Raw genomic sequence first — 143380 nt, 5'->3', positions numbered from 1 at the left:
CAGAAAACGAAGGAGTATCTTGTTTCTTGTATTATTGTTTACGCGTTATTAATATATCGATGTCTAAGTGTCATAACGTTGCATATCATAAAATACTGAAATATCACATAGCAGTTAATACATGTACACACGTATATATAGAAAGGTCTTAGCCTAAAGCCAAGCATGCTAATAGCCCTAGACCTATCCTAATAGCCCAAATCATAATCCGAGTTAAAAGGTCAAATTGGGTCAACTGGTCAAAGTCAACCCTGGTCAAACAGTCAAAGTCAACCTGCCAAAAGTCAACAACAGTCAACTAGCCCCAAACTCCTCTAACCCAAAAGCCCAAAGTCTAAAACTAAAACTAAAATAGAAACTGGCCCCAAACAAAAGAAATAGAAATTGGCCCAAAACTACTAGGTTTCAGCCCAACACAACTTATTGATTTCGGCCCAACCAAACAAATCAAATCTAAAGCCCAAGCCCAACCAAAATAGAATTAGAATAGGTGAGAGTGGGAGCACCGGATCCAAATCTCGGTCATCCCCTCCACCACCAGCTCACATTTTCCGGCCACCTCTCCTCCTTTCCTCATCATATCGATTTGACTCCCCATAAAAAACCAACCACTTTCATACACACACCACTCCCTTTTATCCATTGTCGAGATCACTCCCAATTCTAGATCTCGACCGCCATTAATGCCCTTCCAAAGCTCCCAACAGTGGATAAAAGGTTTATGGGGGCTGTCAAAGCTTTGAAAAAGGTTTATGTTGGTTTATGGGGGCTGTCGAAGCTTTGAAAAAGGTTGTTAATGGCGTCGCCTGTCCTGATTTTGTTTGAACTCTTGTTAGTTGTTGTGATTTTGATTGTGGGTTTGATATTGGTTGTAGTGGGAGGGTTGAATGCTGGATTTGGGTGGGGCTATTGAAGCTCCAAAGGGGGCATTAATGGAGGTCGAGAATCCAGATCTAGTTTTGATGAAGAGTTTTGATTTAAGAAATTGAGGTTTTTGCTTTTATTAAAGTGGTAAGGGTTTTGATGGGGATAATTTTCGGTTAGCTTAGGAGTGTCGGTGGGTGGAACTTGTGGTGGTTGATTTGGTGGTGGAGGCGCTAGTGAGAAAGAAGAAAGTGAACAGTGAGTTTTTGTTTTGTTTGGGCTTAGGCCGAATCAGGCAAGTGGGCTTGAGGGATTTTTAGATATTCACTTATGGGCTTACGTTTAGTTGGGCTTGGGAAAGGCTATAAACACTTTGGGCCTTAGTCTTTGGGTTTTTGGGTTGAAGGGGTTTAGGACTGGTTGACTATTGTTGACCAGAGTTGACTTTGACTAGTTGACCTAAGTTGACTTTGACTGGTTGACCAAGTTTGACCTTCAACTCAGCAGATGATTAGGTCTATTGGGATAGGTCTAGGGCTATAAGTGTGCTTGGCTTTAGGCTAAGACTTTATATATATATGTGTGTACGTGTATTAACTACTATGTGATATTTCAGTCTTTTATGATATACGACGCTATGACACTTAGACATCGATATATTAATAACGTGTAAACAATAATACAAGAAATAAGATACTCCTCCATTCTCTGAAATAATATATGCTATAAAGTTCAATAGTATTCTCAACAAATTTACCACACCCTTTTAGAATCTCTCCATGCACGCCTCAAGTTTTGGAAATGAGATTTTATGACTGAAGATGTCATATGATAGGTGGGCATTTATTGAATGTGTCATAAATGCCCCGTTAGTGTTATAACTGGGTATTCATTGACTGTGTCATGAATGACCCGGGTATTCATTGAATGTGGCGGGAATGACCTAAGGTACATAAATACTAAAGGGTGGGTGTGTAAGAAAAGTAATTGATTAATTAATAAGATAAATTGATTTGATTGTGCGGGTGTGCTTGGACTTGCATTTAAATACTTATAGGATATCTACATATGTTTATTAAGAATTTCTAACTTTCGTTTGCAGGATGGTAGGACTTAATAATATTTTGTGCAGGGACGCGGTCCTACCCTTATACAGAAGTGGATATCGGTAAGATTTAATTCAATTACTAAGTTATTATAATGAGTTAATAGAATAGAAGTTTGCTTGGGAAGAAATTATGGCGGTTGAAATGACGGAACTACCTGTCTTTCAAGCTGAGAATAATTAAGTTATGGGTACATATAAAGTGTTTGTTAGATAATTAAAGTCTGGAAATGTTTTTATGTTGTTAGTCTACTCATACCATCAAATTCCATTTTTGCTGACCCATGTTTTGCTTTGTTTTGGCAACGTGGGTGTGTTCTTGGGAACATAGGTGGAAGGCAGTGGAACCACGACGTTTGATTTGGATTTGTTTATGGAGCAGTCCGAGAGCTTATTTTATTAGGTCTAATCTTTTTGGAAGTATGTAATAACGTAGTTTCATATTCATCATGACATGAGAATACGATGTTGAAGACTTGTTATTTTTAGAGTTTTATTTTGATGATTTTTGGACGAAAAATAGTCTTTTAATAAAGTGATGGTTGAGAAATTTTGGAGATTATTGTTGTTAAGTTGATTCTTTTATAATGTGGGTTTTCGGTTTTGCATGTGTTGTATCCACCCCGTCATAGCTTGGGTTTTTAGACAATTGAACATAGCGATGTTTAAGATATTCATATTTCAAATATTCACTTTGTAATTGTTTAGAAATTCGGGTTGTGACAACCATGGTGCAGTGCAAGTAGTGGGACAAACTTTACCGATTTATATTATGAGTTCATATATGTTTTCAAACAAGATTACTAACCAGCTAGATCAATTGAATAGGGATTTATGGTGTCATGGTGACACATAATCACGATCATATCATATCATACTTTAAACTATGGAGAACCAAATGTAATGGATGGCTAGGATTATGGAAGTCAAGACAAATGAATGTGTCGTATTATGTAAGCTTGTTTGGAGGTTGTCACATAACGAAAACACAATCTGGTCAAAACTTTCAAAACTATATACAAGCGGGGTGGCCGGTTAATTTAGAAGGTTCTTTGAAGGAAGCTACATGCCATGTTTTTTACTTTTGGAGAGGCATAGAGCATATATACCCTAACTGCTATAAAACATGGATTAATTTAGAAATTGAGGGATGGTTCTCAGATTCCAATAAATACCCAACCCTGGTCAATATTTTTAAATAAACCCATGTTCCGAAAAGACAGTGTAACCCTTTTTTATAATACCAACACAAGTAGAACACAACTTAACCAACTCATAGATCAGGATACCTATAGTTGGTGTGAAAATAGGTTAGGAGAGTTTATTCCTACAACTATTATTAGTTGTGTTAACGAAGTGGTCATAAACCCTAATATTGCTAATAAAATCATTTGGTATATGGCACTAAACTTGGTATTTTGACAGTCAAGAATACTTATATGCATTTGTCTAATGAATTGTGTATGAGCGGGTTTCGGATACAAATCAATCATTTTGTGATTTCAGCTTTGGTTATATACTAGTTAGTGTACAATTACCCAAACTAATTTGGAAACTTGCACTTTCCATAATATTTTACCAAAAAATCTTTCAACTTACTTTCGCGTGTTTTAAACAGTTGTGCACTCTTTCAAAATACAACTACTCCTCTCCCTCTTCTTATTTGCCACGCATCAATAACACGTGATAAAGAGGGGGCAGTGTTTGGGACCCTCATTCGTAGGCCCCAATGGGTACAGGGTCATTACCAATCAAGCCTAGGTCCAAAAGCCCTAATTGTAATGGACATGGTTCGAACCTAACTGATCCATTCCCGGTCAAGCCCAAACGGCTTAGCTCTATAAAGGCCTACTAGCCTAGATCCATTGTGAAATAGTTCCAGCCCTGATTTCTTCGACATATAAGCTTGATACAGCTCAAGCTCGAGTCCAGACTTACTAAGTACAGGAGGAACTGATCACCCTATACGAGTTAGGAATGAAATGTTTGTAATACTGATTTATCACATTCTAGAAAGATTTTATTCAATCTTGCGGCTGAATGAAACAACATTAGAGACCAAAGGGGTTTTCCAGTTTCATTGGGTCTACGTAGGGCTGGCAATGGGTCGGATAAGAACCGATACCGATCCAATCCGAACCAATAAAAGCGGGTCTGGAACAGGTAGTTAGCATATTGGACCAGTTCTGGTCTTGAAAATTAGAACCGGACTTTTATTAGATTGGTTCTGGATTAAGTATGTACCGAACCTTTATGGGCCTAATCCAATTAAAATTTTTAGTCTTATTCTTCCTAATTTTCATCTACCATATATTTCTATTACTTTATACAACATTGCAATATTTAAAGTTCCAAAATAAGATATGCAAAATATAATATTACGATATTTTTTTACATAATAAAAAGATGGTTTCTATCTAAAGGAAAATCCTCTCTTATAAATTTGGATTTCAAATAATTCATTATGCCTTTTTGATTTGTGTACTTTGTTTTTGTGTTTAGCAAAAAAAAATTATTTAATATTTATATAACGAAAATTATGATCCAATTATTAAAAACTCGGTTCACTGGGTTGAAATTGAGCTTATTGGTTTGGAACGGATCGGATCCGGAATCAAAAAAAAGTTTTCGGTTCGGTTCTGGTTCTCTAACTCAAATATCCATTCGGGTCGGGTCCGATTCTGGGTCTGTATTGTTGAAAAGCGGATCGGTTTTGGATTTGTCTATATCCGGACCGATCCAACCCATTGCCAGCCCTAGGTCTACGTTCCCTATATATATAGAGGAACAAACCCTAGATGAACTACACAAGCAAGAGTGATCTGATTATTCATCTTGTTTGAGACTTAATCCCATACGGAAGGGTGTGTAGGCAGCTCTTCGGAGTTCATTCTCACCAATCCCATCTCAACCGTACCATCCCCTCTTCAATGTTTAGGCAAATTTACTCTAAACAGACTGTTGGGGAAAATGATATCAATCGATCCCTATTAAAATAGCTTGCATTTGAACACTTTAAACTGCAATCGAAAAATCTAAACTTTAACTACAACCAACAACCACAAACCTAAACTATGGAATTAAATATCATAAACAAGTAATAATAATGTAAAATAACTTACCACAGTGAGAGACAAGATGTAACGTGGTTTGGCTAATGATACATACTTCCACAAGAGCAAATCTTTTTATAAGTGTGAGAAGGAAGATTACAATCACTCCTCTTAAGTCTTTCCAAACTTATTAGATTTCTCTTCACTAATCTCTCCTTACAAGTTTTATCTCTTTGTATTTTCTCTCAATTTTGGTTGCTCTCAAAATTGGTTTCAATTATCTCAAAGACTTATCTTACTTAAAACCTAACTTTGGTTTTATAGTAATCCGAAATTTTAGCTCGTTTGTGAAATTTCGGTTCCAAATGACATGCCCATATCGAAATATCAAGTCCCGAACGACATGGTGAGGTCGGGCTAATGTTGCTCCAAACGGTGTGTGCAGACCGTAGAGACTCAATTCCAGCAGCATTAACATGAACGACGCGGCCAAGTCGTTCAAACTTCTTACCACAAGATGTGTGCAAACCGTTCCAAACTCAATTCCAGGAGAATCAATTTCAAACGACGGAGAATCAATTTCGAACGACACAGCCGGGTCGCTCACACTTCTTCACAAACAATGTGATGAGGTCGTCCATCACTCCTCACAAACGATTCCACCAAGCCGTCCAGCTCAATGGTGAGGGACCCTAACATCCACATATATACTTGAAACCACATTGTCATTTGCTTCTAAGCTTGTAAATTAAAGTTAATTTCCATGAATGGAATAATAGGTTGCTACAAGTTACGCTCATTTTGTTTTATAGATTTGTCATTTGCGTTTATAAGTGCTTAACATGCAATCGAATACACATCTGAAGCTAGTATTTGTGTTTCAAGCTAAGGCAGCTTTAATTTTTTTACTTAACCCCCAATTCAAGTATGACAATGTTTTGAGTTAACCGCTATTAGAGTTTGCACCCCCACCCCGACATTGGATTTTAGCATATTGCCAAATTTTCCATTATAAAATAGTTGTTGGGGTTTGTATATATAAACCCTCCAAAATTTAGGCATCAAATTTGAGTTTACTACATTTATCCAGTAAGTCAAACGAAGAAGATAAATAGTAAGGAGTAACATGCTTCTTCCTTACATTGGTTTTGTTGCATTAACATAAATTTTGGTGTTAGATCATCTATTTTTGCTTGTCGCTTCAATGTTTGAAAAATTACAAGGGAAAATCACTGGTTTTTTCCAAACCGGCAAAGAAGGTCGGAAAACATACTGAAACTACCAAGATAGATATTCTTTCAGCCAATTCCTCTCTCATTCTTCTTCCTTCTAAGAATTTATTTTCTCAATTTTGACAAAATTGGATAAATTTAGTAATATAAAATTCGATGCTTAGATTTGGGAGGATTATATAAATAGGAAATATTGGTATTATACAAAATACCATCAGAAAAATTGATAGAATATGGTGCAAACTCTATTGATTTCCACGCGGGGGCATCACACTTTTTGGAGGGTTTAAGTAAACGGATGTGGCAAGAACACCCATTTGAACCACATTGGTCCAATAGTTATCAACACTGATTAGATGCTTATTAAACCATTTTATAATGTTTAATGTAAATCTCGATCAACTGCAAAAATTAACAAAGTTGATATATAGATACGTGTTCTATCATGCTTTTAGGATAAGAGAAAGAACATGAACTTGTCATATGTTGTCAAAGATATTGTATTAACACAAAAAGTACTTCAAAAAAGTTACAACTTCTATTGTATTTTTCTTTTGGGTTTGATATATTATAGCAAAATTGTCAAAAGCCAAAAAGAAAAACTTAATGAGAAGTATCTGACTTGATAATGTTGAACCATTGACTAGCAGGGTCACAGTTAGAATCTCGTTTTAGGCATTTACATGGGTTAGTGACAATCTTGCCAATATCGTCTACATCCAAGCACACTCTGTCTCCATTAGGGAGGGTAGAGGAAAGGTGCATTTCCGATTCAGATGTCTTTTCCCATTTTGCCCTCGGATTATTGCAGTCAACATCTAGCTTTGGCGACTGGCCCAAATCACTTGCTTGCAAACAAAATTGAGTTCCCTTCAACATTACAATTTTCTCTGTTGTATAATCCCATTTCTCCGAATAAACGCAACTATTGAGACTTAATGGGTCAAACGCAAAGGTCTGGTTGATACAACTTCCACTTGAGGGATGATATAATATATTATAAGGACCCTCCCCATTCGTATTTGGCCCTGCATCAAAAGAAATAACATAGGATTTAGGCAGCAAAGAAAAAAGTTTCAAGTATTCTATGTCAACCAGTTCACTAGTCACAATTAAAAGGGGATGTTTGGAAGCCACCTGGACATGCCTCCTTCTTTTGGAAAGGTATACACAGCACTTTCAATCTTATCAGTGGTGGGCTTGCCTGGGGGATACATAGTGGTAACACTACTTCTGTTCTGGATGACCCCTGGGTGATATGTAATGGGAAACCTCAGACTCTGAGAGAGTTAGGGGTGGACGATCCCAGACTTGAAGGCCTCCATGTGGCTGATCTATTTCTAGAGGATAGGACTGGATGGGATGAAGCTAAGCTACAAGGCTTCTTCCCCCCATTTCTAGAAACTAGAATTAAAGAGATCATGATAAGACCAATGGGTGGTGGAAAGGATAGGCTGATCTGGAGTGGAGAGAAAGCTGGAAGATTTACTGTAAAATCTGCCTATAGGTTTCTTACTAAGAAAGAGGAAGCAGGACAGAGCTCCAGCTTTAATGCAACTACAGTCAAGAACATTTGGAAGGCTAAAATACCAGCCAATATCCAAATGTTCATATGGAAAGCATATATGAATGCCTTACCTATGGGAGAAAGGCTGATTTCCTGGAAAGTGGGGGGGGAATATTCCTGCCCTTGGTGTTATCAGAATCTGGAGACAGATAGTCACTTATTTTTTGAATGTAACTGGACCAGAACCTTGTGGTTCACATCAAGTTTGGGGTTAAGAATGGAGACTCAGGGAAGGAACAATACTAAAGAATGGATTTCCAAATTCATTAGTTGGAGCAGGAACAAGAGCCAACAGATAGCTCAGGCAGGAGTTCAGGCGTGCTATATCCTTTACAACACTTGGAAAGCAAGGAACGAGGCCAAGTTTGAACAAAGGCCACCTAACAGAGAAAGAATCCTCAGAAGAAGTGAGACGGAGGCAACCAAGTGTTACAAGGCCCTGACTAAAGACAACAACCAGACTGAGCACTCTATCCCCTCTGAATTTCATATTGATCATAATAGCTATGACTTTGACTCTCTGTTCCCTGTGATCCCAAATGAGTGTATTAATATGAGATATGATCTTTGATTTAGTTATCACATGAGGGGCATTTCTTTGGAACAATAGCTTGGGACTCGGAAGGCAAAGTGGTAGGAGCAGGCACCAGAAGGTTTCAGGCAAGGTCTGCAGAGGAAGCCGAGATGGTTGCTGCAGAGGTGGCACTAGAGACGGCAAAGCATCATGGATGGAAAGCTGTGAATGTCGAAGGGGATTGTGCAGAGGTTGTAAAGGCACTTAATGGATTAACTTGTTCTTGGCAGTCTGAGAGTCTGCGTGACTATGTAATTAAGTTAAGCTCGAATTTGAATTCTGTAAGTTTAAATGGGTGAACAGAAGAACTAATGGAGAGGCACATGAGCTAGCCCAATGGGCCATCCATCAGCTGCAAATGGAGCAGCTACCCTTTTGTGTACAGGCCGACAGGATTATCCCTGTTATGCTTTAATGGTTAGTAATAATATTTGGTATTAACAAAAAAAAAAAAAAACCAGTTCACTAGTCACAATTAAAATATGATTCGAAACACCCATAGATACCAACTATAAATTTAGTGGCAATGTTCGAAGATTTTTGTGAAATTTGATAGTTGCAACTTGTGAACGATAAGTCAATGTGAATATAAATTAATTGCTTATACTTTGGCTGGTTTTGACTTTTTCGTTTATGAGCTGGTGAAAACCGAAAGTGCCCGTGTGTAAAATAGAATATGTAAACTAAATCAGATGGCACCTTAATATGCGTGCTTGGTATTCTTAAAAGTACCTTAAGTTATTTCTTGCTCAAATTAAGTCATTCTACACAAATACAAATGGGAGTAAGGATTTTTCAAATATCTTAGATATATATTATTGCATTCAGAGAGTCTCCAATATTTGTAAAACTCTTTGACTAATTACGAAAAAATTAGAAACTAATATAGAAAAATCAAACAATTGGAGCACTCACAGAGACTCCAGTTTTTTTTAAACTCTATTACTAATTATGAAAAAAATATGATATAAATAATAAAACAATCCCATCTAGAGTTTCACACATTCTCAAACTTTTCATAAACACTATAGCTAATTACAAAAAAATAAGAGACAAAAAACTAAATTGCTAAAAACAATAATTTTCACCGAAAATAATTTTCCTAAAACTCTTATGCTACAAATAATAGTTTCCACACTAATCTTAGGTGAAGTTTAACATAACAAAATTTCTTTTTAGAAAAAGACAGTGAATTAACGAAGGAAAAAATGAATCGAGTTGTCTGAACATTTACTTTATACATTTGTTAATCACACATGTGACTGGGACAAAAAAGAAAAAATAAAAGTCAACTAATCATAAAATAAGTAACTGTGTACACCCAAAACTAAGCGGACAACAAATAAAATTGTATTGTATGCACTATATGTCTATATGGGCCTAAACAAATAAAGTTGGATAGATTTAATGCATCATCCACTTTTGGATTTAGACATTTAGTCATCGTTAAGGATTTCAAAAACCACAGTAATTACAACATATTCCAATTAAATTTTTGAATTTATAAAAAAAAATCCAACTCTATAATGTAATTTCCAATTTTTTATATATATATATATATATATATATATATATATATATATATATATATATATATATATATATATATATATGCACCAAACCAAAACAAATTACAGTGGAAAATTAAATTATACAAAAAATAACATCATAAAATATATAATAGAAAATTTTGCATTCATTATAATGCAAGCTCACATGTATAAAAAAAATAACGCCAAACCAATAATGACAAATATTTTAAAATATATATAATATTACACGAAACTAAACTCAAAGAACAATTAATGGAAACCGAAAACTATATGCAAATGCATCAAACTAACCTCAAATAATATTTAACGAAAAATCGAAAACTTGATGCAAATGCAAACATTAAACTAATCTTAAAAAGTAACTAATGGGAAATCGGACTATGGATACAACTGTATTAAACTAACCTCAAAGAATAATTAATGGGAAATCAAAAATTGGATGCAAATACATCGAATTAACATAAAAAAATAATTGTCTGGAAATCGAAAACTGGTTGGAAATGCATTGAACTAACCCTCAATGATTAAATTAATGGAAAATCGGAAACTGGATGCAACTGCATTGAACTAACATCAAAGAAAAATTAAATATAAATTGGGAACAGGGTGCAAATGCGTAGAACTAATTTTAAATAATAATTAATGAAAAATCGAAAACCGGATGAAACTGCATTGAACTAATCTAAAAAAATAAACTAGATGCAAATGTATTGAACTAACCTCAATAAATAATTAACGAAAAATTGAAAACTAGATGCAAATTCATTGAACTAACCTTAAACAATAATTAACGGAAAATCAGAAACTAGATGCAAATGCAACCTTATCGAATAATAAACAAGAAATCAAAAACTGGATGCAAATGCATTAGAGTAATCTCAAAGAATAATTAACGGAAAATCGGAAATTGGATGCAAATGCATTGAACTGATCTTGAAGAACAATTAATATAAAATTGGAAATTAGATGCAAATGCATTGAACTAACCTCAAAAAATAAATAACGAGAAATCGGAAACTAGATGCAACTGCATTGAACTAACATCATAAAATAAATAACGGAATTGAAAATCATAAACTGAATGCAAATGCATTAAACTAACCTTAAAACATAGTTGTGTTATATGTTGTGGGAATGTCTCGATAAGTATAGTTTTGCATTTAAAATAGTGTTTATCTTATCTCTTTTCGTATGATTGGGAACGCCTTGCTATTCATCTAGCTTCAATATGAACTTTGCCTTATTAGGCAATCTCACAAAACTTCAATCAAACTTCTATTATTAAACAACAAAATAAAGTTGAATGGTTTTATCAAGGGTTTGTTATTTTTTTTAATGGATAGTGAAATTTGGATGAGTGATCAATATAATATTCATATATAATAGGTTTGCATATATAGTTGTAAATATTTTTCAGAATAATTAATATAACATCACAAGCTCGTAAATAATATTTGAAGATCCCACATAGTGAGTCATGTATAATTTAAATAATAACTAACGAGAAATCAGGAATTGGATAATTTTTGATAATCTCACATAGTAAATCAAATATAATTTATTTTTATGTCCTGTTAGAAGTTGATATTACACACCACATTGGATAATTAAAAAGAAATTGGAAACTGGATTCAAATACATTGAACTAAGCTCAAAAAGTAATTAAGAGGAAATTGGAAACTTTATGCAAATATAATAAACCATACTCAAAAAGTAATTAACAAAAAGTCAGAAACTAGATGTAACTGCATTAAACTAACGTCAAAGAATAACTAATGAGAAATTATAAATTAGATACAAATCTTTGAAAAATATTTAACGGGAAATTGCAAACGGTATGCAAATACATCAAACAAACTTCAAATAATAATTAACGGAAAATCGAAAACTGGATGCAAATGTATTGAACTAATCTCAAAAAATAATTAACAAAAAATCAAAAACCAGATGCAACTGCGTCGAACTAACCTCATAGAATAATTGGAGGGAAATCAGAAACTAGATGCAAATGCATTGAAATAACCTCAAAGAATAGTTAACGAAAAATCAAAAACCGAATATAATTGCATAGAACTAACCTCAAAGCATAAATAATCAAAAACTAGATGCATATATATTGAACTAATCTCAAAGAGTTATTAACGGGAAGTCAGAAACTGTATACAAATACAATGAACTAATATCAAAGACTAATTAACGAAACATAAAAAAATAGATGCAACTGCACTAAACTAATCTCAATGAATAATTATCGGGAAATCATAAATTAGATGTAACTATATTGAGCTAACCTCAAATAATAATTAACGAAAAATCAGAAACTGGATGCAACTGCATCAAACTAAAATCAGAGATTAACTAATGGTAAATCAGAAATTGGATGCAATATCTTGAGGAATATTTAATGATAAATTAGAAACTTGATACAAATGCATTAAAATAACCTCAAAGAATAGTTAACTAGAAATCATAAATTGGATGTAACTGGTCGAACTAACTTCAAAACATAAATAACTATAAATTTGAAACTAGATGCAAATGCATTTAACATCGAACTAACCTCTAAAAATAAGTAACTGGAAATCAGAAACTGGATGCAAATTTATTGAATTAATTTGAAAGAGTAATTAATGAGAAATTGGAACCTAGATAGAAATGCAATGAACTAATCTCAAAAACTAATTAACGAAATATCGAAAACTAGATGCAACTGCACTAAATTAACCTTAATGAATAACTAACGAGAAATCATAAACTTGATGCAACTGTACTGAATTAACCTCAAAGAATAGTTAACGAAAAATCGGAAACTTGATGCAACTGCATTGAACTAACCTCAAAAAATAATTAATAGGAAATAAAAAAACTAGATGCAATAACTACATTGAACTAACCTCAATAAATAATTAACAGAAAATTGGAAACTTGATGCAAATACATTGAACTAACCTCGAAACATAGTTGCATTTTTTGTAGAGGGAATATAATGTCTCAACAAGTATAGTTTTGCATTTTATATAGTGTTTATCATAATTATTTTATTATGATTGAGAGTGTCTTGCTGTTCAAGTAGTTTCAATATCATCTTCGCCACATTGAGCATTCTCATAAAACTTCAATCAAACTTCAATTATTAAACCTAACAACTAAAAGAAGTCGATAGATTTTATCAAGGTTTGGTGTTTTCTTTTTATTGAGAGTAGTGCAATAAATTTGAATGAGTGATTAATATAATTTTCATATATATCTTATAGCTCTGCATAATTGCTAATATTTTTTAGAATAATTTAATATAACGGCACCACATGTTCGAAAACTAGCTTCATTATTTAATGTGTAAAAGTAAATGTACCTTGATATTGAGGTTGAATGCCGCGAATTCTATGAATGAGCGCTCGACTTCTAACCTCATTCCAGTCCTTGTCCAAGACTCCATACACTTCTTCCACTCCAACTTGACCTTCTCTGAAATAGTAACTTCCTTGCAAAGCCCACCAAGCCCAGTCCAAATCAAGTTCAACTATAATACCAAACATGCAATTCAGGAACCTATTATCATTCTCATTTGTTCCTCTTAGATCACCTCCAAATTCACTTAGGAATAGTGGATATTCTTCCATCAAAAAGGTTGCGGTATCTGCAAAGGTCTTTCTGAAGTGCCCACACATCTCGTTTGCATTATTTTTCATCCAAGCATTGCCATCCGATACCCCGTAGTGATGTATCTCAAACAATAGCTTACCTCCATCTGTTATATTCACTAGTGGTAATTTGAGGAAACTAAGGTCTAGGTCATAGTTCAACCCAGAAATGATAACAAGAACATTAGGATTTTCTTCGTTAATTACCAAAGCTCCATCTCGCATGTACCTAGTGTCAACAACAGTTTTTGTAAATCATGACCACTTACTAATTATGAAAAAATAATTAGCATCTAATATGTTGAAAAACATTCGTAGACTTTAGTGAGCATTTGCCCAAAAAAAAATCATATTAGAAATGAAAATTAGTGTGTTACCCTCTAGGAAAAGGTATTTAAAGAGGCTCCACTTGGGTTAAAGCAACAATTTGTAGAGTAATTCTTAATTGATATACACTGACATTGAGATTGAGAGTAATTCTTAATTTGTAGGTATTTAATGGGCATTCATGTGTTATTAGATTGAGATTTGAGAAGTTAGATCAAGTTGTTAATTAGCAAGAGTCAACAACGACTCAATAGCTTGGTGCTAGAAACTTCACTTGGTCTTTTCATTACTTGGAGGTTGGAACAAAGAAGACTTTAGATTATGATGGTTCTAGAAGGCTAGCGCTCCAATAAATGTGGTGGGAGTCCGGCTCCTCTATAACCGGGTAAAATCTCTGTAACCGTGCATTTGCCTTGACATCTGTGTGTTGTGTATTTTGGCACAGATCTAACGGTGCAATAACACACGGACTCATGTGGAGAGGTCTCTAGATATGTAAACTTAGTTCTCTCGAATTAAGAGTCTCTAGATCACTTGACAATGATATCAATTGATGAAATTGGTAACATGTTGTACGGGATTGATAGACTCAACAACAACAAGTACACTTACTAGAAGTCAGGTATGGAGTCCTATCTTCAAGGATAAAGACTTGTGGGAGATCGTTGAAGGTGATAATGTTGTTCCACCAAAACCGGAAAAGGCTGACGAAAATTGCAAGTGGAAGATACAGGTAGAGAGAACTACGTTTATTATCAAGATGGCATCTATCCACCAGGATTTGATAAAGTATATATGCGAGTCAAAGACTCCAGAAGAGGCATTGGATGCTTCGAATTTCTATTCTCACTTGCAAATGATGCTCGACGTCAATTTATAGCCACAAGGATTTACGTCTATCTCTAAATATTTCATGGAGATGAAAGATATATGTAACGAAATTTCTCAATTAGATGTCGAATCTACTATTAGTGAAGCTCGTATGAGAAGGATTATATTACGAGGACTAAGACGAGAGTTGAGTGGGTTTATTGAGGATATCGATCTGTGGGTAGCCTGTACAACCATCAATTCGTTGTTGGGATTAGAAAATCTTTTAATAAACTAGGAGACACTGGCAAAGCAGATAGCATGTCTCTCACTAAACAAAATGATGAAACTTTATTATCGGGCAATTGGACGAAGCCAAATTTTTAGTGGAGGAAAAGAAATTACAAAGACACGAACAATATGGGGATCGATCTTCCAACAATAAGGGAGAAGATTATTGGCGAGTATGTGGTGAATCAAGTAAAGACTTGTTAATTGTGGAAGGCCTGGCCATTTTGTCCATGATTGTAGGGCGATGAATTCATAAGAAAATAATGATGAGGTTCTTGCAATAAAAGACAAATATGGAAGTAGTGAAGAAGAATGGGATGTGAAAGCTTCATTTGCAGTAGACAAAGTTGCAAGAGGAGTTAGACTTTTCAGCGTGCTTCCATGATGTATTTGTTGAAGAAGAGGATTCTAGCAGCGTTTATTGTGAAGAAGAGTTTGTGGAAGATATGATGATCGAGCTGAATTAGGGGTGATAATTTGAATTAGGGGTGATAATTTGGCCCTCCGACCCTCAACCCGGCCCTCAAAAATGCGCGTCAAAACCCTCAAAAGTTGGCCCTCACAGATTTGAGGAGCGGGCTGGCCCGGCCCTCATGCTTGTTAGGGGCGGGCTAGGGTCTAGGTTCTGGAGCATAGGCCCGGCCCACATTTGGCCCTTCCAGGCCCTCACTTGGGTTTTTTTTTTTTTTTCGATAAGATATATTTTATTTTTTTATATTATATATGTAGGGTACCACAATTATCTCTATTTGAACTAAATATTTTCACTACAAATGATGTTTAATAATAGTAGTTTACCACATATCATATCAAAACCTTTTATCACCCCTAAACTGAATAGATAAGTCTGGAAAAGGGAACACTTGACTCATCCAGTGAGAAGGGTGAAGAAGTGATGAACAAAGATGACATCTAAGGTACATAAATAAGCACTGATCAACATAAAATCTAAGTTATGACGGCTACACGCTACTCAACAAGGAAACAACAAAATAAATTGAAGGAAATAAATGACTGAGGTGAAGTTTCAAACTCAGATATTGGGAAAGAAACTCAACACCTGGTCAAGAGCCAAACTCAAATAGCAATGATAGCACATTTGTGGTTCATGAAGGTACGAGGACGGAAACATAAACTATTCAAAGTTCCAAAAAAAATATTGAATATGCATTCAAGTCATAACAAACATAAATTGGAAATTCAAAATGAAGAATGTCGGTGTTGAGGGGGATGTTAATTAGGAGAGTTGTCAACACCAACTCATTAATTTGGCGCCAAAAGCTTCATTTGGTCTTTTTATTACTTAGAACAAACCATAAGACTAGCTTGAGATTATGATTGTTCTAGCTAGAAGGCTTTATCAAATTTCTCTAAGGAAAACTCTAGTATATATATATGAGGTTGTTGGAAGCTTCAATAAATGTGGATGGTTCTCTTGATTTATAGGTAAAGTTAGTTTTTTGTTAATTCTAATTAAGATTCGATCTCTAGATAGTTATAATATGTGTACCCATCAAGTACAAATAGAGGTCATTCTAAAATTCTAAGTGTCTAGGTAACCAAGTTCAATTAGTGGTTGTCTATGTTCATGTCTTGATAATGTGTAAGTGTTTGATATTGAGTGTTTCTAAGTGTGCCGGCCAGGTGTTCTTTTTCCAAATTAATAAAGTTAGTTTCATTTATATCCATAATGGATCTATTACTCTACACGAGCGTCATTCCTAGATATGAAATCCATGATATGTCAATCCCTATATTATTTGCTTGGAAATCATGATATGCTAATTTAATCATTTTTTTTCAAGTGGGGTTGCCCACTTATATGGACGGAAGCAACGGTTTTATCTATGGACCTAAACCCAAAGTCCCATTATGACTTGGAATGAAGCAACTCTACAATTTACATAGTGGAAACTCAATCATCCATAATGTTGAAGCTACCTAGACACCTGAGGTAAAGCCCCACACTATGGAATAGGTCTAGTTGCGAGTTGCCCAATGGCAATTAGGATCACGACAAGATTGGGCTAGGGTGACTGGCGCAATGAGCGTCATAAGTTTTAGTTGCGGTCCAATTTATTAAGGCAAATGATAAAAAGAGATCATTCTCTCTAAATTTAGTGCGCACTTCATATCGGCCATTGGATGACATGATCATACGGTTTGGTATGGTTTGTCAATTATGGGCCATGCAACAACTTCGATCTCGAGAAAAAATTTCTCCATCCAACAGCTATTTGCCTTAATCTCTCTAAAATTTAGAGAAAATTATCTCTCCTTATCGGATCTCATTTATTAAAGGTTGTTACAGGTCACACGTCTGAACAAAAACTAGCCCCAAGGTTTGGACTAATTTGCCATGAAAGAAATTGTACAATATACAATCCCCCTTAATATATAGTGAATTAATAGTGTCAAAGGCATATTGTACAAAGGAGGAGCCCAAATTGCCCTTAGGGGTGGCGTAGGTCGACAATGGATGAGGCTAGGGTGATATACTATTAGTGGCATGCACAAGACCAGACTTTGGCCACGGTCAAGCCTCACCGCATAAATTTGACTAGCAGGCTTTGAAAAACTTGCTTAATTTTTACACAACGCTGTTGGAATCACAAATATGTAGGAAACCATATAAGTCTTGCAACATTTTTCGTTTATGATTTTTTATAAGTTTGCAAACAACATAGAAATGACCCAACACGAGTGTTGAACGGTATGGCTATACAAAGTTATAATTTGTCAAAAATTTTATTTTATTTTATTTTTTCGCTAATCAATTTGTCAAAATCTTTTAATGCAAATTATAGTAAGGAATTTATGTACCTTTCCCAAACTCCAGCATTTTGGTTAGGTCCACGGAGCTCATTCCTAAGACTCATACCGACCACATTTTTTGTGCTTCCAAACGTGAAAGCCATGATCCTAAGCCCTTGAAGCCAGCGTTCTGGATCAAAGTATTGATCACCAAAGAAGCCATTGCCGTCATTGTTGCTGCAACACCAACCTGCCTTGCTGATGTGGTTGTCTAGTATCACCATCACATTGTTATCACCAAGATTATTAACAACATTCTGGAATCATGGGCAGTTTAAGAAGATTATTATTTTGGCATCTTGTTTTGGTGATACCAGTGGTAGCATTACAAATTGTAGGATAACTAATATCAACTAGTATAGTATAGTGTACATTAATCTTCCGTAATGTCAAATGGTTTTGCAGATCAACTATGGCATCTGCTACCATATGCCATCATATGGTGGGGGTTATGGAATTCAAGGAACAACGTAATATTATGTAATGGTGGTGTAATGGCTGATAGAATCATTAAGGATATCAAAGACATCCTATGATTTTGGTTGGAAGCACTAAGGGTACGGTAGGAGAAATTTCTTCTTCGCTGATATGATGGTGATCGAACTGGGATTCTCACATTGCTCCAATCTGAGGGTGTGTTTTCTGGGATGTAAGGTACAAGCCATTGTATGGTTTTTTTGCGTTGACTAGCTGTGTTGCATTGCATTGTATTTGAGGATTTCCCTCAAATGTCTCCTTTTAATTAAGGAGAAGTTATCATATACTTTGTAATCACTAGTCCTATATATATATATATCACCTCTTTTACTCGATCAAAATAAAATAAAATAAAAAATATATAGTACATTAATCTATGACAATAATTGTGGTATACCTTGGTCATTATTATGGGTAAGTTCACTCAATACTATAGTATGTGTATATATCTACACTATATGATAGCCGGATCTTTAGGAGGAAAATTTCTCAACCGAACTGTGTATTTGTAATCTCTTTATTTTATGATTTTAGAACCACATCCCTTAATTATTCTAATCAGCTCATTCCTTTTTAAATAATTTACCAAAAACTCTCTCACTTTATTGAACCACCTCCCTTAATTATTCTAATCAGCTCCTTCCTTTTTAAATAATTTACCAAAAACTCTCTCACTTTATTGAAATTAGAATTAGCTTCATATTATTTAAAATAATTTAGAAAACCTCATTCACATCACTCAAATTATAGAGCGACAGGTTTAAAAATTTGAAAAAACACCGATGCGTAGTACGGTTCGCATACTCGTTATATTACATAGGGAGAGGGATAGGAGAGGGATAGATCGAGCCATACCTACACTACCATGTACACTTTCAACATGGACGAAATATATGCTAATTTTTTTTTTGAGGAGATGGTTCTCCGACCATTATTAGAACCCCTCAAAATAATCAATTCATTTGAATAATAAATAGTATTAATGAAAATTGATAATAGAAACAATAAAGATGGTTTACCACGAAAGCTTTCATGTGATCAAGATTAAGGAAGTCTGGGTTGTTGGCTTGGATCCCAGCAATGGCCTCATCAAGGCCTAGACTCTTGAACGTTTCCACAATGATCTTATTACGATTTAGATCCATAGCCATATCCACAGACCATGTAAGTCGAACACAGTTAAATCCCATTGCTACTATCTTTTTAGAGATCGAGTCCAAAGGTTGCTTGTGGAGTCCCTCAGGAAGCATTGTTTCAAGATGTGAAGGCCAATTCACACAAGCTAGTTTCACTCTATGCCCTGGTTCGTCCAGAAGATATCTACCATCCGTGTATAATTTTGTAAAAGCAACCACAACATGCATGTGTAATGCAACATTGAGACAACAAAAAAGAAGACAAATGAGAGAAGTATACCTACAATTCTTCATAGTATATGGTTATTGTCTGAATTTGGTGAATAGTAAGATTGTTCATGTACGTGGACCTTTTACATACAATTCTTATAGTTATAATGTTATATGTAGCACATCCTCTTATGGTTAAATTATCTGTGTAATCATGGCCAATTCAAAATTCCATATCTGAAATTTGTTGTCACGAAAATAGGGAAATTTTACCTATATTTATACTGGATGTTATTGTTTAGAATCTGGTACGGTTGTTAATATTTACTTATCTGTTATAGCTAAACAAGGTCAAGAAATGTATATGGTTAAATGCCATTCCATATAATTAGAATTTCAAATGTTGTATCGATTTGAGTACTAAAAAACAGCAAGTGTATGCATGTATGTATCTATATATGTATCTTCGATCTAGCCAAATATTTACATGATTTCCCAAAACCAAACTCCAGGCATCATCTTTGGATTGTAGTAAATGGTATTGATTCCTAAGGGATTACACATTTACACGTGCTTGAAAGCTTGCTGTAGTTACACAAAATCTGGTAGGACCTCTCTCCTCCCTCTTTCTCCACTTCTCTCACTCTTTTTTGCCTTTCTCTCTCTTTTCCCTATCCTCCCCTTTTTATATCCCTTCCTCTCCCATCTTATCCGTCCATCTGTCCCTCATCCGACCATCCCTCTTTCTGCCGTACCTCTGCCACGTCCGCGCTCTAGGGTTTCCCGGCTATGATCCCCTGCCATTCGATGGTCTCTCCCAAGGGTACTCCTCCATCTGATGTCCCGCTGACCTGGTCTTTCCCTAGGTTCCATTCCAATGCTCCCGTCCTATCTCCTTTCACTGACTCCTCCAGGAGGTCCGCTGACTTGTCAGCCTTTTTCTCCAATGGCCCCCTACAAATGCCCCTTCTTGACTTCGCGGTCCTACTTATGGGCCGTGAGTCAAGAACCCCCTCTCTCCTTGTTCCTCACGCATCTTTGCGCGTGCCCCTCGGTTTTCGTGTTAGGATGATTGTCTTCATCACGCGCGTTTTTCGCCGACTTTCGGGCTCCGTGTTACCACGTGTCTCCTTTAGACCGGCTGACTGTCTGGTCGCCTCGGTTTCCACCCTCCCTGCAATTACCTTCCTGCCCCCAGCGTTTCGACTTCCTTACTCTCTCAAATGACATCTTTGCCCCTCCTCTATATAAGCCTCTTCACTTCCTCTTCTTCCCTCATTTCACTTTCTTCCTGTCTCTCCGAACTGCTCCTTCCCTTTCTTCTTGCTGTTCTCTTCGTCCACTCTATCCAAGCCTCTGCCACTGGTCCCCTTTTCCCTCCTCCTCCAGAGAACCTCTTCTTTCTCGCGCATTCCCCTCAGGCTGCTCACTCCCTTGGTAAGTCTCTTTGCGCTCGAATTTTTACTTTCTGTTTTTGTTTGAAATTTTCCTCTTCTAGATCTAGTCGTAGTTCTTCGATGTCGGGCCCTGAGTCTTCCGACTCCTCCTCATCCCAATCTGACGGGGTGGCATCTCCGTCTCCGTTCCCCCGCGGTCAAGGGTCCTTCCACCCCCTCGGGCCGCCCAAAATTCTCTTTTATTGCCACCCCCCTTCCCGGATCATAGACCTAATTTGGTCAGATTAGGGGCGCCTATGGTATCCCGGCCGACATAATTTTAGAACACGCGTGCCTACCACCACCCATTACCCCCACTGGTTCCTCGACGTCCGGGGTGCCTGGTCGTCACGAGGGGCCAAATTCAGGTCGGCTTGCGACTACCTCTCACCTTGTTAGATGTCGAGGTATGTAACCATTTCAATATTCCCCCCGCCAAGGCATAGGCAATTTTGGAGGATTTTGTATGCGCGAACTCCTACAATCGGGCCGGGGACCCCAAAAATCACGAAGCGACATCTTCTCCCAATACTACCTTTTAAAAGAGCACCAAAGATGTCGGGTCGGGTACCGGGCCATTCTCGCGGCGTCCCTCAAAAGAAGAATTTCTTGCTTCACATCACCTCATCGGATAAAGTATGGCACCACTACCCCCTCAGACGTGTCGTCCCTTCCTATCCGCGGATCTCCCCGGATGATCCGACTCTTAACCACCTAGGCCTTCAAATCCCGTGGTGAGTACCCCCTCTCCCTTCCTCTTCCAACGCGACTCTTTCATTCTTTCCTAACCATGGTTTTTCTTCCGTGTACAGGGTGGCGACCGGATTCCAAGTCTCAGATATACTCCGGCATTTCCTGTCCTATCTTCCAACGACTCCGTGACCTGGGACCTGACCAAGCTGCCCATCTAGGTATTCACCCTACTACTGCGACTCCACTTCTGCACGTTCCTGCACTCCAACACTTCGGTGAGTTTTCTGCCCCTTTTTATCGCCCTCCCCCTCCCAAAGAACGCAAACCCCGAGCCTCCCCCAAGAAAAGGTCCGCCGCTCCCGCGCCTCCCACCGCAACCGCGAACATACCCCCTCGCCCGCCCTCAAGGCACCCACTCTATCGCTTCCATCTCGATCGGGTGACCAAGCACCACAACTCCCCATCGACAACATGGATGTTCATACGTAAGCCGCTTTGTTTGCCGATTCCGACGACGAGGGGTTGTAGAGGTTCCTCTGGCCGGACCCGCGACCTCTCAAGAACAACCGCCTTTCCAAGAAACCGCGGACATCGAAGTTTCGGGCGGGCCCGAGCTCCCCATACCCCGTGGACTCGATTCTGATCCTAGGGACCCCACCCCCTCGTTGCTACCCCATCCACTGCGCCGCCACCTCCTTCCCCCACCGGCCGGTAAGGAACCGGCTTCGTGCCCATGCCCATCGATGTCGGCACCTTCTTCCTCTCGCCGCCGGGAAGAAGAGTTCCCCGTTCAAAGGCGCGAACCGGCAGAGTGAATACCTCCGACTCGGCTCGACAATGCCGCGGTTGCCTCTTCTTTTTATTTTATAACTCCCATTTGCCTCGCGATATCGCAGATGATGCCGACGGTGGTATCGCTCGATTCAGACCGCGACGCCATTGTACACCAACCGGGAGAGGGTACGTTCTCTCACTTTTTTTTTTTTTTTTTTTTTTTTTTTTTGGTCTCGTGTCGGCACTCGGATATCTCCTACATGATCCGCTGGCCGCCCAAGGTTCAAAACAAGCCGCCTACTTTGGAGAAGGAGCTGGAAGGACCCTGCGGTCGAGAGCGCCCCATGCTAGCCTGCAATCCGAATTGGCGGCCGCCAACCTCGCCAAGCTGCAGGCCCAGGATGAGCTCCAGTCTGCTGAGCGCGCTCACCAAAAGTATATGGATCAAGTCAATGGTCGCCTAAGCCAGCAAAGGGACTCCCTTCTCCAAAGACCATCAGCTTCGCTTTGACTCCGGCGACCCAAAGGCATCAAGAGGAGCTAGAGGCCCTTAAACAGAAGTACGAAGAGGCCAGCGCCGCCGAGTCCCAAAAGAACCTGGCGGACATGAACATACTCCGCGACCGCTTCAAGCTTCTGGCTGAGAAGAGGGTGGCCAAAAAAGTTCAAGAAACTATGGACAGACTCCTCCACGAGGGCCGCCTCCTCCCTGAAGGGCCGGTCGCTCCCATGAGCGGCACTCCCGACGTTGCTGTTGACGCTCCGTCAGACCCTGTAGTCCCGTCCACGGCACCCTCCGACAGGACTGCTGAAGACGCTGGGGTGCCCGCCGAGGAGCCCGCCCCTAATGTCAACTAGGGACTTTTGTTTTGTTATAAGATGTTTTTACTTTCATGGCCCCGCAGTTGGCTATGCCTTTCATGTAACACGATGTTTGGATTTTATATGTTTTATTATTGTCTCATGCATGTTTTCCTTTAACTCTTCTTTGTTATTCCAACTCCTCTTAGCTATTTATCATCCGCCTATCCTCATCATCCCAAGGGGGCTCGAACAAGTCGGGACCCCTAACTTCACACCCACGTGGTTGACATATGTGATCCGCGATGGGCTCACCCCACCCCGCGGATCGTTCCAACTCCCACACTAGCCGGGAACACTCCATTGCCCCGGCTCGCTCGGGCTCTCGCCTATAGGGGCTCACTCATTGCCCCATGTATCTCTAACATCTCTCATACGCGGAGGGCTCATCCCACCCCGCGGGCTCGACCGGGTTGTCGCCGGTTAGGGCTCTCTCATTGCCCCATGTATCTCTAACATCTCTGCTCCGCGGAGGGCTCATCCCACCCCGCGGGCTCGACCGGGTTGTCGCCGGTTAGGGCTCTCTCATTGCCCCATGTATCTCTAACGTCTCAGCTCCGCGGAGGGCTCATCCCACCCCGCGGGCTCGACCGGTCGCCGCCGGTTAGGCTCTCTCTCATTGCCCCATGTATCTCTAGCATCTACGCTCCGGAGGGCTCATCCCACTCCACCGGGCTCGACCGGGTTGTCGCCGGTTAGGGCTCTCTCATTGCCCCATGTCTCTCTGGCATCTCCGACCCGCGGAGGGCTCCTCCCGCCCCGCAGGTCGCTCAGTCTTCTGCCCCTGCCGGGGCTACTCCATTGCCTCCGTGTTGCTGAATTCTGGGTCCGCGAGGGGCTCATCCCCCTGCTGCTCGGGATCTCTTACCCCCCTTTGGCCCGCTCTATATTGCCCCCGTGTTGCTGAATTCTGGGTCCGCGAGGGGCTCATCCCCCCCGCGGCTCGCCCAGTCTCTTACCCTTGCTGGGCCGCTCTATTGTCCTCGCGGCGTTGAATTTTAGGGTCCTCGGGGGCTCATTCCCCCCGTGGCTCAGCCCTACTCTCATACTCAAGGGGTGCCTTCTATTTGTCCCTGTCCACTGATTCCTGGATAGTGCTATTCTCTATGACATTGCCTATAACCAACGTCATTTCATTCCCAAAAGTGCTGTGGTTTTATATATTTACATTCAGCTGTCGGTCTCTATGTTGGACCTCCTTACATCGTTTAAGCTTTTTCTACTTTCAACTATGAAACTTCTTCAACATTCTTACATTCCACGGTTTTTCTATCAATTTGCCCTCCATGGTTTGCAACTTGTAGGTCCCTGACCCTCCTGTCTCCACCACGGTGTACGGCCCCTCCCATGTTGGCCCCAGTTTCCCATCCTTCTCTTCCTTTGTGGTCGGAGTCACTCGCCGCAGCACCATCTCCCCAATCTGGAAATGTCGCGGCTTAACCCTTTGATTATCTTGTCTCGCAATCTTCGGGGTGGTATTCTTCGGCCGGATCGTGCCGCGTCTCTTTTCTCTTCTACTAGGTTTAAGTCCCCCGCCAAAATGCGCCAGTTCGACCCATCCTTCACCACTTTGGTTCTCATTGTACTCTCGATCATCTCTGAGGGAATCACGGCTTCAACCCCCATGCCATGGCAAATGGAGTCTCTTTGGTGCTAGTTCTCGGTGTGGTCCGGTAGGCCCATAGAACATGGTTCAATTCATCGGCCCAGGCGCCTTTTTTGTCCTCTAACTTCCTCTTCAGGTTGTTCATTATCGTCTTGTTAGAAGATTCAGCCTGCCCGTTCCCCTCGGGGTTGTAAGGGGCTGAGAATCCCTGTTTCACCCGATATGATCGTAGAAACGCCGCTACTTTAGCTCCCGTGAATTGTGTCCCGTTATCTGCGATGACTGCATACGGCAATCCGAATCTACATATGATGTTTTCCCACAAAAACTTAATCACCTGTGTCTCTTTGACTTGCTGCAAAGGGACGGCCTCTATCCATTTTGTGAAATAATCGGTGGCCGCCAACATGTATCGCCTCTTGCCGCTGGCCATAGGCAGTGGCCCCACGACATCCATCGCCCACATGGAAAACGGCCACGGACTTGATACATTATCGCGAGGGGTTCGGGCGGGAGCTTAATATCCACAGGTGCAAACCCTCGACATTTGTCACACTTCTTGGCTAAGTCCGCCAGATCTCTCCTCATGTGTGGCCAAAAGTAACCATCGTCAACAGCCGGTCGCTGGTGGTCCCCTGCAGAATGGCTCCCACACCGCCTCATGCAGCTCCCTCAACACCTCGTTAGCAGACCGCGGGCTTAAACATTTCAGCAAGGGCCCGTTGAAATTTTTCCGGTACAACTCCCCCTCCACTATGATGTACCTTCGGGAGGTCTTTCCAGTCTTCTCTTTTCTTTCTTTGTCGGTCACCTCTTTTCCTCCTAAGAAATCGACGATGGGATTCATCCAAAGACTCTTCCTCCTCCATCACTTGACAAGTTCAGTGCCCCTTTCCTACGCGGCTGGTCGGTCCACTCGCTTTACCCGTATCACCCTATCCTCGACCCGGCATCGGCGCCGCCACATATGCTAATGCATCTGGCATAGAAACCGTTTCTCTCCGCGACCTGTGCACGAACCGAATATCTGCGGACCGCGGGGCCCTCTTGCACCACCTTCAGATACTTTGCCATTCTCGGGCACCGCGCTGCAAATTCCCCATTAACTTGGCAAATCACAAGATTCGAATCCGAGTACACCGTCAGCTCTCTGACCCCCGCATCCTCGGCCATCCTTAGTCCCGCTATCACTGCCTCATACTCCGCTTCATTGCTAGATGCTGCGAACCCCAATCTCGCAGTCAACTCTATGCGGTTGTTATCGGGTGTAACTAACACTACTCCTATGCCGCTGCTTTCGTCAGTGGCTGATCCGTCCGCGAATATCCTCCACCCATTTCTTTCATCCCACGGATTCAGTACATTGGGCTCCCCGTTTCTTTCTGGTTCCATAACCATCTCTTCTCCCCAATTGGGATCTTCGGCCGGGAACTCCACTAGAAACTCTGCTACGGCTTGTGCTTTCTCCGCGGTCCTACTCTGATATTGTATCTCATAAGCACTAAGCATCACCGCCCACTTCAACATCCTCCCGGAACTTTCTGTCTTTAGCGCCTGCTTGAGTGGTAGATTGGTGACCACTACCACGGGATGAGACTCGAAGTAGGGCCTCAGCTTCAGAGTCGAGAAGATTAGGGCCAGGGCATACCTCTCGATTCTGCTATATCTAGTCTCTGCATCAAGTAACGTTTTACTCTGAAAATATACCGGCTTCTCCACCCTGCCCACCAAGCGGACCAAAACTGAACTCACCGCATAATCGGATGCCCCCAGGTACAAGTACAACTTCTCCCCTTCTTCCGGTCGTGACAATAAAGGCGCTTTGCCCAAATACCCTTTCAATTCTTGAAATGCCTCTTCGCATTCGGTTGTCCACAAGAAATCTGGATTACTTCTCAGCCTATACAATGCCGTCGGCATTTGTCGGATGACTTGGAAATAAACCTGTTTAATGCCGCCACTCTCCCCGCTAACTGTACCTCCTCCTTCACATTCGGCGATGGCATCTCTACCAAGGCCCTTATCGCTTTCGGGGTTGGCCTCTATACCTCGATGTGTCACGATGTATCGGGGAACTTGCCCGTGGTCACTCCAAAGGTACACTTATCCGGATTCAATTTTAAGTTGTGCCTCCGCAGTATACTGAAGGTCTCCCGCAATCCCTCCAGGTGTTCTTCCTCCGACATACTCTTCTCCACCATGTCGTCTATATATATTTCGATCCCCTTCCGAATCTTGCTTTCAAACATCTTCTCCCCCAACCTTTGGAAGGTGGCTCCCGCGTTCTTCAGTCCAAAAGGCATCCTTGTATAGCAATAGGTGCCGCCTTCCACCACAAATGCTGTCTTGTCCTGATCAGGCCCATACATCGCTACCTGATTATATCCCATAGACGCGTCCATGAACGAGAACCTTGTACCCCCAGCGGTCCTATCCACCAGCCATTCATCTACCCGCGGCATGGGGTAACTATCTTTCGGACATTCCTTGTTCACGTCTGTGAAGTCGACGCACATCCGCACTTTGCCATTCTTTTTAGGTACGGCGACCACGTTAGACAACCACTCGGTGAACTCGGTCTCCCGTATTATGCCAGCTCCCTTCAACCGTGATACCTCTTCGCGGATACTCTCCGCATATTTGGGCCTAATACTCCGCATCTTCTGCCTCACCGGCTTGGCTTCTTCCTTCATGTGCAACCTATGGCACGCAAACTCCGGGTCTAATCCCGTAACGTCCTCGATATCCCAAGCGAACACATCCCTATTTTCCGACAAGAACTGCACCATTTTATTCTTCCAATCATCCGATAGACTGGCCCCCACCGATGTGAATCTTTCTTCTTCTCCATCCCCTATATTTACCACTTCGATTTCATCTATCGTCTTCGAACCCTCCGCCAGCTTCTCCTTACTATCTGCGGAGGCGATCTGTAATTGCTATGCCTGCCTCTTCCTGGTATGGGAGCTTCCCTCTTCCATTTCATGCATCAATCGCTTCCTTTGCCCCTTCAGGATTTGTTTTTGGCGGTCACCTGATCACCGCGGACCTCATATGTGCCCGTCGGAGTTGGGAACCTTATCACTTGATAGTAGGTGGACGGGACTGCCTTCATCTCATGAATCCACCTCCTCCCTAAGATGGCGTTGTATTGGGATGCGGAGTCCACCACCATAAAACGTGCAATCACCGTCACTGGGCCCGTGGTTACCGGCAGCAAGAGTTCCCCCATTGGCTCTGTCCTGCTTCCATTGAATCCGTACAAATTGGTGTGGGGAGGCCTCAACTGCCTTGGCTCCATTCCCATTTCCTCCAAAGCTCCCTTGAACAACAGATCTACAGCACTTCCACAATCCACCAACACTCTCTTTACCCGGTAATTACCCATTGTCACCGTGATCACCAGCGCGTCCTCATGCGGAGAGTCTACTCCCCGCAAATCCGCCTCGCTGAAGACGATCATGTTTCTGTCCGCGGCTGATCCCCCTCTTGGTCGCGGTGCTTCTACTCTTTCCTCGACCTGCTGGATGCTCGACGTCCTTCTCACCTTATCTCTATGCGCATTACGACTTAGCACCTCCCCGCTAAAAATCACATGTATGGTACCCAACAATTGGTCCTGTCGCGCCACTCGCTCCTCATTTTGTGCTTCCTTCACAAACTCCTTCATCTTGCCTTTCTCCACTAATCTCTGCACCATCCACCTCAAAGCATAGCAGTCATCTGTCTCATGGTTTCGCAGATCCGATGGTGCAGTAGAAGACGGTTTATCTGGCAGCTCTATGGGTTTATTCGCGGACCTCATACCCCGGGCTTTTAATCGAGGCAATATTTCACTTTCGGCCGATCTGCGTCACCGGCGTCACCTCTATATCTCGATGCGGCTTCCTCTCCCTATTCTCCCGCCGAAGCTCCTCCCGGGTACCCTCTCGACCCCGTGTGTGTAACGCGGTTCCCCGACTTCCCTTTGTCCGGCCTTCTCTGCGGATACTCCCTATCCCTATCCAAAGACAACACAGCTCTCCCTGATTTCTTAGACTCCCTTGGTAGAGTATCCTCGTACCTGATGTACTTCTCTACCCGCGGATATAACTCATGCAGCGTCGCAATTTCATTCTTTGCGACAGACTGGTGTACTCCCGTCCCCGGACGCAATCCTCGCTCAAAGGCAATAACCGCAGTTCTCTCGTCCAAATTCTCTACCTTCAGTGTCTCAGCCTTGAACCGACATAAGTACTCCCTTACTGTCTCTAGTGACTTAAATCTCTCACATTGAGCGGGGGACGCGATGTCCACCGCCTTTTTCTTCTGATGTATGAAATGACTCACGAAGGCTTGCTCCAATTCTTGGAAATTCTTAATGCTTCCCGCCGGCAGACGATAGTACCAATCCGACGCCCCTCCTTTCAAACTGGCGGGGAACATCATGCATCGCAATCCATCGTACCGTGCTTCCTGCCATAGCGGCATCTGTTGTCTGAAGTGATGGATATGGTCCGCCGGGTCCCCTTTCCGTCATTACCTCTCGAACCGAAATTTGGTTAAAACTTTGGGACCTCCGACGCCTTTAAATGTCGTCCGCCAACGGATTGCGGTTTAGCCCTTCCACCACCTGATTGGCCGCTCCTCCACGACTCTTCTCCTTCTGCTGGTTCGCTTCCCTATCCCTATCTATCATTTCCTGCACCTGCTCCATGGTCAGGCCGGTCACCGGATTCTCCACCAAATTGGGTTCCTCTCCTTCCTCCCCCAAGCTATCATCCTCCTCTTCGTCCAGTCCTTCCTCTTCTCGTTCCCTCTCTCTCCTCAAACCATCGTTCTCTTCCCTTAGTCTTCCGATCTCCTCCCTCATAAGCCTCATCTCCTCCGCCCCCAGATCTGCTCTTCCGACTCCTTCTTCCTCTACTCCCGCCTCTGGCGTCATTTCCCGCATTGGCACTTTCTTTGGTCTACCTACTCGTTTCTTCGGAGCCATCTCTATTCGCCCGGATCCCACGCGGTGGCCAAATGTAGTTACACAAAATCTGGTAAGACCTCTCCTCCCTCTTTCTCCACTTCTCTCCTCTTTTTGCCTTTTCTCTCTTTTCCCTATCCTCCCTTTTTATATCCCTTCCTCTCCCATCTTATCCGTCCATCTGTCCCTCATCCGACCATCCCTCTTTCTGCCGTACCTCTGCCACGTCCGCGCTCTAGGGTTTCCCGGCTATGATCCCCTGCCATTCGATGGTCTCTCCCAAGGGTACTCCTCCATCGATGTCGTGCTGACCTGGTCTTTCCCTAGGTTCCATTCCAATGCTCCGCCCTATCTCCTTTCACTGACTCCTCCAGGAGGTCCGCTGACTTGTCAGCCTTTTTCTCCAATGGCCCCCTACACTTGCAAACATTCAAACAATAGCATGACAAAATTTGCAGCACTAAATCAATTATCTTGTTAATTAGTGTAAACATAAAACTCCAGCAGAAAGTACTGAGGGCATCATTTAGGATCCACGACCTTTCTTAGTAAGATTCAGAAGAAACACATAGACTAAAGTCACTAAACCATCAACTTCGGAATTGAAGCTGCAAGGAATTTAGAGCTCTAATCCTCTAACTCTCTGAGAAACATTTCTTCGCAGGTTATTAAAGGATTGAAATGTCAAATAATCGTAAAGTATTTGAAGTGAAAAGGAGATAGATAGTATAACCTATCTTGAATTTGTTGCATGCCTTGAGCCCTTGAGCAGATTTATGTTTTATTTGTATGTTGCATGAGGTCATCCCTTTAAAAAGACATATCAGATCGAGTATGACTTCGTTCCAGTTAAGTCATATAGTTCCATTTTTTTTTTATATACAATTTTTGTCGTGTACTTCTGTTCTTCGAGAATTTTCCGTAAGCAACATATATATATATATATATATATATATATATCCGTGTGTGCATATTTTAGCAAATAGATATGTAACACGTGGTAGCATCTTCATAAGGCTCGGATATGGTCTTGGTGTGGGTAGAAAGTACCAGAACACACTTCAAGTCCAAATCCTCTAACTTCCTAGGTTCGAAAGTGAGACACTTCTTAGATTCGAAAGTGAGACAAAAAGAAGAGGTTAAGTGGACTTTGGAACTAGTTAGAGTTGTAGGTTCAGTATAACCAACTCCTAACTATGAACTCCAAATCGAACTCAACTACTAGGTTCGAGCGGGTTAAGTGGGCTTTGGAACTAGTTGGAGTTGTAGGTTAAAGTATAACCAACTCCTAACTATGAACTCTAAATCCGGAGCTCAACTACTAGGCTCGGAGCTCTAACTACGACTCCGAACCTAAACATGTTTTTCTGTTGTTTAAATCAATAAAGGAGACCTATTTGACTTGGGAAACATGGGGCTTCTAGAAGAGTCAAGATGAGACTTAACAAGAGACGGTCTCCTAGTTAAACACTAATTGGGAAACCTCATCTATTCATCAAGGTGATACTTAACAAGAGACAGTTTCCTAGTTAAACACTAATTGGGAAATCTCATCTATTCTTATAAATAGAATAGTTGAACTACGCTTTGAGTTTGATTCCTATACACACTACTAAAAGAAGGGTTTTTTGTGTCACTTTTTAAGTGACACAAGAAGTCACTTGTGTCACTTTTGAAACTAATTCTGAAGTGACCTATAAGCCCCCGACACATAAAGTTCTACCAAAAGTGACACAAAAGCCTTACTAAATGTGTCACTTTTTGTTAATAAAAGTGACACTTAAGAATAGCCTCTTGTGTCACTTTTAAGAAAAAGTGTCACAATTGCTTGTCAAAAGTGACACTAGTTGTATCCATTTTGGACAGTGGGACATAATTTAGATCAAAAGTGACACATTAAGTATACTAATTGTGTCACTTTTTGGACCAAGAGTGAGACATAAATGCGTCAAAAGTGACACATTAAGTATACTAGTTGTGTCACTTTTGGACTGATGAGTGAGACATAAGTATATCAAAAGTGACACATTAAGTATACTAGTTGTGTCACTTTTGGACCAAAGTGAGACATAAGTATGTCAAAAGTGACACATTAAGAATACTAGTTGTGTCACTTTTAGACCAGAGTGAGACATAAGTACGTCAAAAGTGATACATTAAGTATACTAGTTGTGTCACTTTTGGACGAGGAAAATGAGACATAAATGCGTCAAAGTGACATATTAAGTATACTAGTTGTGTCACTTTTGGACCAGAGTGAGACATAAATACGTCAAAAGTGACACATTAAGTATACTAGTTGTGTCACTTTTCGACCAGAGTGAGACACAAGTACATCAAAAGCGACAAAAAAGCCCCTTAGTGTCACTTTTGGGAATCAACTCCATGTAACTCATATGAAAAAGAAAGAGACACATAAGAGTGGTCAGTTGTGTCACTTTTAATAGATATTATGTCACTTTTTCCAAAAGTGAGACAAATGAAAATAATTTTTAAAAAAACTTTTTCTCATTTTTGTATTCGATCGTATTCATTTCTCAACCTGCATCCTATACGTCATAACCAAAATCCCATTAACCTGCTTTATGACAGAAACAACATCCACATACATTTATCAAAACATCACAACCAAAATCACTTTAACCTGCTTTATGATATGGAAACAACATCCACTCGGGAGAAAAGAAACGACATTCAAAACAATTAATTTCTATTGATTTCATGGATCAAACTTAGTATCTATCATCCAGTTTGACTCCCAGGAAAATAAGTCATTCCCATACCAAAAGAATCACAATAAAGCAAACAAAAAAAAAAAAAACTACATGGCCTTAACGCTATCCTAGCCATATCTTAGCTTGTTGTATGTGCGCGCACTCCAACACCAAAAAAACCTAGCTACCATCTATTCATCGTTAATCGATCCATGCATCCGCATCGCGAAGTCCTCATTCCACTATGACTAGTATATAAATTAAAAAGCAAGTGAATCAAGAAGGGTATATTGCACAGGTAAGAAAAAAAAATCGATAAAAAGTATATATACATAAAGAAAGGGAAAATATGGAAACCCACTTACCCAAATTAACTACTCAGATAAATTGTTGGATAAAGTCGATGAATTCAAGACAAAGTTCATCTATTTCAGTGGTGTAACTCTTCTTGCTAGAGAACTCCAATACCTGTTCGACGAAAAATATATTATAAATACTATGAAAATGAATAATGCAGGCAATGCATTGCCTACCATATTTACCATATTTACACATGCACCAATTTATAAGCTAGCACACTATGAAAAATAATGCTACTTTACAGTCACCTTTTTTTTTTTTTAGTGGTGGACGGGATCCTCCACTAAATCTAGCATGATAAAAGCATAATACATAATATCCCATACAATCTCCCTTTGTTATTGTAGGCACTACACATAATTAATATTTGCATTAACATATATACACAAATTGGAAGATACTTTGTATTGTCTTCCAAAGAAACTAAGCTTACTGTCACATAGTTCCAATTTAGATTTGGATTCATCTTTCTCTTTGCTTTGGGCATATTTGATGTCTTGATCGCACTGAAAATGCATTCGTTTCATTCTCATTATTTTCAAGATAGAATCAAATATACAATGAAAAATACAATAAATAAAGACTAAACTCACGTGTTCACTAATAATTTAAAAGCTAGATCCGAGGGTGACCCTCGAAAATCTTTTTAAAGAGTCCAACCAGTACACTTCCATTGATGGTATGTCAAGAACCATTAAGACCCAAAGCCCCCTACATGACCAGTTATGTGGATACAAATCCAATTAAACACTTTTAATTATATAACCAATTGGAAAAAAAAAAAATTATATGAAACTAATGTGTATGTACTGCAAATGTATAAGCACAATTACCCTATGTTGAAAGGAATTAAAAGCATACAATCGTCGTGTTCTTCAGCCAACTTCTGAATATATATATTGAACCTTCTCATCATCCTTTGTATAAATAGTAAAACTTTCTGAGTTACTAAATGCGTACTTTGCTCGAGCAATTCTAAAAGTCGAATATAAATATCTACAACATATATATACATTCTGTTAAGTCGTCACATTTAGTAAAAGATTTACCTTATTACTTATTAAACCAGCCTCCTTTGCAGCCAAAAACACATGTTGTCAGATTGCATTTAACTCCTAGAAACAACGAAACCATAAAGGACGGGTGATATAGCTAGAAGTCTAGAACTCCGTACCCTCAACAATCACATCTCACAGATCCCACCCACATAGAGCATAAAGATGTGTTCCTATATTCTATGCGGTCCTAATACGCACACTATCGAAAAAAATACAGATTTACATAAACCACTACACATCTTTGCACTGAATTTATTTACTTTTTACTTGAATAACCAAATATTATTAATCAAAGTCAAAACTGGCAATGTAAACATCATCCCACCCCGCCAAAACTTAAGGTTTGTTACTGTGATTCAATTTCAAATAAATCTAAGATATTAAACAGCTACCGTTAAGAAACAACAGAAAAATCTACCATCCCAACTCAAGATACATCAAGGTTCGGTGAGGTACCCGATATTATTCGCAGACTTATGTAGTTTCTAGAATGATGGGTCATATAGTCGCGCGAGCCATCGATAATACAAGTCATAAGTGAACTATACAAGACCCACCGACAATTGCTATCCAGCAGCAAACATTGCAATGCTTCTAGAATTTTTTGTCCATTTGCATCTCATGCTCCGAAATGAACTCTGGAATCGCCCCATTTGAAGTCAGTAGAAAGTTTAAGTTTGTTTTGTCCGAAGTTACCCCCTAAATAGCAACTTATAATCTAACAAACACATCATGCATACATAGTGTTATGTTTTTGGCCTTTGAAGTGTTATGTGGACATTTGCCAACCATAATGATTGAGAGACTAGAATTTTCTCTTCCTTTTCTCTTTTAGTGGGATATAGTCAAGGAAAAATCAAGATATCATCGGCAAACATACAAAGTGACAAATGTCCACATGATGGAATCATTATGGTTCCTAACTACAAGATGATCATAACTTAGCCAATCCAATAATAGTAGAGACTTCAACGATATTTCTGTTTTAACCGCCAGAGCGTAAATTTACTATTAACATGCACTCCTAATGGGAGTCAAAATTATCCCGTATCCCTAATTCCCTAGTAAAGATGTCATCATCGGCTTGAGTCCACAGAGATCCAAGCTTGCTTAACTAAGAAGTAGACTAGAAGAGGTTGTATTTTTTTTAGCATCATTATAAGCCTATAAGGCGATTGGTGTGAGATGAATGACGCTTCGGATGACTCGAAAATGAGGGCGGCTAATTTGTGATAAAAGTCCGCTTCTTAGTTTAAGGTTATTTCCTTGACCTAATTTTGAAAGTCGTAAGACAAACTATACGTTCTTTGGAAAAGACGAAAGTTAAAGGTTAAAGCTTCAGGAAAACTAAAAATGTTATGAAACCAGGTCAAAGATTACGCCTTCAAATGATTTAAGAGAAAAAGGACAACAATGCTAGACAAATAAAAACGAAAAAAAAAAAATTACCTTTATTTTCTTGCTCGCAAGAGAGAGAGACAGCTGGAAAGAGAACTAGGACAGAGAACGAGGGATGGATGAGAGACCATTTGGGTGGGAGCGCACATGGTGTTAGAATGCGGTGAGAATTAGTGGGGGAGGAAGAACGGTCTCTTCGGCGTTTCTGAGAGGCAGTTTTTCTTTCGTTTTCTTCTTTTTTTTTTTTTTAACCCTAAGTGATTTAAATGACTTACGTTTCTATTTCTTTTCCTTCTAGGTTGAGTAGTTAGTTCTTTTTGGGGAGAGAACCTAAAAATATATCCCGTGCCCAAATCGACTTTTGAGTTTCTCGTGATACGACAATTACTCGTGTCGCTTATTCATTTTGATAATTTGTTAATTTTGTTTTCGATATTTTTACATCCGAAGTGACACAACAAGTCAAACCACTAGTGTCACGTTCAAATAATCGGACACAAAAAATAAAATTACTTGTGTCACTTTTCTTAGAAGCAACACATCAGCCCTCGTTCCATAAAAAAGTGACACACCAAAACTCTGTGTGTCACTTTTTTCTAGTAAGTGACACGAGACAAAAAAAATAAGTGACACAAAAAGCCCTTCTTTTAGTAGTGACACAGGATACGTAGGCAACCATTAAAGAACGTGGTTCAACTCATCATCTTCTAAATCTCTTCTTCTTCTTGATTCAATACTTCTAGTTGTTCTTTGATCATCAACAAAATATTTGTGTTTCTTGATTAGGAAAAATCATCACACAATTGGCGCCGTCTGTGGGAAACTATACAGAATTGATTTGATTTCTTGGTCGAAATTTTTTCAGTTCTAGGTTTTCCTACCCATCAATTTTTTTTTTTTGGGTTGGTTGTTCTTTAAAAAATATATATATATTTTCTTCACTTTGATCCAAAATCATGGTTACTACAAGAGCCAATGCGAATCAAAGTAACGAGGGGAATAACGAGATCAATAACCCACATGTTACTTCTCAAAGACAATCTGAACGTAGAGGAGGAGATCGCCGCTTTTTTGGACGGTCGTGAAGAAAATGAGCCTAAGAACGATACTCCCCAATCTGCCATAACCAACCAAGCCATCATGGATCTTTGGATGGCGAGCGTGGTCGACGGGGAGGCTCGTTTGCGTTTCTTACAAGACTACTACTACGCGACGCGGGAGGGTCGTTCACCTCCTTGAGTGTTGCCTACTGATGGAAACGCGAGGGGGCAGTTCCGGCCACCGAGTCTCGACCTTGGTGAGGGTTACGTCCCTACACCTTATATACCTTACTTTGGGTATCATAGCGACCAACCAGATTCGGATTATAATCCAGAATTGGATCCCACCCAACACTCGAGCTCACACGGAACTGACTTCTCTTGGTATTCAAGTTCTCAAGGTACGAGGGATGGACGTCCGAATGTGTTTGCCGGGAATCCACAACTATTAAGGTCAACCTCGGCACGAAGAAGACTTTCAGTTTCAAGGGAACCTTCATTGCCTCGGAATCCCTCAGTTCCCCGATCCAGTTTTGCAAACTCCTCCACTCGATCTCGAGAACCGGAACCACGTTATCATCAAGATGAGAACTATGAGAGTCTAGGTCTGAGGTACAACAATGAGAGAACTCAAATTCATGAACCGACTACTCTTTGCACAACGGCGCAAATACTAGAGGAACTATGAGGTTCAAAACCAACCAAGATGGATGAGTGGGGTTGTTCGGTCAAGAATCGAGGGTGACATTGGAACCCTTTTCACGACATGTTATGAGTGGATACATCCCCATGATTATAAACCACGAAGTTCTCTAAATTTAATGGCAAAGGAGATCCGGTCTCTCATGTGCTCGGTTATCGTCAAGTTAATGGTGGGTCTTTCTCTGAAAGATCATTATTTGTCCGGTATTTTGCTTCAAGTTTGACGGACTTCGGCACTCATCTCGGTACGAAGCTACCCAGGCAGCATTCACGAAGTTTAAGGTGCTATCCATCAATTTCATTGCGAAATTCAGTTGCAACCGACCCTACATTAAAACCGCTGATGCACTGTTTGATATGAAAATCCGAAAGGACGAGCGTATCAGGGATTTCACCAAAAGATTTAACGAGGTTCAATTGCATGTTGACAACGTTGATGAGACCCTCGCCATTGTGGCCTTTAGAAAAGGATTAGATCCCGCTTCTGGTCTATACACGTCTTTGAAGAAAAAGAAGCCTACAAACATGACAGAGTTGTTGGGCTCGGATTGATAAGTATGCTGAACCGAAGAAGACCTATTGGACGGGGACTCTTCTCATAAAAGAGTGATAACCCGGTGTCACCTCCGCCCCGTTGGTAGAAGTTCGATAGTCATAGGAAGTCCGAGGAACCCCAGTCCGGACCACAAGTCATCGACAGAATTCCTATCGTGATAAGTCCAAGAGGCAAAAGGTTAGTGACACGCCGGAAGTGAGCAACTACCTCCATTTGGATAGGGACTTTACCACTTTAACTCATCCTTACGAGGACATCTTCGATGCCATCAAGAACAAGAACATGTTAAAGAACCCTCCAAAGATGAAACCCGGTGCTATTGGAGCTAGGAATACAAACGTATACTGTAAGTTCCATAAACAGGCCGGTCATGGAACTAAGAATTGTAGGTCTCTTAAACATGGAATTCAGGATCTAAATGTAGACCGAGGGTTACTAGATGAATATAAGGGTACTCCGATTCAGAATACTACCGCAATTCCTGACACCAATGTACACAATGCAGAGACAGGAACGGATAAGGTAGTGATTCACACGATCGCTGGGGGCAATTCTAAACGCCCATTTGAAGAGTTGAGTAGAGGGCAAAGGTACCAGGAAAGACAAAGTGAAGCATTTGGCGAAGCATTAACAATGTCACTTCCAAACCGACCAAGGAATCTAACTCCGCGATTGTTTTCAATCGATGACGACGCAAAGGGTTTTCTTTCCACACTTTCGGATGCGTTGGTTCGTCCTTAGAAGTTCTTTGGGTGTGATATGCATAGGATCCTCATCGACCACAGGAGTTCTGCAGATATACTTTACTATCATGCTTTCAAACAAATGCCGATTCTAGAAAGCGGAACTTCATCCCGTGAAATCTTCTTTGTATGGATTTAATGGTGACATGGCCGATGCAGTAGGAGAGATTGAATTGACAGTCAAAGTTGCTGACGTCGCTCTAAATGTCAACTTCCACGATTGTCGGGGAGTTACGCAATATAATGCTATTCTTGGTAGGAGTTGGCTTCATCGCTTGAAAGCGGTTCCAAGTACTTACCACCAAACCTTGAAGTTCCCTCACCAAGGCAATATCGTGGTGATCAAAGGAGATCAACAAGCTTCCAAGAGATGCTATGCAGCTCTTCTAAAAAATGGTTCAGGAACTGCTCCAATAACACTGGGGGCAGGTTTGGTACCTGCCAAATAGCAATTACAGAACGAGTCTCCCTCTCAAGACATAGTGTTGGCACCTTTGGATATAATTCCATTAGATTCTATAGGGCCGGATGAGAGGAGGACTCCCCCAACATTAGAACCAGTTGACGAAGTCGACATAGGAGATGGTTCCGAACCTCGACGAGTCTCAATTGGCACCATGTTGGACCCGAAGACTAGAGAAGAGTTGATAAATTTCTTACAAGAATTCCGAGATGTATTTGCTTGGAGTTATGAGGATATGCCTGGAATTGATCCCTCCGTCGCCTGCCATAAGCTCAATTTGGATCCGAACGTCGTGCCAGTTAAGCAGAAACTCAGAAAGATGGGTCCCGAACGTACTGAGGCTATCGACAAAGAGGTGGATAAATTGCTTAAGGCTAAGTACATACGAAAGATCACATACCCTACTTGGATCTCTAACGTTGTAGCTGTTAGGAAAAAGAATGGGAACTGGCGAACGTGTGTCGATTATACGGATGTGAACAAGCACTGTAAGAAGGATTGTTTTCCTCTTCCTCGTATTGACACATTGGTCGATGCCACTGCAGGACATGAGATCTTCTCTTTCTGTGATGGATTTTCGGGTTACAACCAGATACTCATGTACCCTCCTGATCAAGAGCATACTACTTTCATCACGGCACAGGGAACATATTGTTATCGGGTTATGCCTTTTGGTTTAAAAAATGCAGGGGCAACGTACCAACGCTTGGTCACAACGATGTTCAAAGATCATATCGGTGATTTTGTCGAAGTCTATGTTGACGACCTCCTGATCAAAAGTAAACAGAAGTCTGATCATCTTGTACACCTTCGTGCGTCTTTCCAGATCCTGAGGAAGTATCGGATGAAACTTAACCTTGACTAAATGTACGCCGGTGTTACCTCCGGAAATTCTTAGGACATCCGGTTACTAAACGTGGAATTGAAGCTAACCGGACCGGATCAAAGCTATTCTTGATATGCCTTCCAAGGTCTCCGAAGAGGTATGGTTGGTCATCGGCGTCTTTGCCGCGCACTTAATGTGTTCATTAGTAGAAGTTCGGATAAGTGTCAGGTTCTGTACAAGTTACTAAGGAAGAATATACGCTTTGATTGGACCGACGAATGTGAGATGGCTTTTAAGGACTTAAAAAATTATTTGTCCTCCCCTCCCGTGCTCACTACCCCGAAGCAAGGAGACGTTTTAGGGTTATACTTAGCCTCTTCCGAGGATGGCATCAGCGCTGTATTAGTACGAGTTGATGAGAGGAATATCGAAAAGCCTGTCTACTTTGTTAGTAGAGCCCTCCTGGATGCCGAAACACGATATCCGAAGATTAAGAGAATAGCTCTAGCTCTAATCTTTGCTGCTGAGAAGCTACGACCATACTTCCAAGCACACACCATCAGAGTCATCACTGAGTATCCTTTGAAGTCGGTCTTGGCAAGACCAGATAGGGCTGGACGTCTCTTGAAATGGTCCATTCAATTAGGGGAATTTGACATTATTTATGTGCCGAGAATTTCTGAGAAGGGGCAAGCTTTGGCTAAGTTCTTGATCGATTTTCCTCTAGATACCTCAGCCTCGGCAACGGTAGCAGATTCGGAAAAGTCACCTCCTGCTTTTATGGAGTTAGACGAACCTAACTCACTTCCTCATAGTCAGGTTCGACCTTGGAGTCATATCCCAGGTTGGAAGTTGTTCGTAGATGGATCTTCCAATGACCAAGGAGCAGGTATCAGTGCGGTACTTTGACTCCGTGATAACACTAAGTTAGAAAAATCGGTGCATTTGGGGTTCAAGGCATCTAAACAACCGAGTCTGAAGCTATGCTAGCGGGCTTGTCTATGACATTAAACTTAGGAGTACGACATCTCACAGTATTCAGCGACTCTCAATTAGTTGTGCAACAGATTGAGGGTGGTTACGAAGCTCGAGACCCTCGTATGGCTCAATACTTGGAGTTGGTTAGATCTCTTACTTCTCATTTTGAAGATCTAAATTTCATTAATTTGCCTAGACTGGACAACAGGCATGCCGATTCACTTGCCTACTTAGCTTCTTTGCTTGGGGATATTGAAGCTCGTTCCATTCCCGTCGAATATCAGTCAATGCCTAGTATTGAAAAAGAATTAGTTTGTCTTGTGGCTCCAATTTTGCGAGCTCCATTGGGGACTGGATGGATCCGTGATCGTTCTTATCTTTTAGATGGCACTCTTCGGCAAGAGAAGAAGACGTAACACGAAGTTGTTAGCCAAAGTGGGACGTTATTTACTTGTTGGTGAGAACTTGTATAAGAAGTCTTACTTAGGACCTCACCGCGCGATGTGTTACTCATGTCGAGGCTCATACTTTACTTGAAGAGATACACTTTCGGCTTAATGTGGAAATCATCTTTGGGGCAGATCTTTGGTACTCAAGATACTCGGCAGGGGTACTTTTGGCCTTATATGCTTAAAGATGGGGACGCTTATGTCCGGAAGTGTGATGCTTGCCAAAGACATGCTAACTACATCCATGTTCGGCCGAAGAACTCCATCCCTCGGCATCTCCGCGGGCCATTCGCTCAATGGGGAATGGACATTGTTGGTCCTCTACCTATAGCTCCTGGTAACATGAAGTTCCTTTTAGTTGCAACAGATTATTTTACTAAGTGGATAGAGGCAGTTCCTTTAGCGAATATCAGGGAGGTTGATGTCACGAAGTTCATCTGGAACAATATCATTTGCAGGTTCGGATTACCTAAAGTCATTCTTTCTGATAATGGGACACAATTTCGGGGCACCAAAACACACGCTTTTTGCCGAGATTGGGGCATTGTGCAACTTTTCTCTTCTCCTGGATATCCTCAAGGTAACGGTCAGGCGGAAGCCTCTAACCGCGTTATTTTGGATAATTTAAAATGGAAACTCGTGGAGAGAAGCGGATTGTGGGTTAAGGAGTTGCCTAAAGTACTTTGGGCCTACCGAACAACTCCTCGACGTTCGACTGGAGAATCACCTTTCACTCTCACTTATGGTACCGAAGCTGTCCTTCCTACTGAGATGAGGGTCACTACCCAGAAGTCAGATTTAGTACTCACCCTCGACAATGAGGAAATTCTTTGTCCGGGAATTGGACTTGTTGGATGAAAAAAGAGAATCTGCAGCCTTACGACTGGCATCTTATCAGCACCAGCTGAAAAGGTCTTTTGATAAAAGAGTACGACCTCGATCTTTCAAGGAAGGGGATTTGGTCCTCCGTATGGACCCCGCGCCTAAGAAGTTAGGAGCTAATTGGGAAGGTCCATTATATCGTTGATAGGATAGTTGGCAATGGTAGTTACTATCTTAAATCCATGGATGGTGAAGTTTTTGTTAAACCTTGGAATCGCAAACTTGCGCAAGTATTTTCAATAGTAGTTGTCTTTCTCTTTGTTAGAGTGTTACCCATGGAACACCTGCGAATTTCGCAAGTATTTTTAATAAAAGTTATCTTTCTCTTTTCAGAGTGTTGTTTCTTTTAATTTATTATTTTTATGTTGGGATACTTTTTGGATGTTGGGTGCGAGATCCCATATGTTGGCCACACTTGTATCAGAACCTTAAGAAAGCTTTCTTTGGATAATGAGTGAAAGATCTCATATGTTGTTCCATGTGTGTGCTTAAGAAAGTTTACACTTAGCTTGGATTTTATCTAGCTAAGCGCAATTCTAATGCCTTATGCTTATAAGTGTCGTTTTATGCATTAGATATCAGATCATTTAAGGACTCTACAGGAAATAATACAGGGGCACACCCTACGTTCCTACAAAGTCTTATTTCTTAACAAAACTAAAGGTTTTTACAGGAATTGACACAGGGACAAACCCTATTTTCCTACAAAACCTTGTTTTTCTAAGATTCGGAATATGAATTTGTATAAAATATAATTATGTATACATATTTATGCAAATAAGGATAAAAGAACACCACTTCCTAGCTAGCCTGGAACTTCACGTTTGGAACTTGTCCAAGTTCCAAACTCCACTTCCTAGTTAGTTAGGAACTCCACGTTCGAAACTCTACTTCCTAACTAGTCTGGAACTCCACGTTCGGAACTTGTCCAAGTTCGGAATTTCATTTCCTAGCTAGTCAGGGACTCCACGTTTGATTGCACGCATACTTGATTATTTTGAATCAAATTTAGCAAAGTTTCACTCAAAATAAATACTCAAGTATAGCTAATCAAAAGTCAATTGCTAATAGATAAGTAAATTGCAACTTAATAGCATTTTAAGGATTTACTTATCGGGACAGAATCAGGTTTCTTCAGAGCTCTGGCGAAGTTATCGATCAAATTCCTCGCCTCATGCACATCTGCATCATGGTCTTCTTCAGAACCTACTTCCAAACCTTCCCCCTCGGAACCTTGTTGATACTTTTGTGAGGCCAAATCATCCTCTAACTTCTCTTGAAGTTTGTCAACATCAATCTCAAGATCGGGATATAGGACGTCATCATCATGAGGGAGGGTTCCAGATGCCCAAGCTTGATCGAGTTTCTCACCATATCGCTTGTCGTACTCTGGTTCAAGAATGTCAAGCACGCGACAAGCGGTGGAGATACCATTCTTGTATGCTTCAGAACTGACCACATCAACTAGCTCGGTGTAGAATTCGTTCACCTCCTTTACGCTCCTTTCAGGAACTTCGCGAATCGGAACTGGGGCAAGCAAGGAATTGGAAGGAGATGCAAGTTGATCTCTCAGTAGCTCAAGCTCTGCGTTAGCTTTGCTTAGTGATTCTCCCAACTCCCATTTATTTATCAACCGAGAGCCTATCAACTCTAGTTCTGTCAACGCGACACTTTTGTTAACTTCGGTTAGCTCGGATTTTAAAGGGTCCAGTTCTTTTTGTAAAGCCGTGGCTTTATCCTCATAATACATCTTCTGATTCTTTAACGTTGCAAACTCGCCATTCAAACGGTTTCGATCAGCTTGCCATGCCTCACGACAGCCGTCAAAGTGGGAAGCTCGTTCGGCTAAGTTGTTTTTTACTTTAAGAACTTCTTGATGCTCAAGTTTGGTAAATTCAAGGTCTCTTTCAAGATTCTTGTTCTTCTCTCTTGTCTTTCTAAGATCTCTCTGAACGGCTCTGACCTGCTCAATCTTATCGGCTAGTCTTTCATTCTTCCTCTTGCTTATATCATAATCACCTTCTAATCTTTTAATCTTTTGGTTGGATATGAGGAGTTGCTTCGTCAAGTCACCTTTCTCTCTTGTGAATTTATCCACTTCATCCTGATTCTTACGCAACAGAGCATAAGTTGTGGACGCATCCATGCTAGCCTGCAGTGCCAGAAGAATTACAATTTATGTATCAGGAGCTAGTGTATATAAACAAAATGACAACCGGAAACGATGTAAGGAATTGAAGTACAAAATGGTTACCTTCAATATATGTCGACACATTCGTTCTAGGCCTGCCGTTGCGCGAAGTACTCTTTTATGTTTTGCTTTCTCTTTGGGAAGCCTCATAGATTCAACCAATCCCAAAGCAACTCCATGGTCCTTAAGCGTATCTTGGTCAGTAATCAAGGGATTCTCTGGTAATCCAAGCACTCTCGGAACTGGAACAAATGGGTTTGGAGTAAGTTTAGAGTTCAAAGATGTCGATTTAGTCTTTTTCCTTAAGCGAATGTCCTCATCTTGGGAAATTGGAGAAGGAGATTTCCTTTTATTCGACTCAATGGATGGAACACGGTTATTGTCAGATACAATACTGGTAGAGTAGGTTTGTTCCACATTTTCGAGGTTCATTATCAATTCCGGATCGGATTGCATGAAGTCCACATTTTCAATATCAGTCAAAGGGAACTCGACATTACTATCTACCCCCATAGTGTCACCACCCACTTCAACATTTGACTTATTTGTATCATACACAGAAAGTTGAAGGTTCGGTGTTTCCACTGTACTCTTGATTCCTGAGGATTGACCGCACTCTAGACTTTCAGTTCTAATGGGATTTTCATCTTCATCGAGAATGATAGCGTTGGAAGCTTGCCCAATTCCTCGTTCGGTATGTTTTTTTTATTATAGCCTTACTCACCTTCGGCTTACTCACCTTCGCAAACCTGACAACCTCGGGAGGAGGTTTATTTGATTTGCTCGGAGCTCCCTTTTTTATGATAGAATTTGACTTGGAAATAAGACCAAGGACCTTCTTTGCCATAAAGGCCTCCCTTGGGTACGAAGTTGTAGTTTTTCGGGTTCCCACCCATATACCCAACTCCGGGCTCCAAAGCTTGCAACTCCATTGGTGACATAGTCAGATACTCTGAGATTAATAATGGGTCTGGAACTATGGACGCAGGGCGTTTCTCGGAGTTTGGGAGTGCAATAAGGGCTATCACAGCATCTCGTTCCATAGTAGTTAGAGAGGGGGGTCCCACATCCACTCTCTCCTTTGACAAAGAAAAAGCGGACCGGATCCTCTTCGATTATTATCAAAGGTGACATCACCCCCACTCACCACCGATTCTTACGGATAGCATATTTACGCCCGGTAGTCATCGTTGTTTTACCGCCATGATAATATGACGCGTTCAACTCGCTAGTTTAGCGTAAAGAGTGCGATCTCCATTATTTAGTATCATCGGTTTATAGAAGTATGATATCACTCCAAGTCACCAATATATTGTGCTTTTTCGTCCCAATATGTGCATGTATGTGACATTGCGAACAAACCAAGGCATTACTCGTTGATCGAGACTTGGAAGTACTCAAGGGCATCCGCCATAAACGAAGGCAAAGGGAGTCGAAATCCGCTTTTCGCCATCCAAAGGAATATCAAAGGGATTTTCATCGGTTCCAAAGGTCGTGGATCCATGGATAATCAATTTTGATTTCTTTTGGAATTGCAAATGTGTTACGGATCTTTTCCAAATCCGAAATATCACCGAATGGGATAATATTCCAATCAAAAGTGGGGATTTTAGTTTTCTGCGCGGTCGATAGAGAAACATCGGTAATTGCTTTATAACCTGGAACTGCTATAGCAATTGAACCTGAAACGGCATTGTCCAGTACTGAATCCGAAACTGCCTTGCTATTTAAAGGACCCGAAGCTGATGGGTGAGACATTGAAAGTTGAATAAGAGTGCGCGGTCAAAAGAATATATTCGGAACTGGAATTGGTGGTAGCAAAGCCGGAATTGCCTGTGCAACTTTAGAAAGAAAAACGTGGCTGTTAGACACCTTGACACCCAAAACTTCAAGTTCTTCTACACAAACCTTATCACACTTTGGAATCGATCTCTCTATCAATCAAAGAAAGAACAGGTTCAACACCTTGTGTCTGGCAGTCTGCTAAGCAACCAAACTCAAATTTACTGTGTTTGCTTCTAAAGATATTATCAAATTTAGTGTTCATAACTAAAAGGAGTTATACAAATAGAAAGAGAAAAGGAGTTCAGCAGGGAAACGAATTCAAGGAAGGCTTCAACTAGTATAAAGATTCTCCTTTATTCTCTCTTCCGGATGACTCAATTCCGGATAAGTAGTGGGTTTCACATATACTGATGACTCAATTCTAGATGACTCAATTCCGGATAAGTAGTGGGCTTCACATATACTGATGACTCAATTCCGGATGAGTAGTTTGCAACAAGCTATTAGGGTACTGATGATGGGGCGTTTGAGACCACTACGGTTGAGTCATTGCAAGAAAGTTAATTTGAGAGAAGAAGAAGAAGAAGAAGAATGAGTTTGTGTGAAGAAGAATGTTGTGATGTTTCAGAGCCACCCGATCCTGACGTTGTGGAAACTGATCCCACTCGTCGATACCTCCGTTTCAAAGAAGTTCTTGGTGCAGGCGCTTCCAAGATAGTTTACAAGGGTTTTGATGAAGTTAATGGAATTGAAGTTGCTTGGAGTCAAGTTAAGATCGATCAAGTTTTGTGTTCGCCAGAAGATTTAGAGAGGCTTCATAATGAGGTACGTCTCTTGAAGTCATTGAAACACAATAATATAATCAAGTTTTACAATTCTTGGGTAGATGACGAGAACAAGACTATAAATATCCTCACGGAGTTGTTTACATCTGGTAGTTTGAGACAGTATGGAAAGAAACACAAAAGGTTTAATCTGAAAGCCGTGAAGTCATGGGCAATACAGATTTTATTGGGGTTGAAGTATCTTCATAGTCATAGCCCACCAATTATACATAGGGATATCAAGTGTGATAATATCTTTATTAATGGTAATCATGGAGAAGTCAAAATTGGCAATCTAGGATTGGCTGTTGTTATGGAACAGGCCAATGAACATAAACATACTTTTGTCGAACCCCTGCATATATCGCGCCCGAAGTGTATGAAGAGAAGGTTATGCAAGATAGTGGAGCAGCTTGACCATCTGGTGTTGTGTTTTGATTTGCTTGGCTTCTTACATGATTTTGATGAACGCAAGTTGTGATTATCTACATGGATTTGATGGTCCGAAGCACGCGGAGATGTACAAGAGATCATCACTACCGTAAATGTGTTCGGTCCGCGGCTTTGTCATATCAGTCGCGAGCTCCTCCGGTGACATCGATTGTCCGGACTCATTCCCAATGTTATCATGAGCTATCTTTGGAGGCTTGTCTTACTCTTAAAAGGAGCAAAAGATGTAATAGTGGGGACTGGAGTATGTAATGCCTTTACGGTTGCTTGATTTGCCTTCGTTTAAATATACAATAAAAATGGTTACAATTGCACAGTAGTTTGGTTTAGGACAATGTTGGTTCAGAAAAGGGAATCGAAAAGACTAGGTAGAATTGGCCCCGCTGTTGTAAAGGTTGACGGGCGTCACTTGTTACTAACGACCGGTGAAAAATGGTTGAAAAGGCGAAATGCAATACATCGGTTTGCCCGAAGTTGTGGCGACTTCGTCGGAGGGCCAAGCAATCACGTGGTCGAGTCCCTCCCCTAGATCGCGATGCTGGATGTGGTATGATTGTCTTCAAGTTAGAGAGAGAACGCCCCGCTTTCTCCGGAGTGGTGATTCCATGTACTATGTAAAGGATCGTTTTCTGCGTTTGTATGAGTTCTCAACTCGAAGGAAACTCAAGTGATCCCAATTCGACGGCCTGGTTCCACAAGCTTAAACCAAGGTCCTAGAACTCTGTCTTACAGCCCTACGGAAAATGCCAACTTGGTTTGTTCGGATGTCGATGGTGGGTCTCATGAACTTTATATTGTACCAAAAGATAGCGCTGGTAGGGGTGATAGCATGCTAGAAGCACAAAGAGGAGTTGGGGGTTCTGCCATTTTTGTTGCTCGGAATAGGTTTGCAGTGCTTGATAAGAGCAACAACCAAGTGTTGGTCAAGAACCTTAAGAATGAAATTGTGAAGAAGAATGTCCTTCCAATTGCTGCTGATGCAATATTCTATGCGGGAACTGGTAATTTACTTTGTAGATTCAGAATTAGTAGCAAACTCGATAGAGTGGTGATATTTGATCTCCAGCAGAGACTTGTTCTTGGTGATCTTCAGACTCCTTTTGTCAAGTATGTGGTTTGGTCAAATGACATGGAGAGTGTTGCATTACTCAGGAAACACGCTATCATCATTGCCGACAAAAACTTGTGCACCGTTGCACCCTTCATGAGACAATTCGTGTGAAGAGTGGTGCCAGGATGATAATGGTGTCTTCATATATACAACACTGAATCACATTAAATATTGCCTTCCAAATGGAGACAATGGAATCATTAGGACCCTTGATGTTCTGTCTTCCAAATGTGTGATGAATGCAGCGTATTGTGGGATTTCTGTCTTAGATTCGCCACAATGCACTTTCGATCCCCTACTAAAGTTCTGAGTTCGGTTATGGGCTTATGGGATGTGAGCCCAAGTTCAGTGGGTCCATGTCGGACCTAAAAAAAAAAAAAATTTACGGACCTATAAAAAAAAAAAAAATTTCCGGGTTATATAATATGAATGTGCCCGAACCTCCGGATCATTACAAGGCATGGTAGGACCGGTTTTCACCGTGTTCGGCCTAATATACAAGGTTGGGGCATGGTCATGGCAGGTCCGAATTCTGATTCCTTGCACTAAAGTAATGCGAAATTTTGCCGATACATTCCACAAGGAAAATCGAGGCATAAGATGTTGCGTACATTTTTACCCGGCCTTTTTCCTTAAGGGTTTGATTCTCAACCCATGAATAAAAAAGGGGGGCATCTGTGTGTGCATATTTTAGCAAATAGATATGTAACACGTGGTAGCATCTTCATAAGGCTCGGATATGGTCTTGGTGTGGGTAGAAAGTACCAGAACACACTTCAAGTCCAAATCCTCTTACTTCCTAGGTTCGAAAGTGAGACACTTCTTAGATTCGGAAGTGAGACAAAAAGAAGAGGTTCGTGGACTTTGGAACTAGTTAGAGTTGTAGGTTCGTATAACCAACTCCTAACTATGAACTCCAAACCGAACTCAACTACTAGGTTCGAGGGGTGTTGGGTTAAGTGGGCTTTGGAACTAGTTGGAGTTTAGTAGTTTCAGATAACCAACTCCTAACTATGAACTCCAAACCGGAGCTCAACTACTAGGCTCGGAGCTCTAACTACGACTCGAACCTAAACATGTTTTTCGTTGTTTAAATCAATAAAGGAGACCTATTTGACTTGGGAAACATGGGGTTCTAGAAGAGTCAAGATGAGACTTAACAAGAGGCGGTCTCCTAGTTAAACACTAATTGGGAAACCTCATCTATTCATCAAGGTGATACTTAACAAGAGCGGTTTCCTAGTTAAACACTAATTGGGAAATCTCATCTATTCTTATAAATAGAATAGTTGAACTACGCTTTGAGTTTGATTCATATACACAGGATACGTAGGCAACCATTAAAGAACGTGGTTCAACTCATCATCTTCTAAATCTCTTTTTCTTCTTGATTCAATACTTCTAGTTGTTCTTTGATCATCAACAAAATATTTGTATTTCTTGATTAGGAAAAATCATCACACAATATCTATCTGCCTCACATGGCGTAATATAAGTAGATACCAACTTGTGGTACCGTTTGACCTTGTGATTTGCTGCTCTTTTGTTTTTTCGGTAACGTGATTTGCTACTTGTGACAGCCAAACTAGCTTAGACAGATAATAAAATTATTTGTTATGAGTATGAATGTCATTGGGTTCGGTAAAGTGACTTTTTTAATTAGAGCATCAACATAGTGCATCAACATAGTTTTGTCAATGATGACGGTGTGGTAAATATGCTACACAAATACGACAAATTGTTGTGTTAAAAGATCTATTGTGAGTCCATACAACCCAAACCTATGGTTGGACGCCTTGTCAAAAGCACCTAAACCAATGACATAGTATCATACCGAGGCCTTTACACCTGAAGTTTTGCTTTCGTTGTTCTCTTTTTGTGGATCAGTTAACAGTCAATGATAATAATTCAGTAATCCACTCCTGTGACAAAGACAAAAGTCAACATTCCATTTTGATAAATGCCACATTCTATGTTTTAATTTGTTTAGAAATGTCACATTTTATAGGCTAATTATATACCAGTAAACGAAGGTTGTAAGTGTTTTTTATGGCGGATTCAAGTAGAGAAGATGATTATTGCAAATGAAAAAGATGAATGTTTTATTGATTTGTATTGTATATAGGAAAAATAGAGAGGGAGAGAGAAATCGTTAGGGAGTGTTGTGGGGATAGAAAAAGGGAAAAAAATTAGAGAAGATGAAGAGGGGTCAGACGGGCATTCATTTTTATGTTGCCACGTGTATATATTTTTTGGCCCCTCCTAACCCAAGAACTCGCTTCGCTCACGGATTAACAACCAACAGCTATATAAACCATTTGTATTACTGTGAACATGAACTTAGATTGAAGTAAAAGAATGAGGTTATAAAAAAAAAAAACTGATCAACGATACTAAATATATATTATTGTTACTTCACTTCAATTTTGTCTACTTGGTTTCTATAAAAACCCAGGTAGTTCACTTTTATAAGCACTATTGATCAACAGTGCTAGTTGTAAAGAGTCAGCTTTTGTTGTTGTATTCGCTCCCTCTAATAATGATAACGAGTCGTGAAATTTGGCGGAGCGATTCCGAGATCGTTGTAGTAGTTCTTCTCTGCATTTATCATTCGATCTTTAAACATTGTCCACTCCTTTCTACATCTATCCCTGACCTGATAATAGAGATATACTTGACTCAGCATCTTTGAACAAACTAATCCATTGGTTAAATACACATCAACATGTATTAGATTCACTAGAACAAAAAATCGAATATATAAGCTTTGTTACGTAAGGGGATTTGAACTTCAACAACGAAATGAGATACAAATGTATTACCGCTTGCCATGGTGATTTCCCATCTAGAGACTGACCCTGTGGAAATCAAACGAAAAACTTGGGACTAAATTATTGAATTCCGTAAATTCATGAGAACAAGGACTATATTATATTAAAGTTTACGAAAGTTTCTCCGTGCCTGGCTCCCGAGTGATGGAACAATTTGATGAACAATCCACTGAGCGTCTACAACTCCTATTTTCTCATGAGCGGGCTAAGAAGAGAAAGAAAGAAATGTAACATAGATTCATCAACAAAGTAAATATTATAGAGGAAATATCGTGCGTATTGAAGGGGCCATACCTCTACGCATCTCCTAAAAGCAAATTCTAGACCCCATCCATGAACCAAGTCATTCTGGAGTGAGACCCAGTAAAATGTTAGGGTTACGGTTAAGATTGAACAGGAATTATTAGAAAATAAATAAGAGCTTATTAGAAATGATAAGAGTCTTCCATGCCTGAAGCAAATGCCAGACACAGCGCCACGATTCTCGAGAAAATACCGGTGCCATGATCTCGACAAACCTGTAGGTAAGATGTAATACACTTAATAAGTTACTTATTCCTAAAAATTCCAGTAGATACAGGGGAAAGGAAAAGTGGGGAAGGTTAGGCATTGTGGTAGCACAGAATGCTTACACCAGAAGCTTGGAACATATAATCTTACTCTACCCAGCTTCTCTTAAACATAAGCTTGTAACTAGAACTTGTTACAGCATACAGTAAGGGACAAAGAAATAAATGAGGCATGCATTTCATGCCTGACAAACTTGGTGCTCTGTATAACCTTGGCATTCTAATAGATCTACATATAATGACAACAGAAAATAGAAAAATATTACAAGAACAAGGGATGAGAATGTTTATACGCTGCACACGGCGGCAAATGGGGATCCCAGCACCAGCCTGGCTTCTCCTCTGTTTCTCTGTAGAAAGGACAAAGAAAACAAAAGTAATCACGACTTTGAGCACAAGAAAAACAACAATATGGCTACCCACAGAGGCTTCTGGTGATTTTACCTGTGAACTTCAAGTTCAGGTCTTCTCTTTGTCAACTGCCAAACAACCTTATTGTTGGGCTGCAAACCAGGTTGAGAAATCTCCAGACCATGCTTCCTCACCAATCGAATGTATCTATATCCAGTAGGGAAAAAATGGCATTCAGATCATATAAAACAGAATTCTAAGAAAAAGGGTAAAAAGATATACAAAAAATATATAAACAATACGTCAGAACTCACTCTTCGGCATCAAAATGTTCAACCCCGAGATCTTCATCCCATATAAATATGTAGTCATATGGGGCCACAATGTCAGGATGCAAGAACCGTTTCGCATACCACCTTGGACAACATGATAATACGGGTGAATTTTTTTTTTACGAGACTGAACAAGGAGAAGTTTGCAGTAGCTCCTCACCATTTCGTTTGCTTCCTGGCACTCACGTGTATAGCACTCTTTGACCACTCGAATTCATCCCATTCAGTAGTACGGCCATCATAGTGAAATAACAAGATAGTGAAGTTCTCTGAAAACTGTAGAAGAGGCACTGTTAGCAGCGGGGACACAGACGAGAGAGAGAGAGAGATTTCCTTCCAACTGACCTTTTTGACTGCTGCATCAATATTATGTTTCAGATCGTAACCAACAGTGAAGGTCACAAGATACTTCGGCTTGACTGTTAAATCCTGCCAAGTTGAAGTTTGAAATTTGTTCACTACTTAACCGAACTCTTTCTCTCTTTTGGACTTTCGGTAGTTTGTTGCTTGCAAACTACCGAAAAGGCAAAAACCCACGAACTTAACTTAAAAACCGAAACAAACAAAACGGCCTTTTGTCTTCCAGTTCCACACTCGTTTTCCTCCTCTAAATTAATCCCCACTGTAAAGGTGTGGTTTGGTTTTGCTTCACATACAAAGTTAAGAAGAGAATGGGATTGGATATTGATAAGACTGAGTTCGTTGATGAGCGAACTGCCTACGTATCTATCTCTCTCTTCTGGGGGGAGAGAAGAATCAGGTCTGACGTAGTTCCAGCGGGGGGTATTTATAGATGTTGAGCGTGAAGATCTGCGCTACACGTGTACTGACGAGTACAGATGTGTGGTTGAGATCAGAAATGCGTGTAGGATTGGTGGTGGTAGGAAGTCCGCAATGATGGGGATCAATAGTTGTGGTTAGTAACTTGCGGCAGTGGTTAGTAGCTTGCGACAGTGGTTTGTGAAAGTACAACTTTGGTAATGATTGCATATGGATAATGGATGATGTCTCTAGGTGGAACGTTCTGCGTAAGGGTGTGTGAGCTAATGATGTGAGTCGCTATGAAGCGAAGCTGCGGACATGACGTCGGTGCGACATTTATAATTGTACTGAACATGTGTGTGATACTCATTGGATGTGAATACTACTCTCTCACACAGCCCCCTCTCAGTAGGTCGCTTTGCCAGAGTGCGTGAAGCGTCTGGCGAGAGAACAATAGCACGTGTTTAGCACATGTGAGGAAGCGAGTAATTGTGAACGGAAATAGTAACTGCCTCGTTTTACAGAATTTGTGATAAGTTTTGACTGAGTTCGTTCCGGACGAACTGCCTACGTATCAAGCTCTCTCTAGGGGAACCTGAATCAAGTCAAACTTAGTTCATGTAGGGATGATTGGTGTGGTTGGGGAGAGTGGAGAAGATAGCGTGTGAGGCGTAGAGCCTAGGGCAGATAGAGTGGTCTCTTCTGGAGAGCGTGGAGGAAGATGGAGTAGATTCTGGGCGTCTCGCGGAGGGAGTCGATCCAACCCCAGCGGATGGAGAATAGAGTCTGCTTTTCTAGTCTTCTTGGTTATCGTTTGCCTTCTCTGATGGTGGCAGTTCGTTAATAAGTATTCGGGTGACCTGCTCGGAACAGCTAGGTGATCTCATGGAGAAACTGTTGGTTCACTATGAAGTGAGCTGTCTTGAGCTCATCGGGGAGATGTTCTATGAGTGACCGTTTGGTAGGTCGGGTGACGTTTCAGTAGATTGAGTGGTCGCTCCAACGTTGAGTTGCTCCTTGTTTTAGATCGAGTGACCGTTTGGTAGGCCCCAAGAGAGCGTAGGTCAAGGGACCTATTAGAGTAAGAAAGTGTGCTGTTCGCGGAGAGCGTTCTCGCTAAGTTGATCCTAGAGGTGTAGGTCATCAACTAGCAAGAACTGGAAAGGCTATGGAGTCTGGTAGCTCAAGAGAGCGTAGGTCAAGGGACCTGTTAGCTGAAGAAAGCGTATTGCTCACAGAGAGCGTGTTAGCTTAAGAAAACGTATGGCTCACGGAGAGCGTTCTCGTTGATTTGACCCTAAAATGAAGGATTTTCAACTGGGTGAATTGGGGAGGCGCTGGAGCCTTTAAGCTCAAGAGAGCGTGGTAGCTTATGAAAGCATATTGCTCACTGAGAGCGTTCTCGCTGAGTTGATCCTAGAAGTATAGGTCCTCAACTAGTGAGAATTGGAGAGGCTCTGGAGCCTGCAAGCTCAAGAGAGCGTGCTACTCACGGAGAGTGTGTTAGCTTCTGAAAGCGTATTGCTCACCGAGAGCATTCTCACTGAGTTGATCCTAGAAGTATAGGTCCTCAACTAGTGAGCATTGGAGAGGCTATAGAGCCTGTAAGCTCAAGAGAGCGTGCTGCTCACAGAGAGCGTGGTAGCTTATGAAAGCGTATTGCTCACTAAGAGCGTTCTCGCTGAGTCGATCCTAGAAGTATAGGTCTTCAACTAGTGAGATTCGGAGAGGCTATGGAGCCTATAAGCTCCAGAGAGCGTACTGCTCACAGAGAGCGTGGTAGCTTATGAAAGTGTATTGCTCACTGAGAGTGTTCTCGCTGAGTCGATCCTAGAAGTTAGGTCCTCAACTAGCGAGACTCGAAGAGGCTATAGAGCCTGTAAGCTCCAGAGAGCATGCTGCTCACGGAGAGTGTGGTAGCTTATGAAAGCGTATTTCTCACTGAGAGCGTTCTCGCTGAGTCGATCCTAGAAGTATAGGTCCTCAACTAGCGAGACTCGGAGAGGCTATGGAGCCTGTAAGCTCCAGAGAGTGTGCTGCTTATGGAGAGCGTGGTAGCATATGAAAGCATATTGCTCACTGAGAGCGTTCTCGCTGAGTCGATACTAGAAGTATTGGTCCTCAACTAGTGAGACTCGGAAAGGCTATGGAGTCTGTAAGCTCCAGAGAGCGTGCTGCTCACAGAGAGCGTGTTAGCTTAAGAAAGCATATGGCTCACGGAGAGCGTTCTCACTGAGTTGATCCTAGAAGTATAGGTCCTCAACTAGTGAGAATTGGAGAGGCTATGGAGCCTATGAGCTTAAGAGAGTGTGCTGCTCGTGAAGAGCGTATTAGCTTAAGAAAGCGTATGGCTCACAGAGAGCGTTCTCATTGAGTTGATCCTAGAAGTATAGGTCCTCAACTAGTGAGAATTGGAGAGGCTATGGAGCCTATGAGCTCAAGAGAGCGTTTTGTGCTTGGATTGAGCACGTTTGAACTCCTGAGAGTGTTTTGTTATGTAGAGAATGAGCTGTGAGTGGTTTCCTCATGCTGAACTGTTGTAGAAGATGAAGCGACCTCAGTGGAGCTGGTTTCGGGTGATTGTTTCTCGATCGGAGGAATGGAGATCTTGGCAACAGGAGTTGGTGCGACCTCTAGGGTCTTGCCAACAGGAGCTGGGGCGACCTCTGGGGTCTTGCCAATAGGAGCTGGGGTGACCTCTGGGGTTATTAATATGAGCTGGGGCAACCTCTGGGGTCTTGTCAACAGGAGAGAAGTGGTGACGCTATGTAGCGTTTGAGCTCGAGTGAGCGTTATATTCAGGTGGATGTTGTGACCCGAGTGAGTCTGTGGGCATCCTGCTTTGGAGATCGTCGTTAATAGCTAGCCTTGAATTGGCGTGACTATAGTTAGCGCCAATTTTGGAGCTTCATTAACCTGTAAAAATGCGAGCTAGCACCAAAGAGTTAGTACGAACTAACAGTAGTAATTTTGGAGATGCATGGATCATAATAATAGAATTGAACTTGTTTAGATAGCAACAATGAGCCCCAGTCCGAAGATGGTTGTGGCTAGCCCCCAGTGTGCATTGAAGCTTGATTGACCTGCACTAGATCGAACTAATATCCAAAAGAAATTAGAACAAAAAAAAAACTGTTAATATGGAGACTTTTCCCGCCGGAGCAGGGTAATGTGCCCGTTCATTGTGCCTAGTTGACCGACAAAACTCTGGACTTGAGCTTCGAGGCTTTCCATGCTTCGTGGGCTTGAGAATTTTTCTTTTTGGTGGTAGGATTTATGAAGTGGTTTTCAAGGAATCGAGACCACAGACGGCGCCAATGTAAAGGTGTGGTTTGGTTTTCCTTCACATACAAAGTTAAAAGGAGAAGGGGATTGGATATTGATAAGACCGAGTTCGTTGATGAGCGAACTACCTACGTATCTATCTCTCCCTTCTGGGGGGAGAGAAGAATCAGGTCTGACGTAGTTCCAGCGGGGGGTATTTATAGCTGTTGAGCGTGAAGATCTGCGCTACACGTGTACTGACAAGTACAGATGTGTGGTCGAGATCAGGGATGCATATAGGATTGGTGGTGGTAGGAAGTCCACAATGATGGGGATTAGTAGATGTGGTTAGTAACCTGCGGCAATGGTTTGTGAAAATACAGCTTTGGCAATGATTGCATATGGATAATGGATGATGTCACTAGGTGGAACGTTCTGTGTAAGGGTGTGCGAGCTGATGATGTGAGTCGCTATGAAGCGAGCTACGGACATGAGGTCGGTGCGACATTTATAATTGTGCTGAACATGTGTGTGGTATTCATTAGATGTGAATACTACTCCCTCACACCCACACACAAGATTATGAAAGTGTGACCTTTTGTGGGTGAATAAGAAGAGCTTAGTTGAGAACATGTGCTGGAAAAGGAAGAAGAGATGATGGGTATAATTTCTGACTTTTCTGGTTGTCAAAACATAATTTTGAATAACTATGAACAAAAAAGTTTCTCTCTCAAAACAACACAATTTATTTAGTGCAAGCCCATTACTATGTTTCGGTTTTCCTAAAAATCTAAATCCAGGACCTGGGATTTTGGGAAGGAAGATGAGGGATGGAGGAGGAAGACGAAACGACGTTTTTGTTTCGTGAGGTTTTAATTTTTAATTTTTGGAAAATGAACAGAAACATAATTTTCAAATTGAATTGATTGAAAAATGTGCCACGATGACACGAAATGTATAAGCATAACCCTCAAGGAAAGAAAGAATATTTTAGAAAAATTCAAAATAAGTAAGAAGATTTCATTTACCACACACTGGCCACATTCCTCCACCATTTCCTAAATGGCCTGGGCTACTACGAGAATATCCTTATAGGGATGAGGGTTCCGAGACCGTTCCGAAAATCAAAAACAAAAAGGAAGAGAGAGAATGTGAGTTTGTTTTTTATTTTCGGACCGTTGGATCACACATCCAACAGGTCTCAGATCTCATCCCTATAAGGATATCCTTGAGGTAGAAAAACTTTCCTAAAACCATATCTACCTCAAAACAAGCAACAACAACAAAAGCATAACTCCACTAACTCATTTTGCCAACTGGTAGAAATAGGAGATAACTCTGACATAGACGACATACCGCGTACAATATTCTCAACGCATGTAGTAGAATAGTTTATATATACTAACATCAAAGTGCACAAGAAACACCAAAGGGTAGGGATGTCTATTTTGCCCGAAACCCGCCCAAAATCCGAACAAAATACCTGCACAGAATCCTGCTCGAACCCGAACCCAAACCAAAATATATAGAGTAGGGTTTGGTCACACTCTCTAAACCCGGACCATCCCGAGCCTGACCCGATAATTTAGCCCTAAACCCGTTAAAAGGGCTAAAAAACCCGAAACTGAATCCGAACCGAAATCGAACTCCAAATCCGATTTCAATTGCATACTACTAATCTCATATAAAAGAATGAGTTAGATAAATATTTGGATTATAATTTCATTCATGTTTACAATGATGAGTTATTTAATATATTAGATTATGAAAAAAAATTATGTCGGGATTTCCAATTTTTTCAGTAATTGCACGTAATCATGTGTCTATAGTTCATTCCGAGTCCATCTATTTTTAAATCATATCAAATAATTATGTCCGAGTATAGGTGATAATTACTTCTAAGTTCATTAGAAGTTTTATTTTGTTTGAAGGATTGGTAGATCGCTGAAGAAGGAATAAAATGTAGATATATATTTCAAATAAAGTTTCTTATTGTCTTCTTTCTTCATTTATACCGAATTTTATCCTACCCGAAACCCAAACCCGAGCTCGATGGATACCCGAAATATAGGGTTAGGATAGGGTTTGGTCACAGTTCTCAACAAAATACCCGACTCCGAACCCGACCTGTTGAAAAACCAGTCTGGGTTCGAGTAACCCGATACCCATTCAAAACCCAAAAAGTCAGGTTCGGGTCGGGTCGGGTACCCGTTTGGACATCCCTACCAAAGGGCATGAAAGTATAAAAAACTGTTGAAAATACATAAATTAAGTAGAAAAGCTCTACGACGAGGCTACGAATGCACACCTCACTTGGCTTACCCCACAATCTGCGGAGGTAGAAATCTGATTCAGAAGAAACAATGCCAGGGGGTAGTCTTTCCGTACCTCGAGGATTTGTCGGGGCCCATATCTGCATCAGAATTACACATAAGGAGCGATTAATCTTAGAATACAAACAAAAGTTTAAAGCTTAATAGCAATTAGCAAACCTTTAAAAGTTAGAAGGCAAAAGATATAATCGCAAATGGGTAGAAAACATGCTATTTTGGTTTCGCTACTACAACACCAATTAGGAGAGTTTGCGTCCCAGTTCATTCTAGGGTCGCCAATGGGTTTTCGATTACCCGAAACCAAAACCGGTCAGTTTTGGGTCCTTAAATCTAAAATCTTATACCATTAAATTAAACATGGATCTAAAAGAACCGAACCATTTTGGAACCGGAACCAATGGGTAATACCCGACGGGTTCATGGGGTAGCTAATGGGTACCGAAGATTTCCTTTATTCCTATTTTATTATTAGATATATATTAGATGTTGGGGATGGTTATATGAACTCCACCTTATAGTGACTCCAAAGTTACTCCACTCTTAAAAATGAACTTACAAAATAAATTGAGGACTAATTTTTTGTGGATGTACGTATACATCTCATGATGGAGAACACCCCCACAAAAAATCAGCTCAATTGAATATGTCTAATCTTGTTAAAAATTGTATCGAAATTTAAAAAAATCTAAACCGTTGGATAATTTGATAACTTTCTAAACAATTTTTTATTAGGTTACATATTCAAATGAGCTAATTTTTTGTGAGGATGATCTTTATTGTGTTGAGAACATCTCCATCAAAAATCAGTTTCTAATTCATTAAGTTAAGTAGTGGATCGGAGTTCATTTGGAGTTCGTTTTAGTGGAGTTTATATAACCATCCCCTTAGATGTTTCTTATGCTTATCAAGAAATCATTCATATTTTGCAACTTTAGAAATGTATAGTTTTGTTCATTGGGAAACTAAAAATATATATATATTAGAGAATAAAAACTAATTTTTAAAGAATAAACACAAAGTTTGTGTAGTTTGTCTTTCATGCATGTATATCTGCATGTTAAGTGACTACCAACTAGTACTATTAAGACATTATCCACTATATTCAAATATAGAATGGATATCATGTGTGCATATTTTAGCAAATAGATATGTAACACGTGGCAGCATCTTCTTAAGGCTCGGATATAGTCTTGGTGTGGATAGAAAATACCATAACACACTTCAAGTCCAAATCTCTCACTTCCTAGGTTCGAAAGTGAGACAAAAAGAGGAGGTTTGTAGGCTTTGGAACTAGTTGGAGTAGTAGGTTCTTATAACCAACTCCTAACTATGAACTCGAAATCCGGAACTCAACTACTAGGTTCGGAGCAGATTCGTAGGTCTTTGGAACTAGTTGGAGTAGTAGGTTCGTATAACCAACTCCTAACTATGAACTCCAAATCTGGAGCTCAACTACCAAGCTCGGATCTCTAACTATTACTCCGAACCTAAACATGTTTTTCTGTTGTTTAAGTCAATAAGGGAGACCTATTTGACTTGGGAAACATGGGGCTTCTAGAAGAGTCAGGATGAGATTTAACAAGAGATGGTCTCCTAGTTAAACACTAATTGGGAAACCTAATCTATTCTTATAAATAGAATAGCTGAACTATGCTTTAAGTTGGATTCCTCTTCACAGGATACGTTGACATCCATTAAAAAACGTGGTTCAGCTCTTCATCTTCTAGATCTCTTTTTCTTCTTGATTCAATACTTCTTATTGTTCTTTGATCATCAGCAAAATACTTATGTTTCTAGATTAGGAAAAAAAATCACACAGGTACATATATTGTTGGTGCCACATATGGTGCACAAAGACGGAGTACATAACAAAAAATAAACTATCACTATTAACTTTCCATGAATTTAGCTAATTTTCTATGCATTCATATGAGACTATCAGCTAATATGACAGAAAACGAATAACAAGTTATGCATTAATTGTTCGTTTTGGGATGTTTTCCCTGAGTCCTATCTTGGTGTACCAATCATCTAGGGGAGGTGACAAGGGCAGGCATCAACGGTGTGGTGGATAACATCAGGAAAAGAATAACAAACTGAGCTGGGAAATTGTTGTCATTTTAGGGTAGGGCAATATTAATCAACTCAGTCCTTAGCAACATCCCCATTTATAACATGGTCATTTATCGATGGCAATGAAGTCTCATAAAACAAACGTACTGAAACAATTCTTACGAATTTTTAGTAGTCAGATGATCCTAACACTAAGAAGGTGGTAACATTTAGTTGGGAGAAGCGGTGGTCTGGGGTTCAGGAGGCTACATGAGATAAACCTTAGTATGCTAATAAAGCTGGCATGGCAGATAATCAATGGAAATGATGTCTTTGCTCATGAAATTCATGAGGAGCAAAATGTTCAATAAACATGCATGGTGATGGTGAGATGATACAGTACTCTACAAACCCTCCTCAATATGGGGCAGGGTGAGATGGGCGTGGCAAGAAGTAAAATCCAGAACTCAATGGATAGTTGGTAATGGGAAGAGCATAGATATGTGGATGGATAACTAGTTAGAGCATAGATAGATCCCAAAGGTCCTAATGTTACCCAGTGAAGCAATCAGAAAATGTAAAGCGACTGCATGTATGTTGATTCAAGGGGGACAATGGAGGCCACCTAAAAACTTACTCCATCTGTTGGCACAACATGGTATTCATGGCACTATCTTTCATGTTCAACCTTCATCGGAAGATGATCAGAGAGTGTGGTGTCTTGACTCAAAAGGGATTTTCTCAGTAAGTTCAGATTATGAGGATTGGAGATTAGAGAGACAAATAACAAAATTGGATGTCAATTTTGTATGTCAACGTAGCCAGCCCGTTATATATATATATATATATATATATATATATATATATATATATATATATATATATATATATATACACACACACACACGGCGTAGGTTTAGTTTACCATACTTTTTATACCATAGTTTATACCACACCCTCTTACAAAATGAATTAAGTGCTAATAATTTGTGGATATGATCTACTAACCATAGATAACACCTCCACAAAAATTCATCTCATTTGGAAATCTCTAACCTAGTTAAAAGTTGTTGTAAACTTTGATTTTTTTTAACAGTTTAGATTTTTCGATTTTGCAATCATCTTTTGACATAGTTAAGCATTATCAAATGAGGTGAAATTTTATAGAGGTGATCTTCATGGTTAGTTGAATACATCCACAAAAAACTAGGTTAGAATTCATGTTATAGGTAAAGTTGTGGAGCATGGTATAAACTATGGTATAAAAAGTGTGGTAAACGGAACTTGCTATATCCACCATGAATAAGATGCCCACGAAATTTCGGCTCATTCAAATATGTCTAACTTAATCAAATGTTATTATGAAATTGGAAAATTCTGGGCGGTTAGATAAACGTTCAAGATTAAATCCTAGTTTTCACAAGGTTAGACATATCCAAATAGGATGAAATTTTGTGGCATGCTATCCAATGTGAGAAGATCATATCCACAAAAAATTGGGTCTTAATTCAATTTATAAGTCAATGGAGTGGCTCAGAAGTGGCTCCAATAGGAGTGGGTCTATCCCTCCCTCTATATATATATATATATATATATAATTAATGAAGATATTAATGTGACTTTTCCTGCATCACTAGTTATTAGGGCTGGGAATCGGGTTAGGTTTGACCTGAATCCGACCCGATCAGAATCCGAATAGTTCGGGTTCGGGTTTGGGTCGATTTTTATGTCCGTTTATTTATTCGGGTCGGGTTCGGATTCGGATATATTTTTTGGACTTTTTTTGCATTTTTAGTGTTATCCGATCGAGTTGGTCGAATTCGGTTCGGTTTCGGGTTGGATTCGGATTCGAATTCGAGTTTGAATATGGTCAAACTAATCGGGTTCGGATTCGAATATAGCCATATCCGATCCGAACCCGACCCACTCCCTGCCCTACTAGTTATTGATATACTCTTCTCACTTCATGGAATAGTAAGGTTAGAAAAGAAAAAAAATAGCCCCAAATTCAAACAGTGTCTAAATGTTATGTTGTTGGAAATAGTTTAATTAACTTAATAAAAATAAATAAATAATTGAAATGAGGACCAGAACCAATAAATAACAGTGGGTTTTAATGGTTATGGATTTAGTTTTTATGGATCCGTTCGGTTATAATTGGACCCGGTTCGGTTATGGTTGTTTGCTTTTAAGAACCAATAGAATCGGTTTGGCTGTCCGTTATGACCCAAAACCGACCCGAACCAACCCATGCACACCCTAGAGATTGAGATATGGGAGTGATTTTTTGCTCCTAGCGGGATTTGCTCCAAGAGAAACAGGAACCAACCAACTGTCTACTGAAAAGGAGTCAACAGTTATCAAATTTCCACCTTAATATATGCTTCATGATTTACCCCCAACCTTAAAAAATAAAAGAAAAAAACTTAACCAGTTACAAAATCTAGTTTTTGGTCTTAATTGTTGGGGGAAAAAAAAAGAAATAAAAAACTTGAAGTGCTGAATTAGTGACACTTCTTTCAAACTAAAAAAGATAAAAAAAAAATCTTTAGCTAATGATGGGAAGAACTCCTATATATTTTACAATGAGATTTTTTTAATTATTTTTCTTTTTATTTATTTCTATTTTTAGTGGGGGCAAATCAGGAAGTTTTTTCTAAGGAAGGAATTTGATATCTGTCAATCTCTTTTTAGTAGACACGTACTGGCTGTTCCTGTTTCGCTTGGAGCTCTTAGAGCAAATCCCGCTGAGAGCAAAAAATCACTCGAGATATGGGTTCATAGTTTCATACATGCATGGTGAGAACTGAAAGTAGTCTTCTATATAAAACAAAAAGTAAAATTGTGCAGCGACTTCCACTGGAAACTAAAACATCTGCATGAATCGTGATTCTTACCTTTGAGGTGTCATTCACACTTTGAGTTACAGTTGTGCCACTTCTATTCTGACTAATCATAGAAGACCAAGCATGGTGCAATAAGGACTCCGTGGAGAGGGCAGAGCGCCTGTCTTCAATGTATGACAGATTAATGGAAGGGATAAGACCGGTGATTGGTAAGTTGAACTGCAAAATAAAAAGAAAATATTAACTCCCCTTCGATAAATAAATGACATCATCTGAGATGTACAGAGATCAGAACCATAAACACACAGTGAATCGTGCTACGTATAAGTTGTTTTTTAAGTCTCTAACCCCATCGCTCCAATATTTATCATTAATTACTAAATAGGTAGTCTGAATTCTAATTTTAATTCAAGAAGTGGTACAAAAAGTTAAGAGGCTGGTTATATAATTTAAGCAGACATGATGAAAGAGATTATTCTAAATTATTAAAAAAAAAAAAAAAAAAGAGAAGGATTTGATTCTAACTTCTGTGATACGAGGGAGGTGCTGTTAAATTGTACAAAAAGGGAAATAAAGGGTAGGGGTGTTCGGGAAAGTCCTGCTGCATAGAACGTAGCGGAATAAATAACAATAAATAAAAAATAAATTGTTGCCCACCCTTGTTAAGGTAATTGTAGGAAAGGACAGTCCTATGAAGAACCCAAAAACAACTCCCACGAAAGTTGTTACAATAAGCCTCATGCTCTCATTTGGATTTTTTGCAATTCCACTGCAATTCACAATTGGTCGGCTTTAGCCATAAATAAATACAAAAAGCAAATAATAATATGAATTCACTATAAGTACGTCTATGAAGAAAGAGATAAAATTTCTAAACCTGCGACCAAGATTCCCGCCAAGTTTTGACGTGATCATCTGACTCTACTCGGAAACAGAAGTGTAGTAGCTAGGTAAGAGAGCAGCCATAACATTACAACTACGACGAATCCAAAACTATACAAAAAAGAATATAACTTTGCATTTTAAACTGTACCTACATATGCATCTGAAAGTTCACCAACCTACAAACACCAGAAGTCCAGAACCCCTGTTTAAAAATCTATATGAAATATGTGTTCACAACCCTTTATTAGAAACGACTTGAACCATGCTTTCTTTACAATGCAAAGAAAACCATGCATGTGATTGACCCTTCATAAACTCCACAAGAAACTCTACAAGCAAACTAAACCGCCCATACCATGTGAATTGTTACTTTTCGTGAAACTTGAGTAAACACAAACTACACATAAAAACACCATTAACCAAAATGCAAGCAAACATCCATTGACCATAAATATATTTCTCCACCAAATTCAAAACTAAAAAAATACCCTTTACTTTTAGTTCCATTTTAAGCAACCCCTTTAAATTTCATTGCTTGGGAAGCACAAAGGAATCGTCGAGTGTTTGTGCTTGGGAAGCACAAAGGAAGAGTTGGTACATGAAATGGTAGAAGATTTTACTGGAGGCTAGTGTGTTGCTTTGTCAAGAATGTTATTAATTGACGATATGATATTGCATTGGTAACATGGCCGATGCTTACGGGATCGAGGGACTCGATCAACAACAACAACTAGTCAACTGCAGTTACTAGAAGTAGTCGTGCATGGAGTTCTATCTTCACGTCCAAAGGTTGCTTGTCCCCTCAGGAAGCATTGTTTTAAATGTGCAGTGATAGATGACCAATTCACATAAGCTAGTTTCAATCTACGCCCCAGTTCGTCCGTGTATAATTTAGTCAAAGCAGCCACAACATGCTGGTGCAATGCAACATTGAGACCACAAACAAGAAGACATATGAGAGAAGTATAGATATTCGTTTTTTTTTTTGTCCAGACAGATAACGTTCACTTGTTTTCTTAACTGATCACATCAATACTTCGTGTAGGTAGAAGACTAGAAGGATGACAAAAAAAATGCCAGAATATATCATTAATTCACCATAATCTGTGTATTGTGGTATAGGATACCATTTCACTGGGGAAAAAAAATGAAAAAAAAAATATATCATTTCAATAATTCACCATAACTACTTGTTATAGCTTTGAATAAAGAACCATCTATCATTTCAATAAATGGCTTGACATGGAAGTGAACAAAATTAGTTATGCAGCAACCGGCCTTTAAAGAAGAGGAACTACAACCACCCTAAAACAACTTCACTTATCTGAGGAGACATTGATCAAAAGGAAAATCTCTCGGTGGTGACATTGCAGCAGGAAGAACCAAGTCAGACAGGTCGCAAGGTGCTTGACTTCGACCTCAATGAGAATGCAGGGCGCGAGGTGTTGGACTTGGACCTCAATGAGATTGCAGGTCGCGAGGTGTTGGACTTCGACCTCAATGAGATTGTAGATCGCAAGGTGCTCGACTTTGGCCTCAATGAGCTTCCTGCTATGATGGAAGATGAAAGAGTTCACATGGATCCTGCTCCTCTGCTACCTCTTTTTACTTGAGCATTGGTCAGAGCCCTAGTACGTATTTGATAGAAACTATTCATAACAACGTCTGTATTATATTGTCATCATTTATCATTTACTCATTTATAACAATTTGATTCATGAACTGGAATATCCAAAGATCCAATAATTGTAAATTTTATATAATATTTCTCAATGGGAAATAATAAACTCTGTAAAATGTCTCTTTCATGCTCTTCAAATTTATGAGTTAGGGGCTGAAGTAACTATTTACATGAGTTACTAATATTAGCAAAATGATGATGGAGAGTACATACTCGAGAGTTGTTTAGCCTGTTGAGTAAGCATTGCAGAAAATCCAGCAATAACCCGGTAACTATATATTAGAGCTTCTTCTGCGGCCTCCACGCTTCCATAAGAAAAGGAAATCAACAAGAAGAACAAAACAAGAAAGCCATACGTTAAAAAAGTAAAAAGAAACGTACCTACCGAGAAGTTCAGCAAGAACCTCAATATGGAAAGTCCTAGGGTCTTGTCCATCTGGCTAGGGCTAGAAATGGAGCGGGTTTGGGTCGGGTTTTGGGTAAAACCTCTTTACCATATTAGGATCTATCGGGTTTCGGATATCCATATCTATTAAAAAACACAAAAAAATACATTATTTTAATGATTTTCATATATAAATGTACAATATAAAATAATTTTTAGGCATCAAATTATGAATCTTGCTAAAATGGTTCGGATTCAGGTCGGATTCTAGTCACAAACATAGAAACCATATCCGTTAAAATGGATTCGGATATGGTCGGATTCGGGTTGAATCCCGTACCATTTCCAGCCCTACTTCTGGCTCCTTACAATAAACGATATAAGCCTCTCTTTTAGGTGCCCCTATTAGAACTTTAGATTCTATTGGTGCAATAGATTCCACTTTATAAATTGACATAATGATAAGTGATATCAAAACCAAAGACAAAGAACTCAAATGTTTCTGCATCTTTGAGAATGATATTGCTTTCCTCCCCTTCTAACCAATGAACAATGTAGATCAAATTTGATCTGAACTCATATGCCTTTTTCTCTGTGTATGTGGGCGTATAGATATATAGACTTTTGCAGTTATGTGATATTCGTTTCATCGAAAAAAAAATGGTTAATGTGCTATTCAAACTTATAGCATTTTTAATCTTATCAAGTAACTGTACAAAAGATGTTTGCTTAATGGAGTTTTGATCCAGTGTGACTAACTAAAAATATATAGAATTTAGAAGGTGAGGTTTCACCATACTAATTTTGACGTGTAATGTAACACGATAATTCCTAAGACCCATAGAGAGGGGATAGTTAACCCCTTTTGAATGCTGTAGCAACCGGGCTCCACGTTGCTGGGTGAGTCTGGAAAGAAGAACAAATATAAAAAAGAGAGAACCTTTTCCCCATTGATCTGCTCCATTCTACGGTTACTTCATCACATCATCTAACGCATCCACCCACTTGTTCAACACTTCAACCAGCTACATCTATTTTCACACAGAAAGCATCCAACAGAAGCATAAAATGTTGACCGAAACTTCTGAAGGAAATCTGCCACTTGAGAATCAGAAGTTTGAAACTGTGTCCCTTGAAAGCCTAGAACTTGTATGGATGTACATTCCATAACATAAGCCATTGATTTTCTTTAAAGAAGTTCATACTTGTACTAAATACAGGGCTTTGAGCAAATTTCTTTGCGAAACCATTTACCTGATGAAGAGGCCTGCTCACAACATTATATTACTTGAAGTAAGCCATTGGCAGACTGACAGTACAATTATGCCATTACATAAGGCATGAGCAGTCCTCTTGAAATCTTCATCAATAGATCTGCATATACAATTATTCCAGCAGTAGGTAACCTGGTGCTACTATGATCAGGGACTAGGTAAAAGAGCTTGCTATTTCAAAACCACCTTTTAACAGAAAACATGATCATCAATGAGCCAGACCTAATCCTTTATTTTTGTCTTTAACCTCAGCAATCCTTTATTTTTGTCTTTAACCTCAGCAGTCCAGCATGAATGCACTACTCATTTTAGGGTGACATCACAAACTAGTACAATTTGGCATTCAACGAGTTGATCCTATAAAAAGTTGCAAAATTTGCAGGCTTTACAGAGTATTAGGAACCAGAGTGCAACACCAACACGATTCTCATAGCAAACAACCTTTCCGATTCTTATAATGTTTTATTTTTTTTATTTTTTTATTTTTTTATTTTTTTATTTCTACTTTTACATTTAAGTTAGAACTATATTCCCTAATCCCTAAAATTCCCATTTCCCCTGTCAAGTCAGAAACTAAGGGTGTGTTTGTTAAATTTTAACTCATAGAAAGGAAAGGAAATAAAATGGGTGGTCCACTATGGAATGGAATGGAATGGAAAGGAAATAATTTTAAATGGTATGTGTTTGGTAAACTGGGGGGAAAATAAAAAGTAAAAATGGGGAAAGGAATAAATGTTTGTTTGCAAAAAGTTATGGAAAGGAATAATTGTATTGTTGGGTCATGGGTGTATTAGTAGTAAGTCCCTATCTATCTATTTCCTTTCCTTTCCTTTCCACAAAATTTTCAGGGGTTAGCTAAGGACACAAAACCTTTTCTATTTCTATGATTTTGTTTCCATATGGAAAAGCCCATTTCCTTTCCATAGTTTTTAAAGCGTTTGTTTACCTATGGAAAGGAAATGGGCTTTTCCATATAAAACAAATGGAAAAGGTTTTGCCTTTAGCTAACCCCCAAAAATTTTGGAAAGGAAAAAGAAAGGAAATAGATAGATAGGGACTTACTACTAATACACTCCACTCAACAATACAATTATTCATTTCCATAGCTTTTGCAAACAAACATGATTATTCATTTCCCCAGTTTTTACTTTCCTTTTCCTAGTTTACCAAACACATACCATTTAAAATTATTTCCTTTCCATTCCATTCCATAGTGGACCACCCATTTTATTTCATTTTCTTTCCATGAGTTAAAATTTAACAAACACACCCTAAATTTCAATCACAAGCTAACTTTTTATTAGTAGCAGTCCTTTTTTCCTCAAGATAGTTACAAGTGTAGATTTTAAATATTATATTAAAACACACATATGTTAATATTGCACAATCAAGCAACCATCATCCAAAACACATGAACCATAACTGAAGTCAAGGTTAAAAAATGTCTTAAAACCTTATTACGCTGCAGCAACGGTACATAGTTTAGGTTACTTGGTTTCTGTACATGAAACCAGACTGTTCTTCTCTCTCTTGCCCCTGCAAGACATTTTAAATTCAATGTATCCCACCAGGTTCCTCTGCAAAAATATAATTTTAACCGTAAATGCAATGTAGCAGTATATCTATTCTAAAGTGAACTCCCCGAAATAACCGTTTTTGGTTCAACAAGTTAGTATAAAAAAAAAATCACTTATATTATCTACGCTAATTTCCGCTTAATATTCTATCTCAAACAGCTAGGGGTGAAACGACAATGCCCTTTCCATTTAAAATGTTTCCTTTCCAAATCATTCGGCTCCAAAAGGCATCTTCTTCAAACGGTGCTACTCTTTCTCCTTTTACAGAATCGTATTCGCCCTAATTAAACTTCTCTTTAACATTTCTACTTCTTTTATTTTCGTTACTCACTGTTCACCTATCACTTTTACGTTTCTACATTAGAGTTTTCTGATTTACAGGGCAGAAATTTGTCACGTATATCAAACCAGTGATTTATTATTATTATTATTATTATTATTATTTGGCAAGCCTGTTTTAAATGAGATCAGTAACTCCTTGATGGTGGCAGGGTTCGAGCCCCAGACCTCTGGTATCATCACCCAAAGGCTTTACCAACTTTGCTAGTCGACGCCTGCATCAAACCAGTGAATTAAGTAATTAATAGATTGTTTTAATCGGTAATCAGTAATCGCCTGCTTTCAGCTTTCTTTCTGTTGATCGAATACAAATTATTTCTGAAAAGGTATGTATGTTCAAGCTTTGAAGCTCTAACAATGTGGAACAACAACAAGAGAGAACTCCAAACACTTATTCTTTGATTGTTCTTACACAGAGAGTGTGGAGTGGGGAGCAAAGATTGGTATGGGTTTTGGAGTAGCAGACTTTAACAATGAGTGGCATAGTATCTTCCAGACTTGCAGAAATAGTTCTATGGAAGTTGATATCGTACAAGCAAACATATGTGCTACCGTAAGTGCTATTTGGGCTGAGAGAAACACTAGAATCTTTCAGAAAAAACATCGTCCCCCTCAGCTGGTCATGGTGAGAATACTATAAGATATGAAGCTATACATACAAAGATTGTAAAGGATATATCAGATTCCACTTCAGTGAGAGTCCTTCAAAACCTTGGTACAGATGCAAACTACCATGCAAAGGAACCTATAGTCAATGGCGTAAACCTGATCCAGACTATGTTAAGTTAAACACGGATGGGTCTTTGAGTCCTTCAGACCAAGCCTTCGGTAGTATTGCAAGAAAAGAAGATGGCACAGTGCATTTTGCCTACATGGGCTCTAACTCAAAGAGGTTTATAATTCAACAGGAGCTAATGGCTATTGATGTGGGACTAGATGGGTGTTTGAAACATGGCATTACCAAAGTACTGGTGTACTCTGACTCTATGAATGTTGTGAGTATAGTTAATGGCTTGATTACACCACCATGGTATTGTCAGAACATTGTACTATTTATCGGGAACAAAAGGACAAAACTTAGTTATAGTAGCGTCAACCACTGCTATATGGAGACCAACAGGGCTGCAGATTTATTAGCAAAATGTGTTGCAGACTCTCTTGAGATTCTTTTGTATTTTATACCCCCTCTAGATGAACAATTGTCTAAAATCATTAAAGATGATATAAGAGGAACAATCTATGTAAGATTCTGATTAAGGAATGCAGGTAGGGGTCTACCTAACCCCATAGGTATCGTTCAAAAAAAAAATGCTCATGTTTTGAGGCTATCCTTTCATTGTACCTTACATGAAATGATAATTATCTGGTGCAAATCAACATTTCCATGCTATTTCTTTTGTTCATTTAAATTTGGAATACAAAACGCTTTTCTTCTAACACAAATGTATATCGATTGTCAACTCAATATTGGAGTATGTTATCAACTTATCATACTCCCACACTTTCTTCAAAAAACCTTGCGGTCTATTGGAATTCCATACTTCTTTCCCGAGATTCTTAATTTTGGCCTTGCAAGCAACACTTGATGATTTACAAAACAAACAATTTTTTCAAGGTGTGAAGGTTCGCCTTGACACGTCTCTAATCTAAAACTCCTCCATTTGCACATTAAAAGATACATCTTAACAGACCATAATTCCTTGATAGGTGTGTACTTTCTCACCGGATTTTCATCATTCTTATGTCTTATTTATGGTCACTTTGTTATGTTTCCTTTTTTGTTTATTAATCCTGTTTTTATGCCATCACACACATTAGTTAAACACGTCAACATTTTTTTTTTAAGATGTTCATATGAATGTCACTATACTTCGGTTCTAGGTAAGTGTATAGTCACAGATTTTTTTTTTTTTTGCTCGGTAGAAAGTGATATTCCATTAATAAAAGAAAAGTAGGCTTAGAAGGCCTACATTACAAGAGAACAACTGAAAAATAAATATTTACAAACGATGAAACAAAACATAAGAAGAAAAAAAACAAAAAACCCCAGACATGCACCATCACCCCATGTCTAAAAACATAAGACGATCCCATCTAGCAACAAAAGACTCAAAGAAGCATCCTCTAAACTCTTTGAAGACTTTAGACCACCGAAATAACAAAGCCTTTATCGAGAGAATTGTCTTCTTAAGCGAAATAGAGATGCCATCAAAGTGACGACGGTTTCGCTCTAGCCAAATGCCCCACATGATCGCAAAAGGTAATAAGTTCCACATGCAATTTCCAGAAGAAGAGAAAGGACCATGACTCCAACCTTTAAGCAAATCCAATACCCGGCCCAGGCATACCCAAGTCATTCCAAACTCCAAAAGAAAAGCATACCATATTTTCCAAGAAAAAGGACACCAAAAAAGTACATGATTCACAGACTCACTATCTTTTCTACACAACTGACAATAATTGACTCAACACATTTTACGACGCCTAAGGTTATCAATGGTAAGGATGCGTTCCAAGGAAATTTACTTACTGGGTTATGCAGACTATGTAAATGCAACCAGTATCAAATAGATACATATTACAATTACCAAGTTCATCTATCCTTCTACTGTTAACTTTCTTCGTCATTATTGAATACAATATATTGCACTCTGAAATTTTTTTCTTCCAACCATGGGTTTTGGGAGTTCTGTTTGTTGACTGTCTATCATGTGTTATGCAAAAACTTGAATATCATTTGCATCAGATGTTATAGTCGCCACCCTGATCTTTTTTTTTTATTTTATTTTTTATTGGCAAGCCTGTTTTAAATGAGATCAGTAACTCTTTGATGCTAGCGGGGTTCGAGCCCCAGACCTCTGGTATCATCACCCAAAGATTTTACCGACTTTACTAGTCGACACCTACACCACCACCACCCTGATATATATAGCACTGAGGTCCGTCCTCAATCACCATTTAGGCACATGTTTTTTCTCTTTCTCCTTCATATTCGTCTTCAATTGTTCACACCTTTCGATTGTTTTCTATTAATCATTCCACTTTAATGTAATTTTTGTCACATGGCCATCGCCATATTTCTAGACTCTAATATTAGATTCTGACAAGAGGGGCCGGGGTCGATCTCATTAGAAACTCTGCTTCTTAACGTTTAATTTATTCTAATTCCATTTATGTGTTTACTAGATATAAGTGTTGTTATCTATGTTGTCCAGTTTTCTTACTTTTTCAAGGCTCTTACTTTTTCAAGGCATGTTCTGGGCTATGGTTCCACCTGATTTCTTTCGTGAAGACATCAATTAGAATCGTAGCAAAAATCACAATAATGGTTAGTTTTATAATAAGGTGCATATATAAGTAACGAGTTTTTAGCATGCAAGTTGTGAATGCTAAGAAAGGGGTTGGAATAGACAATCACCCCACGTTGTTTGTATCTGTAAGCTGAGTCCTTCATTAACTTAAAATGTTTGATTTTGGCCAGACTTTTTGGAGCAAGTGTTCTTCTGACTTTTCTTCTCTTTTGGTCTTCATTGTGATATTTCATCACTATATATTTATATTGGACGAAAACAGGCACTTCAAACCACATCTATGACATACTCAAGAAAATAATGTATGATTCATGATGGACATTTCTATTCATGCTGTTTCCACTATCCCCATTCTTATGGACAATGATTTTTTTTTATGGACAATTTCTGCAATAAGAATTTCATATTCCTTTGCGAAACTCTAAAAGAAAAGCTTCTTAGAAAAGTGGTGAAAGAAGTGATTAGGCAACTTCGTCACTCAATTTTTACCTTCTGCAAATATTTGTTATTTGTTATTTTCTATTTTTCTTTTAGGGAACTAATTCTCTCGCAATGTTTCAATTGCCTTCTCCTTTGCATTGACTAATCAGATGGTATGCTACTACTACCTGCAAGGGTAGCCATTCTCCGCTGGCAACTAACAGGTTTTAGATCTCTTCACTTCGATGGTAAAATGTCATAGAATTGAACCATTAAACGGTGCCTGAAGGCCTAGCAGAGGAGGGCATCTTAGTTTACTTGGATTTGCAATTCCTAAGAGACGTGACTGCGACACAAAGAATAAAGGGTATGAAAGAAAGTACAGTAAGTTTTTCTCTTAATTTTTTGTTTTTATTGTTTTTTCCCCTTTTTAGAGAGAAAAAATGATGTGGTTTTAGGTATAAGGTGTTGGGCAGACATGTCCATACGTATCTAGCTTAGACAAGAATATGCATGGTAAGACTTTGAATCCAGTACAGTACTACTACCGGCGACAACGTTAATAAATGACCTAAGAAGGATGGTACTAGATCTGAAGACTGCACATGTCACGAAACATCTAGCTATCCAATGCACATGGACAACATATATCAACTTCCCATGACCTAAATAGCCTGCACATCTTCATTTTGCGTGACTCATACTGATTTTTTTATTCCGTTAAATATGTTTCAGAACTGTTTTCAGGAAATGATAACATTAAAATATTGCACCATAAATTGTTAAGCACCCTAATTAGTTCATAACTCACCCTAATTAAATCATTGTTCATTCTGTTAAGTACCATGTGAATTAACTTATCATTTTGTTTGTTAGCTTCAAGTTGTGTTCTAATTTTCTTTTCCACAATTTCGTTTCATAAGATGTGCAATGCTGGCTTCTTAGAATACCTAATTAGTGCATGTCATGATCTAAACTGACACTACTGTTATTAGAGACCAGGCTCTTAACAAAGCTATTAAGGAGGACAATACCATATGCGATATCAATTTAGGTTTATGAGGATACGGAAAGATGGCCGGTGTGCCCCAAATCATTTCTTTTTTACTACACTGATACACTGAGAGTGATATTTTTGTAGTCTTTTTTCATTTTCATATTGTTACTGAGTGTTGGTTGTCATTAATTTCTTTTGAGTATGAACTCTTAGTGTATTAATATTCTTTTTGATGCGTAGCAAGTAGAAAAGGTTCACACGTGCAATTGATAGATGTAAAATTTGAGTACAGAAAGTTTTTTGTCTGTAATTTTATAAAGAACAATCAGTCTTATATGTAAACGCTAAACAGCAAACGCTACTCATAACTGAAAGTTTAAACTTAACCATTAAATGATAGTATATGATTGTATTGTTAGCTGACCTATAGTGTTCCAAATCACACTTTTTCATTCTTCTTTTCATTTATGTTGCTTTTCCATATCTCTTTGCAACAACAAATTCGTTTTTCTATGTACTTAAAGATTAGTACATTTTGCAGGCGCATCGCAGGTGTAATTTTGCTAGTAAATGTTGAAAGTGGGGATCACAATTATGTGCTGAGAACCAGCAAGATATAAAAGCCAAATCAAACAAAGTTATTAGAGTTGCTAGTACGCAATAACTAGTCGACTACTTTCAACTAAGCACCTCCAAGGCATATGACCACACGAGATGGAATTATCCCGGATCATGTTCGTATGCAGTTTCACAAGCTTGTAGAAAGACTTAGAGAGAATCATATGATGATGTTTCCATTTTATCACTTGTTAAAGGTTCTACTGACTAAAATTTTCATTTGTTTGCATGAGATCGAGTATGGTTAACATCGACCGCTGATCATCAACTATTAAGCCACTAAGGTGTACGGGCAACTCTTTTATTCAAGTAATTCAACTGATGATGGAATAAAATTCAACTAAAGCAAGAGGAAGGTGTTATGAAGTGGGAGTTTGGAGACTGGGATGATGGAATGTGATGCGAGAGTGGATGTACAAGTGGTGTATGTAGTTCAACTGTGATATACTAGTATTGGGACACCCCCGACAATAATATTTCCTTATAGGAGTAACATACTACATTAAGCGGACATAAGAGTGGACTGATGAAACAAGCTGTAGGGTAAACGACAAACTATCAATGAATGATAGAAAGACACTTGTCTCTTAATCCATTCCCACAAAGTTATACACTTCTTCGAAGAAGACATGCTTGTCGAAGGAGAATGCATTTAAGAGTTGCCCATCAGGTGGCAAAAAAATGTTGTCAGAAATTTCCTCCAAGGTGAAGTTGAGAACCCTCATAGATGGAATTCCATACAGTATGTTTGTCAAAAGAGAATGAATCAAATAATTAATATTAAGAGTAACATAAGATACAAACACATTCCAAAGTTACACCTCCCCAATAGATGGTTATGGAGATTTAAGAAGAAAAAGAACAGACTTTGAAGAGAGGATATTGACTTTAGTGTAACGATGCAAGAGGCTCGTGTAGATGAAAGAATGAACACGATCGCTAAGGGTGTACTGAAAACCTAAAGAAGTCAGAAATATTATTCGAGTGAGAGCTCGTAGAAGCAAAGCTACAAGACTTTGAAGATAGGTTAGTTCTTGTCTACAAAAATAATCTCACGTCATTTTAAGGGATGGACACATATAGGAGGCCCATTTAGTCCATATGCATTCTAGGAAGGGTTAGCTAAACAATGATTCTAAATGATTATCAGTGTTTTATGCTTCTTGGATCTAAACCCGTTTTCAAAGCTAAATTCTTACTGTCAGTAAATGGCTCTCCATGGGGCACAAGACGAAAGGATTCATTATTTCTTCATTTCAATTAATCATTTCCGTGTAGTCAAGGATCCGGTAATGGACTAATGGTGGTGTGTCAATTAATGACTTTCATATTCGAATGAGCTCCAATAATGACACCCTATCAAATCTATTTTCATCAAATTCATGGACCAATAAAAACAACTCAATCCAACAAATCATTATAACTAGCATTATTTAAACAACCTAAACTCTTCAATTCAATCACAAATTGCAACAACCATACCAATCCCAAGCTTTAATTGAAAGTACAAAACAGAAAGAAACAAAATAACATACTTGAGATCTGAGAAACTTGTTCAGGAGTAAGTTTAGCAGAAAATCCAACTATAAATTATAGCATCTTTCGCAGCTTCCTCACTATTTAAACCAAAATAAAAACAGCCCCTCATCAATTAAACCACCAAAAATGCAAAAAAGAACAGCGAATATGATAAGTTTCAGATTCTTCTCCTTCAGGCTTTGAACAGTAAGCAATAGAAGGGGCTGTAGGAATATCGGAGATTAGAAGAGAATGACAGCACTTTTCTCTCATCGCGTCCATAGTCATTTCTTCCTATCCTACCTCTGGACGAGCATTCACTTCATCTCCCCTGGTTCTCCCTATTTGAGCTAGCTCATTCAGAAGCCCTGGATGAGACCTTTGTTTCACCATCCTTATAACGAGCACCTAATTCATCATCATCATCACTAGCATTATCATTTTCACCGGAATCCTCATCATCAGCACGAGGAGATCTAGTGCTCTGTCTCTGGAGTCAATAATGAAGTGAAGAAAGGTTTGGTGTTGGTGGGAATGCTGTGTGTAGTCGAGACGGTGTGAATGTGATGAGGTTTTGAGGACAAGACACAGGGTTTTAACAGGGTTTTGATATTTCGATATTTCATTGTGTTTAGTTTCAGCTGAGTATTATTGGTTGCCTAAACCTCTTACTTAAAAATTTTGCTTTCTCCTTTTGTGGATCGGTGAATAGTCGATGATGATGATAATAATTCACTAATCAACCCTGTGACAAAGACAAAAGTCTACATTCCATTTTGCTAAATGTCACATTCTATAGCCTAACAGCCAACAGCCAAATAAACCGTTTGTATTACTGTGAACATCACCTTAGATTGAAGTAGAAGAATGACGTTATAAACAAATAACTCACTAGATCAACGATTCTACATATATATGTTATTGTTACTTCTCTTCTATTTTGTCTACTTGGTTTCTATAAAAAGCCTGGGTTTAGTATAACAGTGCTAGTTGTCCGGAGTCAGCTTTTGTTGTTGTATTCGCTCGCTTCTAACGATGACGAACCGTGGAATTTGGTGGTTCGATTCCGAGATCGTTGTAGTATTTCTTCTCTGCATTTGTCATTCGACCTTGAAACATTGTCCACTCCTTTTTACATCTATCCCTGACCTGATAATAGAGATATACTTAACTCAGCATCTTAGAACAAACTAATCTATTGGTTAAAACCATATCAACATGTATTAGATTTACTAGAACAAAGAATTGGATATGTAAGCTTTGTTACGAAAGGGGACTTGAACTTCAACAACGAAATAATATACAAATGTATTACCCCTTCCCATGGTGCTTTCCCATCTTGTGACTGCCCCTGTAGAAATCAAACGAAAAACTTAGGACCAGATTATTAAATTATGTAAAGGGTTAACTAGTATTACACACCCCCCACCTCCCACACTAGATGAGCCAATTAGGATTCCCCACAAGTACACACACAAAAAAGTCAACTTGGGTTGACCGTGTTTTTTTTGTGTGTATTTGGGGGCCCTAATTGCCCATCTAGTGGGGGGGAATCCTAATTGGCTCATCTAGGGGGGGGGACCCTTCTGTAAATTCATGAGAACAAGGACTATTTTGTATAAATTCATATGAAACTAATGGATTCATATGACCCTTCTGTAAATTCATGAGAACAAGGACTATTCTGTATAAAAGTATATGAAACTAATGGGTTCTCTGTACCTGGCTCCCGAGTGATGGAATCGTTTGATGAACAATCCACTGAGCGTCTACAACTCCTATTTTCTCATGAGCGGGCTAAGAAGAGAAAAAAATGTAGCTTAAAAAGTCAAGTTTAGTCATGATCGTCATTCATCAACAAAGTAAATATTGAAGAGGATACATCGTGCGTATTGAAGGGGCCATACCTCTACACATCTCCTAAGAGCAAAATCTAGACCCCATCCATGAATCAAATCATTCTGCAGTGAGACCCAGTAAAATGTTAGGGTTACAGTTAAGACTGGAGAGGAATTATTAGAAAATAAAATTGAACGCCTGAATGGAAATATTATGAGTCTTCCATGCCTGAAGCATATGCCAGACACAGCGCCACGCTTCTCGAGAAAATACAGGTGCCATTATCTCAACAAATCTGCACATAAGATGTAATAAACTTAATAAGTTACTTATTCCTATAAATTTTAGTAGAAAGTGGGGAAGGTTAGGCATTGGGGTAGCACAGAATGCTTACACCAGAAGCTTGGAGCATAATCTTACTAGAACTTGTTACTTCATACACTAAGGGACACAGAAATATATGGGGAATGCATTTCATGCCTCACAAACGTGGTGCTCCTTCGTAGGTGTACAACCTAGGCCTTCTAATAGATCTCTACTGATAATGAAAATAGTATAATTATACTCGGCCTCCTATAAATTAAAAACAGAAAACAGAAAAAATAACAAGAACACAAGGAATGAGAATGTTCATACGCTGCGCAAGGTGGCAAATGGGGATCCGAGCACCAGCCTGGTTTCTCCTCTGTTTCTCTGTTGGAAGGACAAAGAAAAAAAGAAAGTCATTATGACTTCAAGAGCAAGAATTACAACAATATGGCTATCCACAGAGGTTTCTGGTGTTTTTACTTGTGAACTTCACGTTCAGGTCTTCTCTTTGTCATCTGCCAAACAAGCTTATTGTTGGGCTGCAGACCGGGTTGAGAAATCTCCAGACCATGCTTCCTCACCAACCTAATGTATCTATAACCAGTAGGGGGAAAATGAGCCTTCAGGTCATATAAAACAGAATTCTAAGAAAATGGGCAAAAAGATATACGAAAAAAATATATACGATATGTGCAGAACTCACTCTTCGGCATCAAAATGTTCAACCCCAAGATCTTCATCCCATACAAATATGTAGTCATATGGGGCCACAATGTCAGGATGCAAGAACCGTTTCGCATACCACCTTGGACAAAATTGAAGATAACACGGATGAATTTCAAAGCAAAAGGGGAATAAAAAACCTTGGTTACAAATAGTGTACATGAAGAACTCGAAACTGAACAAGGAGAAGATTGCAGTAGTTTCTCACCACTTTGTTTGCTTCCTGACACTCACGTGTATAGCCCTCTTTGACCACTCGAATTCATCCCATTCAGTAGTACGGCCATCATAATGAAATAACAGGATACTAAAGTTCTCTGAAAACTGTAGAAGAGGCACGGTTACAGCTGGGACACAGATGAGAGAGAGAGAGAGAGAGAGAGTTTTCCTTCCAACTGACCTTTTTGACTGCTGCGTCAATATTATGTTTCAGATCGTAACCAACAGTGAAGGTCACAAGATACTTCGGCTTGACTGTTAAATCCTGCAAGTTGAAGGTGGATATTTGTTAACTATACCCAGTTTCACAACTTAACCCAAATGGAAAAAAAAATTATCTTTCTGTCTTTTATAGTTGCTTGTAAACTACTCATAATGTTGCAATATAGCACCAATTATTTTCATCCGGCATGCTTGAAGAACTTTTCATCAACTATGTTCTGGTTGTCCAATTAACTAGTTATGAATGAAGCATGTTGCAAAAATATAGGCTTTAAGGATGTAGACAGACTCCTGATATCGCTAGTTAAATCAGTTCCTAGCCAAAAAGATTTAACTCACTATAGACCAATGTATGACATGTGGAAGGGTGTCAAAACGGCCCTCAAGCGCCTAAACCCGGCCCTATGGGCCGAAGAAGCACTCAAAATGAGACCGTCACACATTTGAGGGCCGCGCATTTGAGGGGTGGGTAAGGACACCTCTCTCTCTCTCTCATCATGTCTATTCATTTTTATTTTTTGTAAATTTATGTCGTAATATAGTAATATACTAATATCATATATATATTAAAGAACATATCTAAATCTCAACTTTGTCTTCCTTATTATTACATTCTAGTATCTTATCACATCCAATTTGAATTGATTATCCTAATACATCTACAGAATCAGAATAAGTTTTTTATTTATGTATGTGACTTTAACATTCGTTTTATCATTTAAGTGGACATATGAAGTGTTAATCAAGAATGAAATTCAATCCTATCATTTGCTAAGATATTATTAATTTGATTTAAATATTCTAAGTATTTAAAAAGTAAAAAGTAGGCCCTCCAACCCGGCCTAGCTTCAAACCTGGCCCTAAGCCCTCTCGAGAGGGTTGAGTAAGGACTTAGTTAATTTGTGGAGGCATAGCAAGAGGTGCTTCACTAAACCCCCTCTTTAAAGAGCCACATGTAGTAAGGCGTAAACCTTTCCATCATGATTTTATTTTTCCTTTTTTTTGGAAGAGGAAAAGGATTGATAGAAATATTAAGACAAAGTGAGTGCAATGTGGGATGAGCTATTCTACAAGTAAAATGAATCAAACAAACAACAAAGAACAAACAAAATATAATAATCGAAGACCTCTCAGAATCATTCCTCTTGCGTGAGGGATTCCCAAGAAAAAGCAAAACGCCCAAAAGGTATCTCCTTAAACTACTTCTACCGCTTACTCCAAAGAAAGAGTAACTGTTTAATGTCTAGAATCAACTGTGCAATATCTCGGTCTTTATTCTCAGATTTTCCCCGATTTCTCTACAACCAAATGCACCAAAGTATTGCAAAGGGCACAATGGACCACATTTCTTCTTAGTCTTTTCGATAGTCTAGACCACATATACAAGAGATCCCACATACTAATTAAGTACAATAGTATTTAGAAACGAAATAAATAGAGAATTTCTACAAATGAAAGATATAGAGAAGATTAGTAACTATGTGAAACTATATATATTCATATTCCGATATTCCACAAATTAAGATGATACATTTATTTATACAAATAATAATAAAATTGACTCAAAAGAAGTACGGGAAATGTCTTTGGAAAATTTGTCATGTTTTAGAAGAATAAAACAAGGTTATCAACTTGATTAGATACAAATTTACTCCTGATTAACAACTGATTTTGCCTGATACGGATACATTAGGGCAAACAAGGCAGGCTATTTTGTCTATAGAAAGAAGCTGCTTTGACGTCAAAAAAATTGACTTCTTTTCACATTGAATTGATTGAAAAATGCACACGGTGACATGAGATGTAAGAGCATAATCCTTAAGGAAAGAAAGAATTTAGAAAAACAAAGGTTGTATAAAAAAAAGGAATAACACACGCATCCACACAGTATTAAGACAAAAGCCTAATGCGCGTGAATATCTTGACTTAACGCCTATAAGGCGATTTACTGTACACCTTATGCAGCATCCAGAATAAGTAACACCATCCTAGAATATCTCATTTACTGCACACTGGCCACCTTCCTTCACCATCCTCTAAAACCATATCCACCTCAAAACAAGTAACAGGAAAAGCATAACTCCACTAAATTAATTTGCCAGCTTATATGTCACATGCTCCAACTGGTAGAATTGGGAGATGACTCTGACATAGACGGCATACCATATATTCTACTCACAGTAGAATAGTTTCTCCATACTAACATCAAAGCACACAAGAAACACCAAATGCACATATTTAAATTCATAGGACCTAACTCATTGAAATGGCATGAAGATACAAAAAGCTGTTGAAACTACAGATACCAAAAGTAGAAAAGCTCTAAGATTGACAGAAGGCTACGAATGCACACCTCACTTGGCTTACCCCACAATCTGCGGAGGTACAAATCTGATTCGGAAGCAACAATGCCAGGGGGTAGTCTTTCCGCACCTCGAGGATTTGTCGAGGCCCATATCTGCATCAGATTTACATAAGAAGGGATTAATCTTAGAGTACAAACAAAAGTTTTTCCAACTTATGGTTTTAAAAAGTTTGCAAAAGAATTAAGAAATATTGTTAAAAGTATTCCTAAATTGTTACGTCTTGCATGACTACCTAATTGAAAGTTGAAGAGTGTATCTTGTAATTGCAGCAAGTTGAAAACTTAATAGCAAACCTTTAAAAAGTTATAAGCTCCAAAGCACAGACACGTCTAAAATTCCACTGTGTCCGTGTTGGACAAGCGTCGGACACAGACACGGACGCGGCTTGGACACGTGTCTAACGCGGCACGTGTGTGTCCCATGCGCTAGGGTAGTTTGGACACGGCCTGGACACTGTTTGTACGCGATTTGGACACAGTTTGGACACGGTTTGGACGCCGACATGACTTGTATAGTTATGTGAGATGTCTTTATGTCTCCTTTTGTTGTAACTATGTTTATAAATCTTGAATTGATATGATATGACTAAAAATCTAATATTTCATCAACAAAAATATATATTAAAATATCATTTAATATCCATGTCCGCGTCCGCGTCCTCGCCGGTGTCAGTGTCCATGCTTCATAGGTTATAAGGCTGTCGATTTTGAGCGAAATACTCGTAGCATACAGTTGCATCTTTCCTTTTCTTTATAATTTCTATACAAATACTCCCTCAACTGATATAATCGCAAATTGGTAGAAAACATTGATGCCAACACCAATGAGGAGAGCTTAAGTCCCAGTTGAAACCTCTGCGTATGAGACTAATTGCAAAGAAGATGACTTAGGTCGTAGTAAGGAATTAAGTATAGACCAATCTTCAATCTTGGGCCATTGCATTAAGTCAAGGACTCAAGACACGATGGCGACTTCAATACTCGAAAGGGATATCTTAAGGGTAAGAATTATGACCAACCATTAAAATGGCCTTTATTTACCCTGTTCAAGTCTGAAAGTTTTCATGTTGGGTTTGAGCTAAAAAATTTCAACTACTACAATTCATTTTCCTGTATAAACCTTAAAATTAACTAATTCTTTCTTTTTAAATTTTTACTATTAGGACTCAGTCCAAAACTTGTCAAAGTGACCAAGATACCTATGATTTCTCAAAGAAACTACAGACAAGTCCATTCCATCACTTTGCCAAGGTTCCTTAGAAAAATAAAAATTGATACTCGTATTATCGTATAGTCGTATTGTTATATATTTGATGGAAGCTGGTACCCTTAAATTGTAAGTATCAACTACTTATTTGATAGAAATACATCACAGGGAGAGTATTTTAAAATAAATGGTTCAAGCTGCAGTCATTTTGGCGTTTCTGAGTAGGGATAATTATAGTGATATTTGTTCTTTTATTAGTAAAAGAAATGGAGAACAATTTAAATTTGTTTCCGAAGTTTCCCAAGGTGGCCGGCCCAATTCATAAGCCTCTCCCCTCCCGTTCACTTCAAAATGATATACTGTGAAATAGAAAGTGCATTGTTTTACATCCGCTTGTACTGACATAAGTAGTGCCCCAGTTGCACAGAACATTTTTCTTGTTTTTCGCACTTGTGTTGGCAATTCAAAAGTTTAATATGAGAATTGCAGATTATAAAGTAAACTGATATGGATTCATACATGCACGACCAGAAGTAAAAGTAGTCTTCTATATAAAGCTAAAAAGTAAAGTGGTGCAGTGGCTTCCACTGAAACTAAAATATCTGCAAGACTCGTGATTCATACCTTTGAGGTGTCATTCACACTTTGAGTTACAGTTGTGCCACTTCTATTCTGACTAATCATAGAAGACCAAGCATGGTGCAATAAGGACTCTGTTGAGAGAGCAGAGTTCCTGTCTTCAATGTATGACAGATCAATGGAAGGGATAAGACCAGTGGGTAAGTTGAACTGCAAAATAAAAAGAAAATATTAACTCGTATTCAGTAAATAAGTAACATCATCTGAGATGTACAGAGATCAGAACCATAGACACGAATAGGAATGAAAAACCATGACCAAATGTTGCCTACCCTTGTTAACGAAATTGTAGGAAAGGACAGTCCTACGAAGAACCCAAAAACAACTCCCACAAAAGTTGTTACAATAATCCTCATGGTCTCATTTGATTTTTTTGCAATTCCACTGCAATTCACAATTGGTCGACGTTATAAACAAATAATAATAATAATGCAGCACACACTAACTGCAAACAAAAAATATGGATTCAGAAAAAGAAAGAGGTCAAATCTCAAAACCTGCGACCAAGATTCCCAAGTTTTGACATGTTCATCTGACTCTACTCAGAAACAAAGATGTAGTAGGTAAGAGCTTATCCCACATTGCTCAACAAGTCTTCCCTGTTGAAATCCCAACAAGACCTGCAGAAACATGAAAAAGAAAGTATATTTAAATTATTTTACTCTTTATATCCTAATCAAATTCATATTCAAACATAGCATTAGAAACTATACAAAAAAAAAGAATATAAATTTGCATTTTAAAACTGTACCTATTAACGAAGACAGAGAAAGGGTAGTGGGTCTGAATTCCGCACAACCCGAAATCCCAACAATAATTACCTTAGAAATTCTTAATATTCGATCACAATACAAATATTAAGAAACTACTTCTTCTTTCAGTCTGCATATATATATCTCAAAGTTTACCAACCCCCCCTTTATTAGTAACCATTTAAATCGTGCTTTCTTTTCATGCAAAGATTGACACATGATAAACTCCACCCATATGTTACTTTTATATATCAAAACATAAAAAACACCATCACCCAAAGTGCAAGAAAACAACCCAATGACATGAGAAGAAGAAAAACGTACGTACCCCTTGAAAACAGACTTTCCAAACACAAGAAATGAGAAAGGTGAAATATGTAACGAGCGTGAATCCAACACGAACTTTGTTCAGTGGCTTCTTTTTTTTGTTTTTGTTGTTTCGTTACTTTTAAGATTCTCTGTTAAAGAGAGATTTTTTTTTTTTTTTTGTTTTGCGTTCGTGTGTAATAAATAGAGGTGGAATGAAATGAAGAATCGTAAAAAGTGGATTGGCAATTAATTTTTTTGTCCCACGTTATTATATATATATATATATATATATGGGTCGGGCTGGATTATTGTTTTGTTTTTTATTGAGTTATTGTATGTTTTTCGTTGCCTGCCTAATATTTGGTTTTTTTCTGGTGAAATTTGAAATTTTGAATCATGATTAATACCAAATTTTTGTTGTGTTTTGATATTGGAATAAAAATGTTTGTTTTTATATTTTGATTTTAGACCTTCTCTTTTTGCCACTTGAAATAGTAATGCTCTATCCACTTATAAAAAATGTTTGAAAATTGAAATTGTAGATTCCAAATGCCTTTAATTGGAGACTAGTGTTGATACGTACGACGGTACGAGCTGTTGAATTTAATCAATTTATCAAAACAATACTATACACTATGATAATATATCTCTGCTGGTTTAAAAAAATGAACGGATTCCCAAACAGATTAACATTTGTTTATTTGGGTGAAAGCTTGGTTTGGATTTGGGCAACATTCCACCTTTCTTGACTTAGCTATTGGAAGTGTTGGAAGGATCAGAGTTACGCGGAGTTCACAAAGAACTTGTCCTTGTCATGACACGCGGTTATGTCTCTGTTACTATATATAATTTAGTGCGTTGACTTTTGAAGGGTGACTTTTAAATTGATATATAAAAAGAAACGGAAAACTAAAAACCAAGTATATAGAAGACCAATACAAAATTTACGGATTATGGTTTCCTTTTGACTGCCAAATCCAACGCAAAATTGACAAGGCGCGCAAATTTTTTTTTGGTGACCAAACTAATATTATATTATTAACTACACCAAATGGAATCTACAAACTAGTAGTGTGATAGTGTCCATACGAAATATATTGCATATGAAAGATGGAGGTGTGGAGAACCAAACTAATAAGATCATCTTTAGGTGAGACACTATCCTAGCATCAAACACCAAATTTTCAATAACTTGGTGTTTTTTCATCTTCAGGAGAGTAGACACCAAAAAGAGATTTTGTTTCATCATTTTCATGGTGGACATTAAGGGGCCATTTGTTTTTGCCTCTTATAAGACCTTGAGGTCTTATAACCTCTTATAAGATGGTCTTATAACCTCTTATAAGATGTGGCCCAGTGATTTTGGACAATTTTTTGGTTTGTTTTTTGCCTCTTATAAGAGGCATTCTACTAGAAATGTCTTATAAGAGGCTCCAATTCTATAAGTACCAAAATTAGATCTACTTCAATTCTATAAGTCTTATAAGTTGAAAAATGACTCAAACACCCCTCATCCATATACCCCAAATTTCATTTCTCTCTTCTTTCCTTTTCATTATCTTATTTTCCAAATAACTCTATTATCCTAGCCACCACCGACTACCACCACCACCACCACCACCACCACCACTGCTGCCACTACCACCACCACCACTACCACCACCATCACCACCACCATCATTACCTCCACCACCACTACCATCGTACTATTAAGACTATCACCACCACCACTGTGCTATTAAAATCACCACCACCACCACCACCACTACCACCGTACTATTAAGACCAATATCATTACCTTTACTACCACTACCACCGTACTATTAAGACTATCACCACCACCACCGTGCTATTAAGACATCCACCACTTCTACTACCACCACCATCACCGTGCTATTAAAACCAATATCATCACCTCCACTATCACCACCACCGTGCTATTAAGACCACTACCACTACCACCGCCAATTAAGGTAGTTTCCTAAAATCGATATTCTAATTATCAAAATTGATTTGAAACCGAAAATCAAACTATACGTTTATTTCAAATTAATATATTCAAGTTAAATGTGATGTAAAGTAGGGTTATATTTGTCAAATAACCATCTATAAGATGTCATGTATTTGTTTTTTCTATTTTTAAAAGTGCTTATAAGAGGAACTTAAAATTAAAAACAAACCACTTTATAAGACCATCTTATAAGACCCTCTTATAACACATGGTCTTATAAGACCTCTTATAACTTAACCCAAAAAAACAAATAGCCCCTAAGCCTTGTTCTGAAACTTTGAAGAGGTCTGCTATATACATTAACACATTGATTCTTAATCTATGCTGGACATATCACCAATGCATGTAATCATGTATGAGATGTCAATAAGAATATCACAACTCTTGGTTTCAGGTGGATTTCCATTTTGAGAGAGTCAAATCAGAAAAGAACAAAGTTTTCAGTCAGACACGAAACTACTACATTTTTTTTATTTCCTTCAAAAGTACAAGGCTATTACAATTAGTAATTGCATACATCTGGGTTACAAGTCTTACAACACATTCGACGTGCTCACTGACACGCTAATGATACAATGTTGTTCGTATAGTTGTTTGTAAATTTTGTCATGACTCTTGCAATTAAAGCTATTATTTACAGGTCTGTGGATCCCAAGCATTAGCTGAAAAAAATCACTATTTACATGATCCACTGATATGATGCAAGATTCCCTGGCCAATTAGTTACAGAGATTTCTGTATTGATTCAACAGCGTCTTAGCAGTTCTCTACACGACTTCAGTACGACCAGAAGGATCAGATGTTAAGGAATGAGAAGGGAACCAGAGCTCTATCCGGGTTCCAACAGCTCCAAACACAGCATCTTGAGTACGTGGAGATATGACACGGACAATGCACCCATAACTTTCTAAGATCTCACGAGCAACTGTTAGTCCAGAAACAAAGTTCCATGTCATGTTGTCTTCTACTTTACCGTCGGATAACAGATCTGCTCCAAACGGTGTGAGAGAATGCATCTGTGTCTGCAAAAATAACCAATGATATTATTGATGAATAACAAGATGGTTTCAGAATAAGAAAGCAAGAGAGGTTTTGAGACTTGAAAAAGAGATTGTGTTAGTTAGATGATTTTAATTGAAGATGAGCAAAAGGAGAGATTTTGAGAGTAAACTAAACTGTACATTAAATTCGTCGAAATCCACTCAAGAGGAACAGTTCTGTAACAGAACAGTGGCAAAGAGATCGGTTGCACGCTCAGATGATAACAGCATAGAAATTGAATCATTTTGGTCTCATACTAGCTAGCTACATAAACATCACGGTGCATCTTACTAGTTACTACTGATAATGAAGCAATTATACGTGCACAGTATGTGAAAATAGAAAAAGGTGAAGATGACATCGAGAGTAACAACCACTTAGAATATCTACAGTACTAAAGAAATCATAGCCATCATAGGAAATGAGTGGAAACTTAATTTAAGCAATTGCAAACTATAAAGCATTTCATCAACCTCGTGATTTAGTGGATAAACCAGGTGTAAATAAGCAAGTACCATGTAGTGCATATCAGGCCCATCATCGTCAATTACAACTAGCACACCACCAGCAGGTGCTTCAGTTGATATGATATCAACCTTGCCACCAACGTGAGTGCGCAACAGTGCCCCCTCAATCAAGTTACTTAGTGCCTGACGCAAAGCAGATTCTTCTACAGCAACTTCTAAAGATAGTGAAATTTCACTTAGCTCGATTGTTCTATCTAGCTTTTGAGCTAAAGGTCCAGCAGCAGCAACCAGGTCTGCCAATACATCAGACACACCGCACAGTCTGGTGGACAGAAACACCAAGAACGAGCATATATGAGTTTTCGTATTACTGAATGCGATGCATAACTAAAACAATTGTAAACTCCTGCAAGTGTGCATGCATAAAAAAAGTTATGATGATAACACATAAGGGCATCTCCAATGGGGGGTGTAAACCATATAAAGTGTAAAGTTTACACCCCTAAATTAAAAAAATCCTTCCAATGGGGGCTGTAAACCATAGTTAATAAACTAATAGCTAATAGAGCAAGTGGGGAATTCCCCACCTGAATACAAGTTGTTAAAAAGCTCGGGCGTTGCTTGGAGTGACACGAGAATTTAAAGTATGTCCGGAAGTCACTTGGAGTGACGTCCCTCTTTAAATTAAACTCAAACGTCACTCCAAGTGACACCCGAGATTAAAATCTCTTTTTTTTTTTACTTCTCTCCATTGGGAGCTATAGAATGTGGATATATATAGTCTATAAAATAGTGTGTAAGTGGAGTTGTTAAATCCTAATGGCACCTAGGTGGAGCCTATGTGTAGGTGTAATTTTACATCCCCCATTAGAGATGCCCCAACTGAGTATGTTGGGCACAATTGATTCCAAAACCGAATATCAAGGACCCCACCTTTAGAATACAAAGATTGTTTTACCAATAGAACTTTTAGCATCCAACTTAACAAAATAACATAAATTGGTTGATATTTCTGTTATTGATACTAAAGATGCAGAGCACACACGGTAAACCAGATCAGAAATTCGGGCAATGCATGAATGCTCTGGTAATGTGTTCTAAACTTGTAAACATAATACATCATACTGATGATACTCATTATGTAGAGCAACATATTGATGTATAACGTATACATAAAACCATGAGGTCTCTTTCCATATTGTCACACTATGGAAAGACAGCTCATGGGTTTACAGTAGAAACCAAAGTGCAGGTATCAAAGTTCAGCTAGTTGAGGTAGGTGCAAATGTTTGAATGGAAAATAAAATAAAACACACACACACACACAGCGAACTAGAGTATTGTTTCCACAATACTAAGTACCCATGCAATTTAAAAAGGTAGTCTCATAATTAGTATCCCAATATTCTCAGAAGAATAGAGTATTTGTCCACAATGTTTTTAATTCAAAACTAAACCAAAAAAGAAGACTTCGCAAAGGTCATTTCAGATAACAAAACCTAGGACTGTCAAATTGCGTAGTTTACATAAAACATAGAGATGTTATTTCGTCATTTTAAACAAAAAACTTCATTATAAAAAACTATACTTGGCCCATTCTTGTATGACCTTGGCACTATCCTTTTGGCTAGTTTGATTTTCAACCTGGGTAAAAGAAGAAAGATTAAGGTTGTTTTCTTCCAGAGGGAGTATATTGGAGAATATTAAATATAGCAAGGGACGCATCCAAGAACTTATGGGCCAAGTCGTCGAAGAAAACAGAGAAAGGAGACAGGAACCAAAGATAAGTAACTCTAAACTCCATGAAGTTAATACATCCATGGCCTTACAAGAGGAAGCAAAGGCGGCCAAGACCAAGCAGGGTGAAAGTACAGGTTGAAAAGGTACAGGAGGCTGACGCAGAGAGCAGAGGAGGAGGATGAGCGATTAAATCAGCAGGGGCTGGAAGTGGTGGACTTTGAAAGTGAATTGGAGGATAGAACTGTTAATTAAGGTAGTAAATCTCAGATCCTAATAGAAGTGGGGAAGTTGTGAGGAAGGAAGCAAAGGTAAAATAATCACGGAAGAGAAGAAAAATTCAATCAAGAATTGAAGATGAACAGCACTGGAACTTTGGGAAATATTGAGATATCAATGTGGAAAAAACCGAAAGCAAAATACTCAAGATGGTGGACGATGGAGAAGTGAAGGATGGAAACATATGTGAAATGGCCGGGTGACAAAGGGTAGCAAGGGGATTTGGATGATGATTAAAACTGGATTTGGATTATTCGTGGGAGAAGGAGAAATGGATGGATTGAAATGAAACTGATTGAAGGGAGAAAAAAAATCAAGGATGAAGGCATGAGTGGCAGAGAGTGGTTGCATGGCGGGTACTGCAGATTAAATGGCTTTAGATTTCAGACTTGGTTCCGTCAGCATGGTGGATTATGGCATTGTTTGTTATCTGTTTTTCTCTTTTTTGGTTTCTAATGTATCTAGTTTGTTTTGTTTTCACTTGCTATATTTTTTCTTTTTTGCTGCGTAAACTAGGGTTGTGGATTCTTGGCCCGGCCTTGAGTCTTTTAGAATTTTCAGCTTTTAGCTAACATCCTAAGTGTTGATGTAATTTCAAACTATTTCAATATATTGAGTCAAAAAAGAAAAATAGGAAGTAAATTGGACGAACAAAAATTAGATCATACATGCAACTACATCACTAACAGATTTAGTCAGTTGAAAGATCTACAAAATGACTAAAACAGCACAAGACGATAGGTAAAACACGACCTGATAGTATGCTGTCGCAGTGGTGCAAGAGCAAGTGGTGGCATGGGCATCTCTAAGTCATTGGCCTTGGAACAAAGAGGAAGTGCCTGACGCAAATCTTTTGTTTTATCGGCATAGCTTCCATCTATTATGTTGTCAAATAATTGCGACCTCCTTGTTCCTGGATGACCATATGTTGAATAATTCGTTTTCCTCAATGTCTCTTCATTGTAGCGCAGAATATTAGCCTGGTAAACATCCAGAAGTTGAAATATTAGCTCAACTTTGTGGCCAAATGAAAGTAGAAATAAAATACAATAAAAGCTGCAATCCTGTAAGATTTCAGAAACCCATGTTAAAACAGTTGTTGAAAACTTGAAATGGCTATTTAACTACAAACTGAGATACTATCCAGTACAAGACAACAAAGAGAGTAAGACATTTCATTCTTGTTATTGATATATACTTGTTAGTCATAAGTTGTCCCCATTCTTGGTCCTACTAATACTAGGGTAATTAGGTTTTAGTCCTACTATTGTTGGAAATTAGACTTTAGTCCTACTTCTGTGAGTTGACAGTGAGTCAACAACGTTTACCGTAGTCAATCTGTTTTCATTTTAAATATACCGAAAATACCCATATACAACATCTGTCCATTGACCTTTGACAATTAGAATCTCGAAAATATGTAAATTCATAGTGCCTGGCTGAGTGTTAATGCCTCATTTCTGCCGGGTATTCTTGGTTGACCAATACAATAATCAGAAAAGTGATATTTAGAGTAAACAAAAATACTAGGATCAAAAAGAACTTCCGATTCTTCTTTCTTAATATTTTTCGCTGCCCCCAGTGAAAATTGCACCATTGTAGAATCCAATAGGGGTTTCTCCTCTTCAATTGATAATAATTGTTGACGAGAAGAGAATAGATGATGCTTTACAGAAGTATCATGTGTTGAAAGTTAGTTGGATTTGTCCTCACTTACCAAGATATTATTCCGAACCACATTATCTGCCTGGGATTTTTATCATCTTCAATTGGTGTAGAAGTAGAATCTTTTGAAGTATTCCTTGGATCATTCGGTTGGTGGTCAGTGTGTTTGTCTGTCGTGAGATCACTGGCAGCACAAGCTTGTTGTTCACGAGAGCTTATAGAGAATGTTCGAAACAAAAAGTGTTGGCACTACTGCTCGCTTTCATAATTAGATGGTGGAGGATGTTCCCATGCAGGATCACTATATCGGTGTTTCCTTGTTTGAGATAATTTGCCTTGTTGGTCAGGAAGAGAAGGTTCGTGGGTTCGCCTAACTAACAAAAATGACTTTTTTCCATGGTGGTGGTAGTGACAATTTTTAAGAGGGGAAACACCATCCCTTGTTATATGGTTGGAATCGGAATCGGGATCATATATCGATTCGTGGGAGGAAAAATTCGCATCTCTTCTCTGACTTGAATTTTCGTCGCAAACTAACAACCAGTGATGGAGGAGGGGAAGGAGGTTCATACCTTCTTGAAGGAGTAAAACTCTCGCGGCGGCTGCAATCTATATCGTAAGTTCTCCCATAATTGTGATCGGCATGGAACTTCGACCCATGGAAACTTCAATGATCGGGCGGCAGCAGTGACTCTCTTGTACTTCTCCTATGATACTCCATGATAATTAACCATGAAAATTGAAGAGTTTTTTTTTTTTCTGCAATGAATAGTGTTCGGTGAACAGTACTAGTGAACAGTGTTTCCTAAAAAAATTCAAAAAATCAACCGGCTCTAATACCAAACTTGATATATCTTGTTGGCGGAAACTTCAACAATGGATGAATATCAATAAGATTTTAATAAATCAAACACCTAAATCTAGGGTTTAAACCTTCAAACATTAACAATTCACAAAGAATTAATAATCAATAATAATCATCTAACAATGAAGGCCTAGATGCCTTTATATAAGAAAACAACTACTACCCAAATAGGAAACCATCTAATTTTTATTCCTAATTGAATTAGGAAACCAAACAAAATAGAAACTACTAATTAATTAATAATTTATGCTCATGCATCAATTTGGGTTGCCACGTGTTTTAAAATTGATGTGTCTAGTTCATCACATGTCCATTTGTGATTGGGTTACTGCAACCTAACATCTGGCCATTGATCTTTCATTTTGCGCATCTCAAATTCAGCCCAATAATAGATAAAAGCCAAATAATTGCAACTGGGTTGAAACAAACCCATTTAATCTCTTCTTCCACACGTTTTTTCACATCGTAAATCAAAGCAAAATACACAAAAAACCAACACTCATCCCCACCTACATTCTACTTTGGGACAACAAAACGTACGCCTAGCGAAAAAGCCCTATCTTATTTTCTTTTCAACTTTGAAACAGGTAGACGACATAAAACTTGGACCAGATGTGAAGTTCCATCACTAGTTTCAGTAAGAAATTGGAAATTAAGAGGACCCCATAAACTCCAATCCAGTTCGTATTTTTAATCTATGTTCTTCCATTGTTTTTAAAAGGAAACTTGATTATTTTCTCTTGGGCAAACGCAATACCAAAGTTTGAAGACGACCAAATATGAATATAATGTGAATTTCACTCTAAATTGTGTTTCTTTTGGAGGTTAGTTGTTATTTTCATGGTTTGAACGATTTTCAATTTTCTTGTTTTCAATTGTTAGAATTTTGCGTTCGTTATTAGATAGCTGGGACGGTTTGCCCACCTGAAAGGTGGGGAAGTGTCCCTGGGACGTGGGGCCCTTAATCCCCATGACCTGGATTTTTTTGAGGTTTACCATATTGTAAACAAACTATTTTCCTATATAAGAAGTGTGACTGTGTGAGAGAAGGCCGAAACTAAGTAAGCCACTCTCTTTTCTCTTTCCTTTCTCTCTAAACTTTCTTCTTCATTACTAATAATATAATTTTACTTCGATCTTTACTCTTCAAATTTCATGGCTTGAACCTGATTTCGTTTTAGGTGTTTGGGTAGTGGTGAAGCAATGCTTCCAGAGTGTAAGATTCTATCGAATACGTCGCTTGATAGTGTTTGAAGTTCCTCGGTCATCTTTTTCTTGTTGAATAGAATTGAGATTCAGGATCTGGGTATTGAAGTTGGGTGCGCATTGGTTCGGGTTACGGGAGTTTGAGATTAAAATCAATATGGGCGACGAACTCAGAAGATTAGTTCTTGTTGCTGTTGAAGTGATGATGATAAGTTGCTGATTTGGTTGTGATGGAAACAGGTGGAAGAGGCGATTAATGGGTTTGGGTTTTGTTTCAAACCAATTGTACTTAATGGGTCTTGATCTCCTTTTGGGCCAAACTTGAGATTCGCAAAATTAAAGATCCATGGCAAGATTGTAACCCATTCACAGACCGACATGTGGCGAACCAAACACTTTAACCTTAGAACATGTGGAAGGCACTCAGGAGTATTGTGGTCATATTGGAAAAGCAAGCAAGTTAACCACTGTCAACGGCATGGATCACAGTCAAGGTGAAAGAGTAGGACTTAAGTCTAATTATACTATGACGAAAGCCTAATTACCCTAGTATTAGTAGGATCAAGACCTAAAAAACCCTTTCATCACCAGAAGGCAACCTATAAAATAGAGTCGGAGTTCATTAGGAGTGTATCTAGATGTTGCTGGAGTGGTTTGGAGAAACTCAATGTGTGACTCTAATTTCTTCCTTTTTCTCCTTCGTAATTCCCCAACACACCCAACATATAACTTTCTTGGGTTTTATATGTTTTATGGGGTTTTATATGTAAAAACCAAGTCATCTTCTCTAGAAGTTGTGGCTTCGAGAACGAGGAGTGTATCTTTAATATCTAACGATACTCCAAATCTTGCTCTGTTGTTCCAACAAAAAGTATCGTCAGCATTGTAATAGCTTGGATGCGTACCAGAACTAGCACAAACAGGATCGATGAGCACGCTTTGAAAGGCACCAAACAACAAGGGAAATCTGAAAAACTTCGAAATTGACTTGTACAGGCACCTAGCTACCAAATGGCGTACTCTGATTTTGGAATTTGAGACTAATGAAAAGGCTTTAAATGACATTACAGTTAAACATCTTAGAAGGATGGCCCAGATGATACGCGACCTGAAAGCCGCTGGAAATGTTCTTACAGATGAGCAAATTCTGGTTGTTTTGAGGCCCCTTCGTGATTTTGAAGAACAGATAAAACTCAATTTGACCCATAATGAGTATCACTAATCTCTCTCAGTTATCACGACATTTGGTGTTAGAATTGAGCGGTAGATTCTAGGACTAATAGCAGTATTGCTACTACCTATTAACCAAGCAAACACAATACATCAATGTTTAAGCGCAAACATAATGGTCGGGAGACACCATATCCAAAAGGATTATGTTCTTTTAGCAACACGATTTTGCTGTGGAGTGAAAAAATAGTAAGTTGTCAAATGTCCTGTTCTTCATAGAGCATTTTGATATTACTCAGACAAATATTTGCGCACTAGGTCAGTTCAAGAGCCTTAAATTCTCTCTCCAATTGATTTCAACTTTAATCAAATTTAATTTATCCAAAATTACACATACATTACCAAAGTCTACAAATATAATGAAATAAACACCATTATAGGCCCTCACATTAAAAGATCCGCATATGTATGAATAAAGTAACTCTAATGGAACATATGCATTTCCAAATGATTTTCTAGTAAATTTTTCAACTAGATATTGTTCGTAAAGTGGAGGATTAATTGTTGCAAGAGGACTCCAAAGTCATTATTTTGCTAGTATTAGTCTTTTATCCTGTCCTGCCGAATATATCCTAATCTAATCTAGTGTGCCATTTCACAAATTTTGAAACATCATCTAAGGGAGTAACAAAAAAGAAACAATTGAACTATTATTATTCAAATCAACATCTAACTAAAATAAACTATCTAATACAAAAGCTTGTCCATAAAACGTAATTTTAAAAAAAAAAAAAAAAAAAAAACTCCATCTTGTATAGACAAATAACTGAAAGTTTGTTTTAGATACCATTTTGTATGGACAAGTTTTTATGTCAAATGGTTTATTTCAGTTAGATATTGATTTGATTAATAATAGTCTAGTTATTGTTTTCATTACTCCTTTAGATAATGATGTTGTTGTTTTCATTACTCCTTTAGATAATGATGTGGTTTCAAATTCTATGAAATGGCACACTTGATTAGGACATATTAGGCATGACATGATGAATAGACTAGCAAAAGAAAGACTTTTGAGTCCTCTTGCAATAGTCAATCTTCCACTTTACGAACATTGTCCAGTTGGAAAGTCTACTAGAAAACCATTTGGAAATGCACTAAGAGCATATGTTTCACTAAAGTTAATTTATTCTGATATATGAATACATTTTAATGTGAGGGTTCGTCGTGGTATTGTTTATTGACGATTACACCTGATTTGGTCATATATACTTAATTTAGCATAAACTTGATGCTTATGAATACTTCAAAAGATTTGATCATGTATATTTAGTTTAGCATAAACCTGATGTTTCTGAATGCTTCAAAATATTTACGGCTGAAGTCGAGAACCAAAGAAATTAAGGCTATCCGACCTGACCGAGGGCGCGAGTAATATTTTGAACAATATGAAAATGCTCTATGAAGAAAAAAAGTATTCAATGACAAATTACTATTCTTTCACTCCACATCAAAATGGTGTTGCTGAAAGAATGAATAAAACCTTTTTAGATATGGTGCATGGTTTACCATTTTGTTTGCACTTGAACCTTGAACCTTGATGTCTTTTTTTTTTGTTAGTAACCAGTAGCAACACTACTATTAATCCTATAGCAGCATGCCACTCAGTTTCGAACTCCAAATATTACGATAACTGAAAGAGAATAGAGAATAGAGAATAGTAAGTCTCATTATGGGTCAAATTGAGATTCATTTGTTCCCAAGAATTAGAAAGTGGCCTCAAAACAGTCAGAATTTGTTACTCATCAATAAAAACATTTTCAGCAACTTTCAGATCGTTTACTATATGGGACATCTTCCTAAGATGTTCATCCATGATATAATTTGAAAATTTCTTATAAGTCTCAAATTTCAAAGTCAAAGCACGCAACCTGGTAGTTGGGTGGTGCCTGCACAAGTAAAATTCAAAATTTTCCACATTTCCTTAGTTGTTTTGTACCCTTCATTCAAATCAGTAACTATGTCATTAGAGGTCATGCCACACATACAATCTGGTCAAACTTGCACCCACTAGATGTACTAAGAGCACCCTGGGTATCCCAAATTACTCTGGTCAAACTCACCCATACTTGAAATGGAACCAATCATTAAGAAGACATGTGGAGCTCAATTGAGGAAGATGCACTTTTGTGAAGCTAACTATGGAGTTTAGTATAATTCACACCACAATTATTTTTCTTGCCGACATGGGGGCTCGTGTGTTTCACACTCCATCCACTTGTTTGTGGCAAAGTCAAGAAAAGAAGGCTAAGGAAATAGTGCACAACCTGCTCTCTTAATATCACACCTTACATTATGGTTGACAACCATGGCTTTGTAATAAATAAGTCTCAACTTCTCACCCCTCTCCCTTTTGTATTTAGTCCTTTGAGACTCGTTTGGAGAGGACGTCACATTTTTAGTATCTAGTCCCTCTCGTAAATTAGTAGGAAAACCAAAACTCCATTAAAGTAAATATAAAAGCCTTGTGCAAGTAGAATAATATTCAATGAAGTCATTTCTTTTCTCATCTTCTTTATTCTTTCTTTTACTTTGTTTAACTATGGTAGGTTAATCTTCCCATAAGGGAAGAGATGAAGCCCCCATTGAATTATATGTTCTAATCTATGTTACAAGGACATGGCATATTTTAAAAATAATCAGTGTCAGATACGTATCCATGTGTCCATGTCAGACACGGCATGGACACATATTGTTTGTGATATACGGATATACCTCAATTTTTCACCGTGTTAAACACTTTGTATCCGTGTCGGATACAGACACATGTATCCGTGTCAATGTAACTTAGGTTCTAATCTATATGTACTCTCCTTTCTCTTTAAAAGTAGTTTTAATTCAAATTAAAACCATGGAATTGTCTAGAGATAGAAATTCATTATGTAGGAAGTTAAATAGCTAGAGTGGTGCTTGGAGACTTGATCATTCCCTCTTGACATCTTAAGCTTCATGCTTGGATTGTCATGCCTAGAGATAGGATGACCAACCATTACTAAACAGTTGTTGTTTAGATTTAAAACAATTCCATGATTCATGTCTTAACTACAAGTTCTAGAGATAGACTTGTTCATTAGTGATGCCTAAAGATAGGATTACTCGAGAATCAGTGGGAACTTAGACTATGTATGTGAACTTGAAAATGCATATTTCATGGGTGGTGGGTTCTCCTACCTTATGATCTCTCTCTTTCTTTATTATATATAAGTTAGTTTACTTGCTTTTTAATTCATAAACAGTAGTTTAATCAACAATCATCCATTAAAACCAACTCTCTCGACATAATCGTGCACACTGCTGCAGACCGTATAACATGTGCACACCTGCACAAACACATGACATAATGTTCTTACACGGATTTCAATATAAAACAACACATATGTTTCACGAGGATGACCATTTCACCACGAATAGTCTGGGTCTGGGTCTATGAGAATAATTATTCGCCTATACCTGCATCTTTCATCTCCTAGAGAATATGTCATGACGGAACTGACTAGAAGGTGTAGAGAGGAAGGACTTCCCAATGATAGCCCACCCAGAGTGGAGAAAGGCGATCTCCATTAGCATGTCATTTGTAAGCAAGATTTACCGCTAGCCTTCTTCTTTTAAGAATTATTTCCAGTAATTCGTTATAATACCTTGGTACGTAGAATTTCGTTTATTAGACTTTGGTCCTCCCAACCGGGCTGACTGTTATTGGACTGTTTGAAACAATTTAAATGGCTAGCCTACCCTTATGCATGCAAGGCATGTGATAAGGCATGACGTGTTATTTATCTAGTGGCACAAGATGAGTTTAATCTAACCGATTGGTTTATAGACACGTCTCTAAAATCCTCGATACAAACTGGTAGAAAAATATCATGGACACGTCTCTAAAATCCTCGATACAAACTGGTAGAAAAATATCATGGACACGTCTCTAAAATCCTCGATACAAACTGGTAGAAAAATATCATGGAAATATTTCTCTATTGGTCCTTCCATGAACATTTTCGTTTTGCTTTTTGGTTCTTCCAGTCATTTTAATTTTGTTTTTTATCCTTCCACCATTGATGAACAACAACAAAGAAAACTTCTTGTCCTTTGGTGCAGTCATGATTAGAGATCGATTCCTATCCATATTCTTTCATTCACTTCTATTTTTCAAACCCATGTAATTGTAGCAGTAGGTATCACCAATACGAGCACTGAAGACAACCTACAATAGCTAGTTTACAGCAGCCGTTGGATTAAAGACTCCAGATCTTGCCAAGTGGATCTTTATTTTGAGTTGAAATAACCACTTTTATGCCGTCACATGTGCAAGGCATGTTATGGGTATTTTAAAACCTCATTTTAAAATTATGAAAACTTGAGGAGGTCAACTAACAGCCCAGTAACAATCTACTCAATTGACTCACGGCCAGGAGGATCAAATTCTAATAAAAGCATTTGTGCGTACCAAGGTATAATAAATGGATTATTGGAAAGATCAAAAACGAAATAACCCTTCTTTCAATCGGTACTGCATCTGATATCCCATATCGACTTTCAACCACCTCATGAAGATTTATGTTTTAGCATTATCCAGTTTTAGAGGAGGTGGGGAGTAGAGACCCCTTTATAAAAGATAACCATTTAAGTAATCCTAAAAGATATTAAACATTTCCAAACTATGGCAGGTCAAATCTTATATTGAACATTTTAAGGAAGACGACCGCCCAATCTTTTAAGGTTTTCAGTCCCCTTTTGATATGGCTAAACAGATATACAGTTGTACATAATAACGTACAAAACAATGACAATTGTTACCCAAAATGTTCAAAATTTTGGGGGACTAACAAACTTTTTTGTTTTTTATTTCATTTTTCTGTAGGTGATATTCAAAGATTATAGAGATAGAATTCTAAAGAAAGAAAACATAAACCTTTGTGAGGTAAACAACATCCTGCAGTTGTTGTAAGGTATCTCTCATTCTATCACCTTGTACCAATATGTCTTCAACAATATCAAAAGAGATCTGAAAGAACATTACTTCAACTTTAATTAAACATGACAAGTAGAAAACCAACGATTTGGAGCTGAAAAGTAAATATACAACAGATAAAGACCACAAACCTCGCTTGTTTTCATATGGGTAGATAACATTTTACCAAGAGATCTAATGCTAGAAAGAGAACCACGTATCTGCCAGCATATAGAGAAGGAAGAAACATGAGCCTTTGTTGTATATTCTCTTTAAATAACAAATTAGATAACCGCAAATATCAAAATATCAGACGACTTACTTGCTCAACCAAATCAGTCATTCTAATATTATTTTGCCAAGATGACTGCTGAAGAAGCATTGCTTTCTGTTTAGGAATGTAAACACGTTACCTGAAGTTCAATATACAATAATATATAAAGAAAGACTGGAGACATAAAAAGTTTAAACCAGTCATCTAGAACAAAAATAAATACAAGAGAGAACATGGAAATTGGAAAGTATATGGTATTGACCAAACTGAAGTGATAGGCGAAGCGAAAAGACGCTGTAATACAGTAATCTCCAGGAAAGGTTTTGCTATGTCCACTAGATCTCAATTTTCCTAATGGAGCCTGGATACTTCATTTTATGGGTCCAGCCAAGCCAACCATATATTTTTATAATTGAAAATATAATATTGATCTTGATCTCCCCTCAACTGGAGATGAGAAGTAACTCCCCGTTGAATTTTTGATTGCGATTCAAAATCAAAAAATTCACTTGCTTCCCGATCAACCAACTAGATTCTCTTCTGCATGTCCATGGAGTTTTGTAGTTTTTGAGAACCATTTAAATCACTACTAGAGTAACATTATGATGTCATAAATAATGTCAAACAAGAAAAGTGATGATTATAACACCATTCATGTCCTGTTGTGAGCCTGTAACAGCGTAAATCGCTGAAATAAGATGACACTAATAGGGTGCAAAGAAAGACTCAAACTCAGTATATCCAGTACTGTGTTTGTTCCACTATAGTCGTGACTGAACCAAGAGTGACTCAAAAGGACGTCAAAAGCACCATAAAGAAGCTAACACCAAGATGAACATTTAACTCAGCCTTCTTGATCAAATAATTGCTCTTCTTTCAGTTATTAATGGATGGAATTTTCTGTGCTTGCTTGTCGTGGTGAGATATTCTGTAACCCATTCTTTTTGTTGAACAAAATAAACAACTTTCTTGATAAGACACTTTCCTAAAAGTAACTAGGTTTGAAATTTTTCACAAGACTTTTGTGTTGGAGCATAGCAATGTCGACAGACACATCAACAATAAGGATAAAGAGCACAAGACAAAGGAGGGGAAAACATAAGTAGATCAAAAAGGTGGATGCTACCCATTAGTGATTTATATTTGCGGACTAATACGTGGCGCCGAGGGGGAACTGAAAGAAGATTGTACAAGTTAAATTAGATCTCCATCATTATCAAAATAGGTGCCGCTAGAGATGTATTTTGGAATGTATGGTTTCAAGAAATATCAGTGTCAAACAACAGTAAGGAATAGAAGGCATGAAGAGTAAGCCTTGTACTACATTATACAGAGGTGTGTTATACTGAAGGAATATCGAATGTCATGTAATACCACAGAAAATGATAATAATAAATACATGGAGCAACTTAGTTTTTGGGTGAATGGAGAGTATCCTAGCTCTATACATATTATACAAAGCAATTTTATGAATAATGAATATCATATGTCACGTAAACCTACAGAAAAAGAAATCTCTGTTGTCCATCCACTCTAATTATCTTTCCTCCACTCTTCTCTATAGCTCCTTTTCTTCTTTCTTTCCCTTCCTCTCTACCTCCCTTACTCTCTTGCCCCTCTCCTCTAAATCAAGCCCCGCTGTGTTGCAGTATACTACTAGTAATGCATGAGACACATGCTTCATCAATAAAGAATGACTCATATGGCTCTAACAAATAGCAAGTGAAACCTACCTGATCCATGACATATCCCATAGCAAGAGAACGAGAAATATTTACAACACTTGATCTTTGTTCAGCTGTAAACTGGGGAAACATATGCATTGGATCTTTCTGATCCCCCATGGGCCTATCTGACTGTAGAGGTAACACAAAAGACTCCTCCAACATTGGGAACTCAGCAACCAAAAAGCCCACAAGAAACGGATGCTTCACCATTGGGAAAACCATAGCTCCAGACTCATGTATGACTTGAACCTATAAAATAATAATCTCAGATGGTAACAGAGATGGAAGAAGAAACAAACAGCCATAGTAGTAACCTGTTGATTTGAAAGGGTAGCTTCAGCCACACGTAAGGCTGCTGGAACAGCAAAATGACCAATCAAAACAACAATGTCTGCTCCTTGAGCCACATTTATTCGCCAGAGCTCTAATCGGTCCATAACGTAACTACCAGCAGGCCGTACATAAACCTGGCAGTAGATTAATCATTTTTTTTTTTTAACTCGCCAATAAATATAAAATAAATATAATTGAAGAAAAACTAACCGACAAAACAGCATCTCTTCTAATATCGACAACAGCTCTAAACAAATCCAACTGTTGAGAACAGAGTAACTGGAAATCCGAACTGGGTAAAACTAGCCGACTGCTAGTATTCTCTATTCTCTGTACAAACTCAACTGCTGAACAAGCTTTACGTATAGCAGTTGCAACTGCAGAAGCTGATGAAATTAATAAATTGCTTTTATTAGACGCGGCGTTGGTTATTGTTTTTGGTCTGTGTTCAGTAAAAAACTTGGGTGTGATTATAGTGTGAGTGAGAGAGAATGAGAGAGGAGTTTTCGGGGTTGGGTTTATTGCGGAGAGGAACATCTTCTTTTCGATCAACTTGAAAACTGTGGAGTGATGAAATTATTATGAAAAGACTCGACAGGTTGCATTCTACCGGTCCAGTTCTTTCGAGTCTCCCAGAGTCCCAGTTCACGAACCAATATACGTAAGCCACGTTGCCTAGATAACTTGTTGGTTGGCGATACACACGACTAGGGGTGTCTCTTTTTGCCGAATTTCCGATTTTTCCGAAATCCGACCCGAAATTGGTCTGGCTCTGGGTGTAGTTTTCATAGGCCGATTTTCCGATTTCCGAAAATTCCAAAAAAAAATCGGATCGGATTCGGATATAACTCTAAAAACCGATCCGATCCGATATCCGATCCGAAATTTCCGATATATAACCGATCCGAAATTTTCGAAATTATTGCCGATTTATTCCGAAAATATCACTATCCACTTGATTAGATCTGGTCAATCTCGACCGTTCATTCATTTTCTAAAACAAAACATAACAAAACAAAAACATAACCTGATAAGTGATAACCCTAGCCGCTACTTCCCCATTCTTCCCCACTCACCACTCCTCTCCCTCACCAAGTCAGAATCTGATTTCTAATTATCAAGAATAGATTTGTTGCATGTTAGAAAGAGATTATGATCAAGTAATGTGTTTTTCTATATCTTGTAACATATTTAATGTCATTTATCGAAAAAAAAATATAACTTTTCTAATGATTTTCCGTTTTGATCTTTTTTTGGGCGTTGATATTATTGTCCATTTGTTGTTGATGAGTTGATTTCGTTCTCTTTCTCGAGTTTCGGACTTTCAGTATTCATTACAAAAGGTATTTTCGTTTATTTCTTTGTTTATTTGTTACAAATAAACAAATAAAGATATTTGTTTATTCATTACAAAAGGTCTTTGTTTATTTGTAATTCCATAACTGATGACTTTGAATAAAACAAGGTTCTCTCGTTCTTTTCAGTTCTTCAGTAAAGTAAGCTTGTTTATTTATTCTAAAGCTTTATTTTTTAAAATGTCAGAAGTCATAACTACTTTTTAGTTTGTTTGTACCTGAATCATAAATAATCAAAACTAGTTTTTCTTAACAAGCTAATAATCAAAACTAGTTTTTCATTACCACCGTAAGCCTGACCATTGCTATGATTCAAAAGGAAGCTAAAACAGGCCAACTTGTGTATGGAGCGACTATATATAGAGTTCACAATGTAGTCGGAAGTAGGATGTGGTGTGCGAGTTGAAGAATGAATCTAAATCTTAGTACTTTTTTTGCATGGAATTATATATCTGTTCGAATTATAGATACCCTTGGCATCCTATATACATCAGAATTATGATCCTAGCTGAGATAATTTTCAGTTTGTTTGTATAGCTCTAGTTTCTAGCCATTGTGAGGTCATGGGCCATGAGATGGACTCAACTCACCAACCAACCAAAAGAATTCGATTTTAACTATAATTATTAGTTCTATATAGTTCGAATAAGTACAATGATGTATCTTATGTTAGTTCGACAATGATGTTCGGTGTTTGTTATAGAAGACATTAAATAAATTAAATGTTTAATTGTTTAATTGTTTGAAATAATATATGCTTGTGCAGGTTTATATGTCAGCCATGGGTGAGAACAATACTCCCGTAGCTAGTAGTGATGAAGTTATAAGTCAGAAGAAGCAAAACTTCGAGATCCAAAGTAGCTAGTATTCATAGTAGTGGAGTTATAAGTCAGAAGAAGCAGAAGACAGGTCCAAAGTCTAGGTTAGTTGGACACCATGGACCTTATGTTGTATGGAATCACTTTGCTAAGCAGCTATCAGAGGGAACCAACAAATATAGTGGCACAGGTATGTGCAACTATTGTCATAAACCAGTTACTGCACCTTCATCTCATGGAACCAACAAATTATGGAATCATCTTAAGAAATGTAGAGAGTTTCCTGGTTATGAAGGAGACAAAACTCAAACAACACTTGCTTTTAAACAAGGTCAGCCTTCTAATTGGAGGTTTGACCAAGAAAAGTGTCGCAAAGCCCTTGCAGTAATGGTAATTGTCGATGAACTCCCGTTTAGTTTTGTAGAAAATGAAGGGTTTAGGTTGTTTTGTGAAGAAGCTCAGCCTAAGTTTCATGTGGTTGGTAGAACAGCCATAACTAAGGATTGCTTAAAGTTGTTTTATGAAGAAGGAATCAAGTTGAAAGAGTGTATGAAGTTGGTGCCTTCTAGGGTATGCATTACAACAGATTTGTGGACTTCAATCCAAAATCTGGGGTATATGGTCTTAACCGCTCACTTTATCGACAAGGAGTGGAAGCTTCACAAAAGGATTATCAATTTCGAGTGCTTCCACACCCACACTTTGGTGAAGCCATTGCCAAGGCTATAGATGGGTGTCTATTAGAGTGGGGTATAAAAAATTTAATGACCATCACACTTGATAATGCTAAAAATAATGATTCATGTGTTGAGGACTTGAAAAGAAGATTGAACAGGAGAAATGGGTTGCTGTTTGGTGGTGAGTTCTTTCATGTGAGATGTTTTGCGCATGTTATTAATCTTGTTGTTGGTGATGGAATTGCGGAGGTTCAAGATACAATCATACGCCTTCGTCGAAGTGTCAAGTATGTGAGGAGTAGTCATTCACGCTTGCAAGTGTTTAAACAGTGTTGTGTGGAGGAGATGGTTGCTTCTAAAAAGTCATTGTGTTTAGATGTCAAAACAAGATGGAATTCAACCTATTTAATGATAAATGCCGCAATGGATTTTGAGAAGGTCTTCGATAAGTATGATGAGTGTGATCCAAATTATAGGTTTGATTGTAATGTAAATAAGCGAGGGGTGTAATGGGGATATTGATTGGATGAAACTAAAGGCTTTGCATGCTTTCTTAGAAGAATTTTATGATCTAACAAAGCGTATTTCGATTCCAAATATATTACTTCTAATAACGTATTTTGATGAGTTAACACACAAGTTAAAGATCCGATCATGGATCATTTAGCTAGTGATGATGTGTTTTTTTGTGATATGGCTAGGAAAATGAATTTAAAGTTTGATAAGTATTGCAAGTTTGAAACTCTAAATCAGATTTTGATTGTTGCAATAGTTTTGGATCCACGGTATAAAATGCAATATGTGGAGTTTTGGTATGACACTTATTTAGTAAGAATTGGTCATGATGATGATGATGCAAGGAAGAAATTGGTGGAGACATTCCGTGATGAGTTAAAAGCTTTGATGACTCGTCTTTATAACCATTATAAACTAGAATATGTTTCAAATGAAGAAATTGAATCATCTAGCATTTTAAATGATGGGGGGAGTAATCTGATTGGGAAGGTGAATAAGCGTCTCTTGTCTAAAGACGTGTTTAAGGGCCATTTGAAGAAGAAGGATGCTAATATAGGTTTAAATGATTTGGATAAGTTCTTGGATGATAGTGTTGTAGAAGGGGATGAAAATGTTTTTAATGTATTAGCTTGGTGGAAAGAGATGGTTCCAACTTATCATACACTTGCTATGTTGGCACGTGATATTTTAACCATTCCTATAACATCGGTTCCTTCCAAATGTGCTTTTAGCACTGCCGGCCGAATTCTAGATCCATTTCGAAGCTCTTTGACTCCAAAAGTTGTGGAAAGTTTGGTGTGTGCTCAAGATTGGCTAAGAACCTCATTGTCATCAATTGAGGTTGAAGAAAAATCTTGCAGACTTGAACAAATTGAGGAAGGTATATTGTGCTCAACCCGATTTGGGTTTTGTTCTTGTTCTATTATTGTTTACTAAAACTTATTATGTGTTTTGCTTTGTTATTAACTCATTATAGTTGTTTTGCATGAATTGGGATCTTTGTCAATTGGATCAACTACTTGATTATATTTTGGAAGGGCAGTCATCATCTTAATTGTAAGTTTTATAACTCATTTATTTAATCTCTATATTTACTTTGTATAGTTTTTTATTTTAAGTTCAACATCCAGATTTGTTTGGTTTGTAGATTCTTATACAAATTTTGTGTGTTCAGGACTTCAAGTGTTACACTAATAGGAGTAATAGCTATGGAGCTCATTGGTGCTGCACAGCTGCTGGATGCTTTTGATAAATAGGAAGAGTAAATGAATTGGAGTATCATACATTGGCTAATGAAACATTGTAAGTTTGTGATGGTTTCTTAGACGTTGCATTGGCTGAATAGGTTTTAAATTTTTGTACAATATCATACTGCCATAGTAGATATTAAACTGATCCAAAATTGTTCAGGTGGATTTTGATATTGCTTTTGGACTTTTGGTATTTTGAAGTTATGTAAAGGCATGGGTTTTTTCTCTGAATGGTTAACTTCAACTTTACGTGTAGCTCAAGACTAGGGGGTCTCTTATTATGAATTCTGCACAGGACCCTTTATAGTTTATACTATATGCCCCTTTGTGTTTTTTCCCTTGTTATGAATTCTACACAGGACCCTTTATACTATATATGCCCCTTTGTGTTTTTTTCTCTTATTATGAATTCAGAATTCTACATAGGATTGAGCGCTGCAGTGACTCTCTGAAGACTTTATTATATGTCCCAAAAACGAATAGCACCATCACACCCACCACGTCTGTCATAACAAGATTAACAACAATGATTTGAAAATTTATCAAGTATTCGAAATTTCCGAAGTTATTCGAAAGTTCGAAAGTTTGGAAATATATTTTGAATCCGAAAAAAAATTGGATCGGATTTGGCTAGTATATTAGGTTCCGAAAAATATTCGGAAAAATTCCGAAGGAGGTTAATCCGATCCGATCCGATCCGAAGTCACCCCTACACACGACTGGTTACTCATTTATTACTTGGTACTCGGGCACCTTTCGTTACGTCAGAATGGGCGACCCTAAAAAATTTATTCTGACCAATCGAAGTTAAAATCATAGTTCAGAATTTTGAAATTCCGACAAATCTAAAAACCGAAATTCATTAAATTTCAACTCCTATCACATTCGGAATTTCGAATGATTTCGGAATTTTGGATATTTCAACTCTATATTAGAAATTCCGTTTTTTTTTTTAAACCGAAATTCCAGACTAAATTTCAAAATTTCGTTCGGAAGCACGAACTATGGTTAAAATACAACTAGCACTCCCTCCACTCCTACTAGATCAAGTTAACTTGTTGCCAACCTTTTTTAGCCTTTCTTTTCTCCTCCCACTACATTTCTAATCCCTAAAAACTAAACTTCAAAACACTAAAATGGAATACCTTAATATTTTAGAATATGAAGATACCATTTGATAAACAAATGTTTGAGTTACAAGAACAAATTAGATAAATGAGAGAAGAGATGCAATAACAAATTAGAGAAATTAGAGATAAGAGGAAACTAGATATGAAATGAGAGATAATGAATAAAAGAGAGGAATGGAAGATGACCAGATGAGAGAAAATATTGAAAGTGAAGAAGTTATAATAATAGAAAGTGAAAAAATTACAATAGGAAGTGAAGACGTAGATAATGCGATTAGTTGGGCAATAGAGGTGCCCATAAATTGTCTACGAACAAGACAACCAATTAGTAAGGTAAACATATATTATGTGTATAGACAATTCAAACTATATAATTATGTAATGTGTATATAAGTTCTTACACCCGAGACATTAAGCCTAACAACACTGCTAAGTCGTCCATAATTATACCAAACGACCTAGACACGTTGTTTAGAACATTTCACCCGTGACATGGCCAGGTTGTTCAAGAAAACACCCGAGATATTTGGCCCAAACGACCCCTCTAGGCGGTCCAGTCAAGTTTTTTTTTTTTTTTTTTAATTATTAAATGACAAAAATTAAAGGCCCGTGTAGGCTTAATTAAGATTTGAATGAGTTTAAAAGACTCAAGTCTAATGTAAATTATATGTCACTATAACAAATAGTATGTTTTTATATGAAGTCAATATTCTTCAACTATTACATATTTTTGTAATAAGTATCTTTATATTTATTTTTTGAGTTATGGTAAATGATTTTCTTCATTTCTTGTAGTATAGATGTGTATTACTATATATATTAGGAAAAAAAACCGCCTAGCGCCTAGCCCATCTAGGCACTGCCTAGAAGGCCTAGGCACTCTCCCACCTCCCACCGCCCGACTACCGCACTGCTTGCAGTACTTCCACACATACATGATTAATGTCCTAGTTCGTTCATATCTATAGCGACCTAACGAACATTTCTCATCGTAAGTATTTTTTTTTCATGATTATGAGATTAATTAATGTATACAAACGCACTTCATCATGAGTTTAAGGTTGGTCAGTTTCTATACAAACGATTAATTAATGTATACAAATGCACCTCAATTTATTAATGTATACAAATAACTCACAAGTGCATACACGTTACCAATTAATTAATGTATACAAGTGCACCATCAAGTCTCAGACTCTGTTTGTATATTTAATTTTTGGTTTCCGCCTACATGCGACTCACAAGTGCATATACCTTACCAACGTACTTTCTGCATATGTTCGAAAACTTCTAATAATTTCTATAGACTTCCTTGAGTCATTCAATTAATAATGATCTTTTCGAGGATTGTTGGAAATAAGGCTGGGTTAGACCTAATATGGATAAACGCCCACCAAGATAAGGATAAACCACAGAGATAAGGATAACCACTAGGTATTGGGATGAGTGTAGGACTCTATCCTAGCCTACATTAGATGAGTATAGGACTCTATCCTTAGCTGATTTTGGATAAGTATGAGACTCTATCCTATCCAATTTTGAGGAGGTGGGAGAGTTCTAGAAATAGACCTCCACCCTCTCACATATTGATCATCCCAAAAACAAGCAAAGCTCTCTCTCCCTTTAATGGTGGCCTCCAACGTTTTCTAAAGAAGAAGAAGCTAGTTTTTCGTGGAGATTCCATAGGTGGTAACCTCCATTGCTAGCCATTGTCAGTTTTTGGTTCTTGGTTCGTGAACAAAAGTTGCTTCCCGTTCGTGGTTGGAACTTGACTCTAGCTAAGTTGAGAAGAAGAAGATCTTGAGTGTGTGAAGAACATCATCTTCTCCGGTAGATCAAAGCTTGGAACTTCGAATTGAAAGCTGTGACCAAGGTACGATATTCTGTTTCCGCTGCGTTATTTTATGCATGTGATATAGCGTAATTGTACATATCGTAGGAATCATGCATAAGATATCGGTAAAAACCCTACATTGGCATTGAGTCAGGTTTTCCATGGTTTGCATGCTTTTGTTTGTAGTTTTAATCTTGTGATCTACATTTTTTTTGAAAAAATGCGTTTTTTTTCAAAATATTTTAATTAATTTTTAAATAATTATGTTGTTTAAAATTAATTAGAAATTGCTTAAAATTTTTTTTTTTGCAAAATAAATTATTTATGGGAAATAATTTGGCTATTTTTAATTAAATTTTTAGTGGAAATTTTTTATAGGAAATTTTTACATGGAAATTTATTTTCTGAGATTATTTCTCTAGAAATTTTAGGATTTTTCACATGTATTTTTTTCACGATTAAAAATTGACATTAGGATGTTTATTTTTACCATGTAGTAATTATTTAAATCTGGATTTTTACTATTGTATGTAAATAAAATTGAAGTAGTAGATTTTTTGCATATTCTATGTTATTGATAGTCATTTGCATTGATTTTATTTAATGGCTAAAATCATGCTAATAGATTATCATGATCATCTCATATGTAAAAATGTTGATTACTTAGATTTATTTTTAAGAGATGATTCTTATTCGTAGTATTATTATTTTTTTTAAATTCAAACTTGATAGAATGACACTCGATGGAAAATCCCCGTTTACCATGCTACCTGAAAAGGACTTGTTAAACGATAAAAATTACGAACTTTGGTCTAGGAAAGTTAGGCTAATTCTGGCAGATAGGAAGGTCATTAACGTAATAACTGAGATAGTAGCAAAACCTACCGCCGAAGGATTAACACAAGCTGCTTATACTGCTGCACTTAGGAAGTACAATGAGTATATAAGCAAAGACAATGTTGCCCGAATTGCCATACTTGGCACCATGAGGAATGACTTCATGATGCGGTATGATGGCCTTGGATCGGCTAAAGAGTTATGGGAAGCAGTAAAGGCGGACCTTGGGGGTACGACTACTACACAGATGAGGAGGCTACAAATGAGCTTTGACAAATTTATCAAGTTGCCCCATACCTCTATGACACAACATTGCATGGTGATGAGGAACATGGTTGTTGAGTTAGCCCAAGCAAGACAGGTCCTATCAAATGAACAGCAAATTCAAGCTGTCATTAGGTCTTTACCTAAAACTTGGGAACAATTTCGTCTTATCTTGACGCATGACGACAGTATCACAAACTTTGCACAGGTGCAGAGGAAATGTGAGCTTGAGGAACAAAGGCTTCTCAATGAAAAGCCTGTTGTTCAAACTGAAGCAAATGTTGTCAACTCCAAAAAGAGAAAGGCTCCTTGGAACAAGAAAAGTGGAAAAGGGAGAGGCAAGGAAAAGGCCAAGCCTGACCCACAGCAAAAGAAACCTAGGAAGTCGATAGACATGACTAGTGTTGAATGCTTCCGTTGTCATTAGATGGGACACTATGCTAGGGCATGTCCTTCTCCTGAGGTAAGTTTTACTTTAAGTACTGTCAATGTGATAAGTATCGCCATCATCTTTATCGATTCATCACAATATTGGATTGTAGATTCAGCAGAAATGACATGCACATACATAAGCGGGATAGGTTCTTGTTTGAAGATTTCCGGAAACTTCCACAAGGAACTTGGAGAGTCCACATGGGAAACCAAAGTGTAGCTGATGTTTTGGGCACAAGCACTTGTAGGTTGGATTTTGCGAGTGGGAGATCCATCCTTATTGAGGAAGTACTCTTTGTACCCACAATTAGGAGAAATCTTTTATCAGTTTTGAAATTACTTCAAGAATCCTATATGTTTAATTTTTCCCATAACTCGCTTGAGATATCTTTGAATAACAGTTTGATAGGTCATGCTTATTTAATGGATTCTTTTATGACATTACACTTAGCACAAACTGAAGTTTTTATGTCTAAAATGGTTGGTTGCCAATTGTGGCATGCTAGACTAGGACATATTGGACACAGTAGGATAGACCGCTTAGCAAGGGGAGGGTTGTTAGGTAACTTAACCTCTGTTAAAATGGAAACATGTGAAAGTTGTCTTGCTGGAAAGGCCACCAAGAAACCTTTTGGGAAAGCCCAAATGGCAACTTATTCTTTACAACTTATTCACTCAGACATCTATGGACCAATGAATGTAACAGCAAGGCATGGGGATTTGTATTTCACTACCTTCACAAATGACTATACACGTTATGGGACCATGTACTTGATGTCTCACAAATCAGACATCTTGAACTGTTTTAAAAAGTATAATAACCTTGTTGAGAATCAACTTGATAGGACAATAAAGGCCTTAAGAACTGACCGCGGACGTGAGTATCTTTCTGATGAGTTTAAGGAACTCTATGAAAATAAGGGTATAGCTAGACAGCCAAAATGGTGTCTCTGAGAAAAGGAATAGAACCCTGCTGGACATGGTTAGGTCTATGATGGCTCAGGCTAACTTGCCCATCTCATTTTGGGGTGATGCATTGTTAACGGCTGCGCATATACTTAACCTAGTTCCTTCAAAATCTGTTGACAAAACACCCTATGAACTATGGACTGGTAGACAACCCATTTTGAACTACCTTAGACCATGGGGGTGTGTAGCCTTTGTCACTTCTCAAAATCAAGAATTTGGGAAGTTGAGTGCTCCTGGAAAGAAGTGTGTCTTTATAAGATACAGTGAGACTTCTAAAGGGTATGTCTTCCTAGGGGAGGATACTCAATGGCATGTCACAGAAATAGAAGCACGTAACGTCAGATTATTAGAGGATCAATACCCAATGAGGGGCGAGGTTGATAAGGATCTACAACTTTACGAAGTTGATAACCTTATAACTGCTGTTGAACAAGGCGAAGATGAAACTTTCATCAACCTTGATTCCAGTGACAATGGTATTGGTTAATTGATTGATCAATCCTAACCTCGTAAGAGTGTTAGAACCCATATCCCCAAACATCGGTTTGAGATTGAAGGGGAGATAAATATGACCAATGCACTTACAGAAATATCTGATGAACCTAAAACGTTCAAGGAGGCTATTTCTGGGTCCAATACATGTAAGTGGATGCAAGCTATGAAGGAAGAATTTGAGTCAATGAAGAAAAACAAAGTATGAGACTTAGTTGATCTACCTCCAAACAGGAGATCTATTCGAAACAGGTGGGTTCTCAAGATCAAGAAAAATGCGGAAGGGAACATAGACAAATTCAAAGGCAGGCTTGTTGCAAAAGGTTGCACCCAAAAAGAAGGAATAGACTATGAGGACACCTTCTCACCAGTAGTGAGATTTGCCTCCATACGTCTCCTATTGTCAATGGTTGCCCACTTAGATTTAGAGCTTTACCAGATGGATGTCAAAACTACTTTTCTTAATGGAGAATTGCAAGAGGAAATCTATATGGATCAACCCACTGATTTTTCAATCAAGGGTCAGGAACACAAAGTGTGTAAACTGGACAGATCTATATATGGTTTAAAATAGGCCTATAGACAGTGGAATCTGAGATTCCATGAAGCTATGCTTCAAGACAAATTTGAAATGGTAAATGAGGACCATTGCGTATATGTCAAGACATCTAAAAATGGTTTTGTGATTCTATCTCTATATGTGGATGACATTTTGTTAGCAGGTAACAACAAGGTATTGATAAATTCCACTAAGGAGTGGTTGTCATTAAACTTCGAAATGAAGGACATGGGTGAAGCTAGTTATGTCTTAGGAGTTAAAATAACTCGGGATCGACCCAAACGCTTGTTGTCTTTGTCTTATGAGACATACATCAAGAAGGTTTTGGAAAGATTCAACATGACTGATTGCAAGCAAATGGATCTCTCAGTAAGTCTAGGAGAGTCTTTGAGTTCTGAAATGTCTCCCAAGAATCCTACTGAAACTCAGGCTATGAAAAATGTACCATACTCAAGCGCAGTCGGAAGCCTTATATATGCAATGTTGTGTACAAGGCCAGACATCTACTATGCAGTTGGGTTAGTATCAAGGTTCCAAACAAATCCTGGGGTCGCACACTGGAAAGATGTCAAGAAGATAATGAGGTATCTCAAAGGCACCGTGGACTACTCGCTTGTCTACTAAGGGAAAGATCTCAAGCTGATTGGGTACTCCGATACCGACTGGGCTGGAGACCTTGATGAGAGGAAGTCAACTTCAGGATATACCTACATAATGAATGGAGGTGCTATATCCTGGAGCAGCAAGAAGCAAACTTCCATAGCACTTTCAACTATGGAAGCTGAGTATATTGCATGCTGCTCTATCACACAGGAAGCTGTGTGGCTCAGACGATTCATCAAACACTTGTTAGTGTTCTTAAGAGCTGCTGAACCAGTCCACATCTGGACTGACAGCATGGCTGCTCTTGCATATACTAAAGATCCAAAGTACCATGGAAGAACCAAGCATATAGAGTTAAAGTACCACTACGTACAACAAATGATACTGAAGAAGAAAGTGGTTCTACAACATATATCCACTGATCAAATGATTGCGGATCCATTGACCAAACCTATTCCAAAGGAACTCTTCCTTGCACATGTAAAAATGCTTGGGTTAAAAAGGATGTGATTATGCTATGAACACTTTGATGGTTTAATGAATAAACATGCATTCTTTCCAGATCAATTGCATTCTCATTATACTGTTAATCATCTCATATGTATGTCAGTAGGGTTGACTGGTTCACTCACATGAACAGTCACTTCCATTTTAAACAGTGGGAGTTTTAGCTTGACAAGTCACTAAACCTTATAGGAAGGGTGGACCAAATGCCGAGTCATGCCCCTTCTTATAATTGGATAAGAAGAAACATGCTTCATAGGAAAGATTCTGTCTAAACCTACAAACGGTTGTTGCCAAGTGGGAGCAAAGTATTCTTGGAATTGTCATTATGGATGACAACACTTGCATGGTATGAGTGGACATACAAATATCTATTGTTGAGTAAACAAATTAGATATTCTTGCCATGACATGTTTTCACACAACATGTGTATAGTTGACCACATGAGAGCAAGAAAATAAATATCCCTAAAAAAAAAATTCTTGCTATGTGAGCTCAATTGATAGGTTTTTTGTTTAAAACATATTGAATGGTACCCTCCTTGAACTTTTGACCTTGCCAAGAAAATAAGAGGAATACTCATAACTTTGGTTTTCTCCCCACAAGCTCTTACTATAAGGCTGACTAGATGCATACTGGAAAATTGGTAGAACTCTGACGACAATGACTTGCGTGTAGGGCTGTCAATGGGCGGGACAAGCCCGAAGCCCGATTGAATCCGAACCGATAAGATAAGAACTTAGACTTTAAATTTAGCCCGATAAGATTATTGGGCCAGGTCTGGACATACCTATATCCGATCCGATAATGGCCCGACCCAAAATTTATAATAGTTTATGTGTTTTATATTTAATATTATTAATATATATATTATATTTATTAGAAGTTGACATAGAAAATTGGAAGCCATATTGGTTAGTATTGTGCCTGCCACACAAGAGTTGTGGGTTCGATTCTTCCCACTTACAAATTTGATTAAATTTTAGACAAAAATAACAGTTCCCATGTATTGCTAACGGACCTAGGCCTGGCCCGAATCCGAACTTGCCCAATAAGACTTAGGCCGGGCTTGGACTCAAAATATCAAATATGATTTGGGTTGGGCCTGGACCTAGGTGTGTCCTATTCAGGTCCGACTCGTTGCCAGCCCTACGTGCGTGCAAAGGGTAAAAGAACTGAATGTTTATCACACAATCACTTAGATTCTACCTGGCCAGGACAATTGATGATAATTGTGAATCATGTGATACGTTTTTGACTTTATAGTGTGGACTCATAGGGATGAGTGCTATTTGTCAAAGTGATGAAACAAACAGATCTTGGGGTATACACACACTCTCCGGATATTAGGTTTCCGGATTCGTCTTCTTTAAGATCACTTTCATAGTAGATCACTGTGTCATGCTTTTCATTGCGACTTGCTATTTCACAGATATCATGATACGTGTGCTAGGGTCATACGAACCATTTGCCGGGTGAGACACACAAATGGCTGAGCATTTTACTTAAATGCTTCTCTTAGAAACCTTCTTCGCCGTTGTGGGCGAGTGGGAGATGTTGGAAATAAGGCTGGGTCAAACCTGATATGGATAAACGCTCACCAAGATAAAGATAAACCACAGAGATAAGGATAACCACCAGGTATTGGGATGAGTGTAGGACTTTATCCTAGCCTACATTAGATGAGTATATGACTCTATCCTTAGCTGATTTTGGATAAGTATGAGACTCTATCTTATCCAATTTTGAGGAGATGGGAGAGTTCTATAAATAGACCTCCACCCCCTCACATATTGATCATCCCAAAAACAAGCAAAGCTCTCTCTCCCTTTAATGGTGGCCTCCAACGTTTTCTAAAGAAGAAGAAGCTAGTTTTTCGTGGAGATTCCATAGGTGGTAACCTCCATTGCTAGCCATTGTCAGTTCTTGGTTCTTGGTTCGTGAACAAAGGTTGTTTCCGTTCATGGTTGGAACTTGACTCTAGCGAAGTTGAGAAGAAGAAGATCTTGAGTGTGCGAAGAACATCATCTTCTCCGGTATATCAAAGCTTTGAACTTTGAATTGAAAGCTGTGACCAAGGTACGATTTTCTGTTTCCGCTGCGCTATTTTATGCATGTGATATAGCGTAATTGTACATATCGTAGGAATCATGCATGAGATATCGGTAAAAACCCTAAGAAGCCTGCAACTCCTAAGAAGACTACAACTGCTAGAAAACCTCCAACTGGATCTGCTACAAAGAGTACAACTGCTAGAAAATCTCCAACTCCTAAGAAAAATACAACTGCCAAAAAGCCTTCAACTGAAAGCACAAGCGGAGGTAAAACGAAAATGAAGACACTGGCCAATCTCTTAGGCATCGAGACAAAGAGCTTCAAGAAGACTGCATGCACTAAAAAATGATGAATTTGTTTTGTGTCAGACTAAGTTTTGTGATGTCAGACTTAAGTTTTTATGTTGTTAGTTGTTTCTTGTCATATTGAAATTTATTGAAATGTGTGAGGTTCTACTATGAGCATTTTGTAATGACTATTGGCTTGGAGGAACTAAGCAATGAATACTGTAGGCACTAAGAAATGGTGTGATGTCAGACTGAGTGTTTTTGTTTTGTTTCTTTTTTAAGTTTTTGGTGGTGTTATGTCAGACTATTTGGGCAACAAACTTTTGGGCATGTAATTGCAAGAATAAAATATAATATTGAACCAAGTTCTTGTTTTGAGTGTGTTTATTGTGTTTATGTTTTAAGCCTACTGAATGAATAATGTTTTAAGTGTTTGAATGAATTGTTGTTGAACCTGAATGATATTTAACTATGGTATTTTTAATGAGCAACTCAAGAACAAAATGTAGGATTGGGAAATAGGTAATGTCAATTCAAACTTTGAAGCTTCTTCACCAGGTTTGGCTCATCAAGGTTTGGCATCTGGCAGAAAGAGCGCACTTAATGGTAATGCATCTATTTCTTCGAGTACAATAGTTTCCCTGGGAGAAGAGAATCAGCTTGGGAATTCAGAAAGCAGTGTACAACTGGGTAACAAACCACCGCTGGACAGTGCATTCAGAGTGAAATGTAGGCTTTGGTGACTTTAACTATGACAACACGTTCATTGGTAATGTTCCTTCAGCTTTGGTAGGAGAGACTTGATTGCTCTCTCAATATTTTTCTTGAAATGTTCCTGCTGCTCTCCTTCTAACTTTGGTGTCAACAACTTGATGTACTTTTTGACAAAACCCAAAAACTGCTTTTTATCGAAAGAAGGTTGTTCCTAAAGTCTGAATGTGTCAACGATATCTACGACCTTGATGGTCGTGTCATCAACACCCTCATCATATCCTCACCACCACCTTCTGCAGATGGGTTTGCACCTATGTCAACATCGACTGCACCTTGAACAACCCACTTCCCCTCAACTTCCCACATCATTCCATTCTCTATTTCCTTGTAGGGAAATGAATATGAGAGAAGTTCATCACCTGTGAGGAGATCTTGATAAACCAACATGTTTGTAGTCGATCCTCGTTTTTCTCATAGATAGATCTAAAAAAGGAGGAGCCGACTACTGCACGAGGGGGCGACAGAGTTTATTGCTCCTCTCCATTAAATTGTCCACCAGAGCTTGATTGTCACACCCCGAATTTCGATAGAATTCGGAAAAACAATATTTGTTCCCGACTCTTCGATCTCCGAGGTGTGACGCACTCTCAACTTCCAAAACCTATAAACAGTTTAAATATGCGGATAATTAAAAACCAATAAAAATTTTAAACTTAAACAAAAGTCATCTTCATTACAAAAAAATTCAAATGAAAATGCAAATAACCTTATCTCAACTGAAAATCTATATCACCTCAAAGGAAAACAAGACCTATCTTGAAATGCGACGCTAACGTAAACCACAAGCAGCAACCAATCTTCTTCAACACTAAACCTGTCAAGACTTATCAACTATGTTCATTTAATGAACACACCCGATAAACAAACATGCAAATCGGGTCAAGATTAAAAAATTTGGTGTGAGTAGCCCTACAATACAAATCATACTACTAATACATATATGTACCTTAATAAATAAGGCAGTTAGTTCCTTCACCGAGGCGTCTTAACTTCCAACGACTAACACAACATCCTTAAGAGTATCATAATTAAGGCAGGTAGTTCCTCCACCGAGGCGCCTTAGGTTCTAACTAAACAAATAACCAACCAAGCATATTATATTCGTACCGCATTTCATGCTCAATTACAGAGTGGGTCGTCTCTGCACAAGTAATTAGTTTGACCCACCCTTCTGCAAAATTCTATCCAATCATATATTTCAAGATATATTATTAACCAACACATTACTCTAATTATATTATTTAAGGCTTTCATTGCGTGTCCCTAAAATCACGTCGTATCTATGTCTTACCTAGTTTCCCTGGTTACCACAATCGCTTCCCAACGCCGAACATTATGTAAGTCATTATGCCGCACACCAGGTAACCCTCACACGAAAGCCATTATGTAAGTATTGCCATTATTCGGCATAAAATATCACGCGTCCTCGTTCTAATTTTGCGAACGGAATAATCAAGCCACCATTCGACTACGATTGCCCAACATATGGGTCAATCAACATCTTATATATACACCCTATACAAGGCCCAATCATATCACATACGCCCACACAGGGCAAAATCCTCTGAGTTGTGGTAGCTAGGTTCTAGGATTTTCGTTACGTAATTTATTCAAGTGTCATACATTTATGACTCATAATCATTTCACTATATCACGTGCATGTCAAATACATTATTGCACTAAGCCACAATATTTATAAATATCTCAATTATATCTTATAACCACTTTCATTCTTTCACGTGCCAATATATTATTGCACTAAGCCACACTCCCGTGGAAAATATCCACAAATACTATACTACCTCCTAGTAACATCTTATAGATAAAATAATGGAGCGTTTATACATTTATTCCTCCAAGACTATTGCATTTAATATATATATCCCAACATATTATATAATGTCACAATATCAACGTCAAATCTTAATTAGATAATGACAACCAAATTTATACAAACTTCCACAACATTTTAGTATTTGATTTGTCCATACAATTTACAACATAAAACGTAGCACAATTAAACAGTCCACAGTCCACAATCAAATCCCCAAAAATCTAAAGTCCATGAATCTAAGTCCGTATGTAGTTTAATACTCATAAAAACATATATATCAAATTCTTATTATTAGAATTCCCTTCTAGTTACGTGCTAATATTTATATGTTTTACACACTACTTACGTCAAATCTTAATTAAATAATGACAAACAAGGTTATACAATGTTCGACAATATTTTTTATTACATTTGTCCATATTCTTAAATATGTGAAAAACTGGAAAAGACAACATTCCACAGTCAACGGTCAAAATCAAAGGTCAACAGTCAAAGTCAAAGTTAACACATCATGGTCAAAGTCAACACATCATGGTCGAAGTCAACACGTCATGGTCAAAGTCAACACTTCATTGTCAAAGTCAAACTGTCGTTTCTATGTTCAACAGGTTCAGGGTAATAGCCATGGTTCATGGCTAAGGGCAATGTGCATGGATCATGGGCTCATGACCAAGGTAATGGTTCGGAACCAACTGGCCAAGCCTAAACCTTAGAACCCGGCCCCAAAAGTCTAAACATGTAAAGACCCAATTAGATCTATTTTAAGTTATATGGACCGGCCCCATAACAAACTTGAAACTGGTTCAAAGAAAAGCAATTAGTTTTAGCCCAAACAACTTAACCTAAACTGGGCCCAAACTAAACCAAAACTGGTCCACAACTTAATCTAGAACTTGCCCAACACACTACTAGATTTCGGCCCAAAACAAAACAAAAAGAACTGGCCCAAAACTTAACTTGGTTCGGCCCAAGATACTAAAATAGAACGGCCCAAACTAACTAATTTAGAAACCGACCCAAAACAAAAATAGATTTTTGGGCCCAACCAAACAAAACTGAAATTTGGCCCAAGGCCCAACCAGAGAACATAGTCGTCTTCTCCAGTTTGCTTCTCTACCTCACCAGCTCGCGCGCAGCCAGCCACCACCTGACACCACTCGTCCTCCCCTTTCAATCCCACGGTTTCACTCCTGAACAAAAACCCCATATTTATATACAATAAAAACTCGATTCCCTCACCCTTCGAAAACTCGACCCCGACCGCAATTGAAGCTGTTTAAAGCTCCCAACAGCCCAACCACCGTACTCCAACCCCCAACAACCAACTAAGTTCGTTATTCCAACACTAATTGAAAATGTTGTCGCCGATGCGTTTTTTTCAGGGAAAAGATCAGTAGACAATTTACAAATTGAAATCAATGAATTCAAAACCGAAAGTGGGATCCATGGTATTGCAGTGCGAATAAATCCAGTCTTCCAATCATCCCATGTAATCTTCACAACATGAATCTTAGAAGGACCAAATTTAAGTTGTTAAAAACAAAGGGGCACATATAAAACAAAGAAATAAACCGAAAATGAATACCAAGAAAGCAACTGGAATTGCCGAGAAGATACGAAATGTTCTCCCACGGCATCGTCTGCGCTGGTCTAGTTCTTCTGATTTAGTTAAAGACTCAATCCCATCGTTGTCATTCAACCAATGACCAACCGACAGATCCCATTCTAAACAACCCAACATTTTCAAAGGATTCAACTCGACAGTTCACACAACACAATCCAAAACTATCAATCCAATAAAATCACCCATTCAAACATTTAAACCCCCAATCCACAGTATGCATATTCACAAATAGAGTCCATTAGTATTCAAATTATTTTTATTTTTATCAATGAAGATTTGGTTCAACTGTTACCATGAAAAAACAGAACCTCATGGTTTTGACAGAGATTGTAAATTACACATAACTTATGTTTTGGACAGAATAAGCAAATTTTAAATAGACTATCATACGTAGTCCCGTGAATGTCTATAATTTCAGTGAAAAATAATAAAACTCTACTCACATTAATCCCAAGCTCCACGAATCCTCCTAGTCGAATCATCAGATCATCATCCTCCACCCTCCAACAAAACGAGTTTCTATCTCTGGCCTCCATTTTTTAATTTTTTATTCTTTAAAACCCTATTATCTAGAACAATGTGATTATATACTTGGGTTTGAAACCCAAGCCCAACACAGACTCGAGCCCATAAACCAGGCCCACGTATCCCAAATCCAATCCAATCAAATATTAAATAAATAATTAAATTAAGGGTGAACTAGTATTACTACATGTTTAGATGAGCCAATTAGGATTCCCTAGATACACACTAGATGAGCCACAAAAAAATTTAGGATTGACTTTTTTAGTGTGTATTTAGGGGAGATTATTTCCCATCTAGTGGGAAATCTAATTGGCTCATCTAGTGGGGGTAAAAGTTAACCCTTAAATTAATTAATAAAAAATTTTTTGGTCAACCCACTTTGAATTTTTTTTGATGTGTATTTAGGGTCTCCCCAAAAACCCACAAAACCCCTTTCTTTTTTTTTTTTTTTTTTTTTATTAATTGGCTCATCCCATCTAGTGGGGGAAAATTAACTAGTTAACTAGTTAACCCTTAAATTAATTAATAAATAAATACGTATTTTAAATACGGACGTTACATTGATGATGCCATGGCTACTTAAATCGATCTCTACTTGGGAAGAAATTATCTCTACTTGGGAAGAAATAAGATGGAGAAGAAGCGTATTTAAGTTAGCGAAACGATATCGTTGGATAATGACCGTTGGGGTGGATAAAGTCATAATTCAATCCAAGTCAGATTTCAAAAGGCATATTTCAAAGCTCACGTGGAATGTAGTGTACGCCTACTTGATGTCGATATTCCACGTCATGAAAAAAAAAAAAAAATTAACATCTGTTAAATTGAAATTGACTGAATCACCAAATCGAAACAAATTGAAAGTAGAGGTCAAATTAAATGAAAAAAAAAAGTTCAATCACCAAATCGAAAAAAGTCGACAAGTTGGATCACTAAGTTGATAGTTAGTCCAAACAAAAATAATTGCAAAACTTTTGGTCCAAACGACCTGGCTAGGTTGTCTATATATTAGACTTCCAATCGATATGACAAGGTGTAAACAACCCAACTACTCCCAACAATCTCTCTCTAAGTTTAATCTAATCGTCACCATGTACGCACAACATCTGTACATGCAAACCCATCAACCCATTATTGAAACCCCACCTTAAGTCTTATTTTAATTATTTATTCAAACCTTCAATTTAATATGAAGCGAGACTATAAGGTTTCATACGAAGATGTAAATGAGGATTAAAGGAATTAACACCCATTTGTTAGTAATACCAATGTTAAGGTGTTGTTAACCCATTTCTACTTTCAACCACCCTTATTCTTATCCACCATATATACTAATATACTAAGTGTTTTGTTAAGATGCTATCATAACTAATTAAGTTTGTATGCTCCCCGGCCCACATTCACTAAAAAAATATAATATAATAATAAAAATCCTCATAATTATTACAATCCTATTTTGGCACATTAAATTTATGCGTGTTCAAAAACTCGATAAAACATTCCTAATGAACCAATGATATGCAATTTAAAATGTTCACACGTGGGTTGCTAAACTAACTTAGGCTTTTAAATTGGTGTTAAATTTATTTAAACCTTGTAAGGCTAAAACCGTTAACCTGATAGACCAAATACATACGTGTCTCTAGATCTCGAGTGTAATTTACTAAACTATCATTAACAAGAATTCAAGATTTTACATACACAATCTAAGAGGGTACAACTCAATCAAGAACAATGTAATAAACATAAATCACCAACAACAATTGGATCAAATTATACATAATTCAGTCCCTCCCAAAGTTATTCAATTGAACTAAGCGAGTACTGCCATTAATCACAATCTTATCAAACCATAAAGGGATGCAACACAAAGGACCAAAACACTTCAACTTCGCCAACAAAGTAAGCCTAGCATCACCCCATCACATCAAACAACCCACAAACGAAAAACATAAAGAAATACCTAATTTTATCCAAAGGATTAACAATATGAGAAATTTCCATAGCCATAAATTTCAATCCTTATACATAAGAGATGCTTACCACAAACTATATATAAATCAAACTCACAAAGAATAAACAATTAAAGAGCTAGAATCTAATATTCATATGCAAATAAAATTGAAATTCAACTGACTGCAGCAGCAAACAAAACCAATTAAATTAGAATTAGAAGCTCCCATTTGGGTGGTTCAGCTTTACTCTCCCATTCTTTTATTGTTGTTTGTCCCCCCCTTTTTTCAAGAAGCCTCATTCTCCCACTTCACTAAGAGTGGCAAAATTGAATAACTGTAATAAAAACTCTACTCGTGTATGCAACATGTACAATTGAATAATTGAAACACTACTAAACTTAATTTTCTAAAAACACCCTTAAGTGAATTTTATATTATAGCATAAATTGAGGGTGATTGTGATATCATTATAATATACTACAAATTCCTCAATATCGTTCTATCACAAACGGAAAAGAAAATAAAATAAAAAATGAAACAATAGTAAGAGATAGCTAGTGAGTTTATCAGGAAATGCGGTGAATAAGTTGAATGTGGTTAAAATGAGATGAATGAGGAGAATGCGGTGAATGCTCTAGAGAATTCTAAATGAAGGGGACGAAGATATGCTCTCTGAATTCCAATTCTAATTGAAGGGGACGAAAGTGAATGTGGTAACTGGGTTTTTTACGCGGTTTATTGATTTTTTGTGAATGCCGACTTTCTATGGTGGGGATGTGTATGCTTCGGTGTGTTAGTTGTGCCCAACATAACTACAACCCCAAGTTGGGTCGGGGTCTGCCCAACACAATTTGGGGGGTGTAAATACTATGACTCTTTATTACTTTTTTCATGTCCTTTCACAAACTCGAATATGTTTTTTTTAATATAGATTATCACTTCTTATAAAATAATGATTATCGCAACTTCTAGCAAATCACTACATGACAAATCCTCTCAAACAATCTATCTACGAAGGACATATTAGTCAAAAAGAAATGAAGTGCTACAACAATCCTTATGTTAGTTGTCTATGTAATCAATCAAGCCAGAACTCCTTGCATTTGTTATTTGAATGTTAATATAGCAATGCCATTTGGAGTAGTGTTAAACAAGAAGTGGGAATTCAACTACAGTCGACTGAAGGAAATGGAGCATGGCTTTGGAACTTATATATCTTTGTAACAAGAAGTCCTTGGAAGTAGAGACCGGTACTAAAAATATTCTTATATGCCACAATTAGTTACATATGGCAGGAAATAAATCTTTGAAGGTTCCGAAATAACACAACCATGGGAATTGGTGAGAAATAGAGTTATCACAAAAACGAAGATCTATCTTCATGGTCAATTAACAAAAGTGATTGCAGATAGAAGTGAATAGGGCATTGCTACATAGGCTAGTTGAGTACAAGACAAGACAACCAATTCCATGTGTGTAGATAAAATAAAGTTGAACACATATAGAGCAGTGTCAGACTATAGATGTGGAATAGGAGGAACGACTAGAGATTCCAATGGAGATGTTCTATTTACTTATGCAATAGGAGGAGAGATCAAATTAGTTATCTTCCATGAGTTATAGGCTATTAGGCTAGGGTTGCATAGATGTGTGAAATGTCAATATATGAAAGTGATAGTTGCTTTAGACCCACTATGCACAATTAACAATCTCAAGAGCATGCACCTTGGTTATGTCATAATTTGATAGGTGCAATAGAGTTGTTTTGTACTAGTCCCTATAGCTAGCATTGAGTTTATGGTAGAACTCACCACTTGGCCGCCTTAGAACAATGTTATGGAGTAGAATATTTTGTACCTCCCTTAAGTTTGCAACTCACTTGTCTAGTGGAAGAGGATAAGAGTAAAATATATATATTTGAGAAATTAATGCAGGTGGAGTCTGTCTAACCCTAAAATTTGTTAAAAAAAATGATTAAGTAATACTGATGGTTATGAACTCATAATTAGCTAGGTTTTGGAGTTTTTTTTTTTTTTTTTTTAATCCCATGACTAACATGCACTATAATCAATCAGATTTTTGGTGACAAATACTAATCGGTTATGATTAACTAGCATTTGAAATTATTAAGAGTGCACATCACTTAGTAATCTTAAATATTGATGGTTATGAACTCATGACCAACTAGATCTTTGAGCCGATTTTATTTTTATTCATCTAATCCCATGGCTAGAATGCACTCTAATCAATCCGATTTTTCGTGACAAAAACTTGTACAACAATGGCCAAAGGAATGATTCATAACAACTTTCAGTTGGGAATGTGCTTTCACGTGAGTTATAATAACTAATCGTCATTTTCAATAAGAAACAGTGGACGTGCCGGAGTGGTTATCGGGCATGACTAGAAATCATGTGGGCTTTGCCCGCGCAGGTTCGAATCCTGTCGTCCACGATAAATAAATATTTTTCACAACGAATAGATTTGATTTATTTATTTTATTACCTGCAGTTATAATTAGTTAATTACCACGCATCCGTCCTTATCTCCAAAAATTGTCCATGTAAAAAAACATTCCCGAAAACAAATTAACAAACAAACTCCTGATTCCATCCACTAAACAGTACACGTGTCGCTCATCCAAACAATATAATAATATAATTCCTTTATCAATAGTGTATTACCATAATAATAAGTAACAAAAACAAAAGAAAAAAATGGGGACAGTTGAGATGAGCAGTATTTTAGACAATTCAAAAGAGCTTGATCGGTTGAAGAAAGATCAAGACGAGCTTTTACTTGAGATTAACAAGATTCACAAAAAGCTTCAAACCAGTAAGTTTTTTTTTGTTAATTTTGGTCAATGTTTTGAGTAATTGACTGATCGATCGATTGATTGCAATGCAGCCCCTGAGATTATAGACAAGTCTGGTGATACTGTGCTGACAAAGCTCCGGGGTTTATATGTACAAGCAAAGGACCTTGCTGAAATTGAACTCAGGTAATTCTTTTAGTGAAAATTGTTAGGGTTTTTTTTTTTACCTAACTACACTTGTAATTTTCTGTTGCAGTGTTTCAAACACATTGATGGCTCAACTGGATACTTTGCTGCAGTCTGCAGGACCCGCAGGACAACGGAAGAAAATAGGTGTCGTTATGCTTTACTCTTTTCTTTTAATTACTATTTACTATTTAACCAATCAAACGAAGTTAAAAGATCTAAAGCTAAAACGAGAAAAAGCCACTCCCATGCGCTTTTGCGAGTGAAGTCTCAAGTTCCATGATGCAAGCATCTTTCACCCAACTCTGGAGAAACTCATTGAACACCTGACAACAAAATTTATCCGAAGAGAATGGACACCAAATGAGGACTTGATCTGCGGACTCACCATTTTTCTAACACAAGGGACAAAAGTTGAGAAAACCTCCTTGACACGTCTCTTCTTAAGGTAATCTAAAGTAAGCATGCAATCTAAAGAAGCACATGAAACAAACAATGCATTTTTGGAAGGTAGTTTGGAATCCCAAATGATGATGTCTGGGAAATTTGGAATAGGTTAGGACAAGAAGGGGGAATGACAGAGTGAAGCCGAAAGTAAAAAGATTTGGTAGATAATGTCCCTTTCTTGTCACAAAGCCAAAGCCGTTGATCTCTGTCATGTCTCACCGAAGGAATATAATTCAGAAGTTCTGTGAGGGGAACCACATCAACAAGCACACTGGCTGATTGTTAAGATCGGATAAGGCATATACTTACTCTATGGAAAGTTCTGAAAAGTGGTCTCTCGCTTATCCAAACATCATCCCAGAATTAAATATTCCATTTCCCAAAATTTATCTAGTATTCCTTCTACTTATGCTTTACACCGTTAGACATTTATGATTAGCTCTGAGAAACAAGGTTTACGAGAGGAAGAAGAAGTGAGAATGAGAAAGGAGAGTGCAAGACCTAAATTCCCTCAGTCGGCACTTATCTCAAGTGGCCCTGGCAACCTACCACACTCACTAAGGAAAACCACAATTTGGTTCCCCCCCTCAAACCGTTGCTTCTTGAGCATGGATATTTAAGTAGACAGCACAATTAACTTAAGTAGCAACCGGTAGAGGTGCTCCAAGAGCATCTCTATTGTTATGGTTGGCAGTTGGCACCACCAAATAAGGGACAAGTTGTATTAGGTTTGCAGTATTCCTTCATTTTGAGTTTGTATATTTAGCTCGGCTGATAAAGTTATTTCCTATATCCAAAAGTCAGCGATGCATCTTTTAGTTATATATGTATTGATTAAATATAATGAGGGTAGGAAATTGAGTGCAACACTAGAAATATTCAGAAATACTTGAGCAACTAAAGCTTCAAAATATAATAGGTAGTATCAATATATCACCAGAGTATATTGTTCTCTACTAAAATGGGTAATCTGCTGGTTATTATTATTATTATTTTTTCCATTGAATCTGTAACTGTCGAATGATTTTTCACATTGAGTTGGCGTCTTCTGCTAAAGCGGAAACTGAAGATAGTGTCACCAAATCCAATAAAGCAGTAGTTGAAGGATTAAAACTGCAATGTGCTTCTAACCGTCGCTTTGCAGAAGATCATAACAATTTAATTGATAGGAGAGCCCTAGGCGCAGGCAATGTCTAGTGGGCGCATAGTGTGAGGTTCTCTTAGGTAAGGATATTGAGATGGATGAAGGAATCCTAGGGAATCTTTATGTGGGGTATGGAATGAAAGTTGACTAGATGGTTTGAGGTGTATAAGTTGTAAACGGAGGTCAATGTTGGTGGTTATATTGAATGCTTAAAAGATTGGAGTCCCTTGAGGGATATTGGCAAGGTGACAAGTTCACTGACAATATTAGTAGATAAGGTACTGGACTGACAAAACATTTATTTAGTTAAAATATTTTTAAGTGGAACCGTGAGGCAAATAAGATTCATGTTCTTATCCAAATAGTTGAGAGTAGGCAATGCAAAGTGCAATTGACATGGACAAGTTACAACATAAACTACATGTTGATTGATGTGCTGGTTGAACGAGTTTCTGCTATTGAAATACAATGCAAGAGATGCAAAGAAATTTACACGATTGAGCGTACAACTATTACTCTGATCCATTCTAGTACATGACATGCACCAAAAAAAAAATTATGATGTTTTAGATGGGGAACTTTAATAGGCTGTTGTTGTTGTGGTCTGGGATTATTTAATATTTTCTCTTACTTCAAGATGTACTTGGTGATTTGTTGCAGAAGTTACTGAGCAGAAAAAGAAACGAATGAAGGCTGATTCAGATATGTCTAGGCATTCTACTGCAGCTTCTATGAGAAGCCAACTTGAGCTTGCTGCTGGGCTGAAGGGTGAACAAGTCTCTCTCTCTCTCCTCTCGTTTTTATTTTTATTTAAATTTCCTATGTGGTTCTCCCTACTCTTAGGACTGAATGGCTAGTCTTGAATTGATCTCGTCTGTTGTTGGTGCTGCACATTTTCCAGGTAGCAGCTAGGGTCACACCTGATGATGCTGAAAAAGATGAGTGGTTTGTCGTGAAAGTAATTCATTTTGATAAAGACGCAAAGGAGTAAGTTCTATTCCATTTACTTAGGATTTCATATTTTTTCATTAATCTAGCCATAAACTAGTGTATTTAGTTATGAACTTCCGTTGGCATTTCTTTTTGTTCTTTTTGATGGAGAATTTCTAGTTACAACTTTCAGAAATCATTAGAGCTGTTGGGACTGGCAGTGCTATTAAAGTATTAAGTAGTTCTGTTCCATTTATAAACACAGTTTTTCCAAAGAAATGAAACAAACCTCTTCAAAAAAATAAATGAAACAAACATCTAATTCTCGTTTTGTTTATAATCTCAAATGGAAACAGTATGTATAGAACTGGTGGCCTTACACCTACTTTATAAAATTACTTGCTAGCCACGCATCCATGAATAACTAGGAAACTAATAACCTACTAAATAAAGACAACTTAATTTGTATTATAACATAACCTAAGAAATTGTTTCTCTTTGTGACGGGCAGCTGTGGAAATAATGTGAGGTTCCATAGTAGTTTGTCTGCAGCTGACTGCGATTTTGTTTACTAGTGGTCTGCCATGTGGCAGGAACTCGGGATTTGTCTGCTTTGCCTTAGCAGACCATTTGTGTCTAATGTGTTTCGTGGATAATCTCTAGTTTGTTATGATGCATGATGGTTTCAAAAGTCACGTCTCTGTAAATAATCTCGTTACATAAGATTTCAAGAGGTTTCAAATGACTAAATCAAGCTGTAGGAAAAGTTATATAATGTCGTTATTTGGGTCAAGGTGTAGGAAAAGTTGCTTCTCGCTTGGCAGGTTGGAAAAACAAGAGTCTTTCTAAATGGGGGAGTTGACTTTGATAAAATCATCTCGTTCTAACATTCCTAGCTATTATCTCTCATTAGTTTCAATTCCTTTGGGAGTGGTGAAGCATTTAGAAAAGTTGTGATGCACTAGTGTGCATATAGATACGAACATGACGCCGAAGAATCACGAACTGGTTGCTTGTGAGCCACTACGGTTGTTGTGCGCGACAACTGGACTTGAAACCACAAATTTGAGAAGGGAGATGACAAGTTATCACTTGTAATCACCCTGCAAACAAACAATAACAAGAACACACAAAGAGAAAACCTTTCTCACACAAACACAGTTTATTAATCAACAACCAAGTATGGCCAAAGGTCTACAACTCAATATATAGACTAAAAGAATTATGAATTTAGAAGCTAGCCTTCTAATTCAATTATAGAAACTAAAACAACTGATTTTCGGAAATAAAAATGAACCTAAAAATAACCTATGCTAAAAGCACCAAATTAGCAATAAAACATCCTTCTAAAACCCCTTAATAATATGAGAACCAATATGGGACTAAACCAAGGGTTTAGAACCCTAGAATACATTAAGTTGTTTAGAAGATTCTTGTGAGGTAGTGAAGGAGATAAGCCAAAGATTCACTTATAGGTAACTTTTGTCCATTGTGTTTGTCAGATGAAGCCGGTTAATCATTCTCATTTATTGTCAGTATTCCTGGATCTTTGGTTCCATTTTGTTCAGCAATTTGGGCTGGTTTCTGTAATAATCTGATCGGTGAAGAAACTATTAGCATCCTGGGTTCTGAGAGCCACTACTCCACTCCTGCTAGGGAAGCAGATTGTGGCATTTTATGCTTTGCGATCTTGTGGCCTTTGGATGGAGAGTAACATGGGGGATTTAAGGACTGGGCCGCGAGGGAGGTTTAAGGACTGATTTAAGTGAAGTAAAGCTAAGTACAAATGGTTCTTATAGTGCTGCTGGTAGTGGATATGGTGGGATAGTCAGGTATCTTCATGGGGCTGTCTTACTGGCCTTACTGTTAGCAACAGCACTAAGTTTGTAATATTGTTTGAAGAGGTTAAGGAAAGTTAGTTTTGCCTTCACGGGTGTTTGATACCTCATTGCCCAAGAGTTATTGTTAACTCAGACTCTATGTTTGCAGTCAACATATGGAATGGCTAAGAGGGTCCTTCATGGAATTTCTTAAATTTTATGAGCATCCAACTCAAAATCAATTGGTAATGAGTGGAAAGTCCCAGGAACTTAAACACAGTTATGCAAGGCTTTTGATGTCCCATGTGGGACTGTACTAAATACCTAACAGTATTCTTTAAATGTTTATGAAGCCTACAAGGAGATTGAGGAGCCAGCTTGAGTGGAGCAAGATCACACACTTTTTCAGAGAAACGGATCAGGCAGCAGCTTTACTAGCCAAATCTTGTATATAGGAAGTCAAAGTCCCATGTTTGTCATCTCCCTCTATAGCTTAAACTCCGTGTATCGTAGAAGATGATGCTAAGTGTATGGATTATGTAAAAATGTGACATTTTGATCATCCCTACAGTTTGAGACTTTGAGGTCAAAAAAAAAAAAAGAAGAACATCTGACTGTTACTGCAAGTTTTCCAGATTGTAGGATGACATAATTAAGAAAAAAATGTAACAATTATCACACCTCACATTTGTTCAAAACCATTTTATTCTTGTGGGCTTGTAACATCTCTTTATGTTTTTATGCAGATTCGAAGTATTTGATGAGGAACCAGGTGACGATGAAGAAGGGGGTGGCCAAAGGTAGCGTTTTTCCCCAAGTACATCTGGATTGATTTATTAAGTCTCCTTTCCTTTTCGGACTTCATATCAGTAGGAATGTGGAGTGCATCCTTATGTGCGTACCTTCACCAGTTGTGGTGTGTTTGCCTTTAAATTCTTTTTTTCTGTACTTGTTTTGCACTCTCACTCTTTAATTTCTCTGAAAAGATTCTAAAATAGACACTATACATAACTTAAAATATTCAACATAAATTCAGAGTTACAAACAGATAAAGAAACTACTTAAAGAAAATTGGATAATTTCTCAATTCTAGGATACATCTATTTTGGTTTGACTGCACTTACATCGATGATAAAAGTGATGAATGTATAGTTCATGGCTTGATCTTTACTATGAAACTAATTGATAGAGATATGCAATCTGTCGGCATTGATTATGCAAGTATGTTTCTTCGTCTCAACAACTAGCACGACGAATGACTTGTGGAAAATACATTGAACAATTTTGGTATTGTTTGCAATTGGTTTGCAATCAATTAATTGCAAACAAGCCTGTTTAAAAAGCATATGGTGAGAAAATCCCTTAAAATTCAATATACTAGATCCTTGGGCATTGAACTTGAAATAGTAGGTCAGGTTGGTGGTGAACGAGATGTGCAGTTAGGCGAAGGTTCCCATATCAGAGTGGAGAATCAACCACTTGGTCAAGCAGATACATAGTGAAACAACAAGTTTTGTTTACCTTGCGAAAACAGTGATATACTTAGATCCATCTGCACTGAAAGTGAAATGGTGTGTTTGCGCTACTGAAGAGAATTGGAGTTGTATGGTTTCTCCCACTGTATTAGTTTCAATTTAGCACACACCAGCAATGTAACTCATTTGCTGTATATTTTTGCAAGTAGTGGTTATGCTGAGTCATAAATGACAAACAGAGAAGCTGAGCAGGCAATTGTTGTGGAGCTTTTTCAAGCCATTCTCCAACATAGATGTACTAACATGAATCCGCAATATACTTTCTATATATGTATGTTAAGTTCTTCTTTGTTCAATTACTTTTGATCCTAAACAGAATGAAAGAGAGGACAACACAAACTAGATTCTGGTGTTTATTGAGAGAGAAGAATTTAGGATGTCTTCACACTGATTGGGGTCAAAACTTGGTTGTGCTGATCCATCTGACCGATACCTCGAAAACGAGTGCTTCTATAAAATTGTCCCTAATCCTTTGATCATATGATCTAGTCTTAGAAGTTTCGTACAAATGATTTAAGTCAATGTAACATCGGCACACCATAATTTACAAGAAATCCTGGTTGGAAACACGTATATGAGTCCGTATTGGATATGACACCCAGACATATTGAAGGTTGTATACCTCAAATTTAGGTATTTTGCCGTGTCGAATACCGATACACGTACTCCTTCAGTTGAAAGAAATTGTTCCGATCCCTTACAGAGAGATTCTTAAATGCTATATACGGCATATCTTTATTGAGAGTTGTAGAAGTGGCAAGACTTCCAAGATTTGCAACCCGATAAAAAGAGAAGCACTAACACTGCTCATAACTACTTGTATAACTTATTATTATTGTTATTGCCATTATTATTTTATTACTATTATTATTTTTATTGTTATTGTTACTGTTATAATTATAATACTATTACAATTGTTATATTACTATTATATTCTCGTGTGAGGTATATGAAGTGTTTTGAAATTGGCGCATACCAAATTGTGTCATCATTGGTTTTTATTATTTTGTTGTTAGAATGATTGCGGAAGGCTATGTGGAAAGAGATCTGGGTGTTATTGATCGTTAAATTAAGTAATTTCAAGTTGTCACAGTTTTATTAAGTTTGTAATGATAATCAAGCTTCTTCAGGTATCCTATGGGATGGAATATGATTCTTAACGTGTTTACACTTGCATGCTGTTTATAGAACACAAGTTAATGAACCTACTATTTGGTTTGCATGTAGGTTTTCACAAATAGATGTGTAGTAGTCTGTTTCAGAATAAAGGATTTTTAGCAATAATAAACTGTCCTTTTGCAGAAAATCTGCCTCACTTATCAAACGAACGGAATTAACCATCAAAAGCCGTAAATATGTAAATTTAATAGTTTCCTTGTTGTTAAACGATTACTATATGCTTTTTTTTCCTTCTCTCATCTATGTTAAGTACAATTCACATGACGCTCTTCTCCAAATATTTCATTTTATAGATGACCTTTACTTTGTTCCTTAGTTGCATACTTCTTCCAAGTGTTCTTTTGATCTTGTAGATATCCACCCGCTCCTCTCTCTTTCCTCCAAATGTTTGTTGGAGATTTACCATTCAAGACCTTGTCAGAATTTATATTTTCCTATTTATGGTTAAATAACTAGGATAGTGACTTGTATGATTGACTTTGATCCTTTTCATATTTTCAGAACCTACAAACTGCCTATGTCACGTATTATTCCTTTTCCAAAGCGGAGTGATCCTTCTAGCGCACCAGATTACCCAACTGGGAAACATGTTTTGGCTGTCTATCCTACTACTACTGCACTATATAAAGCAACTGTAGTCAATCCCCACCGCAAGGTATGATGTCCAAATCACATTATGAATATGTTTTAAGTTTAGATCTTCTATGATAGCCAGGTAGTTTATTTAAGAATTTTCAACAGCTCTTGTCTTCAAACTGACTATTTTTGTGCTTTTATATGGTGTGGCTTTGTGAACTTCTGCACAACTTCAGAGGAAGGCTGATGAGTAAGTTGCTTCTTGTATCAATTTTAAAGCTGCCATAAAACTTTTTGTGGGTCAACATGATAAGAGCGTCGACTAGTTATATTACTTCTATTTTTTTGTGTATTGGGATTTAACATCAAATAATTCCATACATATAGCCATATAGGAGCGTCCAACAGCTCATGTGTTTGTCCTGGATGACATGTAATATAAAGTAGTATTACAAATGCTGTTTTGAATTAAATATTTGCTGAACCTATTAGTTTCAGTGAACTTCTACTCTGCTGATTTTAGGTTGATCTTATCTATCTTTTTGTTTGTGTTGCTTAGTTATTTACTTGAGTTTGATGACGATGAAGAAGATGGGTCTATGCCTCAGAGGACAGTACCCTTTCACAAGGTGGTTCCACTGCCAGACGGACATCGCCAGTAAATATTATTATATCTAAAGTATGGTGTTTGTTCAATTCTCTTGAAACAACTCTGACAACGTGGTTTGCCCGAGTTCAATGATGATGAAGAAGATGGATATTTTCGCCAGATTCCCCTATTCACTATGCTATTCCACTGCCTGCAGGCATCTCCAGTATATATTACATATAAATGTATGTAGTTTTATTTTCTTTTGTTGTTGTTGTTGTTGTTGTTTAACCTGAAACATAATTGGCCCTCTCTAAGCCTTATGTAATTATTGTGCATATTTGGGCATATACATGAGTTTTGCATCCTCTGTCATAGTACAAGTCTTGTTCAATGCATCTTTATCAATTTTACCTTTATTGTTCTTTCTTAAGAAGTGAGAACTATAGAATTGACCTTTTGAAAAGTAAAATGAGGACAGAATTATTGAAAAAAAAAAGGATCCATATAAAAATGTTTTAAATACAAAGGAAAAATAAGCTGATATATCTCTTATATTTTTGGTAATTAGCCGATATATCTCCTATTAAGCATCATAGATCAATATTTCACTATTTACCAAAAGAAGATCAATATTTCACTGGTTTTTGAGGACAGGATTAGGCCCAGACCTTCCAACTCCAGGAGGAAGTCAGTCTAGCAAGACTGCAAGAGGTGATACTACTGCCTTCCGTTTACATCCTACTATGGTCGTCTTTGTCACCCGCAAATCCACATGCGTGCTGCTGTCAGGCGTCACAGCCAACTGATCCGTACTAGGCTCAGTCCTTTGAGGGACATGCTCATAAATTGCCATAACACGTTCAGGAATAATTGGAGTGTCATGCTCCAGATCTACAAGGCAGGATTGACATATTTTTATCTTCCCACAACAGGATGGCAGGGACAGGGAGTGAACCATAACCTCCATTCACCGCGTAAGAGGGGAATTAGTAACACCATTTGAATGTTGGGTATGTTGGATCCTTAGGCAAAAGACATGTAAACGACCACCATGATTGATTCAACTATTTTCTCCAGAATTTGGTTGCCCTTCTCCTTACTTGATTGGCGTACTACTTTTCCGGTTTTCCCTACAATTTTTGCTACCAATATTAGTTGGGTCCATTGCATGGAAGGCGCGGAACACTGGAACTCTTTTTACAGGGTAGCACCTTTTTCTGGACCGCTTTAATAGTAAAGAGTTTAAAGACTACACATTTTCACAGTGGAGGTGCAGGTAAGTAGGTAACTAGCCTTAAAGAGTATCTTCACATAATATCGGTTTCTAAAATTCTTTTATGAAAGTGTGTAAGCTGTTAGGGCACAATGAAAACAAAAAATAGATGGTATATACAAAAAAATTAAGATGTAATGTCGATGTTTGATTGAAGGAAAAAAATAAAAATAAAATTTTTTATCAAAGACCATTAATACTGAGTAGTTGAGAATGCTCCCAATGACCCACGTCAGCCTCTCTTTTTTCTCTGAGACTGACACGTCAGATTTTTCTTCAAAAAAGTAAATCTATGCCCTTTTTTTTGCAGATTTCAATTGTTCGTAACCCAAACAAACATAAAAAAACAAAACTCTTCACCAGACAAAAAAAAAAAAAAAAAAAAAAAAAAAAAAAACAAGTTCTCTTTTCATTTTAGTACCGTGTTTTAGATCAAAGGCTTAACGTGAATCTTGAAGCAATCTTACACGAATTGTGAAGGCAAGAGAAAGGATGGATTTTTATAGGAAAAAAAATGGCAAACCATCTTTGCTTCTTCAATCATCACCAATCTAATTTCTATTGACAATCCAAGATCAACAAGTATCTTTTTTTCCTCTGTGAATCACGCTCTCAAATCCGTTCTCTATTTTTAAAAGTTTCTCTTGCGAGTTGTCACTGGGTTGTCGAGTCAAATATTTGGTAAGTGATTGATTTCTTTGTGTCATATGCGTAGGTTTGGTTGTATTTGAGTGAAGTGGATAAGAACAACAATTGATATTAGTGACATTTGTTTTTTTAGCGTGCAATGGCTTCCTAAATATTTACTATTGGTGATGTGGCTATGATGGATCATGAGAAGATTGTTTTTGACCAGCTTCCTTCCTCTCATGACAATGGTGTTTTGTTCGAAAATTTAAATGGAACTGCTGATAGTGATAAGGAAATTTCGGGGAGATCTGAAGAGAGTGGAACTGCTTACGTCTCGCCAATAGAGGTTGTTGAGATATCAGAGAATCCTAAGGAGAGGAATCATTTGACTATATCGAAGGTGTGCAATGTTTGACCCTGTTTAGTTGGATGGGTTTGCTTTTAGTTTTTTATCATTTGAAACTCTTCTCAGTGTTGATCCTACCTTTTAGGAATCAGGAGACAAAGGTTTTGATCATATGGATAATTCCATGATGCAAGCGGGTCATACAGAAGTTTAATTTGGTTTGAACTTTAGGATATATTATAAGAACAACAAAGCAATTTTACTAGATTTGTTTACTTCTTAAAGCAAGGTATTTACAGTAATCCGCTTCGTTTTTTTTCTTTCTTATACTGATCAGTTAAAGTATTTGCGTCATACATTTTAATTAAGAGTCTTTAAGGTCAATTTTTATTAAAGTTTGCAGAAAAACAAACAAATTCCTGCTTAACAAGTGGTGCTTCTACTGAAAATTTGTAAATCATGTCATGCACAGGCTTTGTTATGTAACTCTACCTTTTGTTTCTTTTTTTACTTCAGGCTGATCAGTCAGGAACCGTAGTTGAGGTACTCCTGGAGGATGGAAAGCCATTTAGCGTTGACACGGTACTCTCTGATCAGTCAGGAACCGTAGTTGAGGTACTCCTGGAGGATGGAAAGCTAGTCAGCGTTGACATGGTACTCTCTCTCAAAATAAGTAATATGTTGTTTTATACAATAGGATGATTGGCAGATCAATTGCGGTTGACGGTGACTGTAGTAATGGATTTGTTCTACTCGAACGACTTCTTTGTTTAGTTATTTTGGTGTGGAATGATAAGCTCAAGAATCGGAAAGGTTGTACGTTAAGTTGTTTCTAGCAAATTCGAATACATAACACATTTTTATTATGATGTGTTTTAGCACTCTGGAATTTTATTGTAGCACCTTTGTCTTCATGTTTTTCTGAGTAATTTTACTTATCAGGTAGTGGTGTAACTCCTTTCTTTTTTACTGAATGTGCTCATTTTTTCCTAGCAATTATTGTTTTTGGTGTCAGTCCATTTACACTTATTGTTGTAAATATTTTAGCTACTTATTGTTTTTGGGCATTTGGTCGATTTACACTGCATATGCATCTTGGATGAATTCACTTTGTTCCTTATGTAGAACAACCCACTTGCACTTGCGCAGGCTTACGAAACACGAGCAAAGCTCATTGCTTTGCATTCAAAATTGGCTGAAGAAGGGGCCATTGATATTGTAATAATAAAAACAACTGGTGACAAAATCTTAGATCAGTCCCTTGTAGATATAGGTGGTAAAGGATTTTTAACGAAAGAAATAGATGAGGCACTTTTAAATAGTGATATTGATATTGCTGTTCACTCCATGAAAGATGTACCTACATATTTACCAAATGGTACTATTTTGCCTTGCAACCTTCCCCGGGAGGATGTTCGAGATGCATTCATTTCCTTGAGTGCAGCTTCTTTAGCAGAGCTTCCACCTGGGAGTGTTGTTGGTAGTGCTTCACTCAAGAGACAATCACAAATACTCTACAGATATCCGGCACTCAAGGTTAGTGGTTTCATAAATATTATGTTTTGTTGGCGTTAATTAGGTTCCATCTACTCTAGAGGTAGCAAATCCTTTTAACAAGACCACATGCATGATCTTGAATTACGAGTTGGTAATTTATGGGCCAAGATTTTTTGTTTTGTGAATAGTGTCACAAAAATAAAAATTTGTCTGTCATCATCTGTTATACTACCAGCAATGCTTGATAGGGTCAAAATCAAATTTCCTAACTCAATCACTGGCCACTACTTGCAGGTTGCTTCTCATTAATCCATAATGAGCTTCCATTTGCCTTAAGTAAATCTTTACAGCAAAATAGCGCATTTGAAACTGCTCTAAGCAAAACACTAACCTTGGTCTGTCTTAGCACAGTACTCAAAATCGAGACATTGCCCTTTATTTTTTGACCATATATATAGCTTAAATAACCTAGACATCATAGAAACTTCAAATGCATTAACACTACTTTGAAACTGTGTGATCATTACATACTACTGAAACCTGATACCAACAGTTCCTAACAATCCAACTCTACACACAGCACTTCAAAAAGTTGAGTCACAAAGAACATAACATTTGATATTTTGTTTGGTGCAATAAGAACTAGGAACAACTGAGTAACTCACTACAGAGAACATATAATTCAAACTTTGAGATGGATATCAAATGGCTCAAAGCTTGAGGTTTTTACCCTGTTGAAGAATGACTTGATGTTAATACCCATTACATTTTTGTGCATATCTTTATTTCATTGTCAACATTAGGCAGTTTGTTAACAAACATTCTTTGTTTGAAACTGACTCTGCCAAGGAGAGTTCATGCAAATGACAACTATAACAAGTTCTGGGAAAAATCTAGAAAAAAAGCATCTATAAATAACAAAAATGATGTTTATTATATACCTTGCAGACCGGATTAAAACCCTTATGGAAGTCAATATCAAGGGCTAGGTGAGGAGTCCCATTCAGTATACTACTAGATCCTACTTCTCCCAAAAAGAGAAACCCTTCTCCCGCGTAACCTTTCTGGTTTCAGGTAGTTTTAGAAAATCCTTTTCATAGCTAGACGTGTTTAAGTCAACGTTGGGGTTCTTTTTCGAGGAATCCAAACCCGTTTGATTATTGAAATCCAATGTTCCAAAGAATGCCGCCTGGCAGAGGCGAAAAGCTTGAAGCATCTCTTCCGTTTTTGGTTCGGCAAAAATCCTTTCTCCTTCATCTCTTCATAATACTTCAGGCCTCCTCCAACTTTCCATTCAAAAAGAGTCCATGTATCAAGACTATATATGAGCTCCGGTCAGGGCTCAATCCATTCTCACTCATCTCACTCCACAGCTTGAAAACATTTTCAATCTGATGCCACCGACAAAACTTTCTAATCAACATGATATAAGTATCATTAACAGGGTGGCATCCATCATTTTTCATCTTTTCCAAGAGCTCAAATACCTCTTCCCCAGTTTTAAGGATGCCAAAAAAAGCATGATAAGTCCTAATTGTTGGGGAGAAACCCTTTTGCAACATCTCATCAAAGACCACTTTGGCTTCTTCCACCCGATGACCCTTACAAAGAGGCTTGATTAGTGAATTGTAAGTAACAACATTTGGTTTGAAACCCTTCTCTTCCATGGTCTTCATTAAATCAAAGGCTTCTTTCACATGCTTACCTTTTGCTAATGCATAAATGACAACATTGTAAACCTTTCTATCAGGAGAAACACACAAATGCTTCATTCGATTAAATAGCTTGAGAACTTCATGACTTTTGAAATTGAAATTGAATGATTATGTGTTTATCACCTTACAATTATAATGGTGGTTATTCTTCCAAAATCTTTTTGTATGGACTTGAGCAGCAGGGCAATAACATCCCCTCCCCCTCAAGGTCACTGGCGAGGCAGTATCAGGTCGAATTTCCAACCCATCCTACCAAATGTCATTCATGTACGGGTTCAGATAAAAATAGCATAATAGTGTACCATTTGGAGTAACCTCAGTCAATGTAATTATGCACTTGACATGTATTTTAGTTTATGAAGGAATCGTGTAATTTATTATGATACACAAAAAAATTGATCAATTTCTTTATACTATTTGTCCCTAGGTTCTGATTGCGGATACATGAATTCCACCTACAACTCATTTACTCATTCTACTTTTCAGCCACGCACAATTGGTTTTTAATAATCTCTTTCAACAATATATCATCTGGAATATTATTATTATATATATATATATATATATATATATATATATATATATATAAATATATGGAATATTATCTATGCTTTTTAATGTTTAATATAATATCCATTTCTACTTAATCATAAAATAATAATAATAATAATAATAAACTAAAAAATATAGTTAGCCTAAAGTCAATTTTAAAAAATTGCAAGTCCGGCCATAGGCTGGGCCAAATAGTTAGTCTTTAGCAGTTCCTTTTCCTAGACCTCTGAGGCTGTCCACGTCAGCAAATTTTAAGTGTCCAAAATTAGTCATGAGAAAATAGGAGAAATAAAATTTTAACTACCCACGAGAATCAGGATAAAAAAAAATGAAACAATGAATCGGAAAAAAAAAACAGTAAACAACATCTAATAGAGATTATTATTATTATTATTATTATTTATTTATTTATTTGAGAATTCACAGCAAACAAAACACTATCTAAAACCCACCGCACCTCTTTCCAAAACCCAAACAACACTTCATCTTCCCATCTCATCCCTGTGACAGTTGATAAACGTATTTTTTGTGGGATCATTAAAAAGATAAGCATATGATTTTAAGGCATGTATTCTTCTTGAATACTCAATCAAGTAGTAGTATTGTTATAAAGCTTAGATCTTTGCATTGTTAGGTTCTAAATTGTTTGCTTTAATGATAAAATATACATTGTTTGTGTCAAGTACTTAGTTAAGTTCTCATCGATTGAACTATCTGAGAGATTATGATTAATCGGTTTAAATTAGTTATGGTACGTCAAAAAACATGTTTCTACCATAATTTGTCGTAACTTAGTCTAGGCCTTGGAATGAAGGCAACGGTTTTACACTTTTACTGTTTTTGCGCTTGGTATATATTGATGTCTCCTTTGATACTGCCAGTCGAGACCTCACCAAGTGCAATGTTGGCTTGACCATGAGTCTTAATTGCTACTCTGACTGTGAAGTGTAATTATATTGATTTTTATTTGTGGAATGCTGATTGATGCTACAATTGGCAAGTTAGCTGTCCAAATACTTCGTCAAGCAGCTGAGAAAGCTAAGGTAGAACTCTCATCTAGATTTCAAATTGACATCGATTTGTCTTTCGCTACTGCTGATGCATCAGCCAGAAAAGATGTACGCATTACACTTACTAGATCAAAGTTTGAGAACTTGCAATCCCCTTAAAAAAAATAGAAAAACATAAACCCTTCAAACAAAGTATGCAATAAATAATTAGCTATCAATATACATATATTATTTATTCAAGTGGACTTTAGGCTTTTGAGTCATTAGCTATCTATGTAGCAAGTCCGGCCATAGGCCGGGCCAAATGGCTAGTATATATATTATAGTTCTACCCTCTTTAATTGAGGAAGCGTTTCTAGGGTGTCCACGTGTCATGCCTAATTAAGAAAAAGTAGGAGATAAAATAGGAAACAAATATTTATCTTTATCCTTAGATATATATTATAGTTATATCTTCACCGATCTATTTTTTGGAGCACTCGCAAAGACTCCAGTTTTTTCTAAACTCTATTATTAATTATAAAAAAGTAGAATATAAATAAAAAAACAATCCCAAGAGTTTCAGAGTCTTTAACTTTTCCTAACCACTATAGCTAATTACGAAAAAACAACCCCATCTAGA

At 37.9% G+C, this 143380-nt stretch overlaps 12 protein-coding genes, 2 long non-coding RNA genes, 1 other non-coding gene and 1 pseudogene across 24 annotated transcripts; 8 read left to right on the top strand and 8 right to left on the bottom strand.

Annotated features, from left to right (window-relative positions):
- Window positions 1-6849: 6849 nt before the first annotated feature.
- LOC147494148 (glycosyl hydrolase 5 family protein-like) lies at window positions 6850-14623 on the bottom strand. The gene is made up of 3 exons (XM_086569204.1): window positions 14529-14623; window positions 13301-13818; window positions 6850-7282 (listed from the first exon to the last, which is right to left on the bottom strand). The coding sequence occupies exons 2-3, from the start codon at window positions 13812-13814 to the stop codon at window positions 6858-6860; spliced, it is 939 nt and encodes a 312-aa protein (XP_086425330.1). The 5' UTR covers window positions 13815-13818; window positions 14529-14623; the 3' UTR covers window positions 6850-6857.
- A 3195-nt stretch (window positions 14624-17818) lies between these two features.
- Window positions 17819-19672, bottom strand: LOC147494147 (glycosyl hydrolase 5 family protein-like). Its single transcript, XM_086568051.1, has 2 exons — window positions 19328-19672; window positions 17819-18088 (listed from the first exon to the last, which is right to left on the bottom strand). Exons 1-2 carry the CDS (start codon window positions 19670-19672, stop codon window positions 17819-17821), a joined length of 615 nt encoding a protein of 204 aa, XP_086424177.1.
- Window positions 19673-25954: 6282 nt separating this feature from the next.
- Window positions 25955-26944, bottom strand: LOC147494146 (uncharacterized). The gene has a single exon (XM_086568050.1). The coding sequence runs from the start codon at window positions 26942-26944 to the stop codon at window positions 25955-25957; it is 990 nt and encodes a 329-aa protein (XP_086424176.1).
- A 1090-nt stretch (window positions 26945-28034) lies between these two features.
- On the bottom strand, window positions 28035-28829 carry LOC147494145 (uncharacterized). Its single transcript, XM_086568049.1, has one exon. The coding sequence runs from the start codon at window positions 28827-28829 to the stop codon at window positions 28035-28037; it is 795 nt and encodes a 264-aa protein (XP_086424175.1).
- Window positions 28830-28918: 89 nt separating this feature from the next.
- LOC147494144 (uncharacterized) lies at window positions 28919-29494 on the bottom strand. The gene has a single exon (XM_086568048.1). It carries the CDS (start codon window positions 29492-29494, stop codon window positions 28919-28921), a length of 576 nt encoding a protein of 191 aa, XP_086424174.1.
- A 17214-nt stretch (window positions 29495-46708) lies between these two features.
- LOC147494143 (putative serine/threonine-protein kinase WNK7 pseudogene) lies at window positions 46709-47428 on the top strand (annotated as a pseudogene).
- Window positions 47429-50872: 3444 nt separating this feature from the next.
- On the bottom strand, window positions 50873-64966 carry LOC147494142 (uncharacterized). Of its 5 annotated transcripts, none has more exons than XM_086566462.1 (15): window positions 64882-64966; window positions 64726-64794; window positions 64506-64617; window positions 63900-64067; window positions 58926-59030; window positions 52937-53020; window positions 52752-52867; window positions 52574-52675; window positions 52353-52466; window positions 52175-52258; window positions 51791-51857; window positions 51634-51687; window positions 51470-51544; window positions 51331-51366; window positions 50873-51164 (listed from the first exon to the last, which is right to left on the bottom strand). In XM_086566462.1, the coding sequence occupies exons 2-15, from the start codon at window positions 64761-64763 to the stop codon at window positions 51042-51044; spliced, it is 1278 nt and encodes a 425-aa protein (XP_086422588.1). In that variant the 5' UTR covers window positions 64764-64794; window positions 64882-64966; the 3' UTR covers window positions 50873-51041. The 5 variants fall into 5 exon arrangements, with proteins under 5 accessions (XP_086422588.1, XP_086422592.1, XP_086422590.1 ...); XM_086566466.1 differs by having other exon boundaries at window positions 52202-52258; window positions 64882-64965; XM_086566464.1 differs by having other exon boundaries at window positions 64886-64962.
- A 12700-nt stretch (window positions 64967-77666) lies between these two features.
- Window positions 77667-85699, bottom strand: LOC147494141 (uncharacterized). Of its 2 annotated transcripts, none has more exons than XM_086566460.1 (15): window positions 85457-85699; window positions 84874-84996; window positions 84649-84760; window positions 84362-84526; window positions 82519-82623; window positions 80125-80208; window positions 79933-80048; window positions 79705-79806; window positions 79482-79595; window positions 79329-79385; window positions 78921-78987; window positions 78761-78814; window positions 78576-78650; window positions 78169-78204; window positions 77667-78002 (listed from the first exon to the last, which is right to left on the bottom strand). In XM_086566460.1, exons 2-15 carry the CDS (start codon window positions 84906-84908, stop codon window positions 77883-77885), a joined length of 1242 nt encoding a protein of 413 aa, XP_086422586.1. In that variant the 5' UTR covers window positions 84909-84996; window positions 85457-85699; the 3' UTR covers window positions 77667-77882. The 2 variants fall into 2 exon arrangements, with proteins under 2 accessions (XP_086422586.1, XP_086422587.1); XM_086566461.1 differs by lacking the exon at window positions 85457-85699 and adding an exon at window positions 85128-85433.
- A 2196-nt stretch (window positions 85700-87895) lies between these two features.
- Window positions 87896-103828, bottom strand: LOC147494140 (chloroplast sensor kinase, chloroplastic-like). The gene is made up of 9 exons (XM_086566459.1): window positions 103428-103828; window positions 103199-103351; window positions 102891-103133; window positions 101206-101271; window positions 101036-101104; window positions 100845-100937; window positions 91726-91952; window positions 89005-89278; window positions 87896-88470 (listed from the first exon to the last, which is right to left on the bottom strand). Exons 1-9 carry the CDS (start codon window positions 103752-103754, stop codon window positions 88216-88218), a joined length of 1707 nt encoding a protein of 568 aa, XP_086422585.1. The 5' UTR covers window positions 103755-103828; the 3' UTR covers window positions 87896-88215.
- A 1754-nt stretch (window positions 103829-105582) lies between these two features.
- Window positions 105583-106577, top strand: LOC147494139 (zinc finger BED domain-containing protein RICESLEEPER 2-like). Its single transcript, XM_086568047.1, has 2 exons — window positions 105583-105867; window positions 105960-106577. Exons 1-2 carry the CDS (start codon window positions 105583-105585, stop codon window positions 106575-106577), a joined length of 903 nt encoding a protein of 300 aa, XP_086424173.1.
- Window positions 106578-106721: 144 nt separating this feature from the next.
- Window positions 106722-107519, top strand: LOC147494138 (zinc finger BED domain-containing protein RICESLEEPER 3-like). Its single transcript, XM_086568046.1, has one exon. It carries the CDS (start codon window positions 106722-106724, stop codon window positions 107517-107519), a length of 798 nt encoding a protein of 265 aa, XP_086424172.1.
- Window positions 107520-107549: 30 nt separating this feature from the next.
- On the top strand, window positions 107550-108058 carry LOC147494137 (uncharacterized). The gene is made up of 2 exons (XR_015200110.1): window positions 107550-107639; window positions 107758-108058. It is a non-coding gene; the product is annotated as an uncharacterized LOC147494137 (long non-coding RNA).
- Window positions 108059-126883: 18825 nt separating this feature from the next.
- TRNAS-AGA (transfer RNA serine (anticodon AGA)) lies at window positions 126884-126965 on the top strand. The gene has a single exon. It is a non-coding gene; the product is annotated as a tRNA-Ser (tRNA).
- Window positions 126966-127084: 119 nt separating this feature from the next.
- LOC147494135 (SAGA-associated factor 29 homolog A-like) lies at window positions 127085-136107 on the top strand. 5 transcript variants are annotated; one of them, XM_086566446.1, is made up of 9 exons: window positions 127185-127346; window positions 127419-127512; window positions 127583-127659; window positions 129767-129879; window positions 130005-130090; window positions 132600-132653; window positions 135069-135222; window positions 135380-135393; window positions 135703-135976. In XM_086566446.1, exons 1-9 carry the CDS (start codon window positions 127229-127231, stop codon window positions 135803-135805), a joined length of 813 nt encoding a protein of 270 aa, XP_086422572.1. In that variant the 5' UTR covers window positions 127185-127228; the 3' UTR covers window positions 135806-135976. The 5 variants fall into 5 exon arrangements, with proteins under 5 accessions (XP_086422574.1, XP_086422572.1, XP_086422571.1 ...); XM_086566445.1 differs by having other exon boundaries at window positions 129764-129879; XM_086566448.1 differs by lacking the exon at window positions 135380-135393 and having other exon boundaries at window positions 127085-127346; window positions 129764-129879; window positions 135069-135229; window positions 135703-136107.
- Window positions 136108-137327: 1220 nt separating this feature from the next.
- Window positions 137328-138850, top strand: LOC147494134 (uncharacterized). The gene is made up of 4 exons (XR_015198982.1): window positions 137328-137689; window positions 137790-138038; window positions 138130-138273; window positions 138501-138850. It is a non-coding gene; the product is annotated as an uncharacterized LOC147494134 (long non-coding RNA).
- Window positions 138851-138852: 2 nt separating this feature from the next.
- LOC147494133 (porphobilinogen deaminase, chloroplastic-like) lies at window positions 138853-139790 on the top strand. The gene is made up of 5 exons (XM_086568045.1): window positions 138853-138880; window positions 138927-139018; window positions 139110-139520; window positions 139564-139632; window positions 139776-139790. The coding sequence occupies exons 1-5, from the start codon at window positions 138853-138855 to the stop codon at window positions 139788-139790; spliced, it is 615 nt and encodes a 204-aa protein (XP_086424171.1).
- Window positions 139791-143380: the final 3590 nt, after the last annotated feature.

Source organism: Coptis chinensis, chromosome 6 (genome assembly GCF_015680905.1).
Source record: "Coptis chinensis isolate HL-2020 chromosome 6, ASM1568090v1, whole genome shotgun sequence".
In the NCBI taxonomy this organism is placed as follows: Eukaryota; Viridiplantae; Streptophyta; class Magnoliopsida; order Ranunculales; family Ranunculaceae; genus Coptis; species Coptis chinensis.
This window is presented reverse-complemented; position numbering and strand designations above follow the sequence as displayed.

Excerpts from the sequence above, each read along its gene's own strand:
- LOC147494148 (XM_086569204.1), bottom strand. The coding sequence starts at position 13,814 with ATGCGAGATGGAGCTTTGGTAATTAACGAAGAAAATCCTAATGTTCTT. Across the intron at positions 7,283-13,300 it reads CATTCAACCTCAATATCAAG|GGCCAAATACGAATGGGGAG; the intron begins GTACATTTACTT and ends CTTTTGATGCAG.
- LOC147494147 (XM_086568051.1), bottom strand. The coding sequence starts at position 19,672 with ATGCATGTTGTGGTTGCTTTTACAAAATTATACACGGATGGTAGATAT. Across the intron at positions 18,089-19,327 it reads ATCACATGAAAGCTTTCGTG|AATGTTGTTAATAATCTTGG; the intron begins GTAAACCATCTT and ends CCATGATTCCAG.
- LOC147494146 (XM_086568050.1), bottom strand. The coding sequence starts at position 26,944 with ATGCCGACGGCATTGTATAGGCTGAGAAGTAATCCAGATTTCTTGTGG.
- LOC147494145 (XM_086568049.1), bottom strand. The coding sequence starts at position 28,829 with ATGAGGTCCGCGAATAAACCCATAGAGCTGCCAGATAAACCGTCTTCT.
- LOC147494144 (XM_086568048.1), bottom strand. The coding sequence starts at position 29,494 with ATGCCGCTATGGCAGGAAGCACGGTACGATGGATTGCGATGCATGATG.
- LOC147494142 (XM_086566462.1), bottom strand. The coding sequence starts at position 64,763 with ATGATCACGTCAAAACTTGGCGGGAATCTTGGTCGCAG. Across the intron at positions 52,676-52,751 it reads GCCAGGAAGCAAACGAAATG|GTGGTATGCGAAACGGTTCT; the intron begins GTGAGGAGCTAC and ends ATGTTGTCCAAG. Across the intron at positions 51,858-52,174 it reads CATTCTCATCCCTTGTTCTT|GTTTGTCGAGATCATGGCAC; the intron begins GTAATATTTTTC and ends TCTTACCTACAG.
- LOC147494141 (XM_086566460.1), bottom strand. The coding sequence starts at position 84,908 with ATGAACATGTCAAAACTTGGGAATCTTGGTCGCAG. Across the intron at positions 78,651-78,760 it reads CTCTTAGGAGATGTGTAGAG|CCCGCTCATGAGAAAATAGG; the intron begins GTATGGCCCCTT and ends TTCTCTTCTTAG. Across the intron at positions 78,205-78,575 it reads TTCCATCACTCGGGAGCCAG|GGGCAGTCACAAGATGGGAA; the intron begins GTACAGAGAACC and ends TGATTTCTACAG.
- LOC147494140 (XM_086566459.1), bottom strand. The coding sequence starts at position 103,754 with ATGTTCCTCTCCGCAATAAACCCAACCCCGAAAACTCCTCTCTCATTC. Across the intron at positions 101,272-102,890 it reads TGGGATATGTCATGGATCAG|AAAGCAATGCTTCTTCAGCA; the intron begins GTAGGTTTCACT and ends ATTCCTAAACAG. Across the intron at positions 101,105-101,205 it reads TGACTGATTTGGTTGAGCAA|ATACGTGGTTCTCTTTCTAG; the intron begins GTAAGTCGTCTG and ends ATATGCTGGCAG.
- LOC147494139 (XM_086568047.1), top strand. The coding sequence starts at position 105,583 with ATGTGCAACTATTGTCATAAACCAGTTACTGCACCTTCATCTCATGGA. Across the intron at positions 105,868-105,959 it reads CTCAGCCTAAGTTTCATGTG|GGTATGCATTACAACAGATT; the intron begins GTTGGTAGAACA and ends GGTGCCTTCTAG.
- LOC147494138 (XM_086568046.1), top strand. The coding sequence starts at position 106,722 with ATGGATCATTTAGCTAGTGATGATGTGTTTTTTTGTGATATGGCTAGG.
- LOC147494135 (XM_086566445.1), top strand. The coding sequence starts at position 127,229 with ATGGGGACAGTTGAGATGAGCAGTATTTTAGACAATTCAAAAGAGCTT. Across the intron at positions 127,513-127,582 it reads CTTGCTGAAATTGAACTCAG|TGTTTCAAACACATTGATGG; the intron begins GTAATTCTTTTA and ends TTTCTGTTGCAG. Across the intron at positions 129,880-130,004 it reads CTGGGCTGAAGGGTGAACAA|GTAGCAGCTAGGGTCACACC; the intron begins GTCTCTCTCTCT and ends CACATTTTCCAG.
- LOC147494133 (XM_086568045.1), top strand. The coding sequence starts at position 138,853 with ATGTGTTTTAGCACTCTGGAATTTTATT. Across the intron at positions 138,881-138,926 it reads TAGCACTCTGGAATTTTATT|GTAGTGGTGTAACTCCTTTC; the intron begins GTAGCACCTTTG and ends TTTACTTATCAG. Across the intron at positions 139,521-139,563 it reads ACAGATATCCGGCACTCAAG|GTTCCATCTACTCTAGAGGT; the intron begins GTTAGTGGTTTC and ends GGCGTTAATTAG.